Source organism: Leptonotus elevatus, chromosome 1, assembly GCF_054856555.1.
Source record: "Leptonotus elevatus isolate MCC_2025b chromosome 1, RoL_Lele_1.0, whole genome shotgun sequence".
NCBI lineage: Eukaryota > Metazoa > Chordata > Actinopteri > Syngnathiformes > Syngnathidae > Leptonotus > Leptonotus elevatus.
In genome coordinates this window covers 40322334-40452612 of record NC_141239.1, presented here as the reverse complement: position 1 = coordinate 40452612, position 130279 = coordinate 40322334, and the positions used below count along the sequence as shown (strand labels likewise).

The following is a 130279-nucleotide window of genomic DNA, read 5'->3' as shown; positions in this document are numbered from 1 at the left end:
GGCTGAGATGTTGGTCAACAGACAGAACATCTGGCGCCAAAGTAATTAAAGGTAAGAGGACATTTATCCTCCTAGTTGATTTTCTGTCTGTTGACTACTCCGAGACCTGTTTTCATGTCATTTAATTTGTGACCAAACTGTATAAGAGATCTAAGTGAATTGATATTAGTAAATCTAAAACACAAGGTTGTTTCGTTCCATTACGGAATCTTAGAAACAAGAAATCCTTGTTTTTGGATTTTACTAAGACATTACGACATACGAGGTTGTTTCGTTCTACTTTAGAATCTTAGAAACGGAAGTCCTTGTTTATGGGATAACGTTACGAAGAAATAAGCGCATAAGAAATAAGAGAATAAGAAGTTCGAGTGGTTTTGATAAATTCGGATTCGAGTGCTTTTGTTTGGTCCTTGTCAAGTACTTTTGAATTAAGAGGAATAGTTTGACCACTTCTGAGAAATTAAGGCTCAGGCACTTTTGTTTGGGAATAAGCGAGTGTCTTTGAATAAGGAAAAAGAGAAGGCCTATGTGAAACTGTGGTACCACAAAAGACGTTAATGAAGTAACTAAAATAAAATTTAAAAAAGAGAGAGAGAGGGGAGTCGATTTAAAACAAAACAAAGGGAGAGTTTGATAGGGAAAGTGAATGGTTTGATTTGCGGCAAATACCAAACCATTCTGAATAAGTGTGCAGATATACAATAAATACAGTATTAAGCTAAAAACATTTAAAAGAAGGCAAGAACAAAAAAAAAGTCTGAGATTCTTAAACTCAATCTGACTACATGATTAATTATTACAATAAATATTAATAATAATAAAAAACTGTTTAAAAAGATAACTTTTTATTTATTTATTTTACATTTTTCAATGATTCAATGATATTATTTGTCTGATCTGAGCTGCAGTATAACAACATGCTTAAAGACCACACAGTTGTGAACAAATTTCGCAATAAAGGCTTAAACAAATTTCGCAATAAAGGCTTAAACTTAATCATAACTCAGATTTGGAGCTCAAGCGGTTTTTAAAGTACTACTTGAGCTATGCACTACTTCAAATGTCTCTAGCCGACTGACTTCAGACTGAAAGGTCGTAAAAGTGCAACTTGCCGTATGGTTGAGAGGGTAGTTAAGAGTCGATAAAAAGGTACGGCTCTTACGACTTGCGTAAAAGCTGGAGGACCTTCTTCTTCACTTGTGTACAAATCCGTCCACGCTGGCCCTGACAATTGCGCTTGCTGGCGACGAGCGCTGGCTAATCTCAGCTCAGCTAGCCTAAACACACAGCTGATAAACACTTCCCCATACACACACACAGAAAGCAAAGCGCCTGGCCAGTCTCTGAGATAACCGGCATGCTCGGGTCAGTGTCTCCGCTTCCACTTTACGGCTCCACCCCCCCCCCCCCCCCCCAACCTTCTCCTCCTCCCATTCAATTTCACACAATGTGCGCCGGAGACAATGTACAGTAGACTGTTTTCATTGCGCAGCCGAGTCACAGTCAAGGCCTCTATCGATCATCATAAATGTTCACCCCCAGAAGCTTGAAAAGAAAGGCTGAGCGCGGCCTTTTTGTCCCTCGCGCCGCAGACTTTTACGGCCAGTGTTGGCTCGTGCCCCTAAAAACGTGACTCGCGTTTGGACCGTTGGAGCATTAAGTGCGCTACTTCTAGCAAGGTGCTCACATACAGACAATCAGAGCAAATATGAGCATGGTCTCTCCTTTGTGAAATCAGCTACGGCACAATTGAGAGATAGCTCTAAAAGATTATCCTGTGCTGCAGCGTTGGTTAAAAGTCATATTCTGATATCCTGATCTGAAAACAGGAGGGGCCGGCAATCCTGTTCATTATTTACGATCGCAAATCCTTCCACAGTATGTGTGGTCAACAATGAGTTTGACCAAGCCACAAACCTCGTGATTGTGACATGAAATAGAACGATTATCACGATTATCAGTTTCTTTCGTTACTTTGGAGCTTGAGTGCGCTCCACACATACCGCCAATTGGGCCAAATTTGAGTATATCCATCTTTTTGCAATCAAAGTCAGCATAGGCCCAATTCTCGGATGTGGCTGACAATAGTACATCTTAAACCTGGTTAATGTACAAAAGCTTTTACATAAAGACGAAAAATCAATCTCTGGTTTTAAACCATCAGCCGGCTGCCCTAAAGACCAAAATACGGTATAACGCTGCTGTCGAGCCAAAAACTTGTACCTCCAAAATCATCACTATTCAAGAGACCCCAAAAACTGCATGATTGTTCAACCAATAACATAACATACAAAAGTATAGATTTTGGAAAAAAAAATATGAAATTTCTCCAATTATGACTTATGAGGTTTTGGCCCGACGCCAACGAAATCGTATGCAGAATACATATATTTACAATTTCATATGTACCACGGACGAAATAGTGCAAAAGTGATTTTGCGAGTGGCACGCAAGAACTCGCCGTCAGCCCTCATTCATACTGAATAGAGAGATCAGTCTCATTTATTTGGCTGCCTCTTCAAGTCAATGGCTCGTCGTTTTCAAGTCCTCCGGCAGCCGCCATCCCCGCACCGTGGGCCACAATCGTCGGCCCAGAGGAGTGGTGATGCTCACTTTCTGCAGCTGGAGACCTCTCAGTCAAATGAATGGGACCCGGCGAGCGGTGTGGTTGGTTCAATGTTGTTGTAAAACGCTATTGTTTTTATTACTTTGATGACGGCTGTCTTGCTCGTGTAAAACCAGGAAAACCATCTCTGAGAGGGTTCTGAAAAGCGGTTTCATTGTAAACACTCTAGCCCGAAAAAGTCGAATGGAAAAGTGAGCACTCTGGGCTAAGTAAGGACGTCTTGTGTGAAAGTGGGCAAATGGAAAAGCACCTTATGCGTGGGAACGACACCGAGTTGGGCTGAGCCTAAAGCCGCGTTTCCACCACAAGAACTTCCGGGTAAATTTACGGGGCCAGCCCCGTATGTGCGCGTCTTCACTGCAGGAGCCTTCCCAACCAGGCCACATTTACAGGAACTTACGGGGACGAGCGAAGGTCCTACTCGAGGGTAGGTACTCCACCAGCCCGATAAACTCCCGATCAGGCTTTCGTGCTGATTGTCCAAAAATTATTTAGTATAAAAAATTATCTTACCTTCATGCGCGACGATGATGCATTCTCGGCTTAAGTCTCTTCCACAAAACAATTATCTTAATAATCCTTTGCCTATTTTCGTTCCACTCTACTCTTAGCCTTTTCAAATTCTTCATCTAGACGCCGTCTCCTCTCACTCAAACCATCTATCCACGCCAAGTACATTTTAAAAAAGCTGAAAAAAACGGCAACCGCCACAAGTTTTTCTCTTTTCTCGTTCTGATTTTTGCGCCGCCGCTCTTGGTTGACGTCACAGAAACAATTACGTGTCGATCAAAACTCGTGACTTGCGAGTCAGTCTTTTCCAATTCTTCATCTAAACGCCGTCTACTCTCACTCAAACCGTCCATCCACGCCAAGTTCATAAAATGAAAAGCAGAGTAAAACAGCAACCACCCAAAGTTTTTCTCTTTCCTCGTTGGGATTTCGTCACGTGGTGCTTGGGTGACATCACGGGAGAAACCGTCGTACGGCGTTTACGTGTCGATCGAAACTCGTGACGTCGCAAAATGGGTCGTACTCCGCAGTGGGGATACAGCCACAAGCGGGCCGGCTGAGAGGACGGTTCCTGTGAAAGTCCCTCCCCCCCTCTCCATACCCGAACGTCCTGCGGTGGAAACGCGGCTAAAGACTCTGTTGATGACATGAAGTGGGAGTCAATTAAGAAACGAAGTTTTCCCGGCTCTCTTCGACCAAAAAGTGTTTATTTTAACAATATTGCAATTTTGCCAGAACCGTGTACCTGTCGAAATAGACAAAAATCGACCTAAAATTTGTCATATTGAGTGTTTATAAGCATGTCACAAGTCATTAATTTCAATAAAATGAAAAGCACAGGAGTTTGCAACTCCATTGTAGTTACAAATTAAGCTAACACCTAGCCCAGCTTCTGCGAGTCTGCTCTTTGTGCTACCTCCTACAGGTCAGTCTTGGCACTACAACAGACATGGTAGGTCTGTATGTTGCTCCACGATAAAAGCAGTAGGAACACACTTTCAAATTATTTCTTCACAATGTGTAGGGTTTTTCCCATTTATGTTGAAGATCGATGTGTGTGTACCTACCCCGCTTTAGACTCTGCACGAGGGTGGCCACTAACCTGCTACGGAGAATTCGAGATTGGCGCCTCTCGCAGTCACCGAGGTGCAATTTGTTACCTTTGGACTATAACTGTCAGGAAGAGATACACTCCCACTTAAATAGCTGCCCATAATTTGCCCATCTCCCTGTATTATCCTAATTGAACCCATGGGTGGCCAGCGCCCATCAATAGCTGAGCTCATCTGCAAATTAATAAAACATGGGCCCTCACCAAATCTATGCCCGAGCTACTTAGAGCCACTAGAGGAGAGTGTTTAGCGTCGCCGCCAAAGAAATGGAAGCTCAATAAAGTGTTGGTGCTGTGCAGCAGTGATGGCTTCTAATATGGCTCCTGACGTCCTGATGTTAATCCCCAGACCAGCGCCACTTCCGCCCTGCTGTCTCCGTCTTGCAAATGATCATTAAAGTCATCATCTGACGCAGTTGTGAATTGAGCTCAGGTGTTTTTGTACAAAACAAAATGGCCATGCATTAATTTAGCGTGGACATGTGTTACCAGGTGAATTTCATACAACTTAATTATAGACAGTCCAGTCACTCCTACACTCTTGACACCCAATTGTCCCAGTAAGAGAGCCAACAGGAAGTTGGACAAAGTTACCCCAGTGACAATTGGATTGATGCTGCTTTAAATACCGTGGTAATCACGGTGGATTCAAGCCTAAACTCAAATAACAGACGTGATTATAATTGCCTATAGAAAGCTTAATCTACAAATATACAACAAACGGTGTTCTTAAAACACTTTAATAGTATTCCAAACACTTTCAAGGGTTGTTGTACACTTAATAATTCAGTGCAGTAAACATCTTACCGCTAAGCACACGGATACGCCCTGCACAGTACCTGTACGTACATGCCAACATTTCTGAAGATGATGAATTACAAAGAACATTTGACTGCACATCAAAGTGCAGGAGTGGCATCGCTCGTGCTCAGGTGCGGTTTTGGCAGGTGCATTACGTGCTGCTGCTTGCGCAGGGTATCATTGGGTTGATTTCCATCCACCCATTTTCATTCGAATTTTCAAGATATGCGAAAATAAAACTGAATGGAAACGCCAGAAATTAGAAAAAGTAACCAAAATGTGCAAAATCGTTTTTACGCTTAGAGGCATACGTTGCATGTCCGTTTTGCATTTTCAGTAACTTCGCTTAAAAATTTCAAAACAATTTGATGGAAACCTGACTACTGCTGGTGGTGGCCTTCAGTATGTTAGTGGGAAATGCCGACCCTTCATAGAATGAGATTGCACAGGATGCCTCACTAACCCAAAATCGCTGGATCCGCTCACAGTCAACACAAACTGGTGGTCGTAGTTTTAGTGATGTTCCGTCGAGCTGTTGTGACAGATTCCTAGTTTGACACATCTATTGTGAGCCAAAGCAGATGCAGCACACATGGATGCCACCATCTTATCCATCCTCTCTCACTAACTGTCAATCAAAAATCTAACATGGCTGCTCTTAGATTTGTGATTGGATGAGTGTGTGAACATGCGTGAAGGTGGATCTTCCATTTTATGTGGCAGAAGTTTGATTGAGAGGCAGATGTGGCAAATCCAGGTCCAGAAAGTAAATTTTAAAGGTTTCTGAATGTGTATACAATGTGACACTGATAAAGAAAGCCCAATGCCAGCGATTAAAATCTGATTCAAAGATCAGGTCAGAGAATACCAGTTTTTGATGTTAAGCTGCTAATTTAATGGCAAATTTGCCAACTTTTGACTCCCAAATTTGGAAATCTGACATTGACCAGCCATGAATACAAATACTGCATTGTTGACTAGTCATCATGAAGTCAAGTAGATGATCCGTGGAAGTAGAGGTGGGCTTTCATTGGCTGGTGGGGGAGGAGTGTGGTCTTCGCACAGTGCGTCGATTCCGACCGACGCGTTACCTGATGTGGGAGACAATGAAAGCGGTGGTCATCATAATAAGACCTCCATCTTAATAACAACGAATCCTGGAGGGCCGTAAAAAAAGCGGTGAGAGCCGTTATTAAAGACATCTATCAAGTCCGCAGTGCTGATGATCACCCCTCTGTCGAACGTGAAAGCAAGACCATGGCGACCAAACACTTCTCTTTTTCTACCACACCAGCAACTTAAAAAAAAAAGACCAAGTGGATGTTCAAAGACTTTCTAAAGAGAAGTACAATGTGCCATTGCTCTCGGAGGGCAGAACTTACCTGGCCTTGAGTTTACCTTTTTCCATTCATGTACAAAAAAAATTCAAGCAGAAAAACAAGAATGCTGTAAAGAGCCAGAGGGCCATGACCTTTTGATGAGCCATCAGGAAAACGGCGGCGGGGCAAACAAGGAGAAAGGCGATGACATCACACAGTCATGGATACAGAGCCAAGAGAAGAAGAAAAAAGCTAAACAAAAGAAGTTCCTCCAAAGAAAACAATGAGTAATGCATTGGATCGAGTGGAGTTAATGACAGGCATGCCACAGTGAGCCATGCTGCATGCTTCGCTGTGCTGAGACTAACTCCAACATTGACGCTTTTTCCCCTGCAGAATAACCCCCCAAAAATTTGTAATGTTATTACTATTATTTATCTTTAAAAAATTAACATCTTATCTCTTCATTTTGCAAATAAATTTACTAAAAGTATACGTTAATTTTCATGTTACTAAGTTATTCCACAGCAAAATTGCCAGTGTTAGATTAATATTGAGTGTTAAATCTAACTCTAGAAAAGTGTGTACATGTATCCACACCAATGAGTGTCAATCTTACACTTTTCAAAGTGTTACTTTTTTCACACTTAACCAGTGTTACTCCAACACTGTATAGTGTTAAAAAGCTACACTGGTAAACACCGAGTAGTGTTGAAAGTACTTTACACTAGTGTCAGTGTTTAAAAAAACAGACTCTGCCAAACTACACTTAACTAACTCTGGTGTATTACACTAGTGTCAGTGTTAAACATTTGACCTAGTGAAACAACACTTAACTCTGGTAAATGGTACTGCATTCATATAGCACTGTGATCAAGACAGGCAGGAGCGGTGGATAGTGAGTACAAACGAGAGGAGGCAGTTGGCTTCAGGTGGCACTTTTCTTTCTTTTTATTCTTTAAATGTGCAAAAACACAAAAAGTGCATTGTGCAAAAAAAGTGCATTGGACAGGAGCATGGCTTCTTCAGCAGCAGTCTCTCCTACAATGATTACAGGTGCCTTAAATAGGGACAAGACAATTGGATCAAACCAATAAACTCCACAGCTGCTAACCATTAGCTCGTTAGCCTAACTTAAAATCCTTCAATGCAAAACTATAACCCAAAACGTAAGAAATATTAACAAAATAACAACTCTTTCCCCAATTTAACCCAACTAGTCAAACTAAATACTAAAGGCCCAGCTACACCAATCCGACGTCGGCCAAATGTGACCGATGCCTACCCCCTGTTGCGTCGGCACGTCAATGACGTAAATACACACCTTAAGTGCATGCGCGAGAAGTAATTCCCCTCCATACCATCGGTGGCGGTAGTCATTTTTCCCTGAAGGGAACCGGAAATTTCTTAACGGGGGCGGGATATAAAAGTCGCGTCCCCCATAGTTTGGCTTTCATACCTTTGTCGGCATACCCTTTAACGGTGATATCATACAATGCCGATCTCTCTTGAATCAAAGAGACAAAGTCATCTTCCCGATCATCTGTCCAGACAGACATTGTACGTTCAAATGTGGAGGGTACAGCAGGGTGACGATGCGCAAAATGAGCGGGGGAAAAAATGATCCAGGCTTTCTATCAGTACTGTTTATCCGCGTTCGTCACTTCCTCTTCTTGCCCCGTGCGCTGATTCGCTAGCTAACAGCCAATCACAGTGATGAAACGTGATTCAACGTGTCGAATTAGCTGAAAACGCTTCCCCGACGTATTCCAACTCGATCCGACTTTACGACAGTAATTTATACACTGATCAGACGGCGCATGCCGTCGGCCCAACGCTGTCCGACTCCTGACGTCGGATTGGTGTATCTAGGCCTTAAAATTGAGTAAAACCATGTGACCACACCCGCACACTCCTCCACTTGGACCAGCCCACACCCTTTTAGCAGTGTCTGATCGACTTGGGACTCTTTTGATCCGACACCACCCTGGACACAAGAAGAGCATGTGAGTAAAATACACGCCACACGCACGTTATTCACCGCACGCACACAACGCCCAAAAGAATAGCCAATATAAAACAAACAGTCGAAAATATTGCACATTGCTCAATCACATCTATTCCACAGGCAGGCGCCCTCCCCGGCTGCCGTCACGACCAGACTTGTGGGCAACCAGTTCAATAAATATTTAACAACTATATGCAATGACTCTTTCTTGTGAAGATTATCATTCTCTTAAGTGACTTGTGCAAAAGTGCTGAGTGAATATTAAAGTGCTCCATACAAAGTAGACGTAACAAACACTGTATTCGTTACAAGCGCTTTTTTCCGCCTAACAAGTTCCTTAAAGCGCTTCAAATTTTGACTACCTTTTCACCTACTGATGACACAGCATCAGGAGCAACTTGGGGGTTCAGTATCTTTCATAAGGATACTTTCAACGTAGACTACGTTTACATGCAGGCAATAACCCTTTTAAAACCTGAATATTGGCAATATTCGAGTTTTGTAAGGCCAAAACCCGAATATGCTCTTATTCGGGTTTTTAAAAATTCGAAAAAGAACCCGGGTTACTCCTAGTCCTTTCATGGCCGGAATTCCTGCCCATACAAACGCATTCGGAATATATCGATCGATCGGGGCAATGTTCTTCGCTGTGGGCATGCTCGCTATTTTCTTCTTCGTCTTCTTTTCTTCTTCTTCGCTTATTTGATTCGCAAAGAATCTTGTTCTTTGTAGTCACGGCTTGTATGGTAGCTCCGCCCTAGTTGCTAAAGAAGCCCCCCTCAAATACATTGATTTCTCAGCTGCATTTTCACGTTATTTTGTCTCTCTACAGCGAAAACACCTCAGTTTGTGCCTATATACACATACAGTAAATACAAATATATAAGTCCGTGCTTCTGGCGTGTAACCCACCGGAAATACTCAACGTCAATGTCAACAAACATGACACTCGCAGCAAGAAACACACTTCTGGAGCAAGGAGGAAACCCGACTACTTTATTTAGCGTGGTGAGTGACATAAATATGTCTTTTATTGAACTTATAGTAAGTTAAAAGCGGCAATGACATTGTTTACGTAATTCCGTTGTCCGCGTGTCCGAACGGGTTATTCCAATCGAGCACAAATGAGCGTGCAAATGGGAGTAACTCTTTTCCGCCACGCATGTAACCTTAACCCAAACGTAGTCATAGTCACACTGGCCTGGGATCGAACCCACACTCTCAGTGTTGCGAGACAACCACTGTATCACTGATCCACACCACCCCAAAAACAACTGGATGCATCGCTATTGAAATAAAACACTCTTAATTAAAAGCTAAACGGCTCCTGTCGCCAGCGCGTTGGAAAATTGGAAAGTTTCCCCTTCCCAGGTCCCAGGCGTGTCCTGGGTCATCACCAGGGCCTCCTCCCGGTGGGAAATGCCTGGAACACCTCACCAGGGAGATGTCCAGGTGACATCCTAACCAGATGCCCCAGCCACATCAGCTGGCTCCTCTCAACGTGGAGGAGCAGCGGTTCGACTCTGAGTCCCTCCCGGATGACCGAGCTTCAAACCCTATCTCTAAGGGAGAGCCTGCGGAGGAAATATATTTGCAATTTTATTCCCATTTTCTGTGTAGGTTCTCAGTTATTCAGGTAATCCCCAGAGGTTGAATATAACCTTTTCCCGAGAACATTCAAAAATGGCAATTATGCTATTAGGCTAACAGATTACACAAATGTATTCTTATAACAATGATGTAACAGTGCCCTAATACTCCGTGTGGGTTGCATGGTTAAGTCGGGACATACAGTATCATAGCAACAATAGTAGAATCTGTGCACACATTGCCAATGTGGCGTTTTTCACAGCCTCGTGCATGAAGGCCATGTGCGCTACATGTGTGTTTGCTAACGGCGCTAACGTTAGGATTAATTGTCGTTATGAGCGTCTGGTGTGATGTAACAAAGCGTAACGTCAACTTCCATTACTGGAAGTGGAGATCATGCGCGAGTGTTGAAAGTTGGCGGGTTGATTAACATAAAATAAAAATAGGCCCTCACTCAGCGCCATTGTCGCCGGCCGTAAAAAGTGAAGCCTAGAGGACATTAAGTGGGGGATTTATGACCGGCGTATATTTGAGAGGAGGGTCGCTAAACCTTATGAAGTCTCCCTTTTGCTTTCTCAGACTCGCTTCGGTGCTTTCCTCCCTGTTGCTTCAGAGTGCCTACCATTTCCCCAGCTTTATTTTCATTGGCTTTTAAGGATGTGCGCTCAATAGTTTGCCTTTCAACACACGTACGGCGCATGAGAACACACACAAAGAAAGCCGAGGGGGCATTCAAAGGGGTGAAAAAAGATGGGGATTTTGCTGCTCAATGCCAGTCCAGGGGTCGCGCACGGCAGGTTTGAAAGCATTTCTCCCGGTCCGGGCGCGCCATTGTTGCCGCGGAGGGGGGCATTAATTGATTGTCCGCTTCCCTTTGGTGAAGTGGCTTTATGAAGGTTGCTGAAATACAAGCCATTCTCTCTGGCTGCCGAAGCAAAGCGCAGTTGTAGATCAGCGGCGGCCTTCCGCGTTATAGCTGGAAATTGCCCCCACGCGTTTTAATCTGCCATCTCCGGGGCTCTCATAACACTTTATGGCTTTATACGTCTCATCAGCTTTTACAGGCCAGCATCACACAAAAGATCACTTTCTGAGTAAAAAAAAAAATCAGTCACATCTCTGGCTTTATTTATTGAAATATACTGTATGCGCCATGATGTCAAGGCAGTGGAAGAGTAAGTGCTGCTTTGAAAAGATCTGTGGCTGAATTCAGAGGAGAGGATGAACCTCTTTGGAACTTTCAAGTAGACATTTGTTGGAGTACAATGCAAGCCGTGTTCAACATTTTCGGTCACCACATTTTTTGTCATAACATTTCTTTTTACTGATTGAAATCACTTGGTTCTCATGCCTTCACAAGTTAGCATTCACATACCTTACCAAATATTGTTCCTCACCCAATTAAATTACTAAATATGCTACCTTAGCCAATTGAGTTAATCATTAAAGTTAAAGGCCAAATATCGGACCTGTGTCTGATAATTAACATTCTACTTAACCAGCTATGGTGCCTTATCAGTAAGTTACCAAATGTGGTTCCTTCTCAGAAAAAGTCTTAACATTAAAGGTACCAAATTGTTCATTGCCCGAAAAAGAGCCAGCATTGGAAGTTACCATTGTTACTCACCCAACAAAGTGTTTTTATTTAAGTTAGCAAATGTGGTTCCTTATCAGGTAAGTAATGTTCAATTTACCAAACATGGTTACTTGCCAGTTAGTTAACATGAAAACTTACAAGATACAGGTCCTCTCCCTACGAAGAGTTAACATTTAAAGTTACAGAACATGGTTCCTTGATCAATAAAGAGTTAATATTGTCAGTATAAGGCACCAGTCTACATTCGTGCCCGGGTGGTTGGGGACCACTGCTGTGGAGTATTACATAATTGTTGGGGAATATCACATTAATCTGGCAATAGCCAGATTGATATTGTGATTCACTCAAGGGAGTTTTCCACAATATCAATCTGGGACTGCTGCACGGTGATTTGCTCGGGAAAGGCAAGTCATTCTTCAATACCTAGAGCTGATTGGAAAATGGGGCATTGTGCACGTTTGTTTTGACCAATCATGGCCACGGATGAAAATGTTGTCTTTGTTGTCGTCAAGGGGGTAAAAAAGCATGAATATCTTTAGCAGCTAAAAATGCATGAAGTGCCTCTCGCTGTTCAACATTCAACGAGGAAACGGTGAGTAATTCTGCAAGAACAGAATTAATTGCAGCATCCATTTGTCCATGTTAGGTTTGCTTGCTTGTCCCAGTGTCGGCGCTGGCTTCCTTGTTTCGTCACAGCTGCATATCCCGCCCCCAAACACAATGTTGCTCTGTGATTGGTCGGTGAGGTGTATTCTCGGGAGTTTGTGAACTCACAAATACAGCGAGAATTCATCTTGCAGAGCAAGGTTAATATCACATGGCAAAATACATTTTTACTTGGATGAGGGATGTAGAGGCCTGGGGGCCACAGCCCCATTGGCCCGACTCTCTGCACGCCCCTGTTCATGAACAGAAGTAGAGCCAGTGTAGTTGGCAAATGTGGTTCCTGTGTAATAAAACTTAACACGATTGTCGACGGTCCAGTGATCCTGTCATGGAGCACCGGGATCAGCAAATGGCAAAGTTACTCCATTTGATTGTAACAAAAAAAAAAAAACATGCAGTTGTCACACCCACTGGAGCAGATGGCGCCATATCCACGTCTGGCAACAGCTGGAGTTGAAAGCACATCTGGCCCAATGGGGACGGAGAGCTAAAAAGTGAGCGCCTGACTGCTTTTTTAGCTTTAGCGCTGACCTTCTCTTGCATGTTTTTCCCTCTTTCGATCAGCGGTGGGAATGCGACACCGGCGGGGGTGCTCTTCCACTGTCTGATTCACACACGATGACCTATCAAGCTGGCCCGGGGGCGAGCAAACGTCCAGCCCAATAACATCGTTCACACTCCCGTACACATCGCTGTGCTCTTTGTGCTCCGGCCACTTTCCCCGCTTTTACCTCCTTTGTTCTATGACCACGTTGCTCGCTCGCTCGCTCGCACGACTTTTATTGACAAGGCGGCGGATGGATGAACTCGGGTATCATTTGTACAGCGACGTTTTGCCTTCAGCACTGCCTTTTTATTCCAGCAAGTCCTGATGTTTGCACAGGTGTACTGTGTTTGTTTCATTGTGTGACTGCTGAGAGGTGAATGTTCATAAATGACAGTGAACCTTCGCATACTTACAGTTTGACACTCACAAGTTTGTCTAGTTATAGATTTTTGGAAGGTAAACAACTCACCTTAATGATGTTTTGTGTTCAGGTCAAAGCAATAACACTATTGCTGTGTCGCCATTTGCTGGCATTCAGGTTTGTAATAGTTTTAGAAATCAAATAATAGTAGTTTTGTTGTTTTTTAATCAGTTACTTTGAATTTGTTTTTAGAGCGGGTGTGTTAGTTTGAAAAAAAATCGTTTTAGGGTTAGTTTTTGGTTTAGTTTTTCGTGTGTGAGACGTTCCACACCCGCCCGCGATTTCCATGGAGAAGTCGCTTAAAAAAATACAAATTTGGTTTTGGGGGGTGAGTTACGCATCACACAGTTCCCATATAAACACTTTGTAAATTGAATAAGAAAAATTGCTGTGCTGTACTGTACAGTACACTTGTTGCCTTTAATGCTTTTTCTATATGAATAGGTTCATGGCTTTAAATAATAAGGTAAGTATAAATTATTCATTATTCATTATCCCCTTTTCTCTCAGTGCAGCCAACTGACTCAGAAGTTTCTTGATGATTTTTGAATGATCCAATGTTGACCTAAATGTCTGATGATGATAAATATATGAATAGAGTCCACATGTGTAATCTAGTCTCAGTATAAATGCACCTGCTCTGCGATGGTCTGTTCAAAGCAGAATCATGAAGACCAAGGAACATACTAGGACAAAGTTGTGGGAGAAGTTTAAGGCAGGATTAGGATTAAAAAGATTTCACAAGCTTTACCATCTTGGGGCGCACTGTTCTATCAATCAGGTTGAAATTGAGAGAGTATCAGTACTGTATCAGAAAAACTAACATTTGCAGTCCAATTACTTTTGGAAAAGGCCTGAGAGTTTGCCTTCAGACAGGGCAATGGTGGTAAACATAAAGCAAAATCAACAATGGAATGGATCAAACATAGCCAGGTGTTAGAATGGCCAAGTCAGAGTCCAGACCTGGATCCAGTTGAGAATCTGTGGAAAGATCTGCAAACTGCTGTACATAAATGCTCTCCATCTAACCAGAGCCGGAGCTGTTGTGCAAGGAAGGATGGGCAAAAAAAGTATTCTCTCTGTGCAAAACTGATAGAGACAAACCCCCAAAGACATGCAGCTGTAACCGGAGCAAAAGGTTCGTATTAACTCAGGGCGGTGAATATTTTCGCATGTCCTACTTTTCAATTATTTATTTGTTAAAAAATTAAAAACTTTAAAATAGATTTAATTTCATTCCACTTCATGATTGTGTCACACTTGGTGTTGATTATTCACCAAATAAAAATAAAATTAAAATAATAATAATTAAATGTTGTCTTTATTTGAAGCTTCAAATGTGGCAGAAAGTTCAAAGGGGCCGAATACTTTTGCAAGCCACTGTAGTTAGTTTTACTTAGTTCTAAAAACCTCAAATGTCGTTTCAGTCATTGTTTTTTTTTTTTTCAACACCCTCTTGTTTTAATTTCCTTTAAAATATAATAGAAACATTTAAAAAAACACTCTAGCAAAAAATCGAATAAACAGTGACTTGTTTCAAGAAACCCATAAGTCAGGTCACTGGAATCTCACAGCATGGTCTTTTTTTCTCGTTTGTGAGTGAGCGAGCTGGTCTTCTCCTCCATCACCTTCCGCTTTCATACGTCTCACTTGGGCCTGGCACGTTTTGCAATCAATCAGCCGACGGTGGCGTCTAATGAGCTCATTAAGCATCGGCAAGCGTTAATAAGAACGGTGGCAGTGATCCACTACGGCGCGAAGACGAGACCAATCATAACCAATCCTCGCTCTTCTGTTTTCCACGCCCTCCAACTCCACCACTGTAAATGCTTTGTCATCACCTAACTGGCGCATCTGTCTGGCCTGATGTTGTGCGCTTTTTATAGCGTGTGAAATTGCTCATTACGACGGTTCTCTTTGGGCTCGGGCCTAAATGCGTCTGCATTTCACGTGTGCGTACTCGTTTCCGCGGCGGCGTTATGGCGGCCAATCAAAAATAAGGTGAGGCCGCCTGGAAGTCTTTAAGGTTTTATGTGCGTGCTTCTTAGCAGTAGTGACTGATGAGGGATTTGCAAACTTCCAAGTGAGCCAAATCTAGGATCTACATTTGTCCAGCTTAAATTTAAAAAAAAATATATATATATATATATATTCTGCTTTTGTTTTGTTTTAAATTTGCCAGGGGTCGGTTGACTCCATGCAACACAGATGTGAAGCATGTCTTAGGAGCTGAGTTTGTATAACAAAATATCAGTTCTTTGAGTCACAGGACCACAAAATCGTGGGAATAAATATATTGTACGCATTTCAAGCTTTACCGCCTTTTAGCCATATTTCAGTGGACTCCATGCAACACAGATGTGAAGCACTTTTCAAAGACAGTGTTTATATAACATTTGTGATACACAGGATGACCAACTCATTAAAATGAATACTGTTGTACAGATTTGTGAACTTTACTGACATTTATTCAGGAGTTGGTCGACTCCATGCAACACAGATGTGAAGTCGTTCTCAGAGACAGTGTTTAAACTAAATTTTAAGTGACTGATTCAGAGGGCAGACTAACATTTGGAATCATTGTTACTGTATGGATTTGGTGCTAAACTGACTTTTTTTTGCCACAAGTTGTTTGACCTCATGCAACACAGATGTAAAGCACTTCTCAACCGTGCTTATATAACTAAATATCCATGAAGTGATTCACAGGACAGCAAAATCTTGGGAATAAAAGCTATTGTACGTATTTTGAGCGTCATTCATTTATCGTTTTTGGCCAGACGTCTGTGGGCTTGATGCAACACAGAAGTGAAGCAGTTCTAAGAAACAATACTGATTATCTAGTGTTAGGCTTAACAGAAAAAAAAATGCAGATGTTGCTATTTAACATTCATTTTTCCTACCATCCTGCAAAGAAATCATACACCGGATACATTTTTACCATATAAGGATTTTCACTTTTACGTTATAAAATAACCCGCTGCTGTTATTCTGAACTGTGCTTGTGTGTGTGTGCGCACAAAAGAAGGCAGCTGCTAATGAACACCACAGTCACATCCCATCAATTCGCGCACATCAACCAATTTAATGGCCCAATCCCAGCCAGTGAAGTTTTTATTCTCAATCCCGCCCGTAATCTAACGGCCTTTGAACGTCTGCCACTTCCCCCTCCCTCCCCTCCGCACTCTGGCAGACACATTTGGATCTCATTGAACGCGTTTACATCCTGCACAAATGGAAAGCACATGGCTGTCTAACCCACCTGGTTCTGATCAACTACCGAGTTGGGAAGACGACTACCACGAAGCGCCATGTGCCAGCTTGCAAAGCGGGGCTCGAGAACACCTTTTTGATACTACTTACGGCTCCTGTTTAGTTCCGCTTGGTTTCACTTACCTCCTTGCAGTTTCTTGTGTTTCCCGCTGACTGGCTGGCCGAGCAGTTTCACCACCAGGGGGCGTGCAACAATGCAAAATGTTAAAGCTGCTCTCTATAACAATTTGTCCTAAAATATCTTTACAATAATCTTCTTATTTGACCATCTAAGACTGAAACATCTTCCAATTATTAGATTGACAGCTTAGCTGTTCATAATGTTTTTTTTTGCAGTGTGGTGCAGTTCTTTTGAGTGATAAAAGTGCCGCGAGTAGCGCACTAATTAGCATTAGCGAGTTAGACTGGAGTAGATCATTACAATTCCTTGCACATCTATAGATTGAAGCAAAAATTATTGTCAATCAAATCATTTTGAATCAAAAATCGGTCTTAATCGAAAATCGATTCTGAATAAAATCACAGACCCAAAAATCAGAATTGAATCGAATCGTGAGAAATTCAAAGATTCCCACCCCTATTGCATATGCAAGTCTAAAAACAAATCAAACCGCAACCCCAAAACACTGAACTACAAATGCCCATAATATATAATTAGGGATCTACGATATTTTTTTCCAGACCACTACCAGCACAAGTACTCAACTCGTAATTGTCACAGATCCCGATACAACTAAAACTTTTCATTATTAAATTTTCCCAAAAAACAATGACAGATAATTTTACGGAAAGACCTACCATAATATAATATCCCAATATAGCATGTTTATTTTTTTTTTTTAAATGAAATTTATGACAATTTTCTGTTCTCCTAATTTCTATTTTCTGATCGTAAAACAGCTTTAAGAGGGCAGCCGATACGGGTATCGAGAGCTATCGCAATACCTTGAAAAAAAAGGTTGGGTATCAGCTCAATACCAATACCTGGTAACAGTACTTACCCATCCCAATATATAATAAACAGAAACAGACATTTTTCGCTGCCATTTTTCTGCATTTAATCTCTCAGAAGTCTTTATAAATACTGAAATGTGAATTGTTTATATTGTGAATTTACTTGACACCAGTTGGCAAAGGGGGAGTATCAGTGATTTTTTTTTTTTAAGTGACGTAGGCCTACTGATGTCAGAGGTCTTGTGAGAACTTGAGAATTTCAACATAGGTCGGCAGACAATCTAACAATACTCACAGGCATATATTCTTTATACTAAATGAGTAATATTACTACAGTGTGCTGAGGAGTTGTGACCATCTCCATGTGTATTTGTATGCCTGCGCACTGGAAGGAGCAGCACGATGCCCATTGAATTGAAAAAACTGTTTTTTAAATGTAATTAATGGCATTTCCATTGGTTTCAAAGGAGAAATATGACTTGAGATAGGGTTAGGGTAGGCACAACAGCAGGATGCATTGTGGTTACTTGTTGTTTTTCAGGATTTGTCTTTTAGTCCTCAGACTTTGATGGCACCATCACTTTTCCATGGATGCCGCTGAAGATTAAACAGCATAAAACGTTTGGTGAAAAGAAACTAATCCGTCAAGTAGACAGCAAATGTCCTCCAAACTTTATATCCCATGATGCCCCCCTGGCGAGTTTCTGCTTGTTGTTCCTGAAAGAATTCACTGATATTTACCATCACATGGTCAGTATAAATAATCTAAGTGCTGCACTTTACCACGTGGATTGGATGTGTGTTAGTGAGTGTGTGTGTGTGCAGCCTCCATTGAGTGCATGTTGTTAATGGGGGCACTGGAGAACATGATGACCTTCATCGGCCCCCCGCCCCCACCTCCTGTGATCCGCCTGCGCCCCATCTCACGCCACATCTGCTTTGACCATACCCCCCACCCCTGCCTGCACCTCATCAATCTAGCGTGTCATCATTGCCACACTCGTGCCTATTGCCAAAGTAAGCCACGACACGGAGACGTGAAAAAATGATGAATGGATTTTTCCCGGACGGGAAGCGGCGGCGGCGGAGGAGGAGGCACCCCACCCAAACGTATCTCTCCCAAATCCATTTTTCACTCGCTTGCCTCAGCCACATTTCTGTTATCCGTTAAGCAAGTGGTCCTGTTCCACAAATATACTTGTCCAAAAATAGGGTTGTTTTTTTTTCTTGGGACATTGGGTCCCCACAATGGGTTATTCTAGAAAAAACGCCCACTGTTACTATTTGGTCCTCTTGTGCTACGTGGACGACTCAGTTGCTATTCATCAACGGCTTTACATCCCTGTGTCCATTTTCTTTGTTCTCATGAGGCTGTCAGATGATCTGGAGCCTATCCGAGGTGACTTTGGGGTGTCGTACACCCTGGACTGGTCGCCTGCTCTTCTCAAGGCACATATAGACAAACAAACAACTATACTAACTAACACATATGGGCAGTTTAGAGACATTAATGAAGGATAACTTTTTATTTAGATGAAAATCTTTAACTCTAACTGCGATAAAACGGTGGCAACATTTCGTATGTTTGTGTCGAAACGAGCACTTTCTACACACCATGTCGGCAATATTTGTGGAATTTGTCATGGTGGGAATGTATCACTGCTGCGGTTTTCACACTCACGTTGAAGTAGAGAACGTGTCACTTTTCTCCCCTATTAAATTCTCATGAGAAATCCTGAAATAGCAGAGGTATTTGTCGTGCTACAGTTTGGAGCGAAGCTAAAATTTAGGCGGCCGTGGCTCAGGGTGTAGAGACGGTCGTCCAGTAACCAGAAGGTCGGCTGTTCGATCCCCGCTCTCCCCAAGTCATGTGTCGTTGTGTCCTTGGGCAAGGCACTTCACACACCTTGCCTTCAGTGCTAATCACACTAGTGTATGGGAGGTGCGAATGTTTGGTGGTGGTCGGAGGGGCCGTAGGCGCACACTGGCAGCCACGCTTCCGTCAGCCTGCCCCGGGGCAGCTGTGGCTACTTAAGTAGCTTACCGCCACCACAGTGTGAATGTGTGAGTGCATGAATAATGCAACCACTGTGAAGTGTCTTTGAGTGTCCAAAAAAAGCGCTATATAAATCCAATGCATTATTAAAATGTTCTGGAAAAAATATATCTCAAAAATAAAAATAAAATCATGGACAACGAATCTGGTGAGACTTTAGCTCAGTTAGCATCTAAAAGCAGGGAGCGAACGTGAGCGATTACTTTGTTGTAAATATAAGATTATTAATCATTAAAAAATGGGCCTTGAAAATGCTTGGGGCCCCTAGAAAGTACTTCCATTTATACCCCAAGATGGATGCCCCTGGCCCGTAAATAAGTAAATAAAAGCATTCACACATTTCAGCTAACATTAATGGCATGTATCGTAGCTAATATCATAAGGGCCAACAACTAAAAAAGTGAGATGAATAAACCTTCATGTCAGCATATGACTCAATTGAGGGAAGCATGGTGGAGGGTGGTTAGCACGTCTGCCTCACGGGTTCAAACCTCAGCCTTCTTTATTAGTTTTCTGTCAACAACTAAGGGCGCACTCACACTAGGGCCATTGTACAGTGCCCAAACACGCTTGCTGCTAAAGTCCGGTAGTGAGCGCAATCGATCCGCGCCTGAGTACGGTTTGGATCCCCAGTTTAGCACGATTGAGAGAGGTGGGCCAGAGAACGGTACGGTTAGCCGCACATGGGCACAGCCGCGGTGAGTAGTCGCCGCGCAAAACGTAACCATGACGTCACGTACGTATATAGCGAGCGACAGTTGAACAGTTGAACATACAACAACCAGAGCGTCCCGAGCAACGAGATGCCAGCAACAAAGAACTCACGTTGGTCTGATGATGAAGTGCAGTCCCCCATGATGATCTTGCGTGAATCAACGCGATGACGTAGATTTCGGAGGCAACTGGGCCCGGGCACGGTTTGGTTAGAGTAATGTGAGTGCGGGCCGGAGGGGGAGGGGAAGGGAGGGGGGCAATCAGGCTTCAGTACGGTACGGAAGAAATGGCCCTAGTGTGAGTGCACCCTAAGTAACTAATACATCGCTTGTACCAAAACATGCAAAAGAGCACTTGTATCCCGGTGAGGGGCGAATGTTTGCAAAACGAGCGAATTCTCGTCAGGGTTTGCCAGAGCCCGTTCAATGTTGCAGCGCGAAGAATGTTTCTTCCTTGTTTTGGCATGACTAGAATGGAAGGGAAATAAGTACTGTCATGTGTGTGTGGGGGTGTGCGTGTGCGTGCGTGTGTGTGTGTGTGTGTGTAAAAGTGAAAACTGAAGAGCGGAGAGCATTACATTTGATGACAACGCTGCTGTGGAGTACGACACATTCTACTTTGGACGACAGAATGATGCTCTTTTCTTAATTGCATGCTGTGACATAGCCAAGGAAAGGCATTACAGATCAATGAACTGTATTGTTTGGCATGTTTTCCTCAGGGCTTGAAACTTGGGTCACGGTTGTTTACTTTATGAACCTGAGAACTGGTTTCTCTGCTGTTGATGATTTTAATGACAGCGTGACAGGCCGAGCATTACAGCTTTTACACAGTTGTCTTTTTCATTGCCATCCTGTGAATTCTCACTTGTAATATCGTAGCCGAGAATCGCTCCTTATGTTTAGGCACTTTAGTCGGGGGAAAGTGCCTGTCGTGGGCAGGCTTGGGGAGTAATGGAATACATGTACCGCCGTTACGTAATCAGATTGCAAAAAAAAAAAGTAACTGTATTCCATTGCAGTTGCAGGAAAAAACATGTAATCAGATTACAGGTACATTTATTAAAAATGGGGATTACTTCAAGGGATTAAAATTTCTACGATGAGAGAGAGTGCGAAAGAGGGCGAGAGAGAGAGACAGAGAGAGAGAGAGAGAAGGACAGAGTGAGAGAGAGCACATGCATGGCCGCGCGAGTGGGACCGTTGCTACATGTCGGGGGGAGGTGGGGACAAACAAACTGACTAGTCGGGTCCTCCACACGCGGGCCACAGCATATGGCCTTCAATCAATCAATCAATTAATCAATCAGTAGCGTACATGCTTTTTAATTACACAAGGATTTTTTCTATTTGTAGGCTGCCCGGGTCCCTATCACCCGCAAATAGCAGGGGCACATTGTATAAAATATATATTGTGGTGATATTTATTTTTATTTTGTCTTCATGAGCATACTCAATATTGGAGTAATCCAAAAGTAATCCAGTTACATTACTTTAATATGATGGTACTTGGATTACCTTACTAACTACATTTTTTAGCCGGTAACTTGTAACTGTAATGGATTACATTTTAAAAGTAACACTCCCAACCCTTGTTGTGGGTACCTTCAGGGATCCATAACCAACCCTCGAATCTGAATCAACTAAGCATCCAATTCCAAAGTGGAACCGTAGTACGTAGTACCTGCAAAAAATCTTTGCATGCACGAGGAAAACAGCATACAAAAAAGCATACAGGAAAGCCTGAAATTCAAGCCCTGAACCTCACGACTGGAAGACAAACGTAAAAAGTTTGGACTTCACTAATCAATCTCCAGACTTAAACCCTACAGAGTATGCATTTCAATGACTAGCGGGTAAATGCCAAGCCAAGATTTACTCTCGTTTTCGACCGTGCATTATCCGCTGCACGTTTTTTTGTGTTATACTTAATTTTTTCCACTCGAGTCACTCAACTCAACATCCCGCCTGCCTACAGTGACACACACCCCGCCTCCCCCCACTCTGCGATTGGCTGGAGAGTAAACAACTGCCTGAACACTCTGAACGTCCCGCTGCTGGCAAAACAAACACATTAACAAAAGAAGAAGTGTTTATTTCTGAGTCAAAACGTTGGACAGTGCTTTTAATTGAACAGCTATAATGTTACTCTGTCTTTTTCACCATTTTAGTTGTCATCATTTCCTCCACTATATAAGAACTTGAGTGCCTTCGTTCCAGTCACTGTTTATCTGGTGCAATTAGAATCATTTCGTTATTATACTAGCTTGTGAGCTAGATAGTGGCGAACATCTCCTGTTGTATTATGGAAAGTCAGCAATAGTCTGGTGGGCTATAGTCCAGCCACCTGAGGCTTTAAGGTGGATAAATTCTCACGGCTCAAACAAGTAGGAAGGTGTAAGCTTAAAGGGTCCATATCATGCAAAATCATCTTTTTTTGGTTTTTTTGCTTTTAGCCATATTAAAATCCTAATCCGTCACTAAAAGCATGCCTAAGTGGTCTTTTCCTTCATTCACCCCTCTCTGAGCATTTCTGCTCATTCTATCTCTCCAAGCACCAGCCCCAACCAACTCAAGAAAACGACTGGGTCCTTACTTATCGACACCTACGACGTCAAGAAGTGAGGACGCAGTCGTTTTCGATAACCCCCGTACCTCCCATGCAGTCTAAACACCATTTTCTCCAAGCAGCCTCCCCGGCTGGAGCTTTGCTGCTCTGGAATTCCACCTCCGTGCGCTCGCCCCTTCATGAGTGTCCGATGATGGCGTGCTCCGAGCGGCTTACCGGCCGAGGCAACAGTCTCCCCGGCTGGAGCTGTTTTTCATAAATCAAGCAGCAAACCCGACAAACGTACCCGGGAAAGAGGCGCTATGACGCTGCCTCTCGGCTGCCTGGTCAACCTTGGCCAATACGAAAGTGGATTGACCGTGAGATTAAACCTTAAAATGTCCGCAATTCTCCCAATCAAACATGATGGAGAGGCCAGAGCTGTTATTAAATCAAACCACAAATTGAATAAAGATATTATATTATATAAAGCACGAACATTAGCTTTGGTGTCAAACATGATTTTTCAAACGACTTTTGCTGTATTAAAAATAAACGTACTTGTTACACACATCACAACGTGCATGGATCAACAGTATATCAATGCTGTGTAAAAATTGCCACTTGAGTCTGGTTTGAGGACGTGAGGCTCCACAATATGTTGTTCCATATTGTTTCGTGGGTGGTGCGCGCAGGACGATGTCATAAGAGGGGCATGGTAGACACATGGAGAGAGGCGAGGTCTTAGTGACGTTTTAGGCGTCTTTAACTTTACTTCCGGGTTAGTAAAATTGTCACCAAAATAACTCATATTTCATAAGAAATTGTGCCAAAGGTAAGATATAAACATATATATGCCTAGTGTTAACTGTTGGAAGGGCTAAAAATAGAGTGATATGGCGAAGAAAGATGCTAGACCAGGGGTAACCAATATGGTGACCAGATGTCCCGGTTTAACCGACACAGTCCCGTTAACCGGAAACCCGGCTTTGAGCCTTGTGTCCGAGTCTCTGAGGATTTCGCCAGCCCCATTGTTCTGTCCCACTTTTACGCATCTTGTTTTTTCAAATTAGTCCAGTCAGCAAGCCAATTGTTTGGGCCATGTGTATATGTGAGTCCTGCAGTTGTCATAGCGATTCATATGTCATTCACATCCGCATCTAATCGCTTGCAGGTGTCCCATGTTTTCGTCATACCGGAACTAGAACTGCCTTCTGCTTCCGTGTCTAAAAATCATGGGAAATGTAGCCCTACTAGCCTAATGCTGTAGTTACTTATTTACAGAGGTGGGTAGTAACGAGTTACATTTACTCCGTTACATTTACATGAGAAACTTTTTGGAAAAAAAATACTTCTAAGAGTAGTTTTACCACACAATACTTTTTTCTTTTACTTGAGTAAATGTGTGAAGAAGAAACGCTACTCTTACTCCGATACATTGGGCTCACTAGAGTCGTTATCCGCCGCCCCATTCATGTATAAGATTTACCGTATTTTCACGTATGCGCTTCACTTGACTGTGTGGGAGCATTTTCGCAGACACATTGAGGCGCAATTCTCGTAATGTCCCGTCTCGCGGGATCTCACAGTTCTGTAGGAGGTGCTCATGATGTTTACGGAAGACAGACGCCCGGAGTTGTTAATATTACTTTAAAAACATCTCCCTCCCCTCATCGGGCAAATTCGGCCATTTGGTGTTGGTGTGTGTGCGCGCGCTTATAACTCGTGTTATGGTGCGGACGGATGGATTTCAACGACAACGTGCGCCGTATGTCGCACGTTTCCTCGTTGCCAGGGGCAACGGCCATTTCTCGTGCAACGATATGGAACGTGCGTTGAAGGCCGGCATATTGGCTCCATAACTGAATCGCTTTGTGCTTAAAAAGACTTGTTATCCCCTCCGGAGGCAGCTCCGACACGAAAGCGAGTGGCCCCGTACTTCCTACTTCTTTACCTCCGTGACCCGGCGGGGGTCACATGACTACAAGGAATGCGCAAAAAGTGTTTCCATTACACTTTTGCGAAATATTTCTATTTCCAAACGTCTCAAAACCACCTCATGAGAGCGTAAAAACTTTTTGGCGATATTTGAGAGGTTTTTGTTTTGTTTTCCACAATCATGTGTTTCCTTTACCAACTTGCCTTTTGCGCAAAACTGAGGGTAATGGAAATGCACCTTGTGACTATTGCGTGCAGTGCTTACACTAAGAAGATTTCTATGTGAAGCTTGGGTAAACCGTCGCACGTTTGTTTGACTCGGTGACGGGCAGAAGAGAGCCGTTGTTGCATGAGCCAACCTTGCAAAGCATCATGGGTTAGGTAGTTGATTACATTCAATAGCGATTATTGTGCATCAGCTTTGTTGTAATAAAAAATAGACGTTATTTGAAATCAAATGAAACATAGAACATACATTTCAACAATAAATAGCAAAATGTATACAGTGCATGTATTTGTAAAATGATACATATCGTTGTGATATTATTTTTATTTGTTTTTTTCCAAGTTTATGACCTGTGGTCTTATGTTCAATAAACAAACAAAGACAAACATGAGCCATAACAATGTGTGTGTCCTGCTGAGCCTTTTCGGAAGGCTAAAATAAAAATATCTACACTTGGGCTAACGTGTCTGCTTGCACTGTTGTTCGAGCTCAAATTTTTTTATTTAATTTTTTTTATTTTATGAATTGAAGATGCCAGCATTTCCACACAATTTTATTTTTTTGTCTGTCTGACAACATTGTTTTTAAAAATAAATTAGACTTCATGTTCAAGCAGTTACTCAGTACTTGAGTATTCATTTCAGCGAATACTTTTTTACTTGTACTTGATTGATTTTTTTTTACGACTACTTTTTACTTTTACTTGAGTAATATTATTTGGAAGTAACGCTACTCTTACTTGAGTACAATTTTTGGCTACTCTACCCACCTCTGCTTATTTACGAACTTACTTACAAACGGGAGCTGAGCATTTCTGGCAGCACGTTTCCAATTAGGAGTGTGAATTGCCTAGTACCTGGCGATTCGATTCGTATCACGATTCATAGGTCACGATTCATAGGTCACGATTCGATTCGATACCGATTAATCCCGATACAGATCTATAAATTGATTATTGCGATATTTTTTTTAGCTCAAATTTAGAAAATACTAAATATTATGAAAAACTATAAAATACTTTCGAAAATAATCAGCAAACTTGTACATGTACACTGTAAGATTTGTATGAAAAAAATTCTGGTTTATAACTGAGCCACTGCATTTAACAAACAGGTTGCAGTCTGTTTCATGTTTGAACAGCACTGAAATAAAATATTAAGGCTTAATGTTCTATTAATATAACATTATTCCATGCTTAATGTGTGACTCCTAACCCTAAGAAGAGTTTTGTTGAATATTTCCATTAAAAAAATTATGTCTAAAAATCGATTCGGTCGCTAATTGAATCGATTCGAGAATTGCGTACTGTAATATGGCGATATATTGCAGAATCGATTTTTTCTAACACCCCTATTTCCAATGTTACAATGTGGGACCGTGAGGTAAATGACACAGCCAGCTTCCAATAGCTGCTGGGGCCAAGCAAAAATGGTTGGATAATGGTGATAGCATTTAGCGTTAGCTAAAGTAATATATAACACAAACGACGGTCACCAGATTGACTCGCAGTTACATTAGTTATAATTAGTTCCAGGTGATTTTTTTATTGTATAATTGTAGTGTAGCGTTTCCGTTTATATTAAGTTAGCCGCTCCTATATCTGAACCGCCAGTCCTTTGAGCCAGCAAAAAAAAAAAAAAAACTCCTTTGCACTGAGCCGAGCGACATTCTGGGCTCTGTGAGCCAATTACTTCTGTAACGTTCGCATTCGGACTAATAAACAAATGAGTTTAAATTATTTGTGGATGAATCATTTCATTGCCATTGCACCCACTAACTTGCCTCTATCAATGCTATGGTTTGGTCATCCAGTGGCACTATCTTTCAGAATTCCAACACAAAGAAATGACCCGCATCTCAGTGGTAAGCTAGAACTTTAGAACAGGCCCATGGGCTACTCATGTGGTCCTTGGGGGCTACCTGGTCGTGTGGACACCACATTGGTGACTCTTGTGCTTGACGAATTAGCATCTACTTGTCATCGAGGCGTGGTTTTGCATATTCAGCACGGAACAGCTTGATTTTCCTCCATTAAGCTATAAAGTGGCTTTTTTTTTTTATTCATTAAGATTTGGTAGGGATGTTAACATTTTCTATGGTGTCTCAAATTTACAAGACTTTTTTTTTTTTACTTAAAAAATGTTAAAATGTGACTTTTGAGTCTTTCTGTACTGTTAATAATTTGAATGAATTCATTATATTTCCAATGAGACAGTGATTTTGAAACTCAACCTTTAATTTGGTGACCGAATCCTCTCGAAGAATAACGTTCCAGCGCTTCCCCCCCCCCCCACTCACTCGCACACAATAATCAACTGTACGACTAATTAGGCAACGACTTCAGCCGTAATTAATAAACATCCTCTTTTAATTACATAGAGCATTTGTTGAGATCATTTGTTGTTGCCTTTTTTTCCTCATGCCTTTTAAAACCAATCCTCGACGGAATCACGCCGCGTGTCTGACATCAATTATATCAAACAAGACAAATTGCTCTTGCTGAAACCACACCGAGCGTGCACACTCTTCACACACGCAAACACTCAATAAATGACATAGAACATCAGGTAAAACAAGTTTCCTGACATTTGTGTTGAATTTAATCGAGTTGGTGTCATTTCCAGCCTTGCTTGTAAGGAGAACAATTGCACATGTAGAAACGCACACAAGTCTCATTGAATCCTTTATGATGCGTCTGGAATTTGTAATGATTTTAATTAGGAAAGGTGCAGTTGGCAACGCTGACACTCCAGGGTGCCTGAAGCCAATTAAAAATATGTGCTGATCAAACAGCTTGCTCTCGCTAAGCATGCACCACCAGAGCCTTGCGCGTTTACTTGGGACGGGCTTTCGAGGTGGGTGGGGCTATTCCCCTCCCACCAAACAAGCACAAGCAGCAACACAGATCTGGTTCAAGGTTCAGCTGCTCCCATTAGCTGCACATTACGGAGGGCAACCATCAGCCAGTGGAAGTCCCGGAAGAGAATCTTCCGAATCACAATCAAACGCCTGTGAGAAAATGTCACGCAGCCACAGAGGTTCCTTTTTATTCCCCCCTCCACACACACACACACACACACACACACACACACACACACACACACACACACACACACATGGGAACGGGCTGAGTGAGCCCCCTGCCTTACAGTTGGTTATATGACAAATGAGAGTGACAATTCAAGCTGGTATTAATTACCGACAAGCCAAAAATGGATGAATCCAAAAAAAGCCCGCTATATTTTCCAAATGTTCATATTCCTGAAGAATCGTCCATCTCTGTCACATCTCCTGGCCGCTATGAAGTCCCTCCTCCTTTCTATCATTAAGCCGCTCTGTCTTTGCTGATTAATGACGCTAATGAGCGTGTGCAGCCAGTCACTCGGTCACACGTGATTCCGTCCTTTGGCCCGGGGTGTGCGACGTGTCCTTTTGGCAGAAGGCAATTAAAGTGAGTTCAAGTCTTCTGCGAATGTGTGCGCTATATTTTTATGCCTTCAGAATGATTTCAGTTTGTCCTTTAAGTGAAGATTTTTGATCTCTTTGGGTCTGCTTTCCTACTTAGCAAAACCTGGCATTCAACGGAGATGTTCCCTCGCTTTTGCAAAACTAACCATCCATTTTTCAATCTTCTACTGCTTTTGTGTACAGGTCAATGCCATGTGAACGTAAAAATATATTGTATTGTAAAAATAAGTGGCATCTTGGGGCCAAAGAACTATAGCTTCATTCAATGAAGCCCTGGGCCTCTTCCGAATCTGATTTTTGTTTTGTAACTCTTTTCTTTCCTCTCTGCATGAAATGATCTGGAAGCACTTGAAGGGAAGGTTGTTTGAATTGTAAAAAATGCAGCATGAATCACAAGGTGGGTGTTTGCCACCACACAAACTGATTTAAAAAAAAGAAAGAAGCTAAATTGGTGATTTAAGCCTGGCAGAGTGATTTCAGAGCGCCAAGAACATTTGATCAACCAGCAGGAAAAGCCTCCTTGTTCCTTGTTGGTTGGCTGCTACACCATCACTTCTAAATATGGTCACGCTTGCATCAGGGTGATGTCATTCTTGCACGCTGCCCTGCGGCAAAAACCAAGAGACCCAAGTGTAGTGTGAAAAGGCCTTTATGCTCCAAAACAATAACCTCTAATGTTAAAATTGGACATCACAATTATTTTCCTAGCTCACTATTTACGTCATGAGAAAATACTGTAATATGTTGACCTCACAATTAACTCATTCACTGCCATAAATTCATTTGAAGAAAAAAAAGATTATTAAAAATTAGGGGCAAGAGGCGATTACATTTTTTTTATTTTAATTAATCGCATTACTTCACTAGTAAACTCGCGATTAATCACACATTTTATATCTGTTCTAAATGTAAAATTTTAAAAAAAATCTAGGTTTTCATACTCTCGTTAACAAAAGTGGAAAAAAATGTTAAACTAATAGAAATAGTTCAAATGAAATTTTGACGTTTTTAGCGGTCAATGGCAGTGAAAGAATTTAAAAAAAGAAAAAGAAAAGATAAAAAATTCAGGGCGTCAGGCGATTTAAGTTTTTAATCGTAATTAGTCACATGACTTCACTAGTTAACTCGCGATTAATCACAAATTTGATATCTGCTCTAAATTAAAAATTAAAAAAAATTCTAAGTAGGTTTTCATACTCTTGTTAACAAAAGTGGAAAAAAATGTTAAACTAATAGAAATAGTTCAAATGAAATGTTGACGTTTTTAGCCGTCAATGGCAGTGAATGAGTTAATAAAGACTCCTGAGGGAAGTGAATTTCAACAGAAGTTTAGCATCATACCTCTCACTGATAAATGATATAACTTGATTGAAATCCATTTTAAAGTTTTTCCTCAAAAGCGGTCCCACGCACGCACGTCTCTCTACTTAGGTCGCACCACCTAACTAGCAACGAGCTTCGGCTGGCTACTATGTGTGGCTGAACACATTGTGGAATTACTCCTTAACCCGTGGGCAGTATTTTATTTTGAAATGGCTTAGTCAGAACTATCAAAAAGCCCAAAACGGGTCACAATACATAGTATTCACATGACCTCACCGACCCCTACCTATCGACACACCTGATTCACGATCAGGATCGTTATCAAGCTTCTGCAAAGCTTGCTGATGAGCTGATCATTAGATTCAGCTGTGCTGCATTAGGGAAACATGGAAAACAGGCTGGATAGGGGCTCTTGAGGATCAAACCTGAGCACTCCTGGTGTACATGTGCACGGGTCCAAAATTGGCCGAACAAAGATGTGAAATGAAACTTCTAGATAGTATTCACATGCCGGGTCATTTGCCCTACATTGTGTGCCGGTCCATAGAATGTCGAATGGGAACGGCAAAGAAGTGTCCGGAATTAGAAAGAATCATCGAAAGGATTTTCAACCGACAAAGTCTACCAAAGTGTGTTCTGACCATTTTGATTAAGGTAAGTGTCATTTTAAGATGGTAAAAATATAAATAAATTAGCATAATGCGATCGTGATATATGTGGGCCACTAGCCGAGGCTAGCTCTGCCTAAAAATAGATTTGTGGTCGATTTTGAGATCTCTCCAAATACCCTTCTTTAGGTTTATTTTCCTTTCCCAGCAGCCCAAAAGTTGAAATTGTCGTTAACTGTTTCTGGACTACGATGCCACCATGAATGGAGTGGATAAAATGGATCAGAACATCTTTTACCACCCGGTATAGGAACCGAAGGACATGAGGAAGCCACAACGTAACACCACCGTAACGTAACCGTAGCATGATCCTGATATTAGACTTGATGGCAACACACACTGCAGTATATACTCGCTATTCCCCGGAAAAAACGGCCTGCAAGAAAGTGGAGCACGCGAAGAGGCAATCTGTTGTGCAAATGCTGTTGCGTCTCCTTGCACGCAGGAGAGTGTTACAAAAAGAAAAACTGTCGTTGAAACATCCACATATTTGTAAATAGCACCACAGTTGCACACATTTGTAAATAGTTTGCCAAATTGTTGTCAAATTGTTACACTGTTGAATGTAAATAAACGTATTTTGCTATCAAAAAACACTTTTTCATTCTTGGTGGTAGTGTTTTATAGAAGTAAAGCACTATTTAGGTGTTTGTGGCATCATTCATGGACAAAAAGAAGTGTAAAATTCACTAGAGTGCATGAAATAATATCGTTTCACTAAAAGCTTGATTTCTCCGTATTTTAGTCCAAAACAAGCGAAATCGGATGAAACTAACCATTTTCTATAGTTGATTACTAAAGAACGGAATAAGGTAGAAACAAACTTTTTTTTTCTGATGAAAGATGAAAGTCCAATCTTTCATTTGGTAGTATGTGTGTTTCCATAGTCCAAACAGAACATTTTCTGTGGACCTTGAAAGATCAGTCAAAATGCTTAAATCGGCTGGCACTGACGGCATCCCTTTTCTGAAAACGTCTGGCAGTCAAAGAGTTAAAGATTCCCAGCCCTACAAATCACCACACGCATGAGCCAGTTGATTAGACACATGCACATTAGCTGTTACAACACATGATTGCTTTATTGTAGACAAAGCGATGAGGTTTGAACCCTACAAAAATGCAGCAGGTAAGTTCACTTATTTCCAACCAAATTGGAAGTGGTCAGAGGAAAAAAAGTGAGTGTGGAAATGGGAATCGGTGGAGGATGAGCAGGAGGTCAAGAAAACCCTGAAGTAGGAGGAGAACGTCCTCAAAGAAGAAGAGGGCCAAATTTGTCAAATCAAATTTTGAAATGACGTGGAAGCTAGACTAAAAGTCCAGCCAAATCATAACAGATTTACACTGGCGTTTATCATAACATGAAAATAGGTTTTAAAAAATGACAATGAAGGTATTGCTTAAAATGTTGGTGATTTTTTGCTGATCAAATCCAACTAGGTGATTTATTCAATTTTATTTTTTTATTTTATTTGACAGTACATTCAATCTTACAGTGTCGTGACACGTTTTGTTGTGATTGTCTATATTGACTGATTTGGGCTAGATGAAAATAAATGAATCCTATTTTCAATAGTGTGTAGCATTGATGTTGCGTTTGATGAATTGAGCATGTTGTATATTTGCACTTTCTTTGTGTGCTTCGCTTATAGCAACTGCTAAAAGTTTTTTTAAGTTAAGCATTGCACTATGTAACTGGTTCAAACCTTATGAATTGTGTGTATTTCATATGGTAACATAAGATGGTTTATATACATTCGTATTCATCTCATGTGCGTGGTAGTGTTTTTAAAATCCGAGCCCTGTTTTCTATTTCGTGCTTAAGCAACAGTAAAAAACAAACAAACTTTAATATAGTATAAAATATTTGTATCAGTAATGTTCTGAGTTTTGGTCTGCACAATAAATGTTCTCAAAATTACATTCACATCTTTTTTATTATTTATTTTAATCAATTTTGCTTAGCTAAAAGATCATACAACCCATTCAGAAATAATCATTTAAAACTGAAATTCATTAGAGCTCGGTCCCGCGCCAAAAATCTCCATTCGCCGTTCGTGTTAACATCAGCAAGTGGTGTCCAAAACCATTCGCATCTTGCACAAAAAACAAAACAAGGAAAACGCATCATAGTCCAACAGATGATAAATCCAATTTGATTAAAATGGTAAATAGAGTGCACTGTATAATCACTTATTTACATAATCTATAGAGCGGCAGCCGTACTGAATGCTGGTGGCTGCCTGCCGCTTTTTTAACTTATAAAACATAAAAAAAATAAACAACTTTTTTAGACTTACTTAAACCAAGACCCACCCTGCATTTTGGCCAAAGGTCCAATGTGGAGTGAAATGGAAAGCCAGTGGTTAATGGGATGTAGTGAATTGGACAAGTGCATACATAAAGCACATACATGTCACACAAACACGTTTTTTTGTCTTACTGGCCTCGCAGGGAGAAAACAACACAGAAAGTTGTTTTGTTTTCCGTACACACTTGTCACTGTACATAAACCACAGCATGCGTCCTAAGCCAGCCACTTCTCCTCCAAGGCTTTTTTAGCCCGCTGCGCCGCAACATCTGAATCCAAGAATCTCTTTTGGCTTCTTTTTTTTTTTGTCTTTTGTCGTCCTGTTACCAGGCAGTCTTTGGTGGAAAAACATGCAAATAATTAACAAAAGGGAAAATTATCACAAAAAGCTGACATTTGAGAAACAGATGACATAATAATTTAGTAAAACAGCTAAAGTCTAACTCATTGGTTTGATTTACAAACAAATTATAATTAAATAAATCCAATGTGTTATTAGAAATAATCGGTTCCAGATCATTGATAATGCTTCAAGTATCATTTTAACATTTTTTAAAAATGTACAAAGAACTACGGTTAGTATTAAAAATAAATAAATAAATATCAATAATAATAAGTCACTCAGTCTCAATTTTAACAAAATGATGGAATTAGAATTAGAAATAATCAGTTTCGATGCCAAATGCAGGCCATTATAAATCATAACTGTTCAAACATTTTAAAAGTCAAATTTCGACATTCTTAATTTTCTTTGAGTTTGTGGTTGAATTGCTAACTGTTTTGCTGTCAAAATACATATATTTTGATGATTATACTTTCAATGTAAAGAAAATGAATGGACATTGGATTAATTAAAAAAGTTCTCCCCACAGGCTTTTGTCCTGGTAACCTGGATGTTGACCTCGTATTGTATTGTATTTTTTGCGCAATTTGAATTTAAATTTAGCTATTGATTTTTATTTTATTTTTATGGTTGGTTTTTTTTTGGGGGGGGGGGGGGTTCCAACACAGATTTTTTTTTAATGATGAATATTTTTACATGACAAATTTTAATTAACTCATTTGCTGCCATTGACGGCAATAGACGGCCAAAATTAATTTGAACTATTTCTATGTAACAATTTTAACCTTTTTTGTGAACAAGAATATGAAAACCTAGAATTTAATTTTTTTACATTTAGAACAGATGTAAAATTTGTGATTAATCGTGAGTTAACTAGTGAAGTCATGCGATTAATTACGATTACAATTTTGAATCGCCTGATGCCCTTAATTTACGAAAATTAAATGTAATAATCTTTTTTTTTTAAGAAAAGATCATTTAAAACATTTCGTAAATCGTAATTAATCGCATGGCTTCGCTAGTTAACTTACGATGAATCCCAATTTTTTATATCTGTTCTAATACAATTAAAAAATTCTAGGTTTTCAAACATTTTACTAATAAAAAAATAAAAAATAAATTGACGTCTATAGCCGTCTATGGCAGTGAATGAGTTAATGGTATTTTCAGTGTTTAAAAAAATATATAAGAATCATTTTTAGAAACTCAAATTCAAACTCAGGTCACAGATACTAAACCACATTTATATTCCTAAGTTAAGTGCTGTAAGAACTATATCTTGCTATTTGTGTGTTTGGACCACGGGAGCAGCGCTGGTCGTGTGTCGCTTCCCGAACCTGCAGCTGGGGTGGGTGAAAAGTTCCATAATGGGAACAAAACCCCTTTTCTTCTTTCAGAGAAGAAGAAGGGTGCTTAGTGGTCACATGACCACGGATGCGTCATAGTCCAACAAATGGACAATCCAATTTGGTCAAAATTAGGCCAGAACAATTTTGAATTGTAATAACCCCAATCCCCAATATTGCAATTGTGATTAAACATTCGATGAATTTAGATCCTTACACACAAGCACTACATTCATCTGTATCACAATATCAGATTTATTATACAGTAAATGTTTTGGCGTTGTAGTTCAGACTTAACGCTAAAATTAACTTGATATGACAGATATTTTCTTTATCTACTTCGATTAGAGTTGTAAACTTGCGAAACACTTTGACTAGCAGTCTTTAAAGCATTCACTTAACAAAATGGTATGTGCACTAATTGGGAAATAATTCACGGTGATATGTAAACATTGGCAATGCACAAATTAGGGAGACATTATAAATTGAAAAAAAAATGTAGTGATCCAAATGAACCATATCTGATATTATCTTTCCTTATTGAAATGGGAATGCATGAATCCGTTTCAGCGCCATATTGTGCTCCTTGTGGTATGTGCTGCTTGGCCACCAGGGAGCAGTACAAGACAGACATGCACACATGAAGAAACGAAGAAGATTTTCACAACTTTGTGTCTTAGCAAAATGCGGTAATAGAGCCAGTTGTCTGTCTTCACATGTTGCTGCACTCTTACATTTCAAATAGCTCTTGCTTAAAGAGTTGTATCCATAAATATTAGGGGTGTGCCAAAAAAATCGATTCTCATACGAATCGCGATTCTCATTTAGTATCATTCAGAATCGATTTTAAATGTCCCAAAATCGATTTTATTTCAATTATTTTATACTGTCTTGCCCTTGTTTGTGTGTGCCTTTATTGGGAGCACTGTTCATGTTGTACACGATTTGGCCACTTAGGGGCATTGTGGTTCTGATTGACTGTTAAGTTGTAGCCACATAGAAGCAAAAAGTCATGATCAAGTTATTCCAATAAAAGTTGTTTTTTTGCAGTATAGGAAGAGCATATGTCGATTACTAATGTTAAGATGCTTCTCTGTATACATTCCTGAAGCGTGAATAGTCATTTTTTTGAGTGACACAAGTGCCACGAGTAGCGCGCTAATTAGCATTAGCGAGTCAGACTGGAGTAGATCATGACAATATTTAGCATATCTATAAATTGAAGCAGAAATCATTGTCAATAGTCATTTTTAATCTAAAATCATTCTGAATTGAATATCGATTCTGAATCGAATCGCAGACCCAAAAATCGGAATCGAATGGAATCGTGAGACAGTCAAAGATTCCCAGCCCTAATAAATATGTACACTAGATTTCTCAAGGCGGAGTTTGCAGCATGGTCACTGGTTGGCCATCTTAGGACACGGAATTGCTTTGGTGCACTGTGCTGTAGTTGGTGGGAAGGTTTACACACTTTAATGCTCGTAACTCGCTGAATTATTGACGGATTCAAAAACGGATTGGCTTATTACAAACCTTGTTAACGTGGCTATGTTTCAAGCTGAATTTTTAAATTGCATTTTTTTTTTTGCGGCATAGTTGTTTGTGTCATCTCTTGCTTCATATCTAACATAAAAAAAAATTCAATCGGTTGAGAATTTGGTAGAGTTCAGCAATTTGCACTTATTTCAAATCCCATGCTCCATTGACTAATGTTTGGAGTGATCGAGCAGGCCTGTTCCAAGATGGCTGCCTTGTGACGATCCTACTTCGCATTGGCTCACAGCATGCATGAACCATATGCTGTTTGTATATCATAACACAATGACTGGTGTTTTGCATTGTATGTTAGTCGTAAGCTAGCAACCTTTTGGTAAGGTTACAGGGTTGTTTTAAATACACAACATTTAATTCTCCATGTTTTATGTTTAGTTTGACAGGATCAACTGAGAATGGCAATAATGTCCAAATAAATAAATAAAACAGCTTGGAGTTTTTTTGGAAGAATTTTTCACTGTTTTCTAAACTTCTGCTTGATGTCAAATAATTTTTTGCTTGCAAGTCAAAACAAAAACAAAATCCCAAGTTGGATCACTCTTATCTCAAGGCACCACTGTTTTATTTATCTCATGAAACAAATGGTGAAATGATTTCTTATAACTAAAATTTAATTAAATGTACTTATACTATATTGATGCTGATTTATATTTGACTTTACTTTTTTTAATGTATTTATTTTGAGCTTCATCTACAAATGGCCAGGCCAATCTTTTCAAAAAATCTAATGTGACCTCGCACTGCCCTCCAAGAAAAACGTTTCCTCCATCTGAACAAATCGGACCACTGTTTGTGTTGGGCTGTATAATCCGAGCACGCTCCACATGATTCAAAACGCATCAATCTTTTGCGCCAAAATTGGGACGTGAGGCTTTCCTCCGTGTCTGTGCACACACAAAAAAAAAACCTCCGTCCACACCAGTCATTAATCCAAATGAGAAGAAAAAAAAATAACAGGTGGCACTGTAACCCCTAACCAAAAAAGCCATTTCAGAAGCATTTGCGTCCAATGAGGAATTACGGAAAAAGGAACTCATACGTGTGCTAACACTTATTTTTCAATATGACGCTTGAATACACGCTTCAGTATGAAAGTGTTTACATTGTAGCACTGTGTTTGCAGTACGCCGTCACCTTGGAATGACAACAGCGGATGTGCTTGTCTTTTGTGGCAAACAGGAAATGGGAATCCCCGCTCTTTCCCCACAGAGATGAGAAATGCAACTTGCGTCAGATGGAAGAATGCAAACCTGTTGACAGGCTCGCTGCGGGCCTGCAGAAGGCGGATGGCGAACATCGACACATTGTGGCGAGGTCGAGAAAAACCACGTCAGCGTTGCCAATTTCAAGGAGACTAAGGAGGAATGTGGGCAAACCTGTTTTAATGATAATGTATCTATAAATGTCAACAACAACAAAAGCCTAATATTGTCTTTCAACAATCTAGCAAACTCATAAAAATGCTACGGTACTACAAAACCTGATACCACGTCACCAGCCTGTCATACTATCAAGAAAGTGAATGTGTGCTTGCTTCAAGCATTGAGGTGAATTCCATATTAGATTTTGAAGTGATACATAGTTTCGTATTGCAAATGTCTGTTAGCAGTTTGAGTTAAGGAACAGCATTGATTACGCAATATTAATGTTTAAATAACAATGATTGGACCACAAACGGCGCAGCAACATATAAATATGATATAACAATACTCAGATTGGTTACATTCTGCTGTGTGAAAAATGAGTTACTGTGTCTCATTGCAGCCGGGCCACGGTGTTCTTCTTTGTGTCTTTTCGTAAAATTAATATGCGCTGTCTAGCGCATAAAATCCTAATAAAAGGCCTCCCCCATCTGCAGTTGAGTAAATACATGCCCCCAGCTACCAGGATATTTTGTTAGCCATTCGAGCTTATGAGGAATAAGATCAAAGATAGCTCCATTGAAATGTGTGGGTTTGTTTTTAATAAAAGCGGAAGCCTTGATCCACAAAATGTCATCAAGCGCTTTTGTGCTCTTAACACTTAATCCTTTTTTGGGATTATTATTTTGTTTTTGTTTTTTTTAAACCCCGGAAGATAAGCCGCATTGTGACTAAAAATGTCTGCTCCTGTGTCCCACTTTTTATTGAGGACATAAATGCAAAAGGGCTGCACGGTTTGTCCATCTTGAATATCCGCGAGGGTCGTCTGTCCTGTGCAAGTGGGCGGGAGGAAAGAGCTGTCAATCATCAGCACTTTATTGATCAAGGACAATCCTCCTCCTTGTAAAACGGCATTTCCCCTTACAAGTCACTCAACCGGCTTTAATTATCATGCAGCCTGTATAGACACATTGTACATTTTTGAAATATTTCACACAGGGAGTCTGAAAATTCATATTAATCAAATTCCACCGCAAGAAAAAAAAAAATATATATATATATATATATATATATATATATATATATATATATTCATTGTCATCAAGTGTAATCCTTAGTTTGATAGTTTTATAGTCTGACAATTATAATGAATGTTTCACCTTCCTCAAAATATGTATAAAGGGCAGTGTGTATTTTTTTTTTGAGCGGGATATTCATAAATAAGGGTAATGTAAAAGTGTTAATATGTAAATTATAAATTTAAATAGATATACGTCAATAGGCATCTTAATATTTTTGGTTGTTATTACAGTGCTGCCTTTATATTTCCCCTTCCTCAAAATGTGTGCATTGATAAAGAACATTGATAAAGAACAGAGTGTTTTTAGCGGGGTGTTCATAAATAAGGGCCACACAAAAATGATAGGCAAAATCAGAATAAATGCGTAATTATTTGGTAGTACACAATATGTTTAGCTATATTGTATTTCAACTCCCTCAAAAATGTGTAGGCGTATGTAGAGACAATTGCACAAAATGCAGCAATAATAAGTCATATAAAGAATGTTTTTTATAAATGTGGTATATTTGGGAGTAGGCCTATATGTGAATCTTTTTTTTTGAATTTGTCATAAGCCTTAAAATTGTAATACATACCTACTGAAGAAAAATAAATGAATGATTTATCCTTTAATTCCAATGTATTCATATTACAAAAAAAAGAAAATTAAAAACATGACATTCAAAGAAATAATCCTTTCTTCTTTCTATATATTTTTCATTATACAGACATGTACTGCAGTCAGCCACTTCTAGCTAGAGTGAGTGGGTGCTGACAATGGGAGAAGTGGCAGGCTAAATGCTACACGCACACATACATTGCACACATCACCCTCTATTACGTCGCCTGTGTCGTCTATTCCAAACTCACCGTGCAAACCCCCTTTTGCAGCCCCAAACCGCAAATGTGCAAATGATTTACTCGCAAGCAATTACCGAATGTTGTTTTATTTTACCGCGCCAGGCAGCCCACTGCGACAAACCTCATGCAGCCAGCCGCACGCGAAAACATGCACAAATTTTACACTAATACGCACGTCGTCTTCATAAAAAAAACAACAACAACACTCCACGACAAGCGGCAACGATTTTCTCTGACGATTTGGATGGCAGGAACAGCTCCATTATTGCTAATATCCAAGCTATCATTACCCCCCTCGCTCTGCTGTATATTCTCTTTGATTCACGCTTGACTCGTTTGGCTTCAGGGCCAACCGGGGTCCGCCTTTGGAGGCGAGAGAGGGGGGTGAGGGTTGGGGGGCGCCTTGAAACAGCCCCCTTCTTATCCCCTTTCATCATCTACCCCGGGGACGCCTTGAAACCGCCTGGACAGTTATTGCCTTTTTTTTTTTTTGCTTGCAGGCAGTCCAATGCGGACTGGCTGTCAGCCAATCAGAGGCTTGTTTACACTCTGGTGACTGACAATACGATGGAGGCGCGCCAGCCAATCAGCAGCACGGGCGCACACACGCACACACACACAAAAGGGCTTTCGTTTGTAAATATTCAGCGTCATGCAATAATGAAAGGTCATTCATTCAAAAATACACATACTTATACAAACATACACACATATATACATATATGTCTGCATATGTATCTCAATGTGTTTAGTTTTCATGAAAATTAGCAACACGAGATTAGCTGGGTGAGCTAGCTGGACTGCACAATTGTCCTCTTCCAAAATCATGCGTCTGTGGGCGTCGCTACTATTCGCTAAATGTTTGTCTAAAAGTTCGGGCCTTATGCGTATTAATGAGCAGACAAGATGTTGATGTGACGTCAGTTGAGGTCAACCCTACTGGCTGGCGACCACTCCAGGGTGTACCTGACCGCTCTCGCCTGGCATAGGCGTCAGCACATCAACGACCCTAACGAGGATAAGCGGCATAGAAATGCATGGATGGATGTATAGTCATCCTATTTATTTCATAAATCACATTTTGTTAGGTGATTCAATGATCAATGAGCAGACAAGATGTTGATGTGACGTCAGTTGAGGTCAACCCTACTGGCTGGCGACCACTCCAGGGTGTACCTGACCGCTCTCGCCTGGCATAGGCGTCAGCACATCAACGACCCTAACGAGGATAAGCGGCATAGAAATGCATGGATGGATGTATAGTCATCCTATTTATTTCATAAATCACATTTTGTTAGGTGATTCAATGATCAATGAGCAGACAAGATGTTGATGTGACGTCAGTTGAGGTCAACCCTACTGGCTGGCGACCACTCCAGGGTGTACCTGACCGCTCTCGCCTGGCATAGGCGTCAGCACATCAACGACCCTAACGAGGATAAGCGGCATAGAAATGCATGGATGGATGTATAGTCATCCTATTTATTTCATAAATCACATTTTGTTAGGTGATTCAATGATCAAAATTGGCCTCCTAAAAAAATGTTTTCCCAAAGGTTCCCAAAAGGAAATTTATCATCAACAAAATAAGTGTTTTTTCATTGGATAAATTGCAGGTTATATGTCTTAAACTGCAAAAAGACTTGAACATGCCATCACCTAATATTTTGACATCGTTTCAGTTAAATAGCCCATACTTGTAAATTATATTTATGTTGAATCCCCTCCGTGCTGACATTGGCTGACTTTGCACTGCAGGTTAGACCCGTATGTCAAAAATGCAATGCTTCTTTATTTTCTTTAAAAAAAAAAAGGCTCCATTCACAAGAATCCAACAAGCAGAAGTGTGTAACGAGAAACACTTTTCCATGTTGTTTTATTAATACAAGTACAACAAGACTTTTTACTCATTCACTGCCATTGACGGTTATAGACGTCAAAAATTCATGTTAACTATTTCTATTAGTTTAACTTTTTTCCCCACTTTTGTTAAGAAGCGTATGAAAACCTAGAATTTTTATATTGTGCATTTAGGACAGATTTTGTGACAAGTTTGTGATTATTTGTGAATTAACTAGTGAAGTCATGCGACAATTAAAAACATTTAATCGCCTGACGCCCCAATTTTATTTTATAATGTTTTCTTTCTTATTTTTAATTCATTCACTGCCATTGACGGTTATAAACGTCAAAAATAATTTTAACTATTTCTATTATTTTATTTTTTAATTCTACTTTTGTTAAGAAGAGTATGAAAACCTATTTAAAAAATTTATTGCACATTTAGAACAGATATAAAATGTGTGATTAATCGTGAGTTAACTAATGAAGTCATGCGATTAATTACGATAAATCGTCTAAATGTAAAATGTTCTTTTTTTCTAGGTTTTCATACTCTTGTTAACAAAAGTAGAAAAGAATATTAAACTAATAGAAATAGTTCAAATGAATTTTTGACGTTTATAGCCGTCAATGGCAGTGAATGAGTTAATAGGAAGGAAATGCATCTGCTTTTCCTTGATTTACCCAACAGTGATTGCGACATACTGTAAATGTTGATTTTAAAGTGCCGCGCAATTGTATGCGTCTTCAATAAAAATCATGTAAAATGGGACGTAAACACTACTGCGAGTGTGTATGACGCTGTATATACAAACAACACTCCTGCTGTAATAGCACTCATTGATTAGAGCTGCGCTTCACTCGTCGACTCGCCTTAAGGTCGCGGCTTCCGAAACCCGCCGCGGACCGAATCCCTTTTAAAAACGCTGCACGAGTGCTGAGACGGAAAGGAATTGAAGACCAATGGGTGGATCACATCAATCGCCACTGTGAGAGGTCCGGGGCATGACATCACAGCAATCCGATTGAATGTTGGCAGGATCATTCAAAAACTGTGAAACAAGCAATTGTCACTACTCATAATGGGTTGAACAGCTTTTTTTTTTTTTGTAGTGGACTAGTATTAAGCGATGAAAGTTGAAGTTGATTCAACAGCCTTCCCCAAACGGGCTGGTTTCAGATAATGACATGATTCAGCGGAGCAACTAATGCTTAAAAAAATACAACTCATCATTGTAATTAATTTCTGAGCCCTGCGTACGTTTCTCTCAACCAGCTTGTGCTTAGCATGTCGTAAGAATCCACATCATAAAAATTTGTATCTTTTAAGACTAGCAGTGGTCGAAATAGCCAAAGCTAGCAAAGCTAACCGCTACTCTCTTTCACAATTTCACAACCAGCTTAAATTTGTACTCTTTGACCCTGGCCGATGAGATGACGATATTCCAAAAAGACGTGATTCGCGATCAGTTGACCTAAAATAAACGTCGACTAATCGATTTGACCCGTAAGTCCCAAGTCAAATGCGGGTTTCGCGTTGCCTGTTAGCACATTTGCTTTGTCTTTATATGTAATCTTGTCGGGCGGGATTGTTTCCTCAGTTTGTGTTTTGTCATTGACGTTTGAATATGACGTACTTGGGACAACAGCGCTGTTCTCACTCTTTATATACAAATGCTAATGCAGACATTTTAAAATACTTTCAATTTGATAGGATTGTGTGTGTTTACGGTTTCAGGCTCCAGAACACTACTGTCATGCAAACGACAGTCAAAACGACCCATTTTCATCCCTTTTCACATTAAAAGCGGCTTTGTGTTAACGACCTTGTGTAGCTTCTTTCATTCAAAGATTCTGCCAAATCTAGCATGATGTATAAAATAATTGCCAAACAGTGACACAATTGATTTCAACACAATAGGGCCAGAGAGTGTAAAATTTCAAATCTGCATTCTGGCATTACGTTCGCTTTTACGAAGACGTTGGTTCTTATACTACCTTCGATTTACTGTATGTTTACATAAAGTACGTTACTGTATATATGTTGACATATTTCTTGTCTTATAAAACATGATATAAACATTTTTGTTGGTGTTTAAATTGGGGCCTGACGAAAGACGTAAGACGAAGATATCGACATTCAAATGTTACCAAAAAATCCGCAGATTTGTTCCAATTTTTCTCCCTGTTGTCAAATTAAACAAAAACTAAAGAAACAAAGTGTTGTAAAACAGTTCAATGTTCTGCTAATATTATATTTATTGATGTAAGCATAAAGGGACCAATAATAAATTGTTTATTTCATTATATATTTTCTTTAATTAACTCATTCACTCCCAGCCATTTTCACTGAAGCAACCCCCTTCGCCCCTGGCCTGTAAAACAGCCCCCAAAAAAAGGTGTAGCTGAGTGTAACTGCAACATTTGGTGTTCATTTTAACGGATTTTTTTTGTTGTGGTTTAGTACCTCAAAATATAGTTCTGATTACTTGTATAGTTAACTACCTCAATTTTTTTTCTTATTGATGTTTCCTATATGTATTTTTGCATCAGACAACCAAAATGTTGTCTTTGTGGCAATTTTTCTATGACATATTCTTTCATTTGTGTTTGTGTAATTTATTTGCATGTGAAAAAGTGATTGTCTTTTTTTTTTCTTTCTGATTATTAATAATTGTATTTAATTGATTATTTATTCGCGGTTATGTTAATAAAATATGTTTCTATGCATTTTTAACTAATTCATTCCCAGCCATTTTCACTGAAGCAACCCCATTCACTGTTTTACTGGATTTTGACTGATTTTGCAAAGCCCACAGAATATTGTGTTCTATTGCTATAAAAACATGGTAAGATTAGAGTCTCTTCTTTTATCAGGAAAAAGAGTATATTTGTATCTGTTTCTGTTTTGCAGCAATTAGCATTATAGCTACATTTCATCATTATTCACAAATCTATTTAGAAATGTGAGTAAAAGCGCTTTTTTCCAACATGGCCCTGGTTGATCTATTTTGCTCTGCTGTCACCTGCTGGCCATTTTTTGCGATAACTACCATTGCTTTAAACAACCTCTTCAGGTCAGAGGCTGCATAAAAGGCTTCTGTATGCTCTAGCATTAAAAAAAAAACATGGGGGAAAACGTATAAATATGTTTTTGGGACCATGGCATTATTTAAAATAGAACGTTTTATACGTTCATCGGTTGATTAATAGTTTATCGGAATTTTACTTTGCAAAATATCGAAATCGGCATCAGCCTAAAAAATATATAAATTTCAGTCGGCCCTGGTTTTTGAAATTCATTTCAGTGCGGAAAAGATGATTTGAGATACAAGTGTGTTGAGCAACAAGCATGATCACAGAGCAAAGTAAACTTATATCTCAAGGCGCCACTGTCAAAAACAACACAAAAACAAAACTGTGAGTGTTGGGAAATGGTGCTGCTACAAAAACAAGACGACAACCCAAATGAAGAGTGCGACTGCTTGCTAAAAACAATAGTGGGGCCCACCAAATAATTTTTTTGAATGGGCAGCAAAATTGCTTGGGCTGGTCAATAAACAAGATGCATTAAATTTTTCTGTCTGCTATTAGGTTTAAAGCGACAATATATCGACAGTAATTTTCAAACTCGTCCAACCGCACACACAAACTTTATTTATTTTTATTTTTATTTTTTACTTGTGTGCGCCCCAGGCCTCTACTGTGCTTTGCATGCCACTGTCCTGCAAGCAGGCATTGTGAACAAAAGCATCCTGTGCTTTAAATCTGCCGCTTCCCTCCGCGTTGAGAAGGCAAATCGGCGCGTGATTGGTCCTCGCCAATGTCCAATCGCAAGCCTCGCAGCTCATTAGCATGCAGGTATCCCACCAATGGCGGCGCGTGTTTACCCTGCGCGCGAGCGCCAGGCACGCAGTCTCACCGGGAGAGAAAAACGCCGCTTGGAAGGACCGAGGCGCGATCCAGCTAGGCCGGAAGCGTCCCAGTCCCCGCTGCATCCCGACTCCGAGGCACCTCTCATGGACATACCGGAGCCGCTCGGACTGCCTGCCTCCGTTTGACCGCTTCACAGCCACTTTCAATGGGCGTCGCATTCTTCCCTGCAGCATCGCTTCCAGTGAATTGTGCGATTTTAATTCATTCGTATGCAGGATTTTAACATGCCAGTAAGTAGTGATTTTTATATTACTGCTTGATATTGCCTTAAATTCGGTGAATGGACAAACATAGAGGAGGCTTGTTGTCGTTTTATTGCATAATTGGAGATTTTTGTCGGCCTAAAATGCAAATTTGATTTGAAATTTTGAATAAACAGGATGTTTGGGCTTCACATTGGGGAAAATATGTTTTAATGCAACGAGCTGAAAATTGCCCACTTTAAATAGTAATACGTCACAATTATGATTTTTAGAACTCACAAACATTCGCATTAAAATTCCGTTTTGTCAGCATGTATTTAATTATTATTACTGGCGTATTGTTTTTAAATTAAATCATTTTATTTGTCGCATTTTTTTTCAAATACATATACGTTTTAAGCATATTTAATATAGTGCTTAAATGTGAGAAAATGATCGATTGGTGTGATTGCGAAAGTGCAAACCGTAGCAGCGAGCGAGTCATGCTCGTGGCTCTCCCCGGCCGAGATGCACTCCCTCCCGGCCGGCTTTGTCACGAAGGGCCGCCTGCTCCCGCAGCTCCGGAAGAGCGATTCAAAAATAAAATAATAAAAATTTTTTTTTTAAACGACCTCATAATTTGATTTATTCTCTCCCCTTTTTGTTTTATGTGCTAAAGTTGACAGTAGCCTAATTTAATTAATTACGTTAGACGACGTCGATTATTTTGGACGTTTTTAAACAAATCACTCAAATTTTCGACGTTTTGGAGCACATTTAAGGCGAAAGGGAACGAACGCGGAAGGCGACTGTTTATAGATTTGAAGGCATTTGAACGGCGGTTTTCCCCCCCAGCAATGTCGATGAGGTGTTTGGAAGCACCAGCATGGCGGGCTAATGGCTGCATGCAAAGCCGAGACAAAGGCAGCTGACGGGCGGCCATTCGCTTCCAATGAGTCCACCCCCCCTCCTCCTCATTCCTCCTCCACCTCCATTACAATCTCAGCTGTCATGTTTGCAGTAGCCATTTTCTTACTCTTTACCGCATATAAGCCACACGTGCTTGCACAGTAGCGCACTATACGTTGCCTTTCAACACGTTTTCGACTAGGTGGGAGATTTTTTTTTTTATTGTTGTGGATGAAGCACACGAGACCAGTGTGTGTGTGCGTATGTGTGTGTGTGTGTGTGTGTGTGTGTCATGCATGGGAGGAGGTGGGGGGCTGCATGCAGGGGGTGTAAGGGGCCCGTAAATTGCAAGGAATATTTATATTGTATTATTTAATTCAATGTAATATTGCCCTGCTGCATGGAGCAAAATTAGATTTTATTACTAAAAATGTGACTATTGATTGTTTCCATTTTTGCATTTTCATTTGAATTTTACATATTGGTTGTGCAATAATGTCCAATGATAATAATACAAATAATATTCATAATAATAAAAATAATGATAATGAATATTGTGCTGCCTTCACTTGATTTTCTGTTGTGAAATAAGTCGTGCATGGTGAGTGCACTCTAATGCATGCACACACTCGCACACATGCAACGATCGAGAGGTTGATGACGCATCTTTGAATTTAAATGTCATGCATCCTTTTTTCACGTGATATTTTTTTAAATATTGTAATTATGAACCGATTGTTTTAATAGCAGTGCATTAAAAAAAACAATGTTAAAAAATAAATCCGAATTAAGGAGACAATAGGACGAGTAAGCAGGTCTAAAATGAAGAGCTGAATGTATTTTGTAAAAACGTGGACGTTTTATCGCGAATAACGAGCGAGTGGACGACCGGAAGTAGGACCGTGCAGTGGAGCGAGGCTTGACCGGGAGAGGTACGCTAAATCCGGCTTGATCGATAGAGCAAGGCCCGTTAGGATCTCCACTCAAAAAAAAGAGAGAGAGAGAAAATCTCGAGTGGTGTAAATTCAATGAAGCAGCGCTAATGTCTTGTTTTGTGCTCGCCTTGCATCATTTTGCTTCCATTTCTCTCTCGTTCTTTTTTTTCTGGGCAGAAAAGATGATCCGGAGCGACGTTTTCGGCTGCGTGAGCCCCGCGACCGACTGAATGCAACACACACATCCCAAGCAGAGGATTATTCTATGGGCTGCGTTTGATTTTCCTCACCGGACCCCATCCGGATTGCGGATTATTGGACTTTGTCGGGAATGGAAGGACGGGACTTCGCGGCTCCGGCCCACCTCCTCTCGGAGCGGGGCGCCCTGGTGCACCGAGCCACCTCCCGGATCGCCCCGTCCGGCCACAGTTCCGTGCAGCACGCCGGTCACTTCCCCGCGGGGAAGTACTACCCGTCACACATACCGATGGCTCCCCACTCAGGTTAGTCCAACATTCAACTGGCGATTGTCCGAACTCCCATTCACGAGTTGTGAAGCTTGCAGCACAAACCTGATGGTGATTAAAAAAAGAAATAAAAATGACCCCCCCCCCCCCCTTCAATGCTCTTAAGGAGTGACCGTGGACACTTTAACTGCTCAGATAGCAGCTCATAAATCACCTGTTTTTTGTGTGTGTATATTTTATCTATCATGTAAGTTAAAAGCATCTTAAGCAAACTGTTATTGCAGAATTAAGTAAATGTCACAGTATTTATTCAGAAGTCCTTAAATTAAATGTAATACCTTTTTAAAAACCAAACCGGGCACGCAGTTGTTGCTTTGAGAGATAAACCTTTCAACACAAAAATAAAATGGAATGTCTCGTAAAAATGCAATGCAATGCAATACCTTTTAATGACCTTCATTTCTGCAATTTTGTTTTACTACCTTGGAATACTTTTTTAAAACCCAGCAGTGGACACCCTGTTATTAAGGGTGGGAGTCACAGCAGTCATTGATACCTACCAGTAGATATCACAATACAGCAATTGCGCATTAATCGAAATCAATACTTACGTGACGGCTTTTCTTCACTACTTGGATAGTGACCATTGTTTTGTGCATAACGATGTTGTTGAATTAATTTCACTTTAATTTGATATGAAGCTGATATAGTCAATTAGCACAAGAAAATTAAAACCAAAAATAGGAAGTAGACAATTTTAGGCTCAGAAATGTACATTTTCGTAGTACCTACTTTTTTATTATTATTATTAAGTCTAATGCATATTGCAGTGATTGCAGCAATCAACTTTCATAGATAAAAGCTTTCGACAGAAAATTAAAACAATACCCCACTAGCATCTTTTTTTATTTTTGCAATTTTCAGGATACTATATTGTGATATTTAGTAACAGGGTATTATCATACAGCGATTGCGCAATAAATAGATATATGTAAACATCGTGAGTTACATTACTGATAGATGGAGAATTGTTCAAATGTTTACATGGAAAAGTGCCAAGACGGCTCGCTAAGGATTTGACTGTACATCATGCCCTGTATTCAAGGACAAATTTTGATGAGAACACATGCAAGCAGTTGGTATGCTTACATTTCTCAAGATGGCAACCTGTGCAGTGAAAATGCCAAGACAGATGGATCAGGATTTGACATCATTTGATAGGGATTTGATGTCAATGCATCTGTGCCACTTATTCACATCCAGTTTGAATGCAAATTGATGAAATGCTAACATATTCACAGTTGGTATGCTAACATACTAGAGCAAGATAGCCACTTGAGTAGAAAGTGCCATTACAGATCAATCAGACATTTTGGAAACTTGGGTGCTAGTCAGCCACTATTTGTAATGAGAATTAATGAAATGCTAACATGCTAGCAGTTGATATGGTAGCATAGCACTCAAGGCAGAGTGAGGCAGATTAAGGCAGAGTCTACATCAAGCCCTTATATTTAGATACTATTTCTCATAAGAAGTGGTGAAATCGTTAGCCTAATAGCATGATTGCCCAAGTCATTTGAAGTGACTGTCACAATAACAATAGAAAATACAGTAAAATACAGAAAATACACCAAAAACATTTTTTTTCATAATATCTGTGTAGGTTGACCGTCACCCAGGTCACGGTAATCTTCTTTGTTGTTGTTTTTCCGAAAATGGTCTTAGGCTACTATTATTAGCCTAACACAATGCTAATGCACACACAAGTGAGTTGATACTGTGCCAGAAGTTATACGATACCAATGTGATATGATTACGTTGCTATCGTAACACGTTTCGATCAAATTTAAGACCTATGTAAACAAAACGCGCAGATGTATCAAATAGCTCACGGATCCCCCTCCCCCACCTCCCACAACAACCCACTGATTATTGATGCTTCCGCCCATCTTAAGCTCTGTTACGCCACAACATAAAAAAAAGAAGAAGCAGAAAATACAGCAATGCTATCCTTTGAATGACAGATTTAAGGATCAAGTGTCGCGTTTGAGGACAATCAAGGCCTTCATTGTTGACAAGACGTCTTGGGCGCGCGTTGTGGAGGTTCGCGGCCGCGCAAGCAAACCACGCTTTGTCACTTAGCGTTGATGCCGTCGTCTGGTGGACGTGGGCTGCGTGGGTGAGCGGCTTCGCACGGGCGACGGTGCAACGATGGGTGGGGGGTTGGCGGCAGGGACCGGGTGGCCCCCCCCCCCCCTGCGGCGTCCTCCTGTGTTGGCCTTCAAAGCGTCGGGGTGCAAATGTGTTCACGGTGCACGCGCCAGCTTTGACAAGTGACTCGGGAGTATTTACATTTGTGACACTGCGTTCATTTATCATTTATTAAAAGCGTGTGTGATGCAACTGCACATTTTAAAGTGGGCAGTCAAAGGCACACCTGTACAATAACATCTTGACTGCCACACCGGATTATCTTGGCCAAGGAGAAATGCTCACCAACAGATTTACACCAGTTTGGCTACATCAAAAGTCAGCCAAGGGACAAAAAAGAAAAGTGGTGTGTTTACGTATGCAATTCATTTAAACTTTTTGGATTCTAATTGCAGTTACTTGATGGTAAGAAAGCAACGCAATTTCTGCTTTTATGACCATGTTTATATTTCTTCATTAACTAATTCACTGCCATTGACGCATATAAACATCAAAAATTCATTTGAACTATTTCTATTAGTTTACATTTTTTTTCCACTTTTGTTAACAAGAGTATGAAAACTTGGACATTTTTTTAAATAATCTTTTTTATTAAAAATTAGGGGCGTCAGGCGATTAATTTTTTTAAATTGTAATTAAGCTCATGATTTCAATTGTTAATCACACATTTTATATCGGTTCTAAATGTACAATATTTTTTTCTAGGTTTTCATACTCTTGTTAACAAAAGTGGGAAAAAATGTTAAACTAATAGAAACAGTTCAACTGATTTTTTGTCGTCTATAGCCGTCAATGGCAGTGAATGAGTTAAATTCAAACTTTTTGATATTCATCTTTACACCCAATAAGAGAGAAGCAGAAATACTAGTTGATGTATGAAAATGGCGTTGTTAAATGTTTTCAAATGTTACCATGGCATATCCCTTTTGTCATTTTCAATGGCAGGCTGCATTTAAGAGGAGGCTGCATAACGAAGAGCTGAAAATGAAGACGCCCAATGCATTTGCAAAATGGTGTCATTCGCATTGAAAAATATGACATGGAATGCAGAGAATTTATTAGCCTTTCATCGCTCTCCATTCATGTTTGCTTTTGACACACATGCACACGCACATACACACACTTGTCTTTGTATCACCGTGGGGACATCTCATTGACATAATGCATTTCCTAGCCCCTTCCCCTAACCCCAACCATCAAAAATGATTGCCTACCCACCTAAACTCTAAAACCAAGTCTTGACCCCCAAAAAGAGGTCTGAACTTGTGGGGACCACCAAAATGTCCCCACAATTTCAAGTCGGTTCCCACAATGGTAGTGGAACCTGGAAAGACACGTGTGTATGGGCCCCACAATGTCACAAAGACAAAACCACACACACACACACACAAAGGATGGACGGAATATCTTTTGTGGCGCACCAACACGAAGGCTGCAAATGCCATCGCTCCCGTGCGCGAGCAACACAGGTGGCTTATTGTTCTCTCCGCTCTCGTCACTTTTGGGTGTGACGAGAGACAAAACCTTATCCCGCAATTCAGTCTTCCAAATGTCTTCAATTCGCTGCACATTTTCAGGCGTTGGAAGTTTAGAAATGCGTACTGTATTTTCAAAGACAAATCATTTTTCTTTTACAACACCACATTCAGTGCCAGGCTATATTTTATATGTGACATTTATTATATCATATATAAAATGAGATTTTAAGTGTAATGCTTTTTGGTGGGGGTGTCTTAAAGGGATCATTGAGCCGTTTTCTCCAGAATGAATGTGATAATTATTTTTCATCAACAATGAAAACGCATTTTCCCACTTGCTGTCGACTGAAGACGGCATCACCTGTGCTGAGGAAAAAGATAACGACCAATCGCGACTCAGCGGTTTTCTGGGTTTGCTCAGCAAATTGAGCCATGCTTGGTCGTGACTCTTACCTGTTTCCTGAGCACAGGTGATTTCATCTTCAGTCAACAGCAAGTGTCAAAATTAGTTTTTAAAGCTATTAATTGGTCATGAAAAAATAATGAGGTTATCATACTAATTATAGACAAACTAGGATCTTCTTACTGTTGAAAAAGGCTCAATGAGTCAAGTCTCCCTTTAACCTTTCCTACAGAGGGACGCATAAAGAAACATTGAAGGATGTTTTGCTTCATTGTTTACTCAACATGCTAAAACCAATATAAATGTAGGTCAAGATATTATGCATGTATGTATAGAACACTTCATTTATATTCCATTTTTGTCATAGGTTACATAAGCTGCATTTCTATTTCTTGGGAAAGCAGAATGACTCTAATACTCAACTCAACTTTGTTTATGAAAAACAACCGCAGCTAACACTAAACAAGAATAAAGAGCAAAAACAAAACACAATAATGAAATAATATCTATAATTAGGAGTGTTCCAATAAGGTTTTTATGCTACTGATTCCAATACCAATCACATGTATTAGCTGCATGTTTTTAAATTTTAGAGCTGTTTACTAACAATTGCTTTAACTCATTAACTATAAACGTCAAAAATTCATTTTAACTGTTTGTATTAGTTTAAATTTATTTCCACTTTTGTTGAAAATCATGTTTTTTTTATTGTACATTTAGTTTTGTACATAAAATTTGTGATTAATCGCGAGTTAACTAGTGAAGTCATGCGATTAATTACAATTAAAAACTTTAATCGCCTGACGCCCCGAATTGTTAATAAAAAAAAAATGTATTCATTCACTGCCGCTATAAACGTAAAAAATTCATTTGAACTATTTCTATTAGTTTAACATTTTTTTCCCCACTTTTGTTAACAAGAGTATGAAAACCGAGAATTTTTTTATCGTACATTTAGAACATAAAGAATTTGTGATTAATCGTGAGTTAACTAATGAAGTCATGTGATTAATTACAATTAAAAACATTTAATCGCCCCTTGCCCCTAATTTTTAATAATCTTTTTTTTAATATGAATTTATGGCAGTGAATCAGTTAATTGATTAAGCCGTCAATGACCACCCCCCCCACCCCCCCAAATGTATTAATCACATTAAAAGAAATATATAAATTCAATGCAAATTTCCATCCCTTTATTATACAAAAACAGGACATGCATGCAATGCACACACATCAGTTACTGGTTTGATGTGTTAAGGGTAGGGGGAGGGGCCGCAATTCTGCACACAGGCTGGTCCGCAGTTGGTTGCAGGCTCCAAAGTACGAGCTGCGGACGATCAGTTTTCGTGATTGGCATTGAAAGGCATTGATTGAAATAGGCCGACCATATACTTTCCCACCGAAATCGGCCCATCACAATCGGTGGCAGATGGATCGCAGCATCATTACTTTGAACAATAACAACTAAAATATACTTCTTTAAAAACACAAGTGTAGTCGGTCACATCAAAACACTCCTGCAGGGCCTTTTCCTTGTCTAGACAAAACACACAGTCTTTATGTAATGTAAACATAACATAATCCTTCCTGTTGTTCAGATGTGCCCGTGTGTAATTTTATAACTATAAAATATATTGCAGTCTGACAACAAAAAAGAGCCGCGGCACCCAAAAGCCCCCAAGAGCCATACTTTGGATACCACCATTATACATTTTAGTTTACATTACATTACACATTATTTTCATATGATTTTTTTTAAACGCTCGAGAAGAGAGATTATATGACAATTTCAAAAGGCGCAAGACAACTTTCAATAAACTAAACACTTTTAAAAAAAATGCTTATTGTTCTCATGTAAACGCTGAAATACATTTTATTTAAAAAAATATTTTTTTACCATATACCATCACATTAATTTGTGATTGTTGGAAAATGGCTGTGGTATACGCACACATACGTATACAATAGGGATCATCAGTCAGGCCAATATTGGGCATTTTGACAAATAGTGGTATTGGCCTTTAAAAAACAAACAAATCTGACAGCCAATATAAGGTAAATCTAAAACCATTTAAATCTCAGAACTATATATTTAAAATTTCAGTTAACTTTATAAGAGATGCTGCTGACCCTGGGAGCCTTCTGAACCGTTTGTTTTTGTTCGACATTAAAAGAAAGAAATGTGAAAGTTTAAGATTTCAGGTATTTTTACATTTTGGAAAAATTAATATTTACTGTTGAAAACAATAGGGACCTGTGGTGTTTACTTTTTTAGTTGCCATTTAACTTTTTAAGATGTACTGATAACCATGGTAGCTTCCTGAACATTTTGTTAGAAATTTAAAATTTTTATGATAAAAAAAAAAAGTCTACATTTTGAAAGGTCTGAAAAGTTGTTCGATAAACATGCATATAACAAAGAAGAGAAAAAAATTAATATCGGCTCCAAATATCGGTTATCGGCCTCCTTGACTACTAATATCGGCCCTGAAAAAACCCCATATCGGTCTATCTCTAGTATTCAATTATACTTAGTAAGTCGACCACTTTTGATGGTGAAAGCAATAACAAATAGAAATGGTAGGTAGATGAAATCCAACCCGATAATGGTGACGTTGGAGTCAGTTGCAAAAAGCACAAAAACAGTTTTGGCTACTCGTTAACACGACAACAGCTTTTATACAGTAGAGAAAGATAAGATGAACTCATGAAAAGGACTCTCAAAGTAGTTTTTATGTCTAAACCCTGAAAAATGCATGCTTAAAAACCAGAGAAACAAAACCTCTCGGGTAGGATGTCCGTTGTTAGTCATTAATGTCCCCATCCATTGTCTTATATGCTAGCGACGTTAGCCCCACTGAGTATCTTGTTTGCAGAGCGCGTCGGATCCCCCCGGGGACTAACCTGCACACCGGTTGACATAAATATTTAACACACACAATGAATATTTCAAGGTTAGTGTAAAAGAAAAAAAAAGCATAGTGAGAAGGTGTGCCATACTGTCTGTGATAAAAGCGCGGCAGTGTACAATGTTGCTTCTAAAAATGGAAACAATTTGTTTCACTTCCGAAGCAAACATGTTCTTGTTGTGGAGTACATTACGGTCCGCTACACACCGAGCGACGTGGGGTTCGGCAATTTGTTTTCATGAGTGGCCAACCGTCAAATTCACGTTTTGCTATGATTCCAAATTTCAATCAGCAGTGAACCACATTACAGATGTAACAGCCAATTCAAAATGTTGTATCACATCAGATTTTTTTTCCAGCAAAACAAATTCAAATTATGCAAGCAAGATTCAGCCGGCCGCCACTGTTGCCAAGGCCACCACTAAGTATAACGCAGTAGTATATGTATTGTTTTTTATATACTATATAATATGATTCCCTGCACCTATGAATGAAATAGCAAAGCGTGGAGAGTCTCTGCCACCAAAACTCACGCACGCTTTCACAACCAAAATGACATTTCATGGACGACTTGTCATCCAGCCGGCAAATGCTGTATTTTTCCTGAGTAAGTGACCTTCAGCCACTAGCTTTGCTGCGATTCAAAATTTTAATTACCAGTGAAAAGCGACACAATATCACAGACGTAATGGCCAATCAAAAAACGGCGTGTCATTCATCAAAGCTTTTGTCACCAAAACAGACGTTTTAGGCAAAAGCGAAATTCAAGCAGCTTCCACTAAGCCGTATCAGTAAAGTGGAGAGTTTTTGTCATGGAAACACTAGTATAGTCAATGAATGGAGTAGAAAAGGAAAAACATTTCTTCCTTGAAGTCAGGGATGCCAAATTTATTTTTCATGGTTTCAGAACAGTATTTTCACATTTGCGCCTGCATTTCATTGTTAATTATATACAGTGCATTTTTATTAGCGCTGTCAAACGATAATTTTTTTAAAATCAGATTAAGCACATCTTAGAATTTTGATTAATCACGATTAATCGCTTAATAAAAAAAGTTGTTTTTAATCACCATTCCCCCCCCCCAAATTTGACGAGCACCGGTTATGTGTTATTTCTTTTGACATTTAATATATAATATATAAAATAAAGTACATGATATATATTGTATCTTACAATAATACTTATATTTATATTTAGGCTACCTGTAGATGTAATAGCAAAATGAATGCATAACAAAAATGACTTTTGTGGGTACAAAGTGGCATCCAGCTGCCCAAGTCATAGCAATAATGCAGTTTTCACAATAATATATATATTTATATTTACGAAAAAGTGGAGAGTTTTTGTCATGGAAACACTAGTATAGTCAATGAATGGAGTAGAAAAGGAAAAACATTTCTTCCTTGATATAAAATAAATAATAAAGAATACAGTACAGTATATGTAGAGCCTCAAAACTTTCCCCCCTGAAAAGTACACTGGCCACAGATTTTCCATTGCAGCCAGTCGATGAGCGGTGCTGAGTCACCTACAGTATTTTTCTTTCTTTCTCATGACTGTCCAGTTCAGTCATTTCCCTGCGACATCTGGCGTGTGGCGGCTAACAAGTCAGGGATGCCAAATTTATTTTTCATGGTTTCAGAACACTATTTTCACATTTGCGCCTGCATTTCATTGTTAATTATATACAGTGCATTTTTATTAGCGCTGTCAAACGATAAATTTTTTAAAATCAGATTAAGCACATCTTAGAATTTTGATTAATCACGATTAATCGCTTAATAAAAAAAGTTGTTTTTAATCACCATTCCCCCCCCCAAATTTGACGAGCACCGGTTATGTGTTAATTCTTTTGACATTTAATGTTATGAGGATGTCTTCAACATTTTTTGACCCAACTGCACACGCTCATCCTCCTCTTTTTCTAATCAGTTAATTACTTGCATAATTTAAAATGGAAAAAAAATGACCCCTTTATTTTGACATGAATAAATATTCCAAATGTGATACGCAAACATTTATTAAATGCTTTACTTTAATGCACGTGATTATGTTTATTGCTAAAACACAACCTGTGCTACCTTAAACGTTGCCATCCGCTGTCACGCTAAAGGATCATCTATGGTCAAAATTAATAGTGCGATTAATCTGCGTTAATTCATGATTAATGTAATATTTTTTGGTGATTAATTAATCAATTAACGCTTTAACTTTGACATTTTTATGAAATGATAGCTGTAAAAAGGGAAGAAAATGTTCTATTTAGGGACAGATTTTCAGCTAAGAAACTTGAAGTAAATGCACTATTTTATTCAGAATTTTGATATTTTGAGAAAAACTGTGATGTTGTCGAAGTACCATACATACAAGGCCCTGTAACATAGAATAGGCGAAAACAAATAAGCAAATACACCAGAAGATTACCCAGAAGGGTAATATCACAGTCGAGTATGAGACACGAAACAAACTTGAGGAACATATGAACAACCAGCTTATCCATGAACTATTAGTGAAAATCGACACTCATCCTTACACGTGCACACAAAACACAAAAAGTAAACAAATTAATTAACCAAAAGATACGTATGTCCTTAAGTACTAAGTAAACAGTAATAATAGTTAAAAGAAATTTGCCACACTGGACCACAGAAAATGATTTTGCGAGCTTGATGTGGCCCCCAGGCCTCGAGTTTGACACTTGCCTCCAAAGTCAACAAAGCCAACAAAAACAGCGCAAAGCACCAGATTACATGAGAAATTCAGATTTGTCAAAAAACCACGACCCTGTCAGTCCATTTTCATTTTGGGAGCGTTTGTGACGCATGCCAGGTGGCCGGTTTACGGTTACACTTTTCCCAACGTGACCGCCCATCAACTTTTTCCAGAGCTGTAAACTCATTTAATGTGCTGGACTTGAGCGAGTCCGTTGACGAGCTATCTTCTGTTGACTTGGGGGACACTTTGCACTTGGCTGTGGCGGGGACGCGCTTGAAGCGGCCTTTACTGCCGGCCTTTATGGCAGGGGGCTCATCTTTCAGCCATGTTGTTTGAATGCCGCGCCTTGCCGGAGGTGTGCTGGTGTGAAAGCAGCTGTGGGGCGAGGGGGATGTTCTACAGCGAGAGGTCATATTTGTGTCATCCCGCACGCTCAAACTTCCACTTCCTGGGCATCTCCCCACGCTTCCCTTTTCCACAAGCAGCCCCCCGCAAATGCTTCTTTTGCAGGAAGAGCCTGGTGTCTGGGAAGCGGCGGCCTTCCTGCCACTTGGGTTCGAGCCGCCGTCCTCTCAGCCCGCACCATTGTTGGCCTGCCCGGCTTTGTGCGTGTGTTTTACGGCTGCTGTTAAAGATAAAAAACAGCCCGTCCACCCCCTTTATTGTTCTCTTGTAGGATGTCCCTGTCATTCTCCCAGTTTTTACGTCCGTGCAGCTTCCCCCTTCAAAGGTTAGCCGGCCTGTCTGCCGTCTCTCTCTCTCTCTCTCTCTCTCTCTCTCTCTCTCTCTCTCTATCTCTCTCTCTCTCTCTCTCTCTCTCTCTCTCTCTCCCCCCCCCCCCCCCCCCCACACACTTTTTTTCTTCTCAACCAAAGGGGGATAAATAACTTTACGGAGACTTTTATTGAACGTCTCATTGCTGGAATATCCCGTGGGTCTGAGGACGCTTCAAAGACAAACACAGGTGTCTGGAGGGATTAGCAAAAGGGCCGCTTACGACCCGGGCCTGCCTTTAAAAAGAATCAAGACGATTGTGTGGGGTGCCGCTCGATTGTGACTGTGGCTGTTTACAACAACTGATAAAAAACGGCGGCGTTTTGGCCCTTTTGTGACATCGGTTTCAGTCGAGGGTTGTCACAAGATGCCTTCTGATAGCGCCTCCTACTGGCCTGGCATGCACAGCACAGTGTTTTCAAACCATTGTCAAGGGTAGTAGTGTTGGATACCACTTTTAAAGACCAATACCAGTACTAGTACTCAGCTCTTGAATAGCCACCAAAACTGATACCACTAGTACTTTTGATACATAAAATTTTCCCCTAAAAACAATGGCAGGCAATTTTAAAGAAACACCTATATATTCCAATATAGCATTTTTTCCGTACAATTGCATGAAATGAATGGCAATTTCTATTCTTCTACTTTCTAGTTCCCAAGACAGCAGCCGTTACTAATATTGGACAACCTCGCGAGTACCGATACCTTGAAATAAAGCCGGGTATTATCTTGAAAGTAGCACTCTAGCGAGTGACATCAGGCCCTGGAGTATGGGCGTGAGTTGTGGCGTACAGCAGCTCTTGTGAGCGTTCTCATTTTGTATTTGACTGTTCAATAAACCACTTAAATGTATCCATGACGGTGGCTCTCCTTGCCCACATGGGAGGGCACAACAGTGCATAAGAGTGCCTTGACTGCTCCATTTTCTTTCCACTTCACTCGAATGGTAGCCATTCTGGAGCTTGCTAGTGACCTAAATGTTGGCACACAAAGCAAAAATAAATAAATGAATATATGATCTATCAAGTGATGGCTCTTTACTCGAAATAACCTGCATACCACTGCGCTTGACTTAATCCCAAATTAATAAAAATCTGTAAGAAGGATTCTTCTGAAAACATAGTCTTCAAGTGAAACCTTTCAACATTGTACCCCAATCATCATGCTACCTTGTGCTACTTTTATTTTTTGTTTATTTAAAAAAAAATCTTTTTAAAAATCTTTTGGCTAGGGGTGCATGATAATACCATTTTCGACCGATACGATAAACCAATAATTTAGAAAGTGCCGATGTCGATAACCGATAAGTAAGCCCAATTGTTTGCAAAATTTACTTGAATAAAAATATACTTTTGAGTCCTACTATAAGGCTAACATGTAAACAATACATTGAAACATAAAGCATAAAGCACCATGAAGCTGAATTTTCTCTGCTTCAAAGACAACCAGTAACTCATTTTGAGTTTGCCAAAACAAAACAGTCATGTTTAAAAAATGCAACAAAAAAACTGCGAGGGTAACATTTTGGGGAGACACAGTAAAGAAAGCCCACACTGGCGACTACCATGTTGCCATAATGCATCTTCCGTCAACATGAGGTTCGTTGTGCACGTTATGACGTCACAAATATGCAACACTACCATAGGAGAGGGGAGGGGTTGAGGATTTGAGCACAACTTGAGCCACAACCACAACAGATGGACAAACGCGGCAAGTCTATTATTATTGGCGGACTTCTGTATTATCTGGTCTATCTGTGTGATGATTGGTTGATAATTGCCGATATTTAGCAATTATAGCGACATCACTATTAAACCAATAAAATTGGAAAATACACAACATCTTTGCAATTTGAGTGCAGAAAATTTATTTTTTGTCCTTTTGTTACTGTTGGATGGAAACCTCCAATGCCCTAATTTGGTCAATTTAATATTTTTCACAAATCTTAATTATTGGTCAGACCCCCATATGGGTCTGCCCCCCCCCCCCCCACACACACACATTATTGACCGATCTAAAATGTTTAAAAAAAAAAAGCTTTATGTTTGCAATGGTCCATTCCCATTGCATCAACAAACAGAGCAAGTGATGGTTTTGGAGAAGTAATAAGTCCACCCTGGGCCAGTGATATTTAATTAACAATTAAAGAAAAAATAGTTTTCCACTAATGGAAAGACAGTTTGTCAAATTAACATGAATTGGTAGAACAGGAAAATCAGCCTTGTTATTGAAAAAATACACATACACACACAAAATAATGGTTAGGCCTACAAAAAAAGAATCTGTATTTTACTTGGACATTGGACAGTGACAATACATATATCTATTGTTAGTTTACCAATAGTGCATGGTGAGAGATAACAATAGCTAGCTACGTGGAGGCATTCGAACCGACTTCACCACTTTCATATCATTTGACAAAACTGATCATCTCCATCGCTAAATGCTTCAAATACACATTTGATGGAGACTTTCACAAATTGAAAAAGGACCACTTCAATTTTGGTCAGCTGCCGAATGAGGGAGGCGAAAGATTTTATCCACATCTTTTTTAATTCTAATTCCAAAATCTCTTGTTGACAGGAAAAAATTGCACCCAAAACAATTAGAGTGGCCCCGAGTAGAATGGCGACCTCTGCCAAGGCCAAACAGTGACGTCTCATTCCATTGCAGTCTTGTAGGTGATGATGAGAGCGCCTCCATCTGTTGGATGTGGGAGGTCACTACCCAATTAGGCCCCAATCCAAAACAATCGCCTTGAGCTTCTTGTGCTTTGTGAATTAATAATCGTAATGGAAGACCCCTCCCCTTTCAAAAAATGTACTCTTTGAGCATCCCAAACCGTCACGCTGGATGGTGATGGTCTTTTGAAGATGAACGATGACTCGCAATGTCACTCATTCACTTCTACAGGACGCATTGTAGATTTATATTAAATGTGCTATTTGTATCCCGCTGCAGCAGCTGCAAGTGGGAAGCACACTGACAGAACATGGGGATGGGGCCAAAATCCATTCGGATCTGACTCCGAGCAAGCGTTTTTGTGTTGGCTCCGCCTACATGGGCGTTGGGGTCGGGTGGATGAGGGGAGATTTTGGCATGTCACAGGTTCGTTGGGGAATTGATGCGATATGACATCGCCGTCAAGTCACGGCCCCCACAAAGTTAAAACCTGTGCAAAATGGCACCTCGCTGGTGTTGCCACCATCCCCTGACACTCCCAGCGGGACCCCAGTAAATTACAATGGTCACGGAAAAGTCTGTCTCTCCCTCTAGCACTCTTATGACTACAACTCAGTGGAGTGCATTAGCAGCAAATTGGTAATGGGTTAGCTCAGTTGCTACACAAATGTAGCGTCGGACATGTTAACAGCAGTCGCTTTTCTATTACGTCATCTTTTTGCCTCACACTCCAGGCATCACAAATCGATTGAAACACAAATATACCAGGAGGCTTAAGCATGGGTCGACTGGTCATGTTTGAAGAGTGAGCCGCAGTGACGACACGCTAAAGAGGCGAATGAATGAATAGCATTTTTATTATTGTGCCATGCATACAATAGTACGCCCAGCCCGCATGGTCTTATATGACACCAAACAATCAAATTGACTCAGCACCAGGACCAAAGTATGGTACAAAAGAAACTTATGTTAAAAAAAAAAAAGTCTATCTTGTCTTATTTTTCAAGCTTTAGAGATAACATTTGCAATTACAAAAACATTAAAAAAAAGAATCTTTTTGGCCTATAGAACACATCAAGACTGTTCTTTAACATCAGAGTAGTACTGTGCATATAAGACACACCACATAATTATTTTTTTACCCACAATTGCTAAAAATTTTAGCATTCCATTTTATTTATAAAAAAACAAACAAATTCTATCCCACGGATCTCGACTATTTAACTGGTGAGAAAAACAGCCTGCAAAAAGTAAAAGCTTCACGAGCGGGTGGAAAAGTAAAGAGGATTTTGGCCAGCGAGTGGCCAAGCCGCCTCCGAAAGGGCACTTCAAACCGTGCGCCACCCACACTACACGGCGTGGCGCGGTGCCACAAAGCCCTCTGGCCCAGAGCACGGGGCGTGTACTCTGCGCCGAAACACAAAGGAGACCCACGGCCGAGAGCGGCCGACGGCCTAGCAGTTTCTTGGATCAGCTTTCAGGACGCTGGATTTCATAACCATGCCTTGTCTATTTTTATGCTCGGTGTAAAGAAGACAAGAATCCATCTGGGTTTTCAAACTATTTGCTGGCTTCCCACGACCAAGAGAAAGGAATGGAAATATATTATAGTACACTGAATAGATTATTTTTTGCTCTTTTCTGATTTGTTTTGTCCAGCCCACCTCAGTGAGTGGCCGCGTTGCATGTGACAGCTGTTGGACATTATTAACGGCTCATGCAGAAAATCCAGATTACTTGTTTTTTAATTTCAAACGTATTATTGTAAGCGCTCAGTGACGGGAACAAAAAAAAGAGGGAGCCGTTGTGCCCCATTGTTGTCGGCAGATTTGTGGTGACAAACAACAGGCGGGGTTTGCACGCATGTGTGTGTTTGTGTGTGCGCTTTCTCGGACAGCCTGACTCGAGCCAGGCACCCCGTGGTTGGTTTGGAGGCCCAGACAGGTGCATTGTTAACCCTTCAACGTCTGTCTGTCCCCTTCTCCCGTCAGGATTCCTGCTCTTAATGCAGCTTGTCTAACTAGAAGCCAACCAATGGTAGCGCATCCAAAAGGGAAAATCTGAATTTATTTTCCATATATTCAGCTCAGCAGTTGTTCATGTGTTTGCGCAGCGCTTTCTCCTTGGGAGGTTTTGGTGGCCATATGTTTGTCTTGTTTGTTTGTTTGTTTGTTTGTTTGTTTGCGGGATTAAGCAAAAGCGACTTAACTACAAAACTTGGTGGAAGGGTCGGGCAGGAAGAGCCCGACTTGGGGGTGGATCTGGATGAGGGTAAGGACTTAGGGGCCGTTTACACAAGACCATTTTTATATGAAATCTGTGTATAGCCATCATTAGGGATGAGCGGCCTTATTTGTAGGTATTGAGTAGTGGAGGCTGATACCAGCCACTGATACTTAATTACCTTACCTTACATTACAATTACATACAACATGTCTGTTCATATCCCCTTTGCATAAACAGCATCTAGTTGTCCATGTAAAATTTGCCGTTTACATTTGCATATATAGTGTTCAACATTGACTACGGTCACCACATACACGGCTGCTTTCATTTTTCTCTGTCTCTGCCTCATGTTATAAATATGTACATATATTTTGGCCATTCTTTGCTGTTAGTATGCTTGTGTGCTGTGAGTGAGTGTCCACGCTGTTGCTGTAAAAGCAGAATTTCCGTATTGAAGGTGTAATGTTATCTAAAAAAAAAAACGCTGTTGTTATCTTTCCTGTCTGTGCGAAGACGTCACATTCATTCACGGATGACGGAACAGAGGGCTGTTGTTGCGTGTGTCACTCAAGATAATGAGCTTGATAACGCTTCGCCAGTTAAGTGCATATTTGCTGTGACCAGCAGAGAGACACATTACTCCCACGACTCAGATTCTGAACTCAAAAACACACAGAGTAGACTTAAGAATACAATTTTGGGTAAGACCGGGTGGATAAGTATTTGGTATGCAAAAGACAGATGCTTTTGCAGATTTGTGTGAATGCGCATCAATTTAAAAAGCACATTGTCTGTCTGTTTGGAGAACTTTGAAAAAGCAGAAGAAAAAAAGCATTTTTTTCCCTCCATTGTTGGCCTTATATTGGGTTTACAGTTTGGTACACCAGAAGCAAGCATTACTTGGTCCAGTATATGTGACAAAATTCAAAACTTCCAGAAGAGTAATATTGCCAGCTGGGTTACATACACCTGCTATTTGTGCTAGAGTATTTCTTTTTCAACTGGCCTATGCCAATCTTTAGTGAGAAAGATTTTCCTAGGCTATCATTCCAACATTTGTGTTTGATTTTGATCAGTGAACGGTCTTTCAGGGCCTTCCTCATCTTTGGTGTTGATGTCCTTCATCTTTTGGAGTTAATGCAGTTAGGCAAACCAGCTCATTTGTACATTATAACCAATAATTGGACTGATATGTAGAGCAAAACTTTGCATACTTACTGGTTGCACATGCACGAGCAGATGCAAAATTTACTCACACTGTCTCAAATTTTAGGGGTAAAAAGTGGCCATTTATGGGCAGAGCTGTGCCAGGGTTTGGATCACAGTGTTTGCACTACTGTATATCAAACACATTCTCCTCAGGGCGAACACATTTGAGTTTGATTGATTGACAAAAGAAAAACATTGGTAAGAACTGATACGAATTTCTGTGTGATTAATGTCTGTTTGCTGATCCAAATTGTGGATTTTTTGGCCTTGGCTTGTTTAAGCGCGGTGGAATAGTGGTTAGCACATCTGCCTCAGTTACAGCCTAATGTTTCCATGGGCTCAAGGTCACGCACAACCCTAAGAAGGACTATTGTCAGCGGGGCAAGGGGGCGGCGGAGGCACCGTTGCAAAGGATGAGGTGCGCCGTTAAACATATGCAGAGATTTGCCATTAAATATACATGCCGCATGCTTCTTCAGGATGTGTCACGCCGTTGGTGAGAAAACAAAGATTAGCAGCAGGAATTCCATTTTAATAAGTCTCAGGAGACCTTCTAACCAGCTGCCTCGTCCTCAATCCAAAGGGGACTTGTTGCTTGGTCTTTCTCGTTCTTCTTCTTCCTCTGTCTTGCTCTCTTTTGCTCTTGCTGACTTTGATTAGAATACAAAAACACTTCTCCCTCCCCTTCTGCTTTTTATGTCAAAAGGCTTGCTTTACACGCTGAATTCTTTCATTTCTTTGTGTTCTTTGTTGATTTTTTTACCCTTAACCAGTCCATGAATCTAACATTGCTTGTCCTCCCTTAAGATACCAATCTGCTTTTTTTTCACGCGGCCACTAGGCTACACTGCCTCCTCTCTCTGCCGATGCAGTACCCGCCCTGAGGATGTGGAGCAAACGACGGACCGCTCAGCAACAGATGTGTGTTTGTCTGTCGGTGCTACATGCGTTCGTTCCCTCAGCTCGGCCAGCGTGGCCGCTGACCTACCCCGTGGTGGACGTGGGGGTGTGGGAGTTTGGGGTGGGCTGAGTGAGATTGTGTGTTTTCACAAGAAAGACAGAACGACAGAGAACGAGAGCAGCGAAACTAGATGAGCATTGTCACATGCTGTCATACACTCGCTGGTGCATGGCAAAGTGACGTGCACATACACACACACACACACATACACAGTTGTCACACGCACTAACACGTCTTGCTTCCCAAGAGGCCATGAGGCCAGTGAGACAGAGCGAGCTTGAGAGTCTGGTTTGACTGTTTACATCTAATTATAGTGACAGAACTATTTCTGCAATCGCGGCCGAAGCTTTTTATATATTTGTACCAGAGAGAGGGAAAGAGAGAAAAAACAAAGCTCAGACAGCTTTTTCTCACAATGGTAAGTGGTTATCTCATAGCCTCAGCGCAGCGAAAGTCTGCAGGCTCAGTACAGTTACAACAGTAGGCAGAGCGGGAGGGAGGCGGAGGGAGCTCGCCCTGCATCGTAAGCCCTCTTGTCCTCGCTTGACATCAATGTGCAAATTTACGAGAAGCCAGGCGATATATTTTCCCTATTAGCCAGGGTGATACGCTCATCGGGCCACTGTAGAAGAGTCATTTCAAAACTTCTGCCCCACGGGTTTTCTCCGCGGACCCGCAGGAAAGCGCCGTCCATCAGGCCAAGTCAAAACAAAAGGAGGGAGAGAGTTAAAGCAAGGGATTAAGTTGTGTAAAATGTATCTAGCCTTAAAGAGACGGGGGCAGAGCAGGAGTTAATCCTCAAGCTTGGTGGCTGATATGCAGCCGTGTGGCTTTTATTACCTGGGGGGCGGGGAGCGAGCACTTGGCAAGAATCCCCCAAAGGCCTTGTCAGAGTCCCAAAAACAGATAATTATGCTCGGCGACGTCCGGCGCTAAATATGATGGGACGTTTCAACCCTTGTCGGACAGCAACAATTGCTTTCAACACGAGGGAGCAGGGTAAACAAGTCTTCGGTGTAAAAATTTACATCACAGATCTGAGTTTTCGACTGTTCCCTTCTACCCAGTCACTGTCCCACTTTTGATAGGCCTTTGATAGAATACCTCAAATGCCAGGAAATTTGCAGGTTGTCTTAAGATCATGATCATGGTTTAACATTCCAAATCATGCTCTGGCAAACAGAACTAAACATGGCAAAGGATGCGCCTGAGACAGGTGTCCCCATCCCCCACCCAAACACATTTAAAACAAACAAACAATAGAAACGGCTGCTCGCATTGAGCCCAATCCACTGTCGCTGCTGTGCAACATTCAGCTCTATGGCAAGCGCATTAATTAGCTTACACAGAGATAAAGGCGCACTGTCAAGCCAAGGTGTAACACAGCGGCTATAATGATAGCTCCATTGTGGGCATGTCGAGGAGAGCCTCTGATTAATAGGGGGGGGAAGTGACAGGCAAGTACAGTAAGGAACGCTCCCTCTGCTTCGTCAGTCTTCCTTAACTAACATGTTCGCAGAACTGGCGCACATCGCTCATCTCACACGCCTACCTTACGTACAGAGAGCCTAAAAGAGACGTTTTTAGAAATTGCCATCATAATTATTTTCAAGCCAGATAATTTTTCCATTTTGAAGTCTTTCACATACTCAGAAACCACAACTTTTTTGTTCTTCCTGGTGAGCCTGGTGAGTCAATTTCCTTTGCAAATTTAGCCCCTGAATGCAGTTTCACTTGGCAACATGAAGTTTGATGTGTCATCTATCATGAACCCATGCCTGAAATGACACAGGAAGTCTGCTGTTTTGTTTTTATTATTTCAAGGAATTGCTATTAAAAAGGGGCTGAGAGGGCGCGTTTGTCGCGTTCCTGATGGCTTAGAGGGGGAGTGTGGCACATGCACGCACACACACCACGCTTTGCCACAGTCAAGAGTCATGGGATTGATGTGGCGCAAGTGGGACACGGCCGAGGACAATTCCCAGGATCAATCTTGATCTCGCACACTGACAGACGAGCTACAGCTGCAGCCGCGTCAGCGCTAGTGTGTATTGCGAGCGTCTGCGCTTGGGAATCCGGGGTAGGCTCTGTCAGCTGTTGGAGAAAAGTAAACTATTAGTGGCGGGAGAAGGCAATTATTCCAGTAAAGAATTAGAACCACTTCTAATTGCCGTGAGGTTGGGCAATGATTACATGCTGGCTAATGCTCTGACAGACCCCTCGCTTGGCTGGCTCTCAACACCGCCGAACCGCTTGCTGGATGCCTTTTGGTTCTACCGTATAATCGGGGGGTGGGGGGGGGGCACATGTGGGTGGCTGCCATGTGGATCTGTGATTAAACTTCCATTCAAGCGTGGTTTTCCATGCTTTTGTGCAGTTTTCCTGCTTACATTCATGCAGCGGGTGTGTGTTATTCTGTGTGGTAACTGCGCCTCGTGTGTTCCTCGATTGCATTATCGCAAATGTCTCCGTCACATTATGGAACGAGTGCATGTTTTGCTTGGTTTTGCACGTGTTGCATTAACGCGTGCGTGTACCCACAGGAAAGAGCTTTGCAAAGCGTTTCTCATGCGGTGGAAAAAGGAAAGAGGGAGGCAGCTGAGAGGGCAGCATGTGGGGGTGGACAGGGCGCTGATGCAGGTGCCTAATTCTGCCACAGCCCACGGCGTGTTGTATTCCGTCCCAACGCCAAAGCCGCTCGGAGGATGTAGTAAATCTATCTTCTCATAACACTGATTACCCACTCTATCAGAACACCACATGCAGATAGAGGTTTAGAGAATTTTAACCAGGTTTGCGACAGTTTAGTCCTGTTTACCATGAAAAACCAAGGTCTGGCTTTGGTTTTCAAGATAGATGACGGTGGGATAGCTTGCTTGACAATCACAATATCTTGACAGTCTTGACTGCTTCAGATCATCTCGCCATTGTATTCGCCATCTATTCTCTCATTTCTTGTCCTCATTTGGGTCAGCATCCCAGAAATGGTTGTGTTTGACCTGAAACCTGTTGAAACCTGTTCCCAGGTGTGCATAAGCCTTCTTAACGGAGCCATTTACCCTCAAGTTGCACGCAATGGCAGTTTTAGGTCACCATTCTCTGTTTCTACACAAGGTTAGGAGGTTAGACAGAGCAAAAAATCATGTGCGCCGTTTGCTGCTGATTGCTTCCAGGGTGAGTCATGGGTCTTAGATAGCCGGGGGTGTTTAAAGGGCTACCCAGGGGATTATACGAGACCTTTACGAGGCCTTTCCACAAGGGAGGACTTGCTGTAGATTATTTACTTAGACAGCAGAGATTATTTAGTGATGAAAAAGGTATTTTACCTCCCTGGTTGAAAATAGTCTTTAGTCAAATTTGCACTGTTAGTGGAGGGTTATCGGTACGCATGGAAACTGAGTGGATCAATACCGGCCAAAACAGCTGGAGGAGAGGAGTAAGATGTTCATTTGGGGGAAGCAGGGAACAGCTATGTGAGATGCTTCTAAAAAGGATTACCTTTTAAAGTGGAAAGTCGAGTCTCGCTGCTATTTTAGAAACGTTATGGGGACTGGCATTGTATTAACACCATTTCTGCTCTCAGTTTGTATCCCCATTTGACAGATCTCCTTTCAGAAAGTGGAGCTGCTTTGAGGATCGATACGGCCACGCGGTCTACAGTACACACCGAGTAGTACACACATGCACACTTTCTCCGTCTCATCTGTCATTCGAAAGACTTTTTTCCGGCTCTGTGGGTTCTCTTTCCAAGCGAGCAGATGGCGAACATTCAGAATGAAAGCAGATCCTAAGTCCTTTTGGACCCCCATCAATCCGCATCAGATTGTCCTATGAGGGGCTCAAGTTTCCAAGGACTGACTGAGCCTTCCTATCTCCCCCCAACTGGGTTGTAGTCACGACCCTCCGGTCTAGCAATTATGCTTTTAAAGCTCACAACAGCGCTACTTTACCTTGACTGGATTGTTGCACTCCAAATCAATAGAAGAGAGTACCTCTCCTCACCACGCTTAACCCATATTGCCGCGTCCTACCGTGGGCGAAACATTTTGGTATACCTGTAGAGGTTGCCAACAGTCCTCCAGCCACCCTTCCAGCCACCCCAACTGCTTTTTTTTGTCACAGAAGACACGGGACATAATTGAGCACTTGTGACCCACGTTCAAGAGATTTTGCAGTTGCATTACTGTGCCAGTCAGGCAGGCGAAACGCCACAGTCGTGAACAGCAAAGCTGTACCAGCGCACCATCTGGATAGCGATTGCAAGCGGGTTCTCGTTGGATTGTGTGTGTGTGTGTGTGTGTGCGCACATAAAGTTGTGTGTCTGCATGAGAGCGAAGATTAAGCCTTCCAAGGGAGACCTCATACTGCCCCTGCCTCTGTCTACTGATTTATGGGTTTGTGTAGGAAATCGCTCATTTGTCACTTCTCATCTCTTTTTTTCCCCTCATCATCCCCCTTCTTTTTTTCTCCCTGCTTGCTCTTGCAATGGTCGCCCAAAATTTTCAGCTTTTCCAGAGAAAGGAGCAGTGACAGCCAGGAAGAAGGCAACTTCTTTCTATGGAAGCCGACCTGACGTGTCAAGTAAAAGAAAAATCACACATCTTCAATGAGAACAATAGATGTCTTTCTGCTGGTTTGAGCATAATAGTTAGAACTAAAAAAAGAAAAACATTAGAACGGAAACCTGTTTGTTTTGTATTGTTAGGATATACACTATTCAGAAAGAAAGTTATTGAAAGGCCCCTCTTAATTTATCAATTGGCTAATTGTTGGGCAGGACTACTGATACTCCTTTCACACTGAGCTGGTCCCAGTGCTGGTTTGGTACTGGTGATAGTGGTGGTAGCTTCCTATTGGCAGACAACCAACCCAGAGATCCAGTATTACGTCACCAACACAATATCCAAACGTTACCCTATGAATCTGCATTTAGTAAGTGACTAGCGCTCAATGACTTCTTGCTGTGAAATGACATTTGAATGTTTGCGCCATGGACCTGGGGTCATCGCTCCCAGCCGCCGATGTCCCTCTGAACAGCAATGAGTTCTACAAGTTCTAAAAATCAAAGTACTCCTGTTCATTTTGGTGGCAGTGCAGAACCAGGACTGGCAAAAACCCAGTGTGAAAAGCGTATCTTTAATCCACTGCATGCTTCTAAACGTTTGTGGATGGCCTTTTTCTGCTCCGCCATGACTGTTACCCAGTGCAGAAAACATGGTTCAGCCATCCATTTCCTATATCGCTTCCTCGGTTCACGGTGATGACAGAAGCCTGGACCCTTGCCCAAGGGTGAGAAAGGTGGACTACACCCTGGACTGGTTGCTAGTCAATCACAGAGCAGTTGTGAGATGGAGTGGAATCAGATATTGAAACCACTATTCCACCATTGGCCCAGAGCAAGGTCCATAAAAGCAGGATTGGGTTGATAACACTAACCTCAACCCCATCAGTCCCCCTTGGGATAACGTACAAAATTTATGGTGATCTATGACATCTGGAAAATTACGCAGACCCACTACAAAAACAGCTACAAACTTTTTTTCATCCGTCTTCGTTTCATTAACATGGCTTGGTGCTGTAATATCTACAGTGTATGCATTGTATATAGCTCTGCTGCTAATAGCTGCTCGTCAATACATTAGCACGCAGAGGTCCTGGCGAGGTCAGCAGCAGTCTGGAGCCTCGTGTGTGTGGTTGTGCACTCCTGGTGTGTTTATGTGCCTCTGTGCACCTTACTCGCTCAGGTGCTGGTTGTAAATCTGCCTCAGCCTTCCCGGGCCTGCTGAGGGCACGGCAGGGGCGGCTGGGGTTTTACCTCCTTCAAAGCTGGGGGAGGGGATAGGAGAGGGTGAGGTGGGGTGGTTAAGTGAGAAATAAATCAGGGAGGGGGGCTTAATGAAAGCTCAGAAGGCTCAGATAATTATGGGACTGGCTGATAGAAATCAGGCTCTTTCTCAAAGAAGTCAATTAACCCGCTTCCCTTCGTGCCCTAATTATGCCGCTCCACTGGTTCTTTACAGTCATGCTCAGCTCAGTATGCAGACTCATGCTGTTGCATGCTCCAATTGTGTGGTTTTAGATGGTGTTTTTTTTGTTTGCTTTTTTGCCATTAGTCTTCCCATCCTCTCATTGAAGTTGCAGAAACTTTGCACAGCAGCCATATGCAAAAATGTCTGCCATATGTTTGTTGGAAGGATTCCAAATATTCATTGAACGTCAGGGTATAGATAACATGACTCTTTATTGCTGCAAAACAAAAAAAATTGCATCTCTGATACGTTTATATGTTTTAGAGCAGGGGTCACCAATGCGGTGCCTGCGGACACCAGGTAACCCTCAAGGACCACATAAGTAGGCCGCAAGCTTTTCCTACAAATAGCTCATTAGTAATGGGACATTGTGATTTTCTAGGAACATTGTAAAAGTGATCCTTTAAAAATGTGGAAACATGTGTTTCCTAATCATTATGATAAATCCCGAACATGATCAGTATCTTTACATAAATGAATATAATTCATTATTAATATCATATAATAATACCAATTTTAAATGTACTTTGAGTAAATTTGTTATTTCAGAAGTGTGTATCAGACTGGTCGCCCTTCACATTAATCGCAACCCAAGAAGTAGCTCACAGTTTCAAAAAGGTCCACTGTTTTAGAGAACATGTAGAGATCACTTTTTATGAATTTTTTTTGTTAAGGTTGGGTGATCCAAAAGGTCAATTTTAAGTTAAACTAAAACAAAAGGTCAAAAGCTTTCTAATATATACCAATTTTCTGAATGATTGCAGATTTGGAATCGCTGTTAAATTCTCTTTCCTGTTTTGTGTCGACTGACCCAGAAATCCGCGAGATCGAAGGGTTGGAAATGTTTTGCAGAAAATTTCCAAATTCAGAAGGCCATAGCTCCCAAACCCCTGCTCTGAAAATGTTAGATTTTTTTTTGTGCCACCACAATCAACAGGGACAGCACGTTTCATTAAAAGTAAAATATGCACGGTTAAAATTGTCTGATTTTTGTGGTGATTTGGCATGGAACGACCAAGGAATAAAAATTGAGCACTAGTTCCCACAGACCAAACAGTAAAAAATTCATCCAAAACTTCCTAGTTCACCTGCCACGCAAAAATATACTACTGGTCAGAGCCAGAAGTGGGCTCCTCGCCAAGAGTCATCTGGTCATTAGAGAACTAGAGGCTACATTGATGACTGTGGTCAGGGTAAATAAGCAGTGTAGTAGAATGTCAACATGACCATGCGGCCTATTTCACAGCACCCACTGTTGACATAACTGCTCTCTTATCTGGGGAGTGGAAAGCCTGACCCCACAATAGAATACGGTGCCAGAACAAATACAGTAAAAAAAAAAACATCCACATATACACACACACACCATAAGGGAATGTGTCTAATGGTATTACAAAGTTGTCGGCGACATCACTGTGGCTTTAAAGAATATGCAATCAGGCCAGGCCAAGCGCGGGCTTTTCATGGTTTTATACTGTGAGCTCCTCAAATGAATGGAGTGTTTGGGTCTTGGTAATCTGGGTGAAGGTCCCACTCCGCTCCACCTGGTAACTTTCGAAGGCCAGACAGTCGAGAGTACAGGAAAGCAGCACTGGTTTGTGTATCAAAGCCACGTTCAAGTACCTGTGTCAAATGCTTATATTTCAGTGTCAAAACATGTCAGTGGATGCTCTCGTACTCATCGCCTTGGTAGTAACTCCTCTTTATTCATCTCTTCTATTCCTCTTCATCCCCTCTTCTGCCTCCTCCTCTCCCTCCACCATGGTGGCCTCTGACTGGATTGTTTGCATTGTGATAATCTGTTGAAAGCTGCTGGCGCTCACTGGAAATGTGCTTCCTTCCTCTCTATAGCTGGTTTCACTATACCTGTATTTACAATTGTGCTACAGCTAGATCTCCAGCCGCTAGAGCTGAACATGCCATAGACCATACTATTTCGAATTTTGCACTTGAAAGTTACAAAGAATGCTCCGTTCAGCCCTTCACCGAAGTCACCAAACACTTAAATACAAGAACGTGAGGAAGAAAGTGAAGTGGACTTATATTCAAAGCCTCAGTTGTGCCTCGTTATCAAACTAAAGATAGGGCCTTTTGTTTTTAACTTGGTGGTTTGCTACATGTGTTAATAATCTAGGTCATTCAATGTAAGACTTAATATTTTTTATTTTATTGTACATGTACTCCACCTTTCAGGCACCATCGTCTCCTTGCAGCAATATAGTAGCTTTCAACAGAGGCACTGACTGTTGGTTAGCACATTTTGAGAGCAAATTGGGGGTTTTTACCCTGCAGATGTGCTTGTTTAGCAATGGATAAGAGTGTAGCTAAACTACAACTAAAGTGATGCGCATGTCGCTAAATTAATACTACTCTTACACTGTTATGTTAACAGAAAGAACACAACTGGCTGCAGGCATTGACTCGCACATGTGACTTAATATTGCAGTTGTAATTTGTAGTGTCGTTTTATAGAACCAAGTGGAAGTACACCTGTGGTGGCTTATTGTCTTTTTTAGCAAATCAGTTTCCCAATGCAAACTTTATGAATGAATGTTTATGAACAAGCAATCAAATGCAAGCAGCTGCAAACAGATGATGCAAGATGCTTGCTACTGGCTCGAAGAGGGAGGCGCAGGACGCCGGCCTGATAAAAAAAGATTACTTCAAATTGTAGCTGTGCAGCTGACTGGCTATACATAGTAGCCATGTGCAGTTGATCACAATCCCTTTTCCTGTCCCCTCACTTTGACCTTGGATACCGCCAATCTCGCACTCTTGGCCGTTAAAGCGCGAATCAACCCAACCAGCTGGGGTTCTTTTTACGGCGCCTCCCTTTCTCGATGTTTCAAATCATCTGTGACGCTGACCTTTTCATCTGTAAAAATGGAAAGGCCGCTAATTTTTACCAACTTCCTCCTACAATGTGGTCCGGCAGATGTCCTGCTGGCGGGAGCTACGATATAACTCAACCCCTCATTGCCGGATAAATGTTTTCTTATTTTAAAAAACGAATTTATTGTGTGATTTGGATGACCTTGTATGCAGTTCAAGTGTAGGCCGCAGCAGTGGGAAGAATGTGTTATCCGCGTTGGCTTTGCTGAAGTACTGTCCCAGAAAGAGATGCACAAATGCGCTTTACAAGGTAACTATGCGCATGATGTGGCCTTGGCTACGCAGCACCTTCTCTCCTTTTGTCTGAAGCTTATCAAGTAGCTAGAAGAGTTGAATATTTCTCTTTTGTTCTCCGCATGAACTCAAAATTACACTGAGGGGATCCGCAAGACCTTGGGCTGGTTGCTCGGCGGCTTTCAGCTCTCTTATCTTCTTTGTTCCGTCTCTGTGCCTCTGACAAGGCACATCAGATGGAGAGAAGCCAGGGCTCTGCTTTGTCTTGCACATACACTCTCAGACTTGATCATATTAAGGGCAAATGGGGACAGAACCAAAAGGACAGGAGCAATGTGTGGACTTAAATGAGTCCCAAATGTCCAGCTCGTGACCTAAAAAGGGGAGTCACTGATGGATGTGTGAGGGAGGGAGAGTCAAAGGACTAGAAATGACAGAACATTCCAGCAAATTCTGGTTGATGGTCTCACAATAGGATGCTGATTTACGACTGGGTGTCGACCTGCGACTCCCCATAAAAAAAGACGTTCATTATCCTCGCAGGATAAACTGATGGACATACAAGAGCAGCACAAACCGAAAAAGTGCTTAAACCCCCCCAAAATATGAACAAAAAAGGCCACTTTGAAGCACATACTTGATGGCAGCCGAGGAAAGAGATCAAGGTGATGAGGAAGTGAAAGAATATGAGTTGAACAGTAGGGGGGATGATGAAAAGGGTTAGAAAACAGGATGAAAGTAAAAAGAGGAAAGACTGTCCAAAAACCTGCCGATGAATCAAGATGCTGGTGGATTTATATGGTGCTGATTCTATTGTTGTCCATCAAGCTTTACGCAGCATGACAGCAGTGGGGTTGATTTTACCTCACTCAAGCCCACTTCAGAGATTGACAGAAGACACGAGACTGTGGCGCAAGGGTACCATCCACCCACGCCCACGCACTGCCTTTGCAAAAGCAGATCCATCTACCAGAGAGGGAGGCTAGACCACCCAGGACAGAGTCGTCAAAGAGCCACTTTCATGTGGCATGAGCATGTGTGCGGTGCGAGGGAGCGATCTCTAAAAAAAACACTCAACACTCAAATACTTTTTTACTGCCTCCTGTACGGCGTCATTACCTCTGATCGCTACGGAAAGACTGTGCTAGCGTGGAATAGTGGAGCCGTATGATCACCCCCAGGGAGGGGAAAACCTGCTCAGTCAAACCACATCCCAATTAACTAATTACGTTCAAAACCTAACAGGGGACTCATCTGGAGGAATAGTGCTGAGCGCATGTTTAAATCTGCCTTTGTGTGTGTGCTCATCACCTGGCCACGTGAACGGATCCAGTCCTAACCTAAAACCAAGGGATATATAGACATCAAAAATACGCACAGCTTTTTCAACTGATATTTTCAGTGAAATAAGAGAACGACACCAGTCCACAAGCCTTTCTGACACCTCGTATGTCACAGAAACTCAGTTCGGGAAGCATCAAAAGTTTTTTTTTTTTGTGGCACTTATTCTAAAAGAATATCTTGACATGGCTTTTTCAAAGAATCGGAATAGATATGAAAGTTGCACGAAGTAGAAAGCTGGAAGACTCCAGTCTCACCATGAGCTGAGTCAGTCAGTTTAGGTGGAATGTTTTTTAGTTTTACGTCTTACACTTTTTAAAAAATAAGGCTGTTGAAAATTAGATAAACATAATGGTCTTCCACAACGCAAATTGCCTTCACAATTCACCTTGGTCTTTAAAGTGAAGTTGCCGTTTAATTGTTTGTACATTCCATAAAAAAAAGTTTTTGTTAAGAATGTTGGTAATGTGTTCTGTGTATCACCTGGGTAAGTGGAAACATCCAGTCTGAGTATAAAACCGATGAATTTACAGAGGTTCTCTTCATCCGGCAGTGACATAACCTGAATTTGTTCTTGTGCCTTGTGACAATGTTTTCTTTTGTTGCTGCACACACAATTTTATTGCTCCCAATTTGTAATGTTGAAATGTCGCATGTCAGAACCATCATAAAATCGAAGACCCCCGACAACTTCTTTTTTCTGTGCATGACCTGGCTGGGCAAGAGGTAACATCCAGGGTCCTATTTTCATGAGCAGCGCAAGTCTAGCACAAAGCACATTCTAATTGTGCACATGAGTAGAGTTCTCTTTCTTTTGGTCTTTTGCTTGACGAGTGCAGAGAGTAAATGGTAGTTTACCTGTTGTGGAATGGAATCCCGTTGACTCAAGCCAATCGAAGCGTCTCCCCTCATTAATGCATTTAAATTCAGCAGAGAAAGGTACACGCATCAGAGGGAGGCACACGCGCAGTCTATACGCAGAAAGTCTTGTTGGAGTCCATGCAGGAGATTGACACACGCAAAGTGCATTTACAGTTAAAGGAACCGGAAGTTGATCTCTGGACTTGCGGTTGCGGATGATGTAATCGGCCACACAGGTGACATGGGCAATTGTAGAGTGCTTGGCACCCCCCGAATGTGCATCTATGTTTGCCCCCCCACTTCTTGTCACAGAATTGCAAGATGCGTTTTTAGGCCTGCCCACAAAAATCGAGTCTTTGGTTTTGGATTATAATAACCAATGGATATCAATCATCGATAATATATCCAGACTTTTTTGTCATATTACCAGGGGAAGGTATAGAACAATGGCATGACCATTTTGGGATCTAAAATGGTTGTTTCCTGTTGGGCCCTCATATTTGGTCCTGCAGATAGGGTTTAATGCGTGCCAAATGCAAGGTTTAGTGCCCCGCCATTGGCCCACTGGAGTCTCTTTACAACATTGCATTTTGGACCTGAGGCTACAGTGTTGTCTCTCTTGTTGACAATGTGCCTCGGGCGGAGTGTTTGTGACTTCGCCACAACGAGCATGCATTTTATCCCCACGTTCAAGAGGGGAGTTGCTGCGCTTGCCGCATTACACCAATAAAAAGATTTGTGGTCTGTATGACACAATTGGAACCGGGCTGATTTGAGCCCTGAAGCCAAATGCAGTGTGTTAGGAAGCCGACTGACAGTTCCGGAGAGAGCGTGAGGTGAGAAATCCCTTTCTAAATCTGCACTGATATCTTTGTACTTTGCCTTTATCTGAAGGCCATGACAATTTAAGTTCCTGCATGCTTGATTAATTGTGTGTGCGTGGGTGAAAAACGGGGTGAAGGAAGTCTTGGATGTCAGTGAATGGTCTGAAGGGTGAAGGACTCCCCCGACGCTTGTGCGGCCCCGAAGGATTCCTCCCCACTTCCTCTCTAAATACTCATCCCTACTACAATGCTGGGAAGAAATGTGTCATTAACAGGGGAGACCAAAATAATGTTTATGGGCTCAAGCAGCTCTGAAATCATTTTCCATATCAGTGCAACTGCATTGGCCCTGTGGGGGAGTAAATCAGATTTTCTCCTCCCTGTGCCAATGGGAAACATCATGGGAAAGAAAACAGATTGGATTGTTAGAGAGATGGCCTGGCGCAGCTGTGGGCGTCTTTATGTTTGGGTGTGTTACTGTCTGTGTGCGTGTGTGCGTGTGTGTGTGAAAGAGAGTGTGTAGGGGGAAGAGGAAGAAAGAAATCACAATTTTAAAAGCGGATGTTTAGCATGCGTGCGCGAGATGGATGAGCTCCACTATGATAATGGTGATTTTATGCCTCGGGAATAACGATCCGGAACGTAGGAAAGGGCTCTGAAAGCGTCTCATGTTACAATAGGTCAGTTAACAAGCCCGCTCGACAAACGTTTGGACAGGTAGCAAATGGCTTCCCTTGTGGAGGTGTAGAACTGCTCTGCATACAAAGAACAACGTGAGAGCTTGCAAGCCAGGCCTCCTGCATATTATCTTAACCAAGAGACAGACACTTTAGATTGGCTTTAACAGCCAGTCCAGGGTGGGGGAGTTGCTTAATAAAGTACAATGGAACTAAGGTGCTTGGAGAGTAAACACTCTGTAATGAGCTCGGACCAAAAGTATAGCACTCAGGTCTGGTTTAATATCTACTTCCTGTGACATCATAAACATTCTCATGAAGGCACCGTTACACGACTCTCTGTGGAGACCTTGCTTTTCTTGCCTGAGCTATTAAACCAAATCTGTGCGGTGGGTGTGGGAAGTTTGAGTGTACAAGTGTGGGTGGTGTAAAAAAGGAGGTAATGGGCCTTGTCCTGGTCTCATCCTGTTGCTGTTTCGAATCTGTCCTCCCACTCCCTCCTCTGTCCCAGCATGGAATGTCTACTTGTTCTCTACCAGTGAGGCCAATGACTCAACACATTACTACAATTTCTCATGGACCAAGCACCACTCAACATCAGTCACAAAGACAAGCTAAAACTGCACTTACCTTCAAAAAGCACCTTCCAATAGAAAACAGGCAGTAATAAACACAATTGGATCTATCATTGCCACAGGAACCCTGGTTTACTGACTTTGCGGCCTATGATACTGATCGGTATTACAGTCCACAGTCTTGCCCACAATTAAAGGTTCCGGGTTTGAATATCATTTTTGACTTTTCTCTCTAGAAGTGCAGGTTTTCTCCCACAGTCAGAAATCAGAAGACTCTGACTTGCCCAAATGTGTAACTCGGAGTGTACACTTGGCTGTCAAACTATGTAACGTGTGATTGACTGACGACCAGTCCATGATCTCCCTCTCGTCTTGTCCAAGGTCAGCTAGAATAGGCTCCAGCTTACGTGTAACCCTAACCAGGATAAGTGATATAGAAAAGGAGTTTCCTCTCTAGTGGACTTAAGAAACATCCCCTGACTCAAATTAAGTCTTTCCAAAATGACTGCCTGGTCCATGTCAGCACTGATGCTGTGTGAACACTTACTCTTTTTGCTGTGATTCTCAGAATTTGAGCACCACATGGAAAATGGACTTGGCTGCGAACAGGCAACAGTGCCAGCCGAAAATAACAACCAGAGCCACGGAAAAGAAAAGAGACAGAAGACGCCTCTTAACTGTTGAAGTAACTACAGAAAACTGAGGAGTGTAAAAAAAACAACTGAAATTATCCAGGGTATGGGTTAGGGAAAACATCTTAAAAAATATTTTTGGGGGGTGAAATGCAGGCAGAATATACTTTGCATGCTCACTCCATCCTAACTAAAAAAGATGACTTCCAACCGGTTTTCCCTATTGATACCTTTGCAAGGACATATCTTGTTCTTGTTTTTTCGATATGGTGGTTCAGCACAACCTTTTGAGGCATTTTTCAATTGTATATGTATGATGCTTCAGGTAGAGGGGAAAACAATCTCAGCATGCCTTTAGCGTGCCATTAATCACAAGAGAGTAGCTGACCAACGAAGCACTACATGCGCATGAGCCCCTAAAAGTCCCTGACACCACTATCTACACTTGGCTTAGCTCTCGGCCTTACCCATCATCTGGATGTTTCCCCTTGTAGTATAGAAAATCTCTCTGACTTTCCTCTACCGTCTATTCTTCCAATTGCTTCTCCTGTTTCTTTTCCTCCCCCGCATAAGATGACCACATCCACTAAACTCAGTCCACAGGCATGCAGAGTGGAGAGTGTCGGAGGCGTGCGCTGCTGGCACTTTCCCCCACCCTTGCACTGGGCCCTCTTCCAGGACTCGAGCGCCTGCTCACTCATTTAAGTATGGACGAGCCTCCAACAGAAAACGTGGGACTGTCTCTTACGTTCAGCCCTCGTGTTTGGTCACGCTGCTGCCATCCAATCCCAAAACACACCAGGGGTGTGAAGTAGGGTTGAAGTGTTTCTACCTTTTCACCAAGTGGTACAGTTCAATTCAACGTTTTGTCATAGTAAACCGCAATGTAGGGGGTGGCCATAGCAGTGTCTGCTATGTAAATAATGCAGCAAAGGACTTGAAGGTCACCCAGCAATATGTTGTTTTATCTTTGTAGTCTATGGTAAATTGTGTGCTTAGCTCTACCCTTCAGAAAACACTGCTCCTGTGGTTGGTACCACCCTAAGGGTGAAAAAACTGTACGGATACATTTTTGTGTATAATACACATTTTGATAATTACGTATGGAACAAAGCTGGAGAAAACTAGAACAAAGATGTCTGTGACAATTGTGCGAAGCAATCTGGCTACCAATTGAGTTAATGTTTTCAAGATGACTGTTCGAAGGAAATCCACCCCCCACCCCACCACCCACTTGAGTAGCCATTTCAAATTCCCGGTGTGTTTTATTGTGAGGAAGTCGATGCTGGGTTAGTCAGCGGCCCTCCTTGGTGGTGTGCACAGTCTGTCGGAGGCCACCGATGTATGCAGTATTTGCCCAGTTCAATCCGCTTACTGGTGTACAAAAATGTTGCACTGATTAAGGGACATGAGGTATTAAGTGGAAAGTTTTTGACGTCTGAAGGCTTGGGCAAGCATCAAGGACTGCACTGACAGGAAGTCAGATGAGCAACACACTCAGAGTCTGGATGGAAACTGACAAAGCCTTTGTGATGTTTTTACTTGGTAAGTAAACATTTTTCAGTCTTAATTCTTGTTTGAGTCTTAAAAAGTTAAGATAATCCAGTTGCTAGGTCAGGGAGCTGAAGAGTCCTATCCTTAATGGCGGTAGCAAAGTTCAGATATTGAACACAAATTTTCTAACATCTTGCCTTGCTTTGTCGGATAATATCAAAGACAGCTGTTGCACTCAGTTTGATGTCATCAGTTCATGGAATACAAGAAGTTGGAAAGGAACGTGTGCTAGGACATCATAAGCCCAGAGACCTGATTGTATAAGGTCTTCTGATCATGCAACTTCAACATGAGTTTTCGTACATTTGTTAGTAGACAGGATTATGCGACATCAATTTACCAGATTTTCATGAAGCTTTTCGAATGCCTAAGATTCAACCTTGGCGATGGTCTTGTTTCATTGAGTGTTATTCTAGTCTTAACTGTGTGTTTGTAGATAGGGTGTTGCATGTTTCTACTTTGTAACGTCTGTCTTGGTCACTTGCTGATGACTGTTGTTGTCACACCTGCAATATTCCCATCATCTCGTTAAACGTCAAATGCATCCCCCTGCCGTTGCTTTAATGGTGAGCATTCAGTCTCCTTGCCTCAAGCTCTGGTTCTCTTTTGTTCCCATGACAACGGGGCCTTTATCCTCCCTGCTTGCTGCTCACTCCGAACTGTCCATGGGGGCCTCCAGTCCATCTCCTCATGAATATGTGTGATGCTGCCGTTAGGAACAAACTGAGCTTCATTGTCCCTATATATCCAGTCAACACCTCCACCTCCAGACGTTTGTGTTGCACATTCGATTTAGGATGGCTCAGACTGGGAGGTGTATACAGCTCATAAAATGTTCCCTTCTGCCTTAATTCCCTAATGGGATTAATCTCCATCGTTGTGAGGAATGAGCACCAAATCAGTGCCTATACAAGTGCAGAACTGGCACCACTCAAGAACTGGAGCTGAAAATAGACAGAACATCGACACAGAGTTGGCTTGGTGTCAGCTGGCTCCTCAATAAGCTGCTAAGCAAGCAAATGTGGAAAGTTAACGCACTGATTTTCAAGTGACCCCCAATAACCCCTGTTCTTCACTACTTCGGATTGCTCTATGACCTCTTTTACAACGCGCACCTTCTTCAGCAGCAACACCTCCAATTCGTTCTGCTTCATGTTGTCACAGAATGAAGCAGACCATAGACGACTCTAATGCCACTTTTCCATTAGCCCCGCACGACACGCTACCACACCACACTGTACGGAACGGCACTACACGGCCTCCATTGCCTTTCCACTGCAGCAGGCGCGCGGCGGGAAGGGGGCAGGATCATTTGAACTGTCCAAGCCAAGCTTGCACTCCCACAGTGCATGCGGCTCGCCATAACATTTCACGAGTGGCAAGTCGCGCGAACATTGAACCATATTTACAATTTCATATGGACCACCATGGATGAAATATTGCGATCTTGATTTCGCGACTAGCTCGCGAAGCTATTTCTGAATGGAGAGCTCAGCCCCTTTCATTTAACTGCCGCTGAAGCTCTCATTCAAGTGAATGGGAACATACGACCAGGCGAGTGGTGTGCATTCGCGATTTTTTTTAACCACAGTCATTCCAAATCCTACCTTTTAAATTGTAAAAATAGTTCAGCGTTGTTGTAACACATTATTATATTTATTGTATAAACTGTATAAACTGTATTTTTATGACTTTGGCAAAGACTGGGGGGCGCCCCTTGCCTCGCTTGCATAAAATAAGGAAATGGGCGTGTTCCACGGCGTTGCTTGCTGCGTTGCTGTCGACCAATCAGATGACAGTGACAACACGGCCCCACTCGGCGTTAGACGACCGGAGCTGCAGAACCACCTCCGAGATTGTTCTAAAAAGCGGTTCCGTTGTAACCGCTTGGCCCCGAAAACGTCCGATGGAGACGCGGACATCTGAGGACAAAAAATGCCGCTTCAGTGTGGAACCGGTCCGGTGGAAAAGCGCCATAAGTGGCATGATGTGGATTAAGAAAACCAGAACATGGACCTATGTTTCCAATTTGAGGACATAGCGTCAAAATACAGATTGGATTATTGCAAGGTCTGATCCGGTTCGTTTTGATAAATGGGGCCACCTTGTCGTCTCAGAGGTTTTTCATCAAGTACTGCTCTTCCATAAATGTCTTGTTGCTTGACATCCAGACACTCCTTTTCTGTGTTTTCTCCCTTGTCATCCTCGCAGAGACACCTTTCTCCGTTGCTGTGCACAAAAAGGCCTTGCTGTCACTCCCGATGTCTCTCTAACCCTTTCTTTTTCTCCAGGGCGACACTGTTAATAATGCAAGAGGATTAGCTGATTTATGTGAGCCGGAGGCACCGAGGAGGCTTGGGTACCTCGAGGGGAAATGAGCAGAAAAAAGGCCAGGATAGTGTATATATGGTAGATGGCAACGTTGTACAGCAGTTGTGGGTGTCTGAATGATGCGGCCTGGATGTGTGCCTGGCAACCATGCTGGCAATAATCCATCCCCACTGTCCTCAACCCCCACCCCTGTCTTCTTTGGAGCTGTGACAGGGCTTTACTGCAGGCACTCGGGTGATTTGAGGTGGCACCAGAGATGGGGGCGATAGGGTGGGGGTACAATCCAGGAAAGCTACGACATTGTAGCGCGTCAGCAGGCTGCTGCACAATGCCTCCTGTCACTAACACCTATTCCAGACTGCCTGAATCACTGTACCACAAAACAATGATAAAACAGCAGCCCCTTTGTTAAAGACAGAATTTTTCCAAGTTTGTTGGGGGAACAACTCTCCGTGCCAATATTTCACCTTGGATGAAGTATCAAAGCGAGGACAATACTTTTGTAAATGGTAAATCTCAGATTGGAGGGAAATGACGTTTCGCAAAACACACATGTCGAAAGCAGTCAGAAAATTATTTTGCACATCACAATTAGGGCTATCAAATATTTTTAGAAGCAATTAATTTATCGATTATTCCATCGATTAATCAAATAATGGAATAAAATTTCACTTTTTTCCCCATTACTGTTGATACAATTATTTTGGTTTGGTTCAGATGTCTTATTTTGAGTCATCATAAAAGATAAACAGTCTGATTTCATTATGGACGAATCAGGCGGAGAGTTAGAGAATAACTACTGTTGAGAGGTTGAAATCAGAAGATTTGGATAATTTGAATTTAAACAATAGCTCAAATGGTTAGAAAAAATATTATTGAACTCTATTAAAATAGTTGTTAATTTAATAATCGATTAGTTTCCGAGGCGGCACGGTGAATGACTGGTTATCACATCAGTCACCTCAGTGCAGAGGTCGTGGGATTTAATCCGGCCCTCATGGGTGGAGTTGCATGTTCTCCTCGTGCCTGCGTGGGTTTTCTTCGGGTACTCCGGTTTCATCCAAGGTCCTAAAAAATTGCATGGTAGGTTAATTGAACACTCTGAATTGTCCCGCGGTGTGTTTGTGAGTGTTAATGAATGTTCGTCTGTTTGTGCCCTGCGATTTTCTGGCAAGCACTTCAGGTACCCCGCCTACTGTCCAAAGACAACTGGGATAGGCTCCCGTGAGGACAAGCGGTTCAGATAATAGATGGATGGATTAGTTGTCGATTCATTGGTTAATTTTGACACCTCTAGTCACAATGGACGCTGTTCGTTGCAGTCTTTCATCTATCGCTGATTCTTAGACGTCATGTCTGTGTGTGATAGCATTATAGCCTCTGTTTGTTGTGCTCTATGTAAAAAGAACTCTCTTCATAAAACACAGCAGTGGATAGGGGTTGAAACATGGAATTTTGCTGTCCTTGCCAGGAAACCAAACCAAGAAATGTTCCATAAATAAATGAATTAAAAAGCCATTACTTTCATTTCCGGTAGATTCTTGAATTGCTCCCTGGGGACAAATAAGGCTTCTTTTTCAATTCAATTTAATAGAGATTTTAATGGAGATTTAGATTTGTGTGTGTTACTTTACATGGAAATGAGCTATAGTACATGCAAATTGTGGCTTCACATGAAGCTGTCTACATGGGATCCAATATGATTTACACACAGCATTCCCAGCACAACGCAGGATACACACGTGTGCATGAGTGCTGCCTTCATACATAAGCAAGACACTTCACGGTCATGCGACTTGGGTGTGGGTAGTGGGCAAATAATGGCAATGCAATTTAAGCATTGTTTAATGAGTGTGTTTTCCCTGGCTTGCCCAGCAATGCATAATAGACAATCAGCTCCACAATACCATCCATATTCGGCGTTGTTACAAATGGTCAATTACTCATTGCAATCTTGTTTAACACACACTTCCAGCAGCCAGAGACAGATTTCTTTGCTGGTGCAAATATTACGGCAGAGAACAAGGATGAATGCGATGGTAAGCGTCAGAAACTGAAAGAACTGTGAGACGATTGTCATGTATCACCAGTGTAACAGGAGGTGATGTAATTGTGAAGCAGAAGCCACAAAGGAGAAAGTAATAGACCCTGATGAGGCCCTTCCTTCATGTTTTTGTTTTGGTGCTCCCTGTATTTGCAAAGCATGCCATAAAATGGGATTGTTAACCTTTAAGAATATGGCACCAGAACAATCCTGTTAAGTTTTGGAATTAGAGAAGAAAATAAAGGCTTCTCAAAAAAAGATGTATTGCCACTGAAAAAGATTGCATGGGGGTAGTCAAAAGAAATACATTATTGTTGTTTTTTTTATTTTTTATGTTTGTGTGTATATATATATATATATATAATTATTTTTTTATGTCAAGTTTTCAGACTTTCCTACTATGTCTTTTAAAGTGACGGTGCGTTTATTTTTTCACATTAATAAAATAAAAGCACATTAAGGTAGTGTTCTGGTTCCTAATAAGATTTAAGGGGTTCACAAACTTATTTTATTGGATTGTAGAGTAATATTATTTATCATTAATTTATGTACAGTTAGGCGGTTACAGCAATAGACGCATTTTTGTGCATTGGATCCCTTGAGGAACTAAATTTCTATTTTGGGAATGATTTCATTAAGGTATAGTCAAGTTTAGGATGACATAACTTGAGCTTTGAGAGATGGGAATGCTTATTACATACCACCGCAAGTGTATTTTTGCTTGCTGAGATGGGACCAAGAAAAATGTCTAAATTTAACTAAAGAAAAAAAAAGGGTGGGATTGTCTGATTGCTGCTGTAAAATTGGAAGATTAGAGAAGTAGAACAGATCGGTGAGAGATAATAGAGGGAGGACAGAAGAGAGAATGGAGGGAATGAGAGTTGGGGGGGGGGGCACACTGGGGAACAGAAGCGAAAGTGTGTGAGAGCAAGCGGGAGCGAGCCTGGAAAAGTGTGTGCTCAGCTGTGAGAGGAGACCTCTGTGTGCCCGCAGGGAGAGGCGGAGTGAGAGGAGAGAGGACCACGACTCTTGTTGTCAGCGCGCATGAGTGTTACGCTCTCATCACAAACATACACGCACACATTGTGGTGCGGTCGTTCACCCCTCTCCTCGGGCCAGCGTTCAAATACGCCACAATTAATATTTACGCCTTGAAGTCAGTCAGCCTTGGAATCTACATGTAGCGTTTTATTTTGGTGTCAAATTGTCTCCTTACACTCAGCATACTCTCTGCAGTACAGTATTAGGTTGTTGTTGAGCAGTAGGCTGCTACCAGGGTTGGGAGGGTTACTTTTAAAATGTATTCCATTACAGTTACAAGTTACCTGCTAAAAAATGTAGTTAGCAACGTAATCCAGGTACCATAATATTAAAGTAATGTAACTTGATTACTTTTGGATTACTTTTGGATTACTCTAATACCGAGTATGCTCATGAAGACAAAATCTTTTTTAGCTGATTACATAACGGCGGTACATGTATTCCGTTACTCCCCAAGCCTGGCTAGTACTTAGCTTGCTATGTTAGCTTCGGTTAGCTTGCCATGTTTAGTTAGTTTTGTTAAGTCAGATTTTCTGTTTTTGATAGCGAGCTGCAGGCACTCTCCCAGTGCACCTGAGCTCACCATCCTCATGGTTTATTGTAGTTTTAATGTGACTTTGAGTGTGAATGGCTTTAAAAGGTGGGGCAAGGCCTGGTGAGTGATGTGGGCGCCAGTGCAGAGTTGTGCATTGAGTGCCTCAGTGTGAGATGTGGCCATCAGCAACCTTCCTCCTTGTTCAACGCTATCGTTTCAAAAATAATTTCTACAGAGAGAGACATGATTACTGTACTGTACTGAGTGCATCTCAAAGTGACACTGTCCCTTTATACAGCAGTTCCGGTTACACATGTCCATATATGGTCAAACCATTTGTTTCCACTTCCATGAAAATGTTGACAGACATGTCAGATGATTGTTGCTCCGTTCGCTGAATAACCACAAATCAAAGGGTCTGTTTTGTCTCCTTCGTACAGGCAGTGGATTGATGGGAAATTCCTCCGCCTCCTTCATGGGGACCTTTCTGGCCAGCAGTCTTGGCTCGCCAGCTTCCCACCCGGCTCACCATTCCCGGCCGCCCTCCTCGCCTTCTTCGCCCTCCTTCCGGGGCGGACCCCATTCCAGCGCATCGCAAATCTGGTTCTCCCATTCGCATGAAGGTATCTCATCAGCACACATGTGCATAAAAAACACACCCCACCAACCTCTTTCCTACTGGGTGCTATTGTTCTTTATTTTTAGGCTACACTTGCTTTTTTTTTTTAACTAAACACGTCTTGTAATCGCGCCGGCTCCTGCCCTTTTATTTAGGCATCAAAATAGGCCCCAGGCCCAGTATGTTTGGGACGGAAGGCTTGTGCCACAGTTTCTGGCCAGGGACATGAGAGTCAAAAGTTCAGCCAGGGAATCTTGCGGTACTCGCAGCGCGTCAGGCGGAACGCCTCTGGAACAGCACTCGTAAATTTGGGCCAGTAAAACGTTTTCCTGGTGTCCCTCCCAACACTCGACATTAAAAAGACAAAACCGGGTCGCACACACGTCGCATGTGCAAAGTCAGTCAAATGAAAACACATGCTTTCTGTATAAGGTTGCTCAAGTATTCAGTGAATTAAAATGTGTCAATATATTGGGATATCTAATGGCTGAGCACAATAAAACCTACATTAATATGTGAGAATTTTCTTGTTTTCTGCTCTGAAACGATGACTACCTGCCAAACTGTTGCCAATTCGAAACGATGTTTTTAGCAACATTTTGACATACTTAACTGGCATTCTACTGCAGAATAAATAAAATTGGTTGATTAAAATGTGTTTTCTGTAAAAAATAATAAATATAAAATAAAATATTGTACTTCAGTTTAGGAGTAAAATAAAATATACTGTATATATTTTAATAATTAAATAAAAGTAATCAATAAATAATGCACTATATATATATATATATATATATACACACACACGCACACACACATATATATACATATATAACACTTTAAACAATATGTCAATGAAATCAAAAACAATTTTCAAAATATTGACAAGACTAAATTTGTATAACATCTGTTTAACTTATAACATGAAAGTAAGGTTAATAATATACATTAGAGAACAGAATTTTCAGTTTTATTCAAATTAGGGTGATGCAAAAATGAGTACACCCCACTGAAAGTCTCTGGAGCAAAGCCCAAAAAGCCCAAATTTTAGACTACAAACGTCTACAGCTGAGTCAATTATTCATTACACAGGTGTCAAGCAGACTGTTGACTATAAATTGGTCTTACTTAAAGAAAACACTTTCCCATTTCATGCTGTTAGCAATGGCACTACACGGAAGAGAAATGTCACAGGACCTCATGGCATCATGAATTCACAGCTGTATTTATTGCTCAATTTTGAAAGAAAAGATGCTGCCATCAACTCCATGCCTTTGGTCGTCGTGCACTTTTCCAACATGACAATGATCCTAAGCAGACATCTAAGGCCACTGTTGGAATTCTGAAAACGAACCAGGTGAAAGTGATTCAGTGGCCAAGTATGTCTCCTGATCTGAACCCAATTGAACACCTATGGGGAATTCTAAAGAGAAAAGTTGAGCATCACTCTCCATCCAGCATCCAGTCTCTAAAAGAGGCCATTCTTGAAGAATGGAAAAAGATTGATGCAACAAAATGTACCCGCCCCGCTGCAATATAATTGGCTGCAGTGTCGCTGGAAGGATATGACGCATATGCTATGACGCGTGCTGTAATCATGGACGCCGCCTTATTGGGTTAGCGTTCATGAGGGGGGACAAAAAGAGTTCCGTGAAAGGACCAAACGGAACGCAGACAGACCGAACCGAAATTATTTAACCGATCGGCTTGAACGGTTTTCAAAAAACGGTTTTCAGAAATTGTCATAGCTTGCCCTTCCCATGACCCTAATGGCAACAAGCACCGTAGAAAGTTTATGTGGTCGGGTGGATTGAAATAGGTGAAAGTGGTTTTAACATTCTTACACAAGTGTATAACCCGCTGTCTAGTAAAAGTTAAAAATAATAAACTGTGTATGCACCCTGGACTACAAATGTGCAAGGATTACTCGTTTCGCCTGGGAGGCAAGTCTCTTCATATTAAGACTAAAAACAGAAGACTTTGTGGTGTGGTGTACGTTCTGTACTTGCCCTTTTTAATGTTTATGTTGTCGTATTTTCATTTAAGCTATATATCACAAACTAGTACCCTTCTGTGATGGCATCATGAAAAAGCACACACACCAAAAACGTTTTTGTTACTTTAGAGGTCCAAGTTGTTTCAACCTTATATCGCTTTCAAATCATTTTGTTTCATATTAACTTCCAGTGACTACTACATAATTGGCAATCTGTTGTTAATTATGTTATCATGGAGCAACTTATGCGCACAGAGTCTGTGAGTTGGTTGTATTTCAGTCATCTTGCTTTTAATTATATTTAATTACCCTGAAGTGGGGAGGTGTGGTTACTGATCAGTGGCAGCCCACATAAGCAACATGTGCAGTGTGCCTACTAAAGTGAATAAGGCTAAAAATACTTATGATAGCTTTAACTCTACTTCTGCCACAAGTTGCTTGCCTCCATGCAACACAGATGTGAAGCAATTCTCAGGAACCACCCATCCACCCACTTTCTGTAGCGCTTATTCTCATTAGGGTTGCGGGTGAAGCTGCTCGAGCCTATCCTAGCTAACTTTGAGTGCGGCATGTTAGCTTAGCGGCTAGCATACCCTGGGTAGTTCCCGAGCAGCTGGGAAAGCAGGGAGGGTGGATGACTGTTCAACAGCGACACATGTATGTAAGGTATGTGCATGAATACATTTCCACAGAGGTTTGATGATGACATCATCAACAAGTGTTATCACGATTGGTCGGTAGAATATATACCATTAGGCCAATATAGAGTCTTTGATTAACCTAACATGTATGAAGAAGAAAGCTGTAATACCAGGAGAAAACCAACACATGCTAACTACACAACATGCTAACCACTAGTCCACTGTGTTGCCCTTCTCAGAAAACACTTAGGCCTACACTATTGGTTCATTGATTCACAAGAAAGCAACATCTACAAACATTTTGTATCATACAAGGCCGATGCTTAAAATTAAAGAGACAATGCATTTGCATGGACGGAAATAAAAGCTATTACAAGCTATATGATTTTAACATTTAAATTATACACAAGTGTTGTGTGTATTAAAACATTGTGCTGATACTGTAGTTAAGCTCCGTAGTGAATCCTTAGCCACAGCATTCGTACCATCCAAAGTATTTTCTCTCAAAACTGAAATGGTGAACTTGAGTGTTTCTTTCCACTGTTTGATTGTCCAAGATATTTGATTCTTGTGGAAAGTAGACTAATATTAACAAGAGTGATGATGATAATGCCAAGCCTAATAAAAGTAATGGAGGTGATTACGAGCAGGATTATTACTCGGTAGGCAATGGAAGCCATTATCTGTATTGCAGTTTAATAGCATATAACGCACTAAGTGTATGATTGAATCCAGACTGTTCATCAGCCGCATTCAGCTGGTCTCTCCTCAAGATAATTGCATATTGTCTTTTTGCGTGTTTTGCATAAAAAGCAAGTCATCAAAATGAGCAGATCAATTACCACACAATCGCGCCTCCTCTCCCTGGGTATCGGCAGGACCCCTACCGTCAAGCATGCAAGGCACTGATTTGGGTGTCACTTCAATAATAATCACTGGATCTTTTTTCGGGGCCTGATAAAGGCTTCTTACATGCAAGTGTAAGCAGACTTGCTCACATTCTGAGTCAAAATAGATCTCTAGTTTGGTCCTTGCTAGAAATAAAGTGCATCAAAAATCTAGATATGTTATAGGATTTCATTAAGTGCATCAAAAATCTAGATATGTTATAGGATTTCATTAAGTGCAGATGTGCATGGGAAAACTGTTTTGAACCCCCAATGTCTTTGCGTGGATTTATCGACTGTTTATTAAAAACATTAACGTCAGAATGGCGCTAGGGTGCCACCCCTGCTGAGCCGCAAAGAAATTAAGTTATACAATATGGAATATTTGTGAGTTTTAAAAGTGGAATGCACCCAGGATTCATAAAAGATGACAAAATTATGAACATGTCTGCACGTGGGTTGCTTTGGTCGATAGAAAAATTGCCAAACAGGCGTCGAGTCTCTGTTGAATTTGGGCCAATTTGTGATTCAAGATGGAACACATGACATAAACTTTATCTTTTTTGGTCACAATTTCTCAAACAGTACGCAGCACCAATCATAAGTTGGCGTGCGGGGTTTCGCAGTCGATAAAATATGCTTGTGGACTGTGACATCAATGGCTTTGTTGTGGTTGTGAAGTACATAAATAAAGAAACGGCGAGAGCAGCCCACTTTGGGCCTTGGTCGTTCTCAACATGTAGCAGACTGTTTCATTTATAGCGAGAGCACCTCAGAACACTTGATTCATAGCTAGTGTCCACATTAGGGGGGAAAAAGGCCAGAGTACGCTTACTTCTCAAATTATTGAACAGTTAGACCAGTGGTGTCCAAACGTGGTCCTTGAGGGCCAGTAGTCCTGCAGGTTTTGGATGTTTCTCTTCTCCAACACAGCTGAAGCTCATCAGGAAGCTCTGCGTAAGCCTGATAACGATCCTGTTGATTGGAGGTGTGTTCGAGCAGGGAAACATCCAAAACCTACAGAACTCCGGCCCTCCAGGACCGAGCCTGGACACCTATGAGTGAGACATTGCCTGCACTGTGGAATCCGTGAGTCTTGCTTAGAATCGTTAAGAGAGTCTGATGAGGCGACAAAGTGACAAATCACGAGTATCTCATCCGTGAAAACAAGGTGGCGCTCACAATAACAAGGTTAAGATTCCAGAGATGCTGTGGGCCCTTGGTGTTAGGGCTGCACAAGTGATCAACTTTTAAACATGATTACAAATTTGGCTGGCATGGTTAAGCTAACCTGATCGCCTGTGATATTTACATGTGCAACCCCTGGTAAAAAAAAAATGGAATCATCAGTCTCACGAACGTCATAAGTACTAAAGACATGACACAGTTTGTCACATTATTTACTTCAATTCCATTGCCATTGCGCTGCTCCTTGTGTGCTTACCTTCGCCTCCTGGAGGCAGTCTAATACAGATATAAAGAGAAACAGGGAAACAGTCACAGGTTATTTGCCTGTAAGCCGCAGTAATATTAGGTGTTCTTCGCAGAGAGATTACGTTTGTGAGAATTGTTGTATTGTCTGTGCTGCTGCACTGCCATATTTAAATATCCGTAGGACAACCCAAATGCTATTCATTAACCTGTTCATAGTGTTCCTCAACCTGTTTTAGTATTAAGCTGGTAGACTTTGAAGCAAAAGTTATGTGGTTGTTTGAAATACACAACTTGCAATTCTCATTGTTTAGTTTACCTGTAAAATTCAAGTGGGATTGGCAATAAATGGCTTGAAAGCTCATTTTAGATGAGCAAAAAAAGAAAAGAAAAAAAACATTACTTGGCTGTAGCCAGCAGAGGTGCTGTTGATTAAGTCAAGTAGTTTAGAAGAATACTAACATGGGAAATTGAGCAACAGTCGCAACAATGGCGGTGTTGATATTCAGCACAATACGACCATTGAAACGAGATTTGAGAATATTCAGACAGATGGTTAATGTTCTGCTCGAATTGATCAAATGCCCAAAATATGTTTGATTGGATTTCAGTGATCCATTTGAAGCTGGTTTATCATTACAATCTCTGTAGCAATATGGATAAAACTAAGCAGTGATATTGCTACCTATTTCATGCTGCCTTCCTGAGGTGAAATGGAAGGGTTTAAATTTATGTGCTCCGTTCTCAAAGGGTTATTACATCATTCTGCTCGAACTCGCTGAAGTGGGACACTGCCATGTTCATAGTAAAGGTTTACCCACCAATTGCAGTTTCAGGTATTCAAATAATGACGTATGACAATTGCTTTCAACACAAAAGGGTTAAGGGTGGGTGAATCTCGGGTGCTAAACGTTGGTTGCGGTTATTCCCTTGGTGGTGTTACTCCGCCTGATACTACGTCGGTACGACGCAAGAACCGGGGAAAAATTCCATTAGTTGGCTAGGGTGAACAGCGCTGATATTCATCCATCAATTTTTTTTAGCGCTTGTCCTCATTAGGGTCGCATGTGAGCTGGAGCCTTTCCCAGCTGGCTTGGGGCGAAAGGCGGGGTACTCCCCGGACTGGTCGGCGGCCAATCGCTGGCACAAGCTCATTGTAAAAGAGATTACTATATTAATTAAAAAAATAAAAATAAAGCCACAACGATGACAAATATGGGAACGATTATGAATAAGCAGTCAGCAAAATAAATCATTTAAATTTACTGCATGAATTTGTTTCACATTCAGTCCATTCAGATCTGATATTCTTTTTGTTTGCCACCAGTTCCTTTTTCTCCCCTCCAGTACGGAAAACGCTAAAGGCTGATGTCATGATTTATTCACCACGTTTTCCATCCAATTCCATGTGTTTGGAAGCGGTTTTGCACTGTTTTATGTTTTTAGTCTTTGCACTTTAAGTACAAATGTAAAAAGTATATAGAAGAAACACACAAAAAAATCTGCCAGTGTGTGATTGTGGCTCAAAACAAAGCATTACATGTGCTTTTCAAAGACTCTGTTTGACAACCAACTCAAAGGCAAAATTCAGGGTTCCTTGCAGGCTTCGGGCCAGCTGGCTTGGATCCAAACGACCTCTTCGTTTTTGCCAGCAATAATCTGACGCCATACTTTTCATTGATATCCACTCCATTTCCCCAACACACCTATCTAATCCACTTTGGTTTGTTTCGCCTTTCCAAGCCTATCTTCAGTTGTCCATCTTTCCCATCTGTGAGCAGTTGATGGCTTTCTCCCTTTGTGGGATTTAAAATGTCAACCTACCCCCACCCCCAAGTCGCCACCGTTCCTCTCTTGCCTCTTTAATTCTCCCTCTCTGACGAGCTGGTTTGCATCCCTTCCTTTCAATTAGTCAGACCTGGAGAGATGCACCGCCGTGTTGCCCCTCCTCCGCCAAACAGTTTTCATCTCCTCTCCTCCCTTTCTGTGTCTTGATGCTTCTGTCAATTTTTCTCAATTAGCTGAGCTAACGGCACGCTCCTCCTCGCCGCATTTGATGCAATTTCCTGAAGCATCTTGCCGTTGTTAGCGGCACAAGAAAATAGAGGGTCATTCCATGACAAATCACGCAACAAAAAAAAAACATTTTTTTTTAACCAGGCAAGTTTTGATTTTAATGAAACTTGATGTACTTGTAGATATAAATGAAAAAAAATGCTAATCTTTTACACTGTCTAAAACAAAAAATAGTTTCAGGGAGGTAATGGTTTTATTTAGCAGCAATAAAGATTCAAAGTATCCATACCCTCAGATATTCATTGAATATTCATTGAATACAGTAGTCATTGAAAAATTAATGTTCATTGAATATTCATTGAATCCCACTGGGTGATTTGGCACAGAATTACCCCAGAGAGAATAGTAGAAACTCAAAAATCAAAGGCCCTAATGGACCAAAATCTCAGTGAAATATGCCTCAAAACTCTATATATACTATATATATATATATATATATACATATATATATATATATATATATACTATATATATATATATATATATACATATATATATATATATATATATACATATATATATACATATATATACATATATATACATATATATATATATATATATATATATACATATATATATATATATATATATATATATATATATGGGTTAATAAAGGTTTATAATGGCAAGAAATGTACTTTTGATGTGAGTCTTTCACTTTCTATTGTTTCCTATGTTGTAAAATTATTTTGCAATGGAGGTTAACCAGCATCCCAGAGCAGATTGTATTCAACCTTTACAGTCCCATTGTATATCAACAATCGGCTTTTATAGTTCCACTGTATTTTGACAATCAACTTTTATGGTTCCACTATACATAAGCAATCAGTCTTTATGGTTCCACTGCTGCGATGTTCTGGCAACCAGTTTAGGGTGTACTGTCTCTCGCACTGAAGTCAGCTGGGATAGGATCCAGCATGTCCATTACCCTGGCGGTCCAGAAATTGGATGGGTGGATGGATGGATGATTCCACTGTTTATCAGACTACTTTACCTTTATAAAAGCCAAATTTATTAACATCTTTTAAAAACTGACATTGATTTAGTAGAGATAACAAGAACTAGAACTGTGGAGTACCTTAAAATCACGTGTACCGCACATATCTTGAAGTTGGGGCCAGGGCACTCCTTCGTTGAGGTTCCACTGTATATAGAGCTGGCTTCAGGTACAATTTAGAAATGCAAACTACCAAAGTGAAAATGTCGACAGTCACCATTTTCTTGCTTGTCAGCTGCTTCGACCTAAGCAAAATTGTATTTTTAAGGATTAAGGATAATTAAGGCCTTCATTATTAAAAAAAAATGGAATACAAATTAAAAGCAAGCAAGAATTTATGCGGCCCTAATCTTCCTCCACATTTGTTTGTCGTTCCTTTGTCCTCGTCATTCAGTTTCTCTCAAGCCACCAAGCTGTGAAAAATACCTTTAGAATGTCTGGAAATCCCCTCCCTGGGCTCTGTTAGTTTTGCCTCCTGCTCTGCCCGTTGAAAATGAGGGCACGCTTAGTGAAATCCCCTATGTGGCTGCTGACTTGTTTATTGTGGGGGGACAGAAAGAAAGCGAAGCCGCTGTGCAGTCAGCAGACAGCGCTAACACCCTTCTTGCGTCGCCTGCAGCAAGAGCAGCAGCAGCGGCAGCATCTTCCCTTGTCCTGGTCAGATTAATGGCTGAGCGACACCGTGCCCAGCAGACCCCCCTCTCCACACGCTTGCCGCCCCAGTGGAGGGCATGCTGAAATTGAGCAGGCTGGCATTATCGGGCACAGCCAGACTACGCTGTGAAAAGGGATTACGCCATCAATCGTCACACTCACTCTCAAAAAAAAAATGAAAAAAGCCCCTCTCCCAGCTTGGATAAAGACTCGCCAAACAGCTCTCTGTATTTCTCTCTCTTCAACAAAAGGATTCCCCCTCCTTCTTATGTAGAAGATTTGGCATAAATTTGTGTGCTTATTAATCATAGCAGCTAAGATGGAGAACGAGACAAATGGGGATGTGGGAAAAGAGTAGGAGCGGTGGAAAAAAAAAGGTGAAAGAAAGTGAGGCTACTGTGTGTAATTATCACCCTGGTGCCCTCTGTGGAAAGCATCCCCTCTGTGTTATTGTAGGCCTGTTTGCCCTCTTTGCGCATTTCATTAATTAAGATGGGAGGGCACAGAGGCTACTCGGAGATGAGGTCACTTAGCCCACCACAACACTCCTCCCTTTTCAGAGCCACTACAAGCACCGTCCCCATTGTTCCAAGAGCTAAAAGTGAGACATCTAACGCTGCTTAGGGGGAAAGGAGAAAAAAAGCCACACACGCCAAGTAAACTGTATCTGCGCTTTCCAGGATCAGGCCGCACACTTGCCAACACAAATACATCTGTCTTTCATTTAGCTTGTACAACCATCATTTCCCTCCCTGTACACCCCTTTCATCCTCATACGCCCCTTCCTTCCATCCACCATATACCTGCACGTTATGTTTTAAAATGAGGATGGTGCAATGCCTTAACATTGTGACGACCTTGCCTGTCAATCCATGTTTCCAGTGTCCTCTTACCAACAACGTCTTTAATAGTACAGTAGGAGATATTTGGCAGACTATCACAGGTTGACATCTGAAGATTTTCAGTCATCAAGTTCTTGGTAATTCTTAGACCGTAGACAACCTGACTTCTCCTTATGAAGATGGGGCTGAAGGGAATTGGTGGGGTTTGCTTTTCATTCACCTTGTTCAGGAGGGACTTTGTGTATTTTGTTCCCAAGTGTCTGTTGAGAGGTTGTTTTTTATCAACAGCATTGTCTGTATTTACCCAATGGAAATTCCAAACTGATGAACCATTTTGTATTTAAAAGTTAACAGTCTCAGTCCAGGTGCCTTTCATTCAACTTTAGTGGATTCAAATCCCTCAAGGGCACAGCAAAAGGGGATCACATTGATATAATACAGGATCCAACAGATGATATGGTCAGGGAGTGGCAGCAAATAGAATGTGAAATCCTCTAATCAAATGGAGAAAGGTGTCATGTATGTTTCTGGGAATATGAAAGACAAATAGCCATATGTTGAAGAAACATCACAATCATCCTCAAGCCTGAGCTTATCGTGTATTGTCTGTATTCTAAATTCAAGCGGGAAAGGCAAACATGACAGGCGAGGCCGCTACTTATTTGCGTATGAACACCACCAGCTGCATGGGACCTAGAGGATTATGTAGTTTGTGTGGATAACTGCATCATAGTACTTATTACCAGTCTTATCTGCTATCTATTTCAGCCGCTGCAGGGTATCCTCGGTTCTCAGGGAGTCTGGCCCACACTTTTCTTCCTATGAGCCACTTGGAACACCATGCCAACGGTGGAGTTCTCTATGGTCAACACCGTTTCTATGACACCCAAAAAGGTGAGGCGCAAATGATTAGAATTTAATCATAAGTAATAAGTCAACTAAATCTATATAACATTGTATGGCATAATCTGATATGGGTATGTATTTAAGAATGCCAAGGGACATGATCAGTGAGATGAATAATTTAATTCTATGAAATCTCTTTGTCATTTGGTTTGTCTTTGCTCTCTTCATCTGTGCCTCAGAGAACTTCTACATTCGAGGTCTACCATCGCAGCCACCTCTCATCTCAACTAATCACAGTCTGCCACCGATGTCCAGGGCAAGCTCAGGACTCTCCCAGGGGCCTTGCAGCAGAGAAAGAGATCCAGGTGGTGGAGCAACTCTGCTGAAGATTTCTAAAGAGGGGACTGTGGAGAGAGTGGTGGGACCTGTCAAAGACAAGGAAAGGTCAAATAGCAAACAGGAAGCAAAGGAACGACAACACCAGCAACACCAACAGCAGCAACAACAACAACAACAGCAGCAGCAGCAGCAGCAGCAGCAGCAGCAGCAGCAGCAGCAGCACCACAGCCACCAGACTGCCCTGCCCACACACCACCATCACCACCATTCCCACTCCCATCAACAGCACCCGCACTATCCCCAACATCCACTGCCCCTGGAGGAGGTCAACAGCCGGGCCCTGGAGAGGCACAAGGCGTCACTCCCGATGGAATACAGCAAGGACCCACAAATTATGGGCAAGCCAATGAGCGCTTGCTTGCACAATGGCAAGATGCAAAATGGAGAGACAGGAAATGTGACTGGGCCTAAGACGTCCATGCCCAGCTGTGGCGGGGAGGGCACACCCCTGGGAACTATTGTAGGTGGAGGGAACAGTCATGGCAGACATATGGGCTCTAGTGGGAATAGCCGCTGCACCAAAGAAGGGATAAGTGGGGAGATGAGAATTAGTGAACAACCATCAGACTGCCTAGAAAGGGGTCAGGCGCCACTCCACCACTCTTTGTCTTACTCCGTACCCACACCCTTACAATTGGGTGCTACTGGAGGGGCACACCCCCATCCACACCCGCACACTCACCCCCATACACATGCACACCCAGGAGGCTTTCACTGCCTTCAGCTTCACCCAAGCCACCCACATCATCCACATCCTCCCCACCATGCTCACCACCACCCAGAATTCTTCTGTCCACCTCCTGCTGGCCCACTAGGTAACCCCACTTCACACGACAGGGGGCAAGCAAATGCAGGGCGGGAACCTAAAGTCACAGGGCCTACATTTGTGCCATCTGTGGCAGATGCAGGGGAGAAACATGGTGGGCCATTCCAACTTGGGAACCCAGACTGCCAGATTGTAGGCAGTGGAGGTGGAAATACCAAGGACAAAAATATGGACAAAAATGCAGGTGGTGGTCACCACAGTAGTTGGCATAGAAAACAACAGCAACAACAACAGCAGCAGCAGCAGCAACAGCACGCATACAGAAAGACAGAGAAGGCTCCAGACTGGATGCAGTCCCACCACCACCATTTGCAAGTCTCTCAGCTTCCTCCACTTATACAACAACAACCACAACAACAACCACAACAACAACCACAACAACAACCACCCCAACCCCAGAAGCAGCACCAGGTTGCACGCTCACGCAGTGTTGAGTGTGTCAACAACGCTGTTGACATGGACATGTTCAGATCCTCACTGCCCCAGGCACCCAAGACTGGACACTCTGTCCCGCATTCTGTCAACACTTCTCCTTACAGAGACTGTTCTCATCCAGGACCCCCACCAAATTCCTCCCCACTTGGAAACAAAAACATAAGCCAACATAGCGCTTCTGGTGGTAGCTGCTCCTTACAGAGAGATGGCCAAAAAGTAGCCAGGATTCGCCACCAGCAGCATGGACGACCTGGCCCAGAGGCTCCCTCTCCAGGTGACCTGAACCAGGGGACAGTGCAGGAGATGAAACGAAAAATGGACATGTCGACTTATGGTTACAGCAGCAACAGTGGGCAGCAGCACCATCAGCAGCCCCCTGTGCCGCAATGGGCAATGAGACCCCCTCACCACATGCCACACAATGAGGAGGAACAGAGAAAGTCCTACATGGAGTTAGGAAGCAGTACTATGCAACATTCACAGCAACAGCAGCAAAGAATGAATCAGCCTCCTCAGCCAACGTCTGCACCTCCGGTCAGTCAGCAACAGCAGCAGCCACAGCAACAACCTGAGCCCCAAGGCTCAACTCGGGGTGAGAGCAGTGCCATGAAAAGCTTACTTAAGTATAGCAACCAGCAACAGCCGCAGCTTCTCTCTCAAAAAAACCCCTTTGGCGGTCTTGGGAGCTTGAAATCAGGGCCTGCTGGGGGAAGCTGTGCCCTTCAGATCAACAAACAGACTCTACCGTCAAGGAAGGGCCCAGTCAATGACAATGAGCGTCCCGATTACAGTGGACGACATCGGGATATCGGGGAAGCAGGCCACGGGGAAAGCGAGGTGCGGCAGCCGCCAGTTGGAATTGCAGTAGCCGTGGCAAGACAAAGGGAACCGTCATGTCGTTCATCAGACGGTCATTCCAGCAGCAGACATGGCAGGGTGCATACCACCGTGAAAGGTACAGTCAAACGACAACTCCTCAGTTATTAGAAACCAATTTTTTTTTTTTTTAATGACTGATATTCTCAACCTGGTATTATGTTAGATAATACTACGCTCACTTAGCTGCATCTGCGTTGGGCCTCTCCGCCTCTTAGCTGGAATAGCTTTTATGATTTCATGTTTTTTTTTTAAATGATCTTCTCCCATTGTGGTTGTGGGCTAACAACTTGATACAGACATTCATCTTCCAAATAGCTCACATGGAACCTTGCAAAACCAGCAATTAGAAACATTTCAAACTACAATCATTCATACTAACATCATTTATATAGGGATTGTATACAAGCAAAGCCAGTAGTTCCAAATGAAACAAAAGCAAGTGGAACAGCTGGAAAGAAAATACATCTATTTTACATCTAAATTACAGTCAAAACGTATAGCATCAGTCTTTAAAAAAGCCACAGACGCTGTGCACAACTCCCCCTGCTGCTGATTGGCTGGAACTGTCTTGGGTGGAAGTATTAGTGTGCCAAGTCTCTCGTGGGTTAAGTGACTGTTTGAGAAAAAGTGAGCCACTTGGGAATGTGTCCTCACCTTGACACACAAGGCTGAACAGAGCTAGTTAATTGTAAGCTAATGTTTGTCTCACAGGACAAACCCACACCATGTATCCCTCTGATCCAACTACTGAGCAGGAGAGGAAAATGATGAGTGGGGAACAGATAGGTCTGACGTGTTTGGACAGGGATCGAGACGCGTATATCAGGTAAACCACTTCAAGTTATTTATTTTACAGATTAGGTTTGTATTGTTCTATGATTTACGATCCCCTATGTTTGCCTTTTCTGAATATTCTGATGCAGGGATAATAAGGAAAGGGTGGAATTTTCAAGGATTCATCCCTCCAACAGCTGTCACGGGGACCTCACTTCTCATCTCATGGTCCCAGGCGGGACTTCCCTCCAATCTGGCCAATTAGCAGATCCTGCTGCACATTCTGCTCACCACCATTGGATGCAAAGAACTGGAAGCCCATCCCTTTGGATGACAGGACACTCCTACGGTAAAATCCTAACCTGTTGTAAAGTTCATTCTAGGAATTGGGAATTGATTTGATACAGAGTCACCATCCTCTATTTAAAGCAGGTATAGGTCATACAGCCCTGCACCAGAATCTTCCCCATGGTTTCTCCGCAGCCATGCCAGGACCTCTCCAACCCGTCCTGCCTCTGCCTCAGGATCCGTCTGCCCAGTTGGTGGTCCTGCCCACAGATGCCCCTACCCATCCTGCACCCCACCACCTCGGTATGTCCTAATGATGCCCACCAATCTCATAGAAAACAGCCCTTTTCATCTCTGTTTTAATCAGCAAGATGTAACACACACATTTGCATTTTGACCTTCAGTCCGTCTTGAAACAGAATCTGCTTAAAGTCCAGTTGTACTTAACACAAATCATACCAAGTGTAATTTACTGGTTAACACTGGTAGAGTAAATACAGTATGTATGGAAAGCAGATATTGAATGTGATGGTTACGATTGTCTTTTTAGTTTAAGAATCCCGATTTGTCTCATTCTTCTGCTCTCATTAGATGTGATGGAACAGCCAGGGCTTTGGCCCCCAGTGTACGGCGCCCGGGGCCCAGCCTCCCACATGCAGCATCCCACCGTGTACTCTCGATCCCAGTTTCTACGGCAACAGGAGCTGTATGCTCTCCAACAGCATCAACAGCTCCAGCATCAGCACCAAATCCCCCAGTCGCAGCAAACGCATGCACAGCATCATCAACTGCAGCAGCAACAGCACAAAGCTGTGCATGGCATGGATATGCAACACCAAGCCCCACACAATGCACAGGTGACAGGAAATAACAAATTTGTTGATTTGTTAGGAATTTGTTTTACACACTGAACGCTCGACTGACAGCGTATAATTAATTTAAGCCTTTTCTAATGTCTCGTCTTAACCCCAATAGATGCAGAAGAGGGCAGATGAACCCTCTGTTGACCTGGAAGAACTTATCCCAAAATCAAGGACATCAAAACCATCCAAGCCCTACTCTTACAACCCCCCTCAAAAGAACACCTCGCCCCCTGGAGCCTGCACTTCTCACTTGTCCCCTTGTTGCCAGTCCCCTTCAATGCGCCCGCATCCCAAAAGCACTCCTTCAACACCATGCCCCGCTCCCAGCCCTGCTGTTACAGCCCCCCACTCTCCTACCATTAGTTCAGCCCCGTCCCAGATGCCAAAGGGAGCCGACCCACAGGATAAGAGAGGGGAGGGCCAGCCCCCGCAAGATTACCCAGAATCTTTGGAGCCTGGTAAGAATAAGCAGAATCATTTCAATGAAAAAAGTATGAAGTGTCAAAAAGATTTACAACTAAAGTCTTTAGTGCATGCAGTGTTTGAAGTGAGACTAACATCATCTTTTACAAGGTTGAACTCAAGCACTTTTTAAGCACTTAAAAAATAGCTGTGAGGCTTTTTTTCATCGCATTACAGCTGTGGTAAATTTCATATTTAGATAAATGCTTTATATTATTTTTAATTTATCAGTTGCATGTGATTCATTAGAGTGCAAACCATCAAGGCCAACCAATCCTAATTGGATACAAACTATATTGTCCACCTTCAGAGATGTAGAAGTCCTCATTCATCCTCATTCACAATCTTAACAAAAGTGGTAAGATTTCCTGGATGTATCCAGATCCAGTCCAAAATGTAAATGGTGTTTGCTTGGTTCATGCATCACTGCCTCTAAAGGTTTTGTGGAATTTGGAGTTTTTGCACAACCTTGTTCCTCTAACAATTTGATGAAATCATAACCTTCTTGGAGGAGTTACTGAAGTAATTGAAATCTCTTTCTCCCCTAAGACTTGCCACCTGGATACACATACTCTGCTGTCATGATAGGCTACAGGAACGGGCCTTCTCCCCAGGATATTCAGCTTGCAGAGCCAGCCGACCTGGAAGCCATCCAATCTGAGCCCTCTGAGCATGCCCCCCAGCCTCTTTCTCGCCTCGGGGAGGGGCTGGACTGCCAAGCGCTGGTCAGGCCTCTTCCGGAGCCACTTGCACCTAAGGAAGTGGAGCAGGGAGATGAGGGGAGCATCATTGAGGGAGTCCTGGACCAAAGAGAGGAGGTGGAGGCAGGAGTGGTTACAATAGCTAACTATGTATCAAGGGAGAATGAGGTGGACACGCAGGGAGCTGCTGAGGAAGAGGTGCTTGTCTGCCCCCCTGCTGACAGCCCGGTGTGCGAGGCTGCTGCCTGTCCTATGCCCCTGTGCACGGATGAACCTGAAAGGTCAGAGACTGTCATCACCTTGGAGGATAATGATGAGCCGATGGGCGAGGAGAGCCAGGTGGAGCATGTTGTGTCGGAAGAGCAGAAAACAGTACTGGGCACCATCGCGGAGCTTAACCCTACAACCCCGCCAATCCTGGAGGAGCAGTGTGCATCCAAAGAAGAAGTAAACGACAACAAGCAGCAGCAGCTGGGGAACAAGATGGCCGCTGACAACGCCTCGTTAGATCTGGCGTGTCTTTCCCCTGCAGCGGCACCCGTCCCCAGCCCAAGCCAGGCAACTGCTGCGGAATCCCACAAAGCTCTTGTGCCCTGCTACTGGAGCCTTGAGCTGCTCATTGCTGCAGCTTTCTGCACGGACGTACCCCCGTTTCCCTTGCTTCCTTTTAGCGCTCCATCAGTCGTCCCATCGCAGGTCAACCCCTGCCAGGGAATGGAGCTTCTCAGTGAGGTGGCTGACCTGGAGCTACAACAGAAAAGGCATAGCAGTGGGGAAAGCCAAGGTAAGGACGCCGTTTTTCTTGTAACCATTAACACCAATCAGTTGACTACTCTTCTCCCACTGAGACCACCTCCCACTTCCCCCTCAGGGCTAGTCTCTGTTGCTCCGTGCTCCCTCCTAGATTCTTTTTTCTTCTTCTCTATCTCTAGAGCCTCTGGTGAAATTTCTCTAGGGAAGTCCTCTGCATGCCTGCTTGCGGTTTCTTTCATTGGTGCACTAAAGGCAGTTTTATTTCCTAAAAGGCTGCTCTCACGATGCAAAGGCCTCTGGAGAGAGAGAGAGAGAGAGAGAGAGAGAGAGAGAGAGAGAGAGAGAGAGAGAGAGAGAGAGAGAGAGAGAGAGAGTCGTGCAGTCGTGCACTTGCGTAGGTTTCATTCACAAGGAAATTGTTTCCCATCACTTCAGATGATTACTTTCATTTCCAATGATCTCCTTATGTACAACCATTATCTCTGTTCCTGACCAGAACACCTTAAATTGCCTCATCCTCACACAAAATGGGTTGCATCACATAAATTTGCTTGTTTGTCCCCACAAGGTATCTAGGTAAATATATCAACACTGAACAGATTGCTATTGTAAAAGGTATCCACACAGATACACACAATTTTACAGTAAAATAAACTTAATGATTGTTCCACCACGTCCCCATACACAGCACTACCCAGTGTGGAAATACAAAAGCAGTCAATGTTTTCAGCACCCTGGAGCATTGCCTTGCTAATTAGAACCCATTGTTTGAAAGTGCCTTTAAAAGCTTCCTTGTTTTCCAAAGTGCCATGTGTTTTTTGAATATCATTCAAGCAAACCATGTTTAGCGTTTACCACAGCAGCCTAATGCATTTAACAGCTCCCAAAAGGGGATTCTATAAAAAAGAAAAAGAAAAAGAAAAGGTTTCATATCCACTGATTCCGGAGTCAGTGATGCGCTTGTGATGCGAGCGCTGTTGACAGCTTAGGGAAGTGGCACATTGTTTCAAAGTCACAGCAATAGTCCATCAAAACGTGTGCCCAAAACAAGCGACAACAAGACTATTCATTAGTCTTTCAAATTTCATGCAAGCCGTAATGCAATCATCTCATGTTTTTCTATCTTCTCTCCTTGCTTAAAGCTCGGTCCAGATGGCCAGACACACATCAGAATCTCAGTACACGATGTTTGGCCAGTTTTTGCCTTCACTAATATTCAAGGGTGGCCTTCAAATTCACTGACATAAAGAAACAAAACAAAAAAATAACTTAACAGTTTTCACTTTGCCTCTAGTGGAAATCTTTCACTTTCGAAGGGGGTTAGAGGCAACATATCTCCTGTGTATAAGGTAATTCCGCTATCCCTGCCTGGACTCGAGTGTTAAGTTTTAACTTCACTAACTTCTGCTGTTTGTCACTATTGTGACAAGTATTTTATGTGTCAAACCACGTCGTCCGGCATCTATAGTTTCACTTTGGGGTGTTTTATTGCTGTGTCAAAGCTCACAGTAGCAGCAATAGCCTGCCTTTGCTGGGTGTGATGTAAAAGGCAAAAATGGAAAGGCTTCTGTTACGACTGTAACGCAATAATTTAGTGAGATACCTCTATCGTAGTTTTACTGATCTTTCCCATGTAGCTGTTATCTGTGAAAGGCACCGATGCAGAATTTGGAGGGTCATCGTCTTAGATATACCAACTATAAATGAATGGATTAATCTTGTATACAATATAGCTGTCATGGAGTTTCAGCTACTTTAAGATGTAAAATTGATATCTTTAATGAAATTTGGTTTAAATTGACTATTTATGTTTCTAATGTAAGAGCTGACTTAGTTTTGAATTGCATGTTTTTATAAGTTATTAATATATTTAATTTTAAGAGAATGATTGTGTACTTATGTATGGTTATATAGACAGGAATTTAACTTAGACTCATTGAGTTCTCCCCAGCTGAATTTTTGTTTGTTTGTTGGTTTGCCTTGTTTGCTTATTTTATAGTGCCCCCCCCCCCCTTTTGTTCTTCTTGGGTTCATGTTTTTTTTTGATTGTGTAGTAACAAATAAAAAGTAAATTAAAAATAATAATAATAAATAATAATACAAAAATAATTGTAATAATACAAAAATAATTGTTCTGACATTCTGATGTAGTGTAATGTTACAGCCTTGAACTCATTCTGTTCCAGCCATTTTCAGACCCTCCTTTACCCTACCACGTGAAGAAATATAAATACGTATTTGGGAGTGAATGGCTGGATACCTATCAGATATGAAAATACGTCCCTGGCATCAACTCTCGCTATGTGGTCACACATCTGTCTGATTGTGGTCTGCCGTTTTGAATAGTTGCAGCAATATCCCACTTCGCTGGAGTCTGTCTAAAAAGCAGATAAATGCTGGTTCTTCTGATGTAGCAATTTTGCAGGGTCTCTTTATGAAAGAGTTTTCTCTCTCAATATGGAGCATCAACAATATATTTTTCTTCCATAACAGAGGAGGAGTTGCTGATGTTTGACCTCCACAGCCTTGCAACTTTGGCGACAGCCCGATCATTGGAGACGAGCTCACAGGCAGGCAACACTACGTGTTCAGATCGACAGTTCCCAGCCCGCAAGACCTTCAACTTGCGTAGAAAATGCAGCTGGACACCACGCAATGAACCAGTAAGAATGCATTTTTAATTGGTGTTAAGTTAACACGCAAATGCTCTTATTTGGGGGTTTATTCACAAAAATAGAAATGAATGTTAAAAAGATAATGAACACTTACCAGGTGTGCCAAGCTAAAGGCAGTATGGAAACGATGGACCGTCCTGAGCTTGAGATGCGCGTCAAGCTGGCCGAGCTTCAGCGTCACTACAAAGAGAAGCAGAGGGAGCTGGCTAAACTCCAGAGGAAACACGATCATCAGTGAGTGTGATCCGTCTTTCTGACCATTTATACACATTTCGAGTACAGACAACATCATCCTTTTGACGTCTGTTCAAACAGAAAAGAGGAAACGCCACGTAGCCCAGCACGAAGAGGACCGGGACGACCCAGGAAGAAGAAGCCCATCCTCACAACAAGCTCAGTGTTGTCTGAGGGCCAAAGAAAAGTCAAGTACGTATAATTTTGAGTCCATCTCTCTCACAGTTACTGCATACGGGCCTGCTTTTCACTGGCATTAAACTGAAAAAGGGAGGAGTCAAATGAACCATTTAAGAAAGTCTATGTAATCCTCAACGTTGGTGTTAATTCTTTAACAACATAACTGTGTCAACTGTGCTTATGGCTATTTGCAGAATATTTATGTTAGTACATACCTGCAAATTCTACTCATTAGGTTTCAACTTCAACGGCATTATTGGAGTGTTTGTAATGCTTGGTTGGATCCACGTGGTGTGAAGGGGGCTGGTAGTCAGACAATGTAATTAGACTACTGTGAATTCCCTGGTAATCTTACCCCACACAAAGAATGTGACACCCCACTGTTATTTAGGCCCAAAGGGTCCCAAAAGATAACATGATGGTCACGGCGTGTTGGTGCTCAACTCTATAGTTATAATACCATGTATGCAAATGATTAAGAGGTAAGGCAATATGAATTCTTTTTTTTTTATGGTGACAGTAGAAAAGGAAGTCTACTGTTAAACATAGGTCTGCATTTCTTCAAATAGTGGCCCCTACTCAAATAAACAGTGCCCCAATTAATGGGCTGCTGTGAAAATTGAGAGAATAAACATGAAGAAAAAAACAACTTGAATTACCTTAACTTCTGTAAAGCTGAAGTTTGAGGCAAGAGTTTAAAGAGAAAGTGCTATTATGTGGACAAAAAAAATCCTCTAAATAACCATTTCAAAACCTCTCTATGGTATTCAATAAGAGGAGAAGATCTTTACTTTGACTTTACAACCCCAGTGTGTACTTCTTAGTGCCATCTAGTTTTGAACTAATAATTCATTGAATTTAAAAACCCACTATTGATTTTAAAAAAAATATGCCAAAAATATGTTCCATGACATCAACGTACATTAAAAAAAATATATATATATAATTGTAGGTCTAGTAATGACTAATTATATTACATGGCAGTAGTCTCACCAATTCGGGTTCCCGTCACTTGTCACCTTCTACTTTGCTCTCGCAAGCTTTTACTAGTTTTTTTTAATACATTTTTTTACCAGCTTCTCCAGCTAGCCGCTCTTGTTAACCACTCCAGCCTCCGACTAACTAACGTGACCCTATCTTGTTCGCTGCTCCGGCTCAATCCGGCTTGTTCGGTCTCGGCGTCGCTTGCCAAGTCACCGTCACTCACCGAGATGCTTGTTTGCTCACGCAAAATAAGTTTGGTGGTAGGCTTGCGAAGTATGGTCTCTCTGAGCCACCGTAGTCCAGACTGCATTCTAGCCTATGGCGACATCTAGTGGTCACTTTTTACACAGTGTAGCTTTAAACATAATCATTCCATATTAGAAAATATAATCATTACATTTTGGAAAATGCAAGTAATTCTAAGTAGTGTAGTTCCATTTAAGCAAAAAAATAATAATAGGGAAACAGAATGCAGTCATGTTTCAGCTATTTGTTTCACGGTTCTTCCTGTGCTTTTCGGGCAACGGCAATGCCCGGAGCTGCCCTTCTGCAATGTCACCTCCACTCTTGCTTCAACCGTGCCCCCTGCCCCCTCACAAGGCCAGTGCTGACGCAAGGGGAGGGGAACGCTGATGCTGGGTGACAGTGACGCCCAAGTGAAAGGATCACAGGGCCAAGGCCCGGCAGCAGTGTGTTTAGGAGGCAGGGTGGCTGCCATCGAACATGCCATGGGGTTGTTAGGTCTTTTGCAAACAGTAGCACAGGGTAGCTAGCTACTAGCTGCTCACCTGTGTGTTATGAGTCATAGCTAATTGGGTTCTAAGATGGATTACTGGTGTCCTTTGTGAGTATTGTAGTAACAATATCAGGTGATCAGTTTAGTCAGCTGATCAATTAGTCACACTATGAAAGTACGTATAAGTCGTATATCTTGCCATGTTCAGTGGCAAACGACAGCCTGCAGTGGGATCATTCTTGTGGACAAGTCACTCTTTATTGTCAGTCTGTTGGCAGACCCCACTACACAACAACCACATTCATTGTATTCTCTTATGGATTGTTGAGGCCACATTCCGATTATGAGATATAGGGACTGCTTACCATCTTTTTAGTATTAAAAAACAAAAAACATATTAAACAAAACATCATTCTGACCGCTTGTGGAGATGGATTATTGAAACGTGTCTCAAAGTGAATGGTTTTAGAACAAAGGTGGGCATCGAGGGCCGAGATTGCCCACCTCTGTTTTAGAAGTATTTCCCATTATTGCGTCACTGATAACGTAGCTTCTCCAATATGGAGGATGTGAGCAATACTCAGGCTCAAATAACCGCTAAAAGACGAAGAGACAATAGATTATTCTTGTGTATCATTCATTACATATACAAATTATCTTTTATCATAGGTAGTAGTAGTATAGTGGTTCACACAGCCAATTTAGGATTGAGTCTCACTCAAAGCACATTTCGCAGCCGCCCTATGATTGACTGGTCCAAAGTGTAGTCTTTCTTTAGCCTCCAACCCACAGCATAAGCAGTACAGAATTTAGATGGATGGATTTCACCAAAGATTTTATTGCTTACCGAATTGTATAGTGCACATACACTATAGTTTTCTTTTCTTAAAAAAAAAAAAAAATTTTGGCATTCAAACTTTGTCTGCTGTGTAAATGTTACAGATTTCACGGGCTGTGCACACAACAGGAGAGGGGAGGTTAATCTTTTGTTTGAGCATGGCCTGGCACTTGTCAGTGTGGTCTGTGGACGGGCTTCCAGGAGGGTTACTCAAGGGCATTTGAAGTGGTTGACTTGTGATGCTGCTTAGTGCTGGCAAAGGTATCCAAGATAATGTGAAAATGCAACTGGAGATGTATACTTTTTTTCCCCACTGAAAACAATAGCACTATGTGATGCCCTCCAACCACTTGCCAAAACTTTCAATGCTAGTTCGAATGCTAGCGCACAATCCTTTGTGCCGATCTCCCTTCAGACAACCTCAGCTTTCTTGTTAGATGCCCAGTTTTCCAAAAGTACTGTACAGATGCCGGTCTGTCCTTCTACTTTTACATCACTCTATGCTTCAGACAGAGAACTGTTTTTCTTTGTTATGTCCTCACTCCCCTTTATTCGTTCAAACCACTGCCATTCTTCTCTAATGAATTCATCCCCCATGTTTTGACTGACAGGCTGATGGTGGCGGGGCATTCCCTGACGCCTGAGGAGCAAGGAGGGGGAGGAGACAGCCTGAGAAGGAAGAAGAGGCCGTCCAGCCGAGCCTTTGAACAACTTGGCAGTGCACAGGTCAGGAACCCATTGTCCACCATCCTTTCATCCTCCGCGCAACTAGAAATTAAAGAGGCCGCACTTGCTCTTTTGCATGAGAAATAATACTTTGTTGAGCAGTGTTTCTAATTAAATACAACCCACATGAGTCAAATTCTGAGCAGTTCATGTTCATGTATTTTACACCTGGGCACTTAATAATCATTTTCCCTTTTATAGTCTCTGATGTTTTTTTGTTTCACTGTCCCTTTCTGCTCTGGCAGATAAAAGTCCCAGGTTGCAAAAAAGGTGGTCCTCAAAGTGTCCTGTGCTCTAAGCTGGCCGCCGATGTGACACAGCTCAAACAGAAGAGCCAGGGCAAAAAGACACTTTCAGGGATGCGTTACAGGGACAAGGAGGTTTCACCATGCAACTCAAAGCATGGACACAGAAACCAGGGCAACAGGCGGGAGTCTGGGGCACACAGCGACACAGGTACATGGTTTGCCATTATTTCATCCATTATGCAGTCTGATTCTCAGGCCAAGGAAGCCGAGATCTCAGAAGGGTTGTCCAACTTTCTCAGCAGCAAGTGTGGACAGTGGTCCCCAGGAGAGTTGGGCTGGGGAGCTATACCGTGGATCTAAAAAAGGGACACATGATTCCACTCATCACAGCAAGACTGGAGTGAGGGTCCACCGTGGACAGAGACTGGAGTCATTTGGAGAAAGTTCTAATCCTGAGAGCGACTCATCAGAACAAGGTAAGATGAGAAGATTTGGCCACCAGTGAAAACTAACATTAACTCTCACATCCACACACTAACATCTACTGCTTGATCAGAAGTGACAAGGATATGGCAGTCATCAATTCTGGTTTAGGAGCATTTGAACTCAAAGGCACCACTGTAAACCTAAAGACCTCGATCAGAGGAATGCTAATGCATTGTATACTCTTGCGAGACATGCAGTGCCACACACGGGTAAACCTTAAAATCTGTAATTCACTCTGAAGGCAACCAGATGTGGGTAAAAAGGTGAGGAACACCTTGTGTTGAAGACAAGGTGTGCATGGACGTTTTGACACCTGAGTGATCAGGCTTGTTGGCTGATCTGTGCTACACGTGCAGCTGTGGACATTTGCCTGTGAGAGGCTTTGACAGGCCAGGAGACCGAGAGACTGGCTGGCTTGAGGGGAGCAATGTGACAAACACACCCCCACGCACGCACCCCCCCCCCCCCCCCCCCACACACACACACGCCCCCCCCCCCCCCCACACACACACAAAGTCACTCCCACTCACCGTCTTATTCTGGCTCTGTTGCATGTGGGTTCACACCAGGAAATACCATCAAGGCAAAGCACTTAATACATCATTTCAATGACCAGTTCAACATTTACTTGAATGCTAATGAAGTGTTTGTGAAATAATGGAGGGACGTTCCATGATAATCACAGTTTAGCAATGCATTTGATAAGACTGGTAAGTTTCTAACCCAAGTATGCGTGCTCTATATTCTCATCTTCCATCAGAAGAGGAAGAGGAGGAAGGCAGTAATGATAGCGATGAAGGTCAAGACCTAAGAAGCCAAGCGCCAAGAGATGTGACTTCTAGCTCCACTTTGACCGGTCCGAGTCCTTCATCCATTGTAAAACTAGAGGCCAATCAGAAAGCCAGGAACAAAAAACAGAGACAGGAGCTTTATGGTAAGGTTGACAGCTGACTTATAAGAAATCTTGACGAGAAGCATCTGTTTTGTGTTTCTCCTCATGGCTTGTTAACTATGTCTGTTTCTGTAATTGAACGGCACAGGCTTCCATAGTCTCTCTGGCGCAGAAGGAGAGGTCAAAGTACGAAAGAAGAACCCCTGTGGGCTGAGCCCGGCCAGTGCTGTCAAAAACCGCCATGAGGACCACAACATAGAGGGAGTTGGCAGACCATCCATACCAAGGTCCAAGGAGCCTCGGTGGGGAAGCCATAACAACAGGGGCAACCGTTTCCGACGTAGCATGGGGCTGCCTACCTTTCCAACAACGAGCGAGAGGTTGAAGAGGGCCACACGCAAAAGTACCATGTTGAGAGGAACGATTAACAAGGTTAGCAGGAAGTCATTTTTCATAAATTAATTCATTAATTAGATTTCTGTGCATAAGGAATATAATCATGAAGAGTGATATACCATGTTTGTTTAGCAAATATATTGAAAGACTACATAAAAGCAAAATGTTTATGATGGCCATTTGATTGCAGGCTTGTGGTGTCTAGAACTAATCTTAATCTAGTGACATTCGCCAATGAGGATTTAGTAATGGCGTCACAAATAGTTTTTGTCATGTTAGGTTTTCATTCTTAAATCAGGATTTTTTGGGGGGAGGGGTAACCTAGGGCATGTTTGAGGAATAGGTCAACATTTTAGGCAGTAATTTAATTATTAGTATTAGTATTAGTATTTAACAGAGGGTTACTTACATTCAGAATCATTGTCTCATTGCCTCGACAGCGATGCACGCTAAATTATGGGTAAGATTTTAAGTCTTTTGCTAAGTGATGGTACTAAAAAGATTCCATAGATTTGTTTTGTCAGATATTTGGTGAAAGTTAGATTTGATGTTACCAGGTCTGTGAGAACTTGTTTTTGAAAAATCGTCTTGCAAGGGTAAAATTGTCATTGAAATTTAGAGTTTAGCAGGACATCTTGAAATGGACAAAAACTGCTTCCATTTGAGATAATTACATCAGTACAAAGAAATGTGTTTATAATTTGCACCATAGTCTAAATTTTTTACCCTCATCTTGTTCCTTAGCGGAGAAATAACTGGGACCCGGTGTCAAAGAGTGAAGACGGCAGCAGAAGCAGAAGAGCTAAGGTGCAACAGGTACCAGAGACAAAATAACTGAAACAGTCACATTTTTTAAATGTTAAATGAGTTCCGACATGTTTCTATTTTTCTCTCAATGATCCACAGACAACGGGTCGAGCAGTTAGTCGGCTCCTAGAAAGCTTTGCGGCTGATGAGGGCTTTCAGATGGATGGCAGCAGCTTCTCGGAAGAGGAGGAGGACAACAGTGATTCATGCAACAAAAACCCTGAAGGTAAACTAAATTACATACCATTTCTCATGACAGTTGTGCAGGGATGCTAAAATATCTTTGGGGATGTTTGCATTTTCAGTTGCAGTTCCCAGCTGCATCTTGACCAAAGAACTCTTAACGGACGGACTGAAGATACTGGTCTCAAAGGAAGATGAGCTTCTGTACGCTGCCAGGATCCACACCATGGATTTCCCAGATATGTAAGCCATTACACAAGCAGCAAGTTTTTAAACTCTCCTTGTGAATTTTATATATATATATATATATATATATATATATATATATATATATATATATATATATATATATATATATATATATATATAAAATTACATTTTATTAAAACAGGCATTTGTTGATGACTATATTTGAAGTATAGAGGCTTTTCCTCCATTTTGCACGTTTGTTTCTTAACTAAGGATAGCAAGACTAATATACACAGCTATCAAGCAGCAGATTAGACAGCTGCAACAACAACTTGGCAATGGCAAGTCAACAGGTTAAAAATACCCTATTTTTGTTGTCTCTTTTCCAGATTTAGTGTTACGATTGATGGGGAAAGGGGAAACCGCGCCAAGATCTATTCATTGGAGCAACTGCTTCGGGAAGTTGTAAGTTCATCTAAAACGGTCATTGCTTGACGTTGAGCCTGTAAATACTTCTGTTCCTAAGCTTTCATTGGTTTATTTGCTTTGTCACACCGCTTGGTATTCACATTTTCACCTGAAGCGGTGTAAGTCTCAGGTGAAAATGTGAATATGAAGATAAGTTAGGAGCAATAGTCCCAGTTACTGGACCCGTTTCTCGCTCAGTGGCCAAGATAACTTAGATTGTGAGATCTTTGGTTAGATCTCAAGGGAGATCATCCACAATTTTCACCAAGCTCCTTTTCGCCTCACACACTCACACCCACATCCACACCTCATCTTTCAAAAGGGTCTCTCGTCATGGCAACAGTAAATGAAAGCAACCTGAAAGAGCCCCCAGTGAGAGGCGGATGTTAGGGCTGCCTGCATTGTTGGAAGGAAGATCTGGCAACCAGCAATCACAAGCTCTCTATTCAGGCCTTCTTTGGTATTACTCAGCAAGTCAGGGTTTACTACATCCAGGCTTCCGTTCCTTTCAGCCCTGACTGGCACATTGGCATGGCATGCAGTAAGCACTGCTTAGAATTGCAGCACAAGTGGTGCCCATGAACTTAGTTGCACTTCGCTCATACTGCCTCAACATGTGTGTTTGATATCTTGCACAGCTTGTCATAAACCTTAACGATATTTTGGTCTGGATGTCAGGTCCTCGATGTACGGCCAGAGTCAGAGGCTGTGCTAAATGATGGAACCAGGGTGTGTGCTTATTGGAGTGAACGCTCACGCTGCTTGTACCCAGGCTATGTTCGCAGAGGTGAGACATCAACCCCCATTTATATCCTGTGGATCTCAATTCTTCACTCTCTGCTGAGTTTCATGTTTGTCTCTTGCAGGGATTTCAAGCGATGAGGCGAAGCCAGGTGTAATGGTAGAGTTTGATGATGGGGATCGAGGGAAGATTTCGGTACCAAACATCCGCCTCCTACCACCGGGATATCAAATCCATTGTGGGTGTCTCCTTACCATGCACCTTTTTAGGATGTTTATCTGTAAATAAATGACAATAATTTAATTCAATATATAATTTCTAAGGTGAGGAGACATCTCCTGCTGTGTTTGTACCGAGTGGGAGTCAGGTCAAGAAAAGCCCCGGTTTTAATAATGCCTCCAGAGACAGACTCAACACTGCCAGTACGGTCAAAAACAACCAACCGCTAACTCTCCAAAAAAGAAGACCAGGTAAGAATTTGTCATTTTTTCATCCTATTTGTCCTAATCTTCAAGAATACTTAGTAGATAATGTCTAAATAAAATTACGCGGCAGATACTGTACCTACAACCTGGTCGTTGTACACATTATACGATAATGCTTCAATGTCCTTTTTTTTTCATTCTAGGGAGACCAAAGGGATCTGGGAAAAAGCAAAAGCAACGTCAGCTGGCTGAAAATGCCAATAAAAATTCTTCCCTTTTTGTGGCATGGCCTTCATTGACCGGCACCAGGAAGAGGACGTCCCACAATCTATTTCAGCTCAATGGGACACAGAGAAAGGCCTTAAGATTGAGGGAGGATGACTCATTTGCCTCAACTCGGATCCAACCCCTTGTCTCCACCCAGTCTAAAGGACTTTTCAGCAGTAGCTCCTTTGAGGTGGACTCCTTTAGTAGCATTGCAAACGGCTACTCCTCCTTCTGTGCCAAGTCCACAGGATCCCGTCCAGATTTATCTGTTGGTCCGAAAAGTGCGCTTTATGGACAGAAACGCAGACCAGACGAGTTGATAACACCGAGGGGGAAGAAATCTGGACATGAGTTTTTGGTCAAGTTAGATCACGAAGGAGTAACTTCCCCAAAGACCAAGAACAGCAAGGCTCTCTTGCTGCGAGGTGCCACTTCTGTTGTGAGCGGAATGCCTAAGACAGAGGGTTACTCACATCCGGTCCTTCTCGTTAAAGACACCAAAAAGGGTGGCAACTCTAGGGTCGAACTTCTCCCAAAAGGAACCACACCCCAAAGAAAGCATTCCCCTTCATTGCATCTCGGAGAATATGGAGACGTGGGCTTCAGTTCTCGCCGAGAGTGTCATAGCTCCTACTCTGATATGGATGATGAAGAGGAAGAAGAGCAGGAGAGGAAAAGGGCTGCACTTGCAGTAGCTTCAGGGGGGCTAAGGACAGCTGGACATTTCCTCTCTCATCTCTCAGTTTCATCCTCTTCTTCCGGTTCATCCAGTTCCTCCTCGTCAGGCTCAATATCTAGCTCCAGCCTGTTTTCCTCTGACAACGACTCTTCCTACAGCTCAGAGGATGAGGAAAGTTCTACACTAATGCTACAGAACTGCTTGTCTTCTCACCGGGGACTCTTACAACCCAGTGAACCCTCCACTTCCTCACGGCAACATTCATTTGTGGCTAAAGCGTTGGCTGTTTCCAATATCAAAGGATCGCCTGATGAACATGTCTCCAACAGTAAATCTCTTAAGAGGAAAGACTGCAACAGTTCCATCTCTAAGCCATCTCGAGAATTTGTGAAGAAACCGAGAATGCTACCAGATGGCATTTCATGTATTCCAAGGCCCAAGATGTCTACATTCCTTGCGGGGCGCCAGTTGTGGAGGTGGTCTGGCAGCCCAACACAGGTGTGAGAATGATCATTTCCAGTGCTTGTCAGTTTAGGGGGATGTCAAATAGTACATAGTCATTGTCAAGGAAGATTGTTGAGATGTCTGTATTTCCACAGAGGCGAGGCCTGAAAGGTAAGGCCAAGAAGCTTTTCTACAAGGCCATCGTGAGAGGCAAAGAAGCAGTCAAAGTGGGAGACTGTGCCGTGTTCCTCTCAGCAGGACGCCCTAACCTACCATACATTGGTAAAATTGAGAACTTCTGGGAGTCTTGGACCTCTAGCATGGTGGTCAAAGTCAAGTGGTTCTACCACCCTGAAGAGACCAAGCAAGGAAAGAGGCAGCGAGACGGCAAGGTAAGCAGACATTTGTAACATACTTGACATTTAAATAAGGTATTCCCCTCAATGTGTTGGTTTTGATGCGACTAACCGGAACCCTTTCCCCATCCAGCATGCCCTGTACCAGTCATGCCACGAGGACGAAAATGATGTCCAGACAATCTCTCATAAGTGCCAGGTAGTGAGTCAGGAGGAATATGAGAGTCTGACGCGCAATCAGAAGCCGAACTGTACCTCTCCAGACCTGTATTACCTGGCAGGGACGTACGACCCCACCACTGGTCAGCTGCTCACTGCTGAAGGCGTTTCAATCTTGTGCTGAACCTCTACGAGGAAACTACTGAAGAATTCCTCTGCCTGAAATGTCAAAGTTGAATACTTTACATAGAAGATGTTGATTGGTTTATGGCTGTCTGGGACTACACACTGGAGACTATTGACGTCGAACCTTCGTGGAAGAGAAGGAGACTTCGAAAACTTGGACCATTTAAGTAGAATGGCTGAACTGTGGGTCTTTCTGTGCATCACAGCCATCTATAACTGGTGTTATATTGGTCTAACGCTTCCATAGGCCCAGCTTCTATCACATGTCACCAAAACGGAGCTGGGCCAAATACCACAAGGCCGTAATGGTCTCTAAGGACCAATTCGATTCAGGTAGCCTTGCCTGAACGAAGAAGTGAAAGCGAGACTTGGGACTCTCTCAAAGCCTCGTCATTCCAGGGAAGTTGAAAACGTGTAAAGTTGATGTCTGTAATTATTTTGAAATTGATCCAAATCAAGCCATACACTTCAGTACCTCTCACCTGTCTTCACTCTTCAGGTGTACATATTGTACAGATGGAATATTGTATTGTTGTCCGTTGTCTATATGTACATAAAAGCTATTTTATACAGGATTATATTGTATATATGAGATGTATCTTTCCATGTTTGCAATTGATTTATTTTTATATGTGTATAGATTGTTGTTGTTTTTTCTTCTCTTTCCTTTGCTTTGGGAACTCATGATTGAAGATGTTAGTGTTGCACTGTGTATGCCCTGCTGAGACAGAAACAGACAGAGCACAAAGAGACAAGGATTTGGTGTATAACAGGGAAAGGCTCGCTCTCTGAGAGATTTTGAGTCATCCTGTTTAAAAAAAAAGGTCAAGTGGCTTTTTTTTGTAAATGTTCTGTTGTGTGTGTGTTTTTTTGTATTTTTTTACCCTATCTTTTTTTTTTAATTTATGTACTTCTCAACAGCTTCTTTTTTTTTAATGGCAGATCCCAGTGGACTGCAAACATACATAATAATTTAAGATATGAATGACATTTGTGTCATCACTAATCATGTCCATACAAATGAATTTAGAACAAGACTGGTTCTTCTAACAATGAAATTTTATGTGCTACATCCTAAAAAAAACATACCAAAGTGGCTTGAGTATCTTTATTTGAAATTATCTTATGTAAAGCACCTGTATTGAATTTGAATCAGAAATCACTGATAACGTCTATAATACTCCTCCCTGTGTGTATTGGTTCTGCATCGTGACAATGTCTTCTTGCACATGTACCTGCAGTTTTGTCTAGTGCAAAACAACAACAACAAAAATATCCAATAGCGCAGCAGGGAGCGAGAGCATGAACGTCCAGGTACTGACAAAATATGAGACTGAGCTTTCAAAAATGTTATTTCGGTTTGAATATCATATGTCTATTTTGTACAGTACATGCACATACTCGATACGAACTGTGAAGGACAATCAGATTCACAAAGCAATGGACTAGGTTCATTCAATCTGAAAATTACTTAAATTTATTTAATTTGTGCCAAGTACCTTTTGTCTACTCTAGTCTTGTTTTTTGTTTTTTTATGCAATCCTGACTCTTGTATTGACAAAGGTTTATTTTGTTCGCCAATACTTTATTTATTTTCATGTCGTTGCTGTTTGTTGGAAGCAAAGAGCGCTTTATAAGAATGTGACACTGTTTTTAAAATCGGTGTGATGTCGCATTTTGCATTTCTTAAATAAAAGTGGTCTTCTAGAGGCCAAACAGTGAAATGAAATAAAAACACTGGATTGTTCTCATCCACCAACATCTGTGAATAACGTCTATTATTTTGGCTGTGCCCTTGTCAACTTATCACGCCACGTACTGTATGTAGACTTAACAATTTGAGGTTACTCCGATTCATTTGGAGAACACTTATCAGACAAAGACCTCCGCCTGCCAAATTGTATTTGTTGCGCTTTCCGTGTAAGTGTCTCGGGCTCAGCTAAGTTTATGTGAGCATGGAGTTCCATGGTAAATAGACAGATCTGTCACGGCATCAGATAAAGCCTTCTGGCTTTAACTGCCAAGCTCTGTAAATATGATGCCGACTGATTCAGAGATGCAGTAGATGCACATTCTCATGATTCATGCTCGATCGCACACATGCCAAGCTTCAAATAGAATGTGAGGCCATTTTAAAACCATACGTAAACATTTACCGTTTATATACAATTTGAAGGAACCGATCACAAGTAACAATTTTGTACAAGTTTAAATTGGCATTTGAAAGAATGTTTGCATTTAGTAAAAAATAAATGATACTTGAAACTTTTCTTTACAATATATGTCGTATGTGGCCCGTACTAGTCTTTAATATTAATATTTCTGGAAAATGTGTTTAACAGCAAAATCCTCCCGTTTTATTTTATTTTTTAAATCAATCTCAAGGGCAGCCATTTTGTCACTTGCTGTTGCCTGAAAATGACATCACACTTGAGTAGGGCTCAGTTAAAGACCAATCATGGCTCAGCTTCACAAAACAGGTGAGTTGTGATTGCATGTCACCTGAGCCCTGAGCAACTGTCATGTCTTTTTCAGGCAACAGCAAGTGACAAAATGGCCGCCAACTGAGCCCCCCAAAATTTTTGGAGTGTTTCTGCATAACTCCTATTTCACAAACACACTAACTCTTGAAAAAGGATACAACACAAATGGCAATTTGATGTCCAAAATGTGTATATTTGAGGGCTTCCTTTCCTCCAAATTGGATCAAGCTGAAAATTTCCAGTTCCACAAAAACAGTTCCACATTTGCATACATCAGCTTTGTCAACGCTTATCTCTGTTAATAGAGTGACTGAACCGCTGACAGGGCCCGGAGGAGAAACAATATGGGTCAATGACTTTCTCTGCGGGCCCACGGGTGTTTTCGTCCTGCATGGAGCACCATCGCCATCACCCATCCCCCCCGAACGCCCTCAACAGGGGTTAATGGGTACATCAGTCATCTCCAACAACAGCCCAGTGAACACAAACAGGGCTGTTTGCTACCACAACCTTTTGTGTTGACTATGGCCACTGCCCCGTGTCCAAGTCATGGCCCTTTGCTGTCTCAGCAGCGTGCGGGCTGGAGGGGAGATTAAGACAGGGTGAAAAGTGGCAGTGCGAATATGATGAGGTTAACATTCTTTGTTTGGAGAAGGCCTTGCCTCATTACCCCTCTGTGCTTTGAGATAGACAGTCAAGATAGGAATAGTCTGCGATCTAATTTGGAAAATGTGGGTTGTAAGGAACGCAACCGCCCAACCAAAGGTCATGGGAAAGCCGAGGTCACTTAACTGTTACCTTTCGTAACGCGCCTTGTATTTATTTTTTTGCGCGTGCCTCCTCTCTGCATCAGTTTGCTCAGCATCAAGACTGCGTTGCTCAGCGTCAACAGGAAGAATACTTTCCTGCAGAAATATCTACACCTCATAAATGTCTCGCCCTCTGCTTGACCCTGTCTGGCCTCTGACTGCGAGGGGGTTGAGGTTGAGCAGGGGACAGACAGCCTGGTGTGCATTAGTGTAGGCCTATGTGTGTATATGTGTATAAAGGTGGGGTGGGGGGTATGCTGGTAAACGTAGCTGAGGTAAGGTCTTGGGTCTTAACAAGATGCTGGCTCGCCCAGCAGGAAAAACATATCAATCAAGTGCTGACTGCCCTTTCTTAAAGGGCACTAAAGCCCTGCTCATTCATCGTTAAGCATATCAATTATGAAGCAATAGCAGCCATCATCGAACGGACCTAACCATATTGCAAGCTCTATTTTAGTAAACATTGCATGAATATGATATTTGTAAAGTCCGGTGGGAAAAAGTCGACTGCTTTTGAAGTCGATCAGTTACAGGATAAATGTGCCTTGCACTAAACAAAAAAAAATCCTGCATGACATCATCATGTGTAATGTCAGCCATGCAGCTCGCATGGCTGGACTTGGATTAGCCTTGTGTCTCACAATATATGATGGTCACAAACGCTGATGTAATACCATCACCCTGTTGAGGTTCCGCATATGAAGCACAGAAAAAGAGCCTAAGTGAATAGAAAACAAACAAGGATGCAGAATCTTCATTTACTGAGAAGTTATGACACTTTTAAAGAGTGGATTGGAACTGATATGTACAATTTGATCTCGTTGTTATAAAAACGATAGCGTGCCAACAGCCACAGTTGTTATCTCAGCAGTCCAATAACCTAGTGCAGTAATGGCAAGTAAAGTTACGGCCTGTCATAAAAGGGGTCAGGTGGCGGACAGCTGGAAACCTCTGTAGATCTCATAAGTAATGACTTTGCTCTTTGTAAGAGGGACACGTACAAACTGGTGAGGTGGATCCCACTTCGGTTCATTGTCAAATCAAGTCAAGACATATCAAGTGTCATGATAAACTCTTATGCCTCTATAAATGAACAGGATTAGCGCGTGTCAGAAAATGTGGTTGGCCCTGACAGTTAAAGCAGTGTTATGACTGGAATTCTTAATCGGCGACACTTTTTCCATCACTGCACCTCCACACAAAATGGACGCAGTCGACAACGAAAGATGTTAAGAAGGGTGACTACTACTATTGGTGACTATGTCTTTCAGCATTATCCCTATGCAATAAGAGAAGCGCATCAATATGCATTTTTAGGATTACATACAGTCTGCAGTTGGCTGAAACATTGTCTTCTTAATTGCAGGGTTCAACATGGCCACCATGTGACTGTGTCGGGCCAGCTGAAGTTAACGAATAATAATAAATTGTATTTGTAATGCACTTTATATTTCAAGAGAAATCTCAAAGTGCTAAAGTGGCATAGTATACGATAGTTGAAGCGCATGTGGCGGTTAGCGTAGCATCTAGCTTCGTTGTGCTTCGATCACGGCAGATAAAAGTCTTTGATCGCTGCAACAAATAGTTTTAAATTGGACAGGGGTCGCTGTCTGTGCCTGAGTTTGTTTAGAGAATATGACAGGTGGTCAAATCAATTTCTTTAGCACACTTGACTTTATTTATGTTGTCATAATTATTCAGATATACAGTACTGAATGTGATCTAGTAAGTATTTTTGACCATATACAACATAACTATTGACGTTGGTTACTTATTTGAATGTTTATCTATTTTAGATTGATACATTAATACATATGAAATAGACATCGTCATTAAAACACTGTAAACTAAAGTGGGCCGGTCTGACCCATGAAACTTCAGGGCTGAAGATGAGTCCCAGTCCGGCCCTGCACTCAAGACATCGAAATGGCTAAAATGGAACAACAACAACAAGCACTTGAATTGTTAGCTTCCGGCGTCAGCCAATGTACTGGTACAGCGCGAGTTGTAATTTGAAAACTACCACTTCCATCTGGAAATGGAATTCATGCTGGTAATTACCATGTCACCTATTTCTCTACCACCCAGTGTTGTGGTGTTTTGTGCGTTCTCGTGTTGACAACCCCAAACCTCGTTGAGCTCCCTCGGGTGTTTACCCCCTTTCACAAGCACCGGCAAGCAGCTCTCGCCATCCCATCTCTGTTTACCTTGCTCTTCTCTGCTATTTACTCTGCGCTCACTCGCTCTGGTGCGCCACGCTCCAAACAGCTGTTCCATTATAGCGAGAGCGGGTGCTTCGACCACAATGCTCTGCCGCACGGATCTCATCGACAGCCATTACCACTGCCACCGCGATGATTGCCTGCCTTCGCTGGCACGGATGCAAAAGTCATAAAGCTTATAGTCTCCCGCAATGCCGGAGAGAATTCAGGATAAAGAGCCAGCCAAGGAAACTGTCAGAGAAGGTTGTCAAACCACTATGAAAATTGACCAAGTTCTGCTTTTGATTAAATGCTTTTTGTGTTAGGGTTGGGCGATATAGCCGCAAAATTACACCCTAATATTTTTCGGAATATTTGTTGACTTGAGAGGCACACATCAGCTGCACGGAGCTTCGCTAAGCCTGGCTGTACTCCACGACAGTATGATATTATTTAAGTGGTGATACGAGTTTGTATTTCCACTTTTAGCTGTAAGATTGTATGCTGACTCTTCTCACTCTGGGCTCATAATATGCACATGTGTACGGCACAATACGGTAGTTCTACTTTGTGAAGTAATTCATGAATACAATTCTAACAATGGGGAAATACAAATAGAAATTCAATACCAACCAAGAGGTGTATGTCACAGATTATACAGCAATACAGCATGCTTTGGGCCCTTTAACTTGAACAAATCCTAACTCACCCTTATCCTATCTCTCACCCAAACCCTACTATAAAACCTATCCTAACTCTAGCCCTTTTCACTTTTATGTACACTGTCCAGTGGTCAAATAATGCCTTACCTCATGGGCTATTTTGGACTACGCCATGAAACTCTTTGGATGTTTTTTTTTTTTAATTAACGGTTATGTTTTTCCTGTTTGTGAGCGCAGCTGGTGCTGAGTCAGGCAACAGGAAACCTGTCCGAAAGGCCACCAAACAGCCCCAGGCAGCCTGTGGACTGCTGCAAGGCGATGTGGCGGCAAGGACAAGAAATGGTGCATACATTAATATCTAATAGCCAGTGTCTTGGGTGGGCTGAAACTTAATATAGGCTTTTCAGGCTGGATTAATTGGATGCTGTTGTGTATATATGAAAAACTAGTAATAAAGTAAAATATATAGCGCATTATTGAAAAATACAATTTGAAGTACTACTCAGAGGTGTTTCTCATTCGATATAAACTATTTTGCTGTTTAATGAAGACCAACATGTAACTAATGTGGGCAACATTTTTCAGCTCAACTAGAACACATCGAAACAGTCGTTGAGAGCTTTCAAGAGATCCCCTGTTTTTTAAAGTTATTCAAAGTGATTAGGCCCACCTCAAATGTTCAGCCAGCCACCGAACCTATTAATTTTGATGATGACGGATGAAGTTTCAGACCCAGGCAGTTTTTCACAGAAGTGGGCAAAACTGCCGTTGTATCTGCCTGTTAATGACAGATGCCCACCTTTTGGCAAGTGTTTCCGCATTTTCGGTGAGTGGCTTTATGACGCGAAGCCTGGAAAAAAATACACAGACTGAGGACAAACTGAAGCAGGTTCATGTCTGTCGATCCGAGTCAGGACAGACGGTCCTTCTAAGTCTTTGTATTTTTACGAGGCTTTGCTTTGCGTGGGCTATTTTGCCCACCTCTGGGCATTCGTTAAGTGAGTGTTTTCATTTATTTCTCAGTGAATAATACCTGAAGGTAAACAGTATAACAACGTTATCTGAAATTACTGATGGTGTAGTAGTACATTGGCCTGATTTTGGAGCGTGCAGTGTGGGTTCTGTTCCCACTAAGTGACTAAGTAAGTGTATTGTGAATGATTGCCCATCTTCACATGTGCACTGCAACTAACTGGTGATCGTTCCAGTGTCGTCCACTTTTTGTCTGCTAGGGTAGGCTCCAGCTCATGCCCATGACCCTGAACAGGATAAAGGGTATAGAAACGGATGGATGATGTGTTAGCGGCTATCTAACCAAGTTCTTTAGCCAGTGGTTACCTCACATAATAAAAGTGGATGTGGTGGGTGAGTGACACTTCCGCATGTTAAAAAGTAACACTTGGCAGAATGTACAACACTTATTCCGCCATTTGCCAGAAAAACACATCTGTGTTTCTCACTAGATATGCTGCCTCTACTACTTTTAAAAATACACAATCTCTCAGGATACAAGGTGTTCATAAGCCTTGTGACTGGCACTTGGACAACTTATTAACATGAGTTGAAGCCCCTGGGCCGCTAATCCACGCTTTGATCAGACATTTTGGAGACATTGCGCTATTTCTTCAAACAAATCCACTGGGGCTAAATTCCAAACAAACTCTTCAAGCATCAAGTGTACTCTGCGATGCAGGGCACAGCAATATATGTGTGTTCTTTTCAATAGGAACGTGAGGAGCTGAAAAGAAGATTATACACGTGAGGACAAAATAAGGCAGTGTGAGGAAAAGGGAAGAGCACAGCTTGCATGGGAAACACAATGAGATCAGCTGACACACCTCTGCAACCTTGCCAGAGGCCAATCCCAAACCATCTCCTGTGATAACAGTTATGTACAGAGAACCAATTTTGTCTTATATCCTCTCTTGAATTTAAGCAACGGAAACCTGTCAGTGGGGGAGACAGGGTGAGTGAATGAAAGACAAGGCAGGCTCAGAGCCTGCGGCTGAACAGTAGGGGTCAAAGGCAAGAAAAGAGAAAAGGATGTGGACAAGAAAGAAAATGAAACCTAAATGGACCAATTTAGTCGGCGGAGGCAAACGGTGAATTCACCTGAGGGTAGTCTCCGACTCTGCTTGTGTCTCCATGGAGACCGGGCTTTCTGAGTGCACAATTCGGTGGGGGCTGACTTTTGACCAACTAGCCTGCCCAGCGATTGATTTCCACACAATGTTCCTGACCAGATCCAGACAAAAAGCAGGCCCGCTGCTGTAAACTGAACTGATGTGGACAGTACGGAACTAAATGGTAAATGGGCTGCATTTATAAAGTTGCTTTCTGCCTTTACCTTTAAGATACTTAAGGCACTTTTGACGGTGTACGCTCATTAACACGACGACAGAACTAACCAACTTCTTCGGAATTGATCCAAAACAAAACGAGCTGGACCTGGCAATCCGGCTTTGATCTGGTCAAACCAGCCAATGGATTTCTCGTGTATGACCCTATGCAGCATAATAGTGGCTACATATAGTAGAACAGATGAAACTTGACTAATGTTTCTTAAATTTCTTTCATCCAGCCTGATAGTAGTGCATCATATTTTGACCGCATATGCAGGTCAATCCATCTTCTAAAGCTTATTTGGGGTCAGGTCATGGGGGTAACAGCTTTAGCAGTTAAGCCCAGACTTCCCTCTCCCCAGCCACCTCATCAAGCTCCTCCGGCGGGATCCCAAGGTGTTCCCAGGCCAGCCGAGAGACATAGTCTCTACAGCGTGTCCTGTGTCGTCCCCGGGGCCTCCCACCGGTGAGACATGCTCGGAACACCTTACCAGGGAGGCGTCCAGGAGGCATCCGAACCAGATGACCAAGCCACCTCAACTGGCTCCTCTCAACGTAGAGGAGCATCGGCTCGACTATGAGTCCATCCCAGATGACTGAGCTTCTTACCCTATTTCTAAGGGAGAGCCCGGACACCCTGCGAAGGAAACTCGTTTCGGCCGCTTGTCGCCGGGATCTTGTTCTTTTGGTCAGAACCCACAGCTCATGACCATAAGTGAGGGTAGGAACGTAGATCGACCGGTAAATCAAAAGCTTCGCCTTTCGACTCAGCTCCTTCTTCACCACAACGGCATCACAGCAGACGCTGCACGATCCGCCTGTCGATCTCCTGCTCCATCCTGCTCTCACTCGTGAAGAAGACCCCAAGATACTTGAACTCCTCCACTTGGAGCAGGATCTCATACCTGACTAGGAGAGGGCACTCTACCCTTTTCCAACTGAGCACCTTGGTCTCGGATTTGGAGGTGCTGATCCTCATCCCAACCGCTTCACGCTCCAGTGAGAGTTGGAGATCGCGGCTTGAAAAAGCCAACAACACCACATCATCCGCAAAAAGTAGGGATTCAATGCGGCAATGAGGCTACCAAACCGGACCCCTTCAACGCCTCGGTTGTGAAATTCTGTCCATAAAGGTTATGAACTGAATCAGTGACAAAGGGCAACCTTGGCGGAGTCCAACTCTTACTGGAAACAAATCCAACGTACTGCCTGCAATGCAGACCGAAATCTGACATTGGTCGTTCAGGGACCGAACAACCCGTATTGGGAGGTTCGGTGTCCCATACTCCCAAAGCACCCTCCACAAAACTCCTCAAAGGACACGGTCGAACGCCTTCTAAACTTCAGTAAACTCAGTTAAATGAGTGTGACTGAAAAGACAAAACAATAAAGTACAGTAAATTTTCCACAAGTTGTAATATGGGTTGATTATGAACTATATGTGTGAAAGCACCCCTGAAGTGTACATGGATTGAAACCGGTGACCTTTGGTATTATGAGGTACTGTACTTTCATTATACATGTTATTAAATGAATGGCACAGCATTTTGGGGAGTTCAAGCCCAATTTGTGTTAGCTTTCAGACACATTTCAACATGTATGACTCATTACAACAGCCTCAGCTGTTAACATTCCTCCACCAAGTAAAGGGCTAGCTTCGAAGGTACTGGATTTCCACTTAAAGATTTAAAACCACAGATAACATCTTATCGCAAAGTGTGTTGAGATATAAATACATCGGCAGTATAGCTTCCATCCAGCACAGGTTCAAGACGCTTAATCCCAGGGCTTTTCTATCATCTCTGGACTTGCTTCGCTCGCCTGGCCATAGGAACCAGATCAGACACTCAAGCTGGCCTTCATCTGCGGTTCACCGTTCAGTGTCGGCTTACAGGGCCCACTCCGTATGCCCGGCACATTATGGAAGTTTTAATAGGTGATCAGAGCAGCTGCTGCCAGCACAGCGTTGATTTACCGTGGCTAAGAGAGGGCTTAATGACTATAGAAGCAGACAGCTCTTAACCCTTTGATGTGCTCCGGATAATGTAATAGGATCAGGTAGCCCCCTTGGGAAAGTTGCATGTATGCTCATGAAAATGAGCATACACAAGGCCCCACCGCTTTTGGAATCCAATTACAATCTAAAAATAAATCTAAATATAAATAAATGTAAAATCTAAATAAATATAAATTACATCTAAAAACTACTTTAAAAAAAAAGTGCTGCCACTTCAGTTCATTTGGAAGAGCACATGGCTTGAACTGGTGGTCAAACCGTTTGACACGCTTGTAACGACCATGCACCAGTGTAAACACACTAAAATCCAAATCCATACACACTTGTGTTTCTTGCTGACAGGTGGTGCTTGCTCAAGGAAATAAAAGCTGATCCGGTACAAACGGCCCCAGCAGGCTTAGCACTTCAACGGAGTGCCATTGGAGTGCTTTTCCAGAAGCTACCACTATTCAGATCATGCAACAGACATGCTGAGGACCAAGGCGCACACACTCTGTTTTGCACCTTCCAAACACTAAAAATCAGTGTTTTACAGTGCCTGACACTACAGCCGGCCAAAAGAAAGGCACAATGGCCACAAGAAACGTTTGTTTGCACACACACATTCGTCACATAGACTCCAATCAGCATATAATGTATAACTACTTAAAATCTTACTTGATTTTGTGCATAGTAGCCAGACTGAACTGTGAGAGGGGACAATTTGCCACCGAGCCCCCAGACAAAGATAAAGCAAGGCTATCTCATCAGGTATCTCCATTGAAATATAAATTTCTATTGTGGTATGACTTGGTGGGTATATAAGTTGATATTACTTTTCAATGGTGATAGTCACCATTATTTGTTTGCTATGCTTCTGTTTTCTTCAATCAGGTCACTTTCTCCTTGGTTATTGTTTCATTCTATATTGCAGTTACAGTGCAATGTAAGTAGGTCAGTGTAGACCGCAAACAACTAGATTTAGTTTTTTACTTTACACATTGAATATGTTTATTTTATATGAATGTCAACCTTACTATTAACTCATTCACTCCCAGCCATTTTTACTAAGCAACCCCCTTTGCTCTGGCTGTTTTGCTAGATTTTGACTGATTTTGCAAAGCCTACAGAATATTGTGTTCTATTGCTATAAAAACAGAAAGAAAGAAAAAGATTAGAGTATCTTCTTTCATCAGGAAAAAAGTATATTTCTATCTGTAGAATATAGCTAAGTTTCATCATTATTCACAAATCAGTTTAAAACATCGGGGAAAAGTGCTTTTTGTCATGTTTTGGGTTCTGTTTTCCTTGTGTCTTCCTTGGTCTTGTTTAAGTGTGATCCTGCCCTTCCTCGTGTGATCCAATCAGTGCCCTCAGCCACTTGTGTCTTGCCCCAGGTGTGTCTTGTTGTGTCGTTAGTGTCTGTGTATTTAGTCTGCTGTCTCCCCTCTGTCTGTGTCGGTTCATTGTTTTTCCCCCATGTCATGCTGCCCGTTTTTGCCTTGTCTTTTCCCCATGTCCTGCTGCTCGTTTTTGCATTGTTGTTCCCCCATGTTTTGGTTCATGCTTTGGTTCTAGTTTTGGTTTACCTTGCAATTTGGAAGATCACCTTTTGTTTGTAGTAATTAAAATCCCTTTTTTGATTGAACCTCTGCCTTCTCGCCCTGTCTTCCCGCATTTGGGTCCTCAAGCTCCTCCATCCTGACAGAACAAGACACAAGTGGCTGAGGGCACTGATTGGATCACACGAGGGAAGGGCAGGATCACACTTAAACAAGACCAAGGGAGAGACACAAGGAAAACAGAACCCAAAACATGACACTTTTTGCAACATGGCCCTGGTTGATCTCGTATACTCGGCTGCCACCTGCTGGCCGTTTTTGTAATCTTAATTAATTAATTAATTAATCTTAATTTAATAACCTGCCATTGCTTCAAACGTTCTCTTCAGTCCAGAGGCTTCATCAAAGCTTTCTGTATGCTCTAGCATAAAAAAAACAACACTGTTTTTGGGACTATAGAAATATTTAAAATAAAACTTATTTATATTGTTTTGGGAGCAAATTAGTTAAAACTCCTCAAATCAAGAGATTATTTTTTAAAGCCATCAAATAATCTGGTCTTTGCTAACTTTGGTCGGCAGGCGTGAATCAGGCTCAAAATTGACCAGACTATCTTTACATGGGTAGAAGCATTCATCACACAAAAATGGAGAATCTTTGCCAACCGGCTGTTCGCCCCAATATAAACTTGGAGCCTGGGGCCCATTAACAAATATAGGAATTACAGCTCAATTGTCCAATGGCTGATGCTCTGCCAGGATTTAATCAAAAACAGATGGAATCTTCAACAACAGCAAAAAAAAAGAGTCAATTATTATAGTAAGGATGTCTCCCAGTAGCTCATGAATTGCAGTGAAGCAGATACTGGGACTATGAATGATGTTGGGCTTCCAACAACTGCCAAGTCACTTCCCACCAATGCCAAGTGTGACTGCGCCAA

At 41.9% G+C, this 130279-nt stretch overlaps 1 protein-coding gene across 4 annotated transcripts; it reads left to right on the top strand.

The window, feature by feature from the left end:
- Positions 1-44970: 44970 nt before the first annotated feature.
- bahcc1a (BAH domain and coiled-coil containing 1a) lies at positions 44971-119043 on the top strand. 4 transcript variants are annotated; one of them, XM_086057735.1, is made up of 29 exons: positions 44971-45207; positions 47181-47506; positions 87053-87235; positions 97527-97652; positions 97844-100219; positions 100855-100969; positions 101067-101266; positions 101350-101508; positions 101797-102062; positions 102181-102526; positions 103080-104015; positions 106478-106647; positions 106757-106893; positions 106975-107085; positions 110243-110357; positions 110603-110813; positions 110905-111081; positions 111852-112025; positions 112132-112415; positions 113124-113195; positions 113286-113412; positions 113492-113612; positions 113948-114023; positions 114705-114813; positions 114893-115006; positions 115092-115238; positions 115397-116637; positions 116739-116975; positions 117073-119043. In XM_086057735.1, exons 2-29 carry the CDS (start codon positions 47335-47337, stop codon positions 117280-117282), a joined length of 8712 nt encoding a protein of 2903 aa, XP_085913861.1. In that variant the 5' UTR covers positions 44971-45207; positions 47181-47334; the 3' UTR covers positions 117283-119043. The 4 variants fall into 4 exon arrangements, with proteins under 4 accessions (XP_085913861.1, XP_085913870.1, XP_085913853.1 ...); XM_086057744.1 differs by having other exon boundaries at positions 101347-101508; positions 110908-111081; XM_086057727.1 differs by having other exon boundaries at positions 101347-101508.
- The last annotated feature ends 11236 nt before the right edge of the window (positions 119044-130279 follow it).

Coding starts and splice junctions, on each gene's coding strand:
- bahcc1a (XM_086057727.1), top strand. CDS start 47,335: ATGGAAGGACGGGACTTCGCGGCTCCGGCCCACCTCCTCTCGGAGCGG. Junction 100,220..100,854: donor GGTGCATACCACCGTGAAAG/GTACAGTCAAAC, acceptor TTTGTCTCACAG/GACAAACCCACACCATGTAT. Junction 101,267..101,346: donor GATGACAGGACACTCCTACG/GTAAAATCCTAA, acceptor CTCTATTTAAAG/CAGGTATAGGTCATACAGCC.